The 109009-nt window shown below is 37.0% G+C and overlaps 13 protein-coding genes, 5 non-coding genes and 3 pseudogenes across 22 annotated transcripts; 12 read left to right on the top strand and 9 right to left on the bottom strand.

Moving 5' to 3' along the window:
• Positions 1–9562: 9562 nt before the first annotated feature.
• Positions 9563–9669, top strand: LOC147947875 (small nucleolar RNA R71). Its single transcript, XR_015595608.1, has one exon. It is a non-coding gene; the product is annotated as a small nucleolar RNA R71 (small nucleolar RNA).
• A 2729-nt stretch (positions 9670–12398) lies between these two features.
• On the top strand, positions 12399–12989 carry LOC147947874 (secreted RxLR effector protein 161 pseudogene; annotated as a pseudogene).
• A 4543-nt stretch (positions 12990–17532) lies between these two features.
• On the bottom strand, positions 17533–19904 carry LOC104779348 (uncharacterized; annotated as a pseudogene).
• A 738-nt stretch (positions 19905–20642) lies between these two features.
• Positions 20643–26523, bottom strand: LOC104778508 (putative LRR receptor-like serine/threonine-protein kinase At1g53440). Its single transcript, XM_087507082.1, has 23 exons — positions 26273–26523; positions 25412–25586; positions 25246–25317; positions 25066–25134; positions 24892–24963; positions 24735–24806; positions 24581–24652; positions 24421–24492; positions 24283–24354; positions 24119–24190; positions 23950–24024; positions 23784–23855; positions 23645–23710; positions 23506–23565; positions 23376–23414; positions 23247–23296; positions 22804–23174; positions 22503–22701; positions 22258–22404; positions 22034–22155; positions 21742–21952; positions 21419–21656; positions 20643–21344 (listed from the first exon to the last, which is right to left on the bottom strand). The coding sequence occupies exons 1-23, from the start codon at positions 26379–26381 to the stop codon at positions 20735–20737; spliced, it is 3117 nt and encodes a 1038-aa protein (XP_087363208.1). The 5' UTR covers positions 26382–26523; the 3' UTR covers positions 20643–20734.
• Positions 26524–28411: 1888 nt separating this feature from the next.
• LOC104778281 (putative LRR receptor-like serine/threonine-protein kinase At1g53430) lies at positions 28412–34437 on the bottom strand. The gene is made up of 23 exons (XM_087507081.1): positions 34162–34437; positions 33236–33413; positions 33056–33127; positions 32874–32942; positions 32715–32786; positions 32567–32638; positions 32406–32477; positions 32253–32324; positions 32101–32172; positions 31944–32015; positions 31792–31866; positions 31617–31688; positions 31468–31533; positions 31329–31388; positions 31198–31236; positions 31041–31093; positions 30587–30957; positions 30297–30495; positions 30027–30173; positions 29807–29925; positions 29522–29732; positions 29199–29436; positions 28412–29125 (listed from the first exon to the last, which is right to left on the bottom strand). Exons 1-23 carry the CDS (start codon positions 34277–34279, stop codon positions 28513–28515), a joined length of 3132 nt encoding a protein of 1043 aa, XP_087363207.1. The 5' UTR covers positions 34280–34437; the 3' UTR covers positions 28412–28512.
• Positions 34438–38944: 4507 nt separating this feature from the next.
• Positions 38945–39051, bottom strand: LOC147947873 (small nucleolar RNA R71). Its single transcript, XR_015595672.1, has one exon. It is a non-coding gene; the product is annotated as a small nucleolar RNA R71 (small nucleolar RNA).
• A 7397-nt stretch (positions 39052–46448) lies between these two features.
• Positions 46449–46859, bottom strand: LOC147947872 (uncharacterized). Its single transcript, XM_087507083.1, has 2 exons — positions 46692–46859; positions 46449–46615 (listed from the first exon to the last, which is right to left on the bottom strand). The coding sequence occupies exons 1-2, from the start codon at positions 46816–46818 to the stop codon at positions 46551–46553; spliced, it is 192 nt and encodes a 63-aa protein (XP_087363209.1). The 5' UTR covers positions 46819–46859; the 3' UTR covers positions 46449–46550.
• Positions 46860–51384: 4525 nt separating this feature from the next.
• Positions 51385–57251, bottom strand: LOC104779347 (putative LRR receptor-like serine/threonine-protein kinase At1g53430). Its single transcript, XM_087507481.1, has 24 exons — positions 57122–57251; positions 56087–56264; positions 55916–55987; positions 55741–55809; positions 55568–55639; positions 55418–55489; positions 55262–55333; positions 55106–55177; positions 54968–55039; positions 54805–54876; positions 54645–54719; positions 54482–54553; positions 54333–54398; positions 54201–54260; positions 54068–54106; positions 53937–53986; positions 53481–53851; positions 53353–53404; positions 53206–53277; positions 52960–53106; positions 52746–52867; positions 52458–52668; positions 52138–52375; positions 51385–52057 (listed from the first exon to the last, which is right to left on the bottom strand). Exons 1-24 carry the CDS (start codon positions 57249–57251, stop codon positions 51442–51444), a joined length of 3072 nt encoding a protein of 1023 aa, XP_087363607.1. The 3' UTR covers positions 51385–51441.
• A 2057-nt stretch (positions 57252–59308) lies between these two features.
• Positions 59309–61865, bottom strand: LOC104778277 (uncharacterized). The gene is made up of 4 exons (XM_010502685.3): positions 61465–61865; positions 60825–60947; positions 59680–59799; positions 59309–59600 (listed from the first exon to the last, which is right to left on the bottom strand). The coding sequence occupies exons 1-4, from the start codon at positions 61499–61501 to the stop codon at positions 59536–59538; spliced, it is 345 nt and encodes a 114-aa protein (XP_010500987.1). The 5' UTR covers positions 61502–61865; the 3' UTR covers positions 59309–59535.
• Positions 60031–60102, top strand: TRNAC-GCA (transfer RNA cysteine (anticodon GCA)). The gene has a single exon. It is a non-coding gene; the product is annotated as a tRNA-Cys (tRNA).
• On the top strand, positions 60418–60489 carry TRNAC-GCA (transfer RNA cysteine (anticodon GCA)). Its single transcript has one exon. It is a non-coding gene; the product is annotated as a tRNA-Cys (tRNA).
• Positions 60595–60666, top strand: TRNAC-GCA (transfer RNA cysteine (anticodon GCA)). The gene has a single exon. It is a non-coding gene; the product is annotated as a tRNA-Cys (tRNA).
• A 2353-nt stretch (positions 61866–64218) lies between the features above and the next one.
• Positions 64219–70024, bottom strand: LOC104778276 (ABC transporter G family member 24). 2 transcript variants are annotated; one of them, XM_087507080.1, is made up of 14 exons: positions 69758–70024; positions 68986–69243; positions 68576–68652; positions 68132–68404; positions 67964–68027; positions 67729–67871; positions 67541–67575; positions 67370–67443; positions 66119–67290; positions 65577–66032; positions 65340–65488; positions 64931–65220; positions 64722–64855; positions 64219–64643 (listed from the first exon to the last, which is right to left on the bottom strand). In XM_087507080.1, exons 7-14 carry the CDS (start codon positions 67560–67562, stop codon positions 64487–64489), a joined length of 2454 nt encoding a protein of 817 aa, XP_087363206.1. In that variant the 5' UTR covers positions 67563–67575; positions 67729–67871; positions 67964–68027; positions 68132–68404; positions 68576–68652; positions 68986–69243; positions 69758–70024; the 3' UTR covers positions 64219–64486. The 2 variants fall into 2 exon arrangements, with proteins under 2 accessions (XP_087363206.1, XP_010500986.1); XM_010502684.3 differs by having other exon boundaries at positions 67725–67871; positions 69758–69967.
• Positions 70025–70979: 955 nt separating this feature from the next.
• On the bottom strand, positions 70980–77397 carry LOC104778275 (ABC transporter G family member 24). Of its 2 annotated transcripts, XM_010502683.3 has the most exons (14): positions 76939–77397; positions 76496–76750; positions 76224–76300; positions 75739–76017; positions 75562–75625; positions 75307–75459; positions 74293–74327; positions 74112–74185; positions 72861–74017; positions 72302–72772; positions 72061–72212; positions 71668–71957; positions 71450–71586; positions 70980–71356 (listed from the first exon to the last, which is right to left on the bottom strand). In XM_010502683.3, the coding sequence occupies exons 1-14, from the start codon at positions 76992–76994 to the stop codon at positions 71200–71202; spliced, it is 3357 nt and encodes a 1118-aa protein (XP_010500985.2). In that variant the 5' UTR covers positions 76995–77397; the 3' UTR covers positions 70980–71199. The 2 variants fall into 2 exon arrangements, with proteins under 2 accessions (XP_010500985.2, XP_087363205.1); XM_087507079.1 differs by lacking the exon at positions 76939–77397 and having other exon boundaries at positions 76496–76818.
• A 707-nt stretch (positions 77398–78104) lies between these two features.
• Positions 78105–79626, top strand: LOC147947871 (uncharacterized; annotated as a pseudogene).
• Positions 79627–81143: 1517 nt separating this feature from the next.
• Positions 81144–84581, top strand: LOC147947870 (uncharacterized). The gene is made up of 6 exons (XM_087507480.1): positions 81144–81226; positions 81344–81347; positions 81472–83364; positions 83446–83555; positions 84350–84410; positions 84474–84581. The coding sequence occupies exons 1-6, from the start codon at positions 81144–81146 to the stop codon at positions 84579–84581; spliced, it is 2259 nt and encodes a 752-aa protein (XP_087363606.1).
• An 85-nt stretch (positions 84582–84666) lies between these two features.
• LOC147947869 (uncharacterized) lies at positions 84667–85299 on the top strand. The gene has a single exon (XM_087507479.1). It carries the CDS (start codon positions 84667–84669, stop codon positions 85297–85299), a length of 633 nt encoding a protein of 210 aa, XP_087363605.1.
• A 451-nt stretch (positions 85300–85750) lies between these two features.
• Positions 85751–86521, top strand: LOC147947868 (uncharacterized protein At4g02000-like). Its single transcript, XM_087507478.1, has 2 exons — positions 85751–85831; positions 85886–86521. The coding sequence occupies exons 1-2, from the start codon at positions 85751–85753 to the stop codon at positions 86519–86521; spliced, it is 717 nt and encodes a 238-aa protein (XP_087363604.1).
• Positions 86522–89515: 2994 nt separating this feature from the next.
• On the top strand, positions 89516–91339 carry LOC147947867 (uncharacterized). The gene is made up of 5 exons (XM_087507477.1): positions 89516–89676; positions 89771–89969; positions 90201–90337; positions 90510–90586; positions 90717–91339. Exons 1-5 carry the CDS (start codon positions 89516–89518, stop codon positions 91337–91339), a joined length of 1197 nt encoding a protein of 398 aa, XP_087363603.1.
• Positions 91340–92880: 1541 nt separating this feature from the next.
• Positions 92881–96483, top strand: LOC104778274 (protein GRAVITROPIC IN THE LIGHT 1-like). 3 transcript variants are annotated; one of them, XM_010502681.3, is made up of 3 exons: positions 92881–93081; positions 93485–93620; positions 94836–96483. In XM_010502681.3, the coding sequence occupies exon 3, from the start codon at positions 94836–94838 to the stop codon at positions 96198–96200; it is 1365 nt and encodes a 454-aa protein (XP_010500983.2). In that variant the 5' UTR covers positions 92881–93081; positions 93485–93620; the 3' UTR covers positions 96201–96483. The 3 variants fall into 3 exon arrangements, with proteins under 3 accessions (XP_010500983.2, XP_010500982.2, XP_010500984.2); XM_010502680.3 differs by lacking the exon at positions 93485–93620; XM_010502682.3 differs by lacking the exons at positions 92881–93081; positions 93485–93620 and adding an exon at positions 94365–94649.
• Positions 96484–101726: 5243 nt separating this feature from the next.
• LOC104779346 (receptor-like protein 7) lies at positions 101727–105122 on the top strand. The gene has a single exon (XM_087507078.1). It carries the CDS (start codon positions 101989–101991, stop codon positions 104965–104967), a length of 2979 nt encoding a protein of 992 aa, XP_087363204.1. The 5' UTR covers positions 101727–101988; the 3' UTR covers positions 104968–105122.
• The last annotated feature ends 3887 nt before the right edge of the window (positions 105123–109009 follow it).

Raw genomic sequence — 109009 nt, 5'->3', positions numbered from 1 at the left:
TTTATTGAAAGTGCAACAGAGCTCTGAAGGGAACATGCAGCTGTGAAGTATCTCAGAGGGCTGATATGCTGATGTGGCGTGACGTGCTGACATGGAGAAATATTGTGGACACAATGACAAGGTGCGTGAGAAGGAAAGAAGAAGAGGTCAAGATATACTCGAAGATATTGAGTGTATATTTGATTAGTTGGAATAAGGGAATATATTCTCTTAAGGATAAGGAATATTTTCTTTTAGTTAGGATACACAAGATCTAGGTTAGAGATCGTGTGTGTGGGGTTATAAAATGACGAGGGCTAGCCGCAAAAAGAGTCAGCACTCGTAGGATAAAGTTGTGAGTTTTGTAAACCTTCAAGCAAGTACAAAAGCTTTGAAGGTGAGTGTGGGTGGTATCTTCAATCAAGTTCTGAAGAAAAGGCTGAAGCCAAGCACAATTCGCAGGCCCTGTCAGTCATCTTCAAATCTCTGCCAAGAGATATCTTCAATCAAGTTCAAGGTTGTGTGTCGGCTAAAGAGGCTTGGGACATTCTCGTAGTCATATTTGAAGGAACTACTCGAGTTAGGCGCACGAGGTTGGACAATCTTGCATCTGATTTTGAGAATCTTCAAATGACTGAAACCAAATCTGTGGCGGATTACAGTAGTCGGTTGAGTGGTATTGCTCAAGAATCTGTTGTTTTGGGTAAACGATACAAGGACAAGAAGCTGGTCAAGAAATTTCTCAGAAGTCTACCTAACAAGTTTCAGCCCCACAGATCTGCTATTGATGTGTCTTTGAATTCAGACGAACTCAAGTACAATCAAGTTGTTGGGATGATGCAGGCGTTTGAGATGCAACTAAAGAAGAAAGAGAAAATGAATGCTAAGTCATTTTCTCTTAAAGCTGCAGAAGAACATAAGCTTGTTGAATCGCATGAGCTTGAAGACGAAGAAAAGGTTGGTCTATTGGTTAAAAAGTATTTTCGCAAGATGGAAAGAGGTCAGTGGAAGGGAACACCATCACTTGCAAGTGCAGATCCTTTCAAGGGCTTCAGGAAGAATGATAAGTCAGAACGTGAGTGTGCTGAGTGTGAAGGATATGGTCATTACAAGGCTGAGTGTCCAAACAACAAACGGAAGCACTCTCTACAATGCTATGGATGCAAGGGTTTTGGTCATACCAAGACTGATTGCCCCTCCCAAGGAAGTAATCAGAAGTCCTACATCACATGGAGTGAAAGTGATTCTGATGAAGAAGATAACAAAGGTGAAATTCTGAACAACTTTGTAGCTCTGCTGGGAGTAATCGAGGAAGATGAAGAAGATGAAGTTCTGTTGTTGAAAGAAGACATTGACAAGACAATTGAGTCGGACTCAGATGGGGAAGAGGCAGGTTTGTCGTTGGAAGATCAGATAAATCTTCTTATTCAGACCATTGTGCAAAAGACTCAAGATAACAGTGAGTTGTCTGCTGAGAGAGATACGCTTCAGATGAACATTTCATTGTTGGCTAAGGAGCTAAGTGAAGAAAAAGCCAAGTCTCTGCGTCTTGAGAAGCAATTGGAAGAACAGCTGAAAAGCATCAGGATGCTGAGTAAAGGAATTAAAGATCTGGAATTCTTGCTCAGTACTGGACAATCAAGCACTGCAAAGTGGGGTCTGGGTTATCAGGGAATCAACTCTGACAAGTCCACACAGTTTGTTAAAGGGCAGAACCCTGAACCAAAACCCAAAGCACAACTTGTTGCACCAAACGGATGTCATTATCAGATTCCTAAGGTAAATCTGCATTCCAGGCAGATGTTTGTGCAGCGTGAGGTACCAATGAGGCAAACGTATGGTCAACAGAGCTATCCCCAGGCTGCTCAGCGACATGTTGGTCTTAGCAGGAGAAGAGGATGCTGGTACTGTAGTCATCTAAATCACTTCAAGGCCCAGTGTTTCAAGTTTCAGAATTGTGTGACGAATCTAGTGCAGAATGGCAGCTTCTACCCAGCTGTTAGAAGAGTTCAACAAGGGTATGTCAGAAAAGATGATCTCTACTGTCATGTTGCATACACAGCAGATAAAACTGAAGTTGATCAGGCCAAGTGATATTTTGACAGCGGATGTTCCAGACATATGACAGGGGCACTTGACAATTTGTCTCACATAGAAGATGTTGCTGTTGGAAGAGTAACGTTTGAAGATGGAGCAAAAGGGAAAATTCGAGGAAAAGGTACAACCAGTGGTGACACTCAACCCCAGCTGAATGATGTGTTCCTGGTAGATGGATTGAAGGCCAATCTGATTAGTGTCAGTCAATTGTGTGATGAGGGCTTAGATGTTACCTTCACCAGGAAGGACTGCAAAGCTGTTGATCAACAAGGGTCTGTCAGACTCAGAGGTAAACGATCTGGGAATAATTGCTATATGTGGAAATCAGAAATGTTGTGCTTTAATGCCACCGTTGAGTTAGACACAGAGCTGTGGCATCAGAAACTTGGTCATTTGAATGTGCGCACGATGTTGAAATTGGCAAACAAAGAAGTTGTGCGAGGACTGCCAAAGCTGAAGGGTGATCCACACTTTTTATATGGTCCATGCAACAAGGGAAAACAGATCAAAGCATCCCATGGGTCTCTGACAGATATTCGCACAAATCATGCTTTACAGTTGGTTCACATGGATCTGATGGGGCCTATACAAGTTCAGATCATTTCTGCTCTACGATTCATTTTCGTAATGGTGGATGACTACACTCGCTACACCTGGGTAAGGTTTCCTCGTGATAAATCTGACACTCTTAAATGTTTTCGTATCCTTGCCCTGCAGATTAAGAGTGAGAAGTGTTCCATTGAGACCATTCGAAGTGATCATGGTGGTGAGTTTCAAAACTGCAAGTTTGAGCAATTATGTGGACATCAAGGCATTACTCATCAGTACTCTGCACCAAGAACGCCGTAGCAAATGGTGTTGTTGAACGTAAGAACAGAACGCTGTAAGAAATGGCACGAGCTATGCTACATGGAAATCAAGTGCCTCACCGGTTCTGGGATGAAGCTGTGAACACAGCCTGGTACATCATCAATTGTGTGCATGTTCGCCCAGAGACCAGCAAGACTCCCTATGAGCTTTGGAAAGGAAAGTCTTCAACTGTACACTATTTCCATGTGTTTGGATGCATGTGTTATATTCTAAATGATAAGGATCAGTTGGGTAAGTTTGACTCTAAGAGTGATGAAGGTATCTTTCTGGGTTATTTCAGACATAACACTGCCTTTCGCGTCTACAACAAACGTCTGAGATCCGTTCAGGAGACTGTCAATGTAGTGTTTGACGACACTTCCTTCCTGCGAGTGGCATTGGTGCCTATTGTCTCCGACACGGACCTGGTAATTGATGCTGAGAAGTCTGTACAAGAAGTTGTCAGTCTTGTTGTCCCTGAAAGGCCTGTATCACCATCTGCTTCAGATCCGGTGCCTTCTCAGGTTCATAGGAATCACTCCTCTACTGATGTTATAGGTGCGATTCAGGGGGTAGAGTTACCAGAGGAAAGCAGATTGACTTTGCTCAGTTGGCTGGGAAGAAACAAAAGGTTGTCGTTCCGGAGTCCGTCTATCACGACTCTGATGTAGTGCAATTTGCATGCTTTGTCTCTTCCATTGAGCCTAAGAATCACAAGAAGGCGCTTCGTGATGAGTTCTGGGTTGCTGCTATGCAAGATGAGTTGGAACAATTTGAAAGAAGTGATGTTTGGGAGCTCACTCATCATCCTGCTGATGTCAACGTCGTAGGAACAAAGTGGATATTCAAGAATAAGAGTGATGCTAGTGGCTGCATTGTGAGAAACAAAGCACGGTTGGTAGCTCAAGGCTATTCTCAAATTGAGGGAATTGACTTTGATGAAACCTTTGCTCCGGTGGCAAGGTTGGAGTCAATCAGGTTTATGTTCGGTATGGCATGCGCTCTTAAGTTCACTTTGCATCAGATGGATGTTAAGAGTGCCTTTCTAAATGGAATACTACAAGAGGAGGTTTATGTTGAGCAACTGATACTAGGATTTTTGTGTGTCTATCCTAGTAGGTTCAATTAACCTTATGTGTTGTAGTACTTAAGGTGTCAATCCAAATGGGATGTTGCTAGTCACTCAAGATGCAATCAAGATTTCACAAGTCAAGCCAATTCAAAGAGAGTGTTTTTATCTAACAATCCTAGAATGATGAAAATGCAAAACGGAAATGTGTTCTAGGACTAGAAACGAAAATGCATGATAGGAAACGGAGTGTTGTGCAGCGGATGGGTCGAGCGATGTGTTCCCGATGTCTCCTACATACCTGAAATACTCCAAAATGCACAATGTATGCAAGGATGATGCAAGAACTACCTAAACATGCAAAGTGTATAGAAAGGACTAGAAAATGAAGCAAAACAATGTGTTTATCCTAGCTAAATGCATGATAAATATATGCTAATGAGAGACAAAATATAGACATATCAACTCCCCCAAACTTATTCTTTGCTTGCCCTCAAGCAAATGATCAAGAACGAAGCATGGAGAAGAGGTGTGAAGATGGGGTCTCAGAACCTAAAACATGCTAAATAAAATAGTTAGAGTCAAGGTCTTTGTTTTTAGTTCTATAATGCATGGTGAAGGAACTTTATTTCTTTGATCTACACATGCAATCCTATCAACCACTCCCTTTAACATTCATTAAAAAAGAACCGTGAATCAAGCTAAGCAACGTCATTGAACTCATTTGGCTAGGGTAAAAGGTAAGAGATATAGATGATCTCCTTATCAAGTGGTTTTATCAATACAGAGCAAGGTTCTCTCACGAAAAGTAGTTGAGCTTAAGAGAAGGCTAAAAATTGAAACCAACTGATACATACAAGAGCAGTGCCCTGTCTACCCAAAGAACATTCCAAACCGAAGTTGGTCCTATCTCTACCCTTCATCAGAAACTTCATCTCAAACCCATTCTTTCATTCTTTAGGCTTGGTCTTAGGAGGAGTTCACTTCTTATCATTCTAGCAGATTGAGAAATCTTTACTATCAGTAAGGTTTTTTTTCTTGTCTTCTAAGGACTCTAGACATTTTAAACATTTTGCTTTCTTTTCTTTGTCTAATCTTTTCGTTTTATGCCGAGAACCAGTAACTCATTATTTCGCTCAACCCAAATCCTTTACTAGACTTGTAAACCTTGAAAACACATCCCCCTCCTAAAAACTTTCTACCCTTAACTTTCTTTTTACTCTTCGCTTTTCTGCACAAATCCATACCTAATGCCCAAAATCGAGTTCTCACCTAGTCCTACTAGTCCGGATAACACGAACTAGAACTACACAGGATCCTACTCTTGTCGGTTAGAACCTAACACTTTCTAACAAGCTCAACTCGGAAAAAGGCCTGACACTCAAGAATACAATTGGCTTGAAAGAAGGGTTGGTTAATGGTGCGGGGAACTGTTCCCAAGTTGGGAATCAGTTACTTGGATTAACAAGGGTGGTAAAAAGGAGAAAGATAATCCAAGTATGTATGTGGTATCCATGAGTTCAATTTCAATGCATAACAGGATAATTGCAAGTCTGGATTAGGTTCAGGTAGATAGGGAATGATATCAATTCAAAACATGCTTCAATCTTACAATTTCAAGTTCAATCAACATGCATCAAAGAACTAATAACGAGGGCTTTGATCTTATCCTATTGAATTCAGCATGCTACCAAGGTTAACAATCATCATCAACCCCTATCCTAAATGCAACAACCCTATATAAATGACACTAGACTCAATCCTAATATGCAAGTGCAAGCTACATGAACACACTCTGTTTTTTTTGTCGAAATTTTCGAATTTTGTTTTTCAATTTTTTTGGCTTTTCTATGCAAATAAATGAATGCAGACTCAAACATGATATGATACAAAAATATGAAATAAGAATCACAGAACACAACATCAGATACATAATCTCAAACTCTCCCCCAAATTTAAATTACACAGTCTCCTGTGTAAGAAAAATTTGCAGAAGGATTTGAGAATCACAACAGAAACAATGCAGGAATGAAATGGTATATACAAAGGAAGGTAGGAGTACCTTAGTAGTAGAAGAAGGAGTCGGTACTCGCCCAAGGAGGAGCGTTGTACTGGCTTTGTCCCTCGCCTTGATTGGGATCCGCGGGAGTGACCTCAGCTGGTTGGTCGACTTGCTGCTCAACCGCTTGCATACCCTGATAATCACCTTGACCTTTATCTCGCTGCTCAACCTCTTGCTCAGCTTGAGCTGCGGAACGACGCGCTGATCGACAACTTGAGGAGGCCCTGGAACCACGTGAACTGTGTCCCCTTCTCTCCCTAGATTCATGTGACGAGTGGCATGAAGGGACGGGTGTAGGATGACGCTCCCGAGGCACATATGAAGATTGACGTGCTGGAGAGGGGATCGGAGAAGGTGTTCGCTTGAGGGCCGAGGAAGGACGTCCTGGCATTGGTCTGGTGTCGTTGGGTATGGACCTAGAGATGGCGGTTGTGGCTGTTGAACAACTGAACTTAGGCATGAAGTTCGTGAACGTCTTCATGAAACTTCTGAACGCCCTGTCTCTTGCCTTCTTTCTTACAGATTTCCTGGGCGCTTATCCCAAACGCAACTCAGGTTCCTTCTGTTCGTAATCACTGTCCTCCTCTCTTGAGTTAGAAACTGGTACTGGTCTCTTCCCGCGACTCTTGCTCTTGGTGAGCGGTTTGACAGGGCTGCTTAACCTTGCTGCTTGTCCTAAACCCTCAACAGCTTCTTCTACAAAGTTTTTCATTTCCAAGAAACGATTTGCCATGGATTTAGGCGATGAGCGTTGTCCACCTACACAATAATACGTCTCTCTCATCTCATGTATGAGCTCGGTACTCTTCCTGCTTCTCTGAGACATAATGAACCTAAAGCTAAACGTTAATATGTTAGTGAGCAAGTAGAAAGAGCAATTATGAAATTTAAAACTTGAAATTGCATAGAGAGGATAAACCGATCGAGTAGGTGACAGCTCCGGGACGACGGATCGAGTGGAATCGAGAGTGGCTCGAACGGTGACAGTTTTGGGATGGTGGACCGAGCGGAACATCTTCGTCGTGTGGGTCGAGTCGAACAGGTTTGGCAGTGGCTCGTTTGGTGATTGTGAGATCGGCTCGATTGACAGGTACGAGGACGACAGCGAGTGTGGATCGAGAGAGGCAGTTGGGCGAGTGCAGAGTGAGACTGGCGTTGAACGACTACGGAGAGAGATTGGCTCAAGCGTACAGGTCGAATGGAGTTCAGCGGAAACGGCTCGAGTGAGGCTTTGCCGGAACAGGTGAGGAAGCAACGATGGTAGGCTCTGGTCGAGACAACGCTGCTGACTCGAGCGAGAGAGGGTGTTGGCTTGAGTGGAAGTAACAGCAATGGCTCGAGAGTGGATGTTGGAGCGTGACTCAAGCGGATCTTCACGGGGGCAACAAGACCGGAGTAACGGAGATGGCTCGACCGGATATGAATGGTGGAGGTCTCGAACTAAAACGATGGTGCACGGCACGAATGGGGTGTTGGGCGAGTGAGATAAAACGTCGGTCGAGTGGGAGGTCTCACGTTCTAAAGTCTCTGCCTCAACTGCACATACCTCCTCCGTGCCAGATAGTTGCTCGAACTCCTCTGATCCATCCGTTTCTCTGTGGGAGTCTAGCAGATTCTTGCAGCAAGTGGTCTCCTCATGCAGGAACCCTTCTTCTCCTTCCTTGGTTAAAGCAGTCTTGAGATTGTCCTCCTCAGCTAATTCCTTCAACAACTCGTCAGCCAACTGATCCATCTCTTCAATATAGAAAACTTGTCCTCCTATTGTTGGTTTCTTCAAGGTATCCTTGATGTCAAACTTCATAGTGAAGTCGTCCCCCAGATTAAGATCAATCTTTCCATTTCTGACATCAATGATGGCTCCAGCAGTCGCCAGGAATGGTCTTCCTAATATCATAGGATCTTTTGGTTCTTCCTCCATCTCCAGAACCACGAAGTCGGTTGGCACTTCCACGTCTCTGATCCTGACAGGTAAGTCCTCTAAAATACCATGTGGAAGTCTCACTGATCTATCTGCAAGGATGAGGGAGATGTCGCAACCCTTAAACCTTGTGAAACCCAACCTCTTAGCCACAGAGAATGGCATCAGATTAACTGAAGCACCAAGATCACATAAGCACCTATCAAAAGACATAGGTCCAATGGAGCAGGGTAGAGTGAATGATCCAGGATGTGTGAGCTTCTTGGGTACAACCTTCTTCTGGATGATTGCACTGCACTCAAGACTTAGTACCACCATGCCTTGAACTTATTTTGATCTCTCCATCACTAAATCCTTGAGGAATTTCTGGTAGTGAGGAACAAGTGCGAATGCATCCAACAATGGCATCCTCAACTCAATCTCCTTGACTTGTTTTTCGAACAAGGCTTTGTATTTCTCAGTAAGTTGCTTCTTGAACCTCACTGGGAATGGTAGAGGAGGCTTGTACGGTGGAGGGATGAATCTCACAGGCTTGTCATCAAGAACAACAGGTTCCTTAACAGTTTCAGGTTCGGACTGCTTATCTGGCTCGATTGGATCTTTGACTGCTTCGACTGGATCCTTGGTCTGAGCTTCATCTTGAACAACATCCTCCCCATCTAACTCCTCACTGTCATCACTGACGTCTGGTACTCCTTGTCTGGGAGGCAATGTTTTCCCACTTCGCAGCGTAATGGCATTGGCGAACTCCTTAGGGTTTTGAACAACTTTCCCTGGGAATTGACCAGGCTTTGATGCAGAAGTAGAGGCGGATTGGCCTTCCATATACTTGATCTTCGAATTTAGGGCTTCGAATTTGACGTTCAGATCATTGTATGAACATTCCATCCTCTGACTAAGGTCGGCAAACTTCTTAGCAGTATCCATAGAACCACTAGCTTGACCCTGAAGAATTTGTTGAATCATTTGCTTCATTTCTTGATCTGGTGTTTGAGTAGGCTGAACTGGTTGAGGGCGGAATCCTGGCGGTGGTCCTAAGGGAGCTTGGTAACCTTGCTGGAATTGTTGTTTGGGTACGAATCCCTGATTGTAAGGCACAAACGGTTTTTGTTGACCTTGTTGGTGCTGCTGAGGAGGGTACACCTGATCTTACGGATTAGCAACGTTGTTACTTCTGTAAGACAAATTTGGGTTTGCTTTGTATTGGTTGTAACCTTTGTTATATCCACCTTGGTTCTGTACATAGTTTATCTCTTCAGACTGCTCATCCTCCCCATCTGGAACTTGGAAAGGGTCATCCTCAGATACGTAGTGGACGCTCCTGTGCTGACTTAGCAAGAGACGGTCTAGCTTCTCATTGACGTTCTTGAGGTCTTTCTTGTACTTCTCTTCAGAACTGGCGTCACCCCAAACTGTGCGGTCATAATCTTCATTGTAATTGCCGTCAGACTGAGCGAGATTCTCAACGAGTTACAATTCCTCATCCACTTCTTTGTTCAGGAAATTATCGTTAGAGGCAGTATCAAGCAGCATGTGGATTTTTGGAAGTACACCACGGTATAGAGTGCTCAGCAGTGACTCATTGATGAACCCGTGGTGAGGGCACTGGCTCTGGTAACCCTTGAAACGCTCCCAGGCTTCACAGAATGTTTCTGAACTCTTATGAGTAAAACCAGAGATGTCATCCCTGAGACGTGCAGTTCTGGCATTGGAGAAAAACTTTGCCAAGAATGCCTTCTTGCAGTCATCCCAAGTATTGATGGATCCCTTGGGGAGGTTTTTCTCCCATTGGTGAGCTTTGTCTCCCAGGGAGAATGGGAAGAGTCGCAACTTGAAACCATCCTCACTCACGCCGTTTATCGTGGTGAGACTGCATAGGTGGTTGAACTCGTCCAAGTGGTCGAGTGGATCCTCCATAGGCAACCCGTGAAACTTGTTTCCGTGGATCATGGAGATCAGACCACTTTTGATTTCGAAGTTATTGTTCTGCACGGCCGGAGGGACGATTCCAGCACGCTGAGTATGAGTGTTCGGTGCATCCCCAACACCAATGTTTCGCGGTCCCGGATGTGATCCATTCGGCTGTTCCATTGTGACGGGTGCAGGATGATCAGTGAGTTGACGAGCTTGTCGTGGTCTTTGTAACCGATTGATATCGTCAATAGCAGGAAGGAGGTTCTGATGTCCTCTTGATCTGGTGTGCATGCAACGTTGCAATTAACAGGTTCCTGAGATGCAAAACAAACAAGCAGACAACCAAAGCAAGTCAATACTGAGAATGAGAAGTGGGATAGAACTTAATCTTGCAAAATTTGAAATCTTAAATGTAGCAAAATGAATCTCAAATGACAACGGCGCCAAATTGATACTAAGATTTTTGTGTATCCTTCCTAGCAGGTTCAATTAACCTTATGTGTTGTAGTACTTAAGGTGTAAATCCAAATGGGATGTTGCTAGTCACTCAAGATGCAATCAAGATTTCACAAGTCAAGCCAATTCAAAGAGAGTGTTTTTATTTAACAATCCTAGAATGATGAAAATGCAAAACGGAAATGTGTTCTAGGACTAGGAACGAAAATGCATGATAGGAAGCGAAAATGAATAAAAACAAAAACGAGTCTAAGCATGAACTAAAAGGCAAGAAATGAAACAATCTCAGGAATGTAATAAAAATCATAAAGAAAGAGGTCCTAAGGATGAGAGTAATTGAAGTCGGTGGAGTATCCTAGTCTATAGAGTATTTAACATGCCACAAGTAAACCATCCCTAAACAATGAACATCACTTTTTAGGTAATCCAATCTCTTGACAGAAGCTACTCAAACTCAACCACTTCCAAAACTAGCTCTCGCTAGAGAAACATGATCAAACATGGCATGAAAAACAATTTCATTCATGTCAACAAAGATCCTAGACAACTAATCTCTTAGGCTAGGAAAGTAAGTCTCTGGCACTAGTTGGTCAGACATTTCATCGAACACCTTTTGGATGCGGAAATGTCTAAAACCTAGTTCCAATTGATCAGAGAGAAACTAGTATTTCTAACTCTAGTCTAGAAGGGATCATACAAATCAAAACTTAAACACTCTACATCCTAAGATCCTCCACCTAATATATCCCATCCTCAAGAACTACCACACTACTCAGATCCGAAAATCATCATCATCAAGGATGAAAACCCAGAAAAAATTGAAACAAGCATTCTTAGATAGATAAAAATGAGATGAACAAGTTTGTAGAAGGAATCAGATGCAAAATCTGAATAAATCTCGAAGATATCGGAATACAAGTCTCATAACGTATTTTGTGGCTAGGTTAAAAACCTTATGGGAAAGAAAACAATACGAGATAAAAGATGAGATGTCTCAGCAAAGACTTAACAGCATGTATATATAGTAGTCCAACATGGAAAGTCCTAAAACTTAAAACGACAAGGTAAAGCGTCGGTTCGGTAAACTCCTGAAGCGTGTGAAACCAAACGTCTTTCTTCCCGACATGTGCAATCGAGTCCGTGCGCGTGGAATGGAATGCAATGTCATCATGGCTCGGACGGACGGCTGAAGAGCGTGGCGGGGGAGCATGGCTCGATCAGACAAGCTGGAGTGCGTGGCGGGGGAGCATGGCTCAATCAGACAAGCTGGAGTGCGTGGCGGGGGAGCAAGGCTCGATAAGACAAGCTGGAGTGCGTGGCGAGGGAGCATGGCTCGATCAGACAAGCTGGAGTGCGTGGCGAGGGAGCATAGCTCGAGCGTGGTGTATACACATCCACTAAAACAATGATAACTCTTGAACCACACCTCCGATTGGCTTGAAATAAATGGCGTTGGAAAGATAACTCAATTCCCTACAACTTGGATAAAGACGTTAAAAGCTAAATCCCACTCGAGTGGAACGGCTCGAACGGATGGCTCGGTTGACGCTTCCCGGAGTGTTGTGCAGCGGATGGGTCGAGCGATGTGTTCCCGACGTCTCCTACATACCTGAAATACTCCAAAATGCACAATGTATGCAAGGATGATGCAAGAACTACCTAAACATGCAAAGTGTATAGAAAGGACTAGAAAATGAAGCAAAACAATGTGTTATCCTAGCTAAATGCATGATAAATATATGCTAAGGAGAGACAAAATATAGACATATCAGCAACCAAAAGGCTTCGAGAATTCGCAGCACCCTGAGCATGTTTATCGACTGAAGAAAGCCCTGTATGGTCTAAAGTTGGCACCACGAGCTTGGTATGAGAGACTGACTACGTTTCTAATGGACCACAGATACAATCGAGGGAGTGTTGACAAAACTTTGTTTGTTCTCAACAGCAACAACAATCTGATGTTTGTTCAGATCTATGTGGATGATATTGTCTTTGGTTCCACGTGTTAGCCTCTTGTAAAACAGTTTGTGGAAAGCATGTCTCAAAAATTTGAAATGAGTATGGTGGGAGAGTTAAGGTACTTTTTGGGATTGCAAGTTAAACAATCAGCTGATGGGATCTTTGTATCTCAAAGCACTTATGCTAAGGAGCTTGTACAACGCTTTGGCTTGGATAAGAGTAAAGAAGCAAAGATCCCAATGGGAGAAGATGACAAACTTTCCAAGGATGAAGAATGGGAAGATGTAGATGAGAGACTATACAGAGGGATGATTGGAAGTTTGTTGTATTTGACTGCTAGTCGGCCAGACATATGTATGTCTGTAGGGATCTGTGCACGCTATCAAGCCAAGCCCAAGATGTCGCATTTACTAGCTGTAAAGAAGATCATCAAGTACATCAAAGGCACATTGGACTTTGGCATCTATTATACCAAGGATACCAACACCGGTCTGAGCGGATACTGTGATGTTGATTGGGCAGGGTCTGTGGATGATCGTCGTAGCACAAGTGGAGGGTTCTTCTTTATGGGCAACAATCTGATCTCATGGCACAGCAAGAAACAAAACAGTGTCTCTCTATCAACTGCTGAAGTTGAGTACATTGCGCTAGGAAGCTGTTGCACACAACTTCTCTGGATGCGATAAATGGCCTCGGACTATGGTATGGATTCTGATACTCTTTTAATTCATTGTGATAACTTGAGCGCAATTAATATTTCAAAGAATCTTGTTCAACATTCACGAACCAAACATATAGATATTATACACCACTTTGTTCGTGAACTAGTTGAGGCGAAACTGATCGAGATTGACCATGTGAGCACTGACTTACAGTTAGCTGATATGTTTACCAAGCCTCTGGACTTCAACAGATTTGTAAATCTGAGGAAGTCCATTGGTGTGTGTGAGTTGTAACCTGTTTTACCTAAGATGTGTTGATCAGAGACAGGAACATGTGCTAGGACAGGTCATGGAAATCCTAGAATATATAGAAGATCAGCACTCTGTAAGCAACTGTGGGAAATAGCTGACTATCATGCCGGTCTATTCATCCTGTCAAATGTTGTCATGTTTTAAGGAGGTCAAAGAGCTGTAAAGAGACACACAAGTACATCCTCAAGTGGAAAACTCTGTTCGAGGACAAAGATGATATCAGTGATTGATAATGCTCATGAAATCACTGTGATCATGTCAGTGAAACAGCTAACAGAAGGCTGAGACACATATGTATAAAAATAAAAAAATAAAAAATAAAAAAAATAAAAAAAATAAAAAAAATAATAGATATATATACATGTTGGGTTGGATTGCAGACTAAAGGCATGACAGTGTGAAAGACTACTCACTTGCATCAAGTCTCTGATCTTCAACAATTCAAGAGGTTGTGATAGCTCCTAGCAAATGTTCTGAACAAGTGGTTGACACAACAAATGTATGGTTAGTACTGTGATCTGTTTTTTTATTTTATTTCTCTTTAAAAAAAAAAAAATTGCTCATATGTGTTATGTCTCGATCTGGGTGCTTTCATGTTCACTATTCGTGGTTGTGTGTATCTGATGTTTTGTGTTCATGAACAGATTCAGTTTCCTTTAAAGGGTGAAGAATGTGATGTATTAGGATCTTGTCATAAATGCAGTTGAGATTAAAAAGGAAAAAAGATTCGATGTACCTTAATAGATTCATTGAGTGTTTTCAGGATCGACAAGGTTAATGGGCCAAAGTTCACCAGCCCAAGGAGGTTCACGAGGGTGTATAAAAAGAGAGGCTAGGGTTTTGAGTTCTTCTCATCATCCTTGCAATTTCAGTTCTTTGTCGATTAAGCTTCTAAGTTTTTTTTTCTCTCTGATTTTGCTAGGCCTGGGCAAAAAACCCGAACCCGAAAATATTTACCCGAACCCGTACCGAAGTTTGAAAAATACTAGAATGGGACTTTAGTGCAATAACCAAAAAATCCGAAACCCAAAAAATCCGAACCGAATCCGAATGGATACCCAAATGCCCAGACCTAGATTTTGCTCTCTAACTCTTGATCATCATGAAATCGGTCTTTAGTGATTTCCATTATGATTCCAGTTCTGATGAGGAACTTCACACCCCTCCTTCAGCCTTGCCTCCGTCGTCGCCTCTCCTCTCACTTGATCCTACCACGACGATGGTTGTCTATGAACCTCGAGACGAGTCAACAGCAGCATTTCCGATGCGTGAGATTCCTTCTCCCAGGCCATTGTTTGCCAAAGCGGATCACGACACCTGCGACTCTTCGTCTTCTCTACCAAGAAGGACGAGATCCTGTTTTCCCGTGGTCGATCTCACCGGCGATGTTCCTGTTCCTATTATGTCAAATCAGGGAATCTCGTCCCGTATGCGCAAGCGACAAGCAGCTACTGATACAGACAGCCGCGACTCCAAGCGTCCGTCTCTTAGCAAGGACATGGGTGTGTCAATGTCTTGTAGTGCTCCTTCAAAGGATTTTGACTCGAAACGGTTCATATCTGCTGATGCTGCCCAAAGGTATGGCTTCTTTGCTTCTCGAACTATTGCTGCTGAGGTTCGTTATTCTCTGAGGGTAGATGATCCAGCTAGGGAGCTGCTTGATCAAGCTGGTTTGTTGAAAACTGTCACACAAATCGGATCTTATGATTCCGATGTAGTCTATGAATTCTGGGCAAATCTTCCGGCGGTGAAGGTTGAAGGGAACTCAGTTGATGTATTTGTCCGAGACTTTGTGTATGAGCTTTCCCCAGGTCGTATTAATGCCCTGTTTGGGCTTCAGACAGTTGATGTGCGAGAACAGAGATTGTAGACAGCTGCAATTCTGGAGGAGGATCTCGCTCTCTTCTTATATGGCGGTAAAGTGAAGACATGCAAACAACTGGTATCAACGGCAATCAAGGATCCAGTGATCAAGGAATTGAATAAAATTTGCTGCAGCAACTGGTCTCCCACGGTGATATAGGGTACATCTTAGCAAACAGGGTCATGGTGATCTACATGATCATGCATCGCATTCCGTTTGATTTTGGGAGGATGATTTATGATCAGATCATTCAGTTGGGTCTGCAAGCTCAGTCAGGATTCCGTTTACCGTTTCCCAGTCTCATCTATCAGTTGTTGGAAGCTCAACGACCTGTTCCATGTCTTAAACCGGAAGAGCCAAAGAAAACCATGGGTAAGAAGACTGCACCACGTCCTACGGAGTCTCCTCTTAGAGCTGGAACGTTTGTAGAGCGCAAAGCCATCCGGTTGACCATTCAAATTCTGCAGGACGCCTTGGACGCTGGTAAGTTGTCTTATCTCTGATTATACTCTTGTGTGTCTGTTGATATTTTTGACTAATCTGTGCCAAACAAGCAGGGGGAGATGAGTCTGATTCAGATGCTTGAGGGGGAGTTTGAGCTGTGGGGGAGCTGTTGTTTTTATGTTCTCTGCTCCTTGTTGTTGTTTTTCATTTATTTTTCAGACTTATATTTCTTTTGGTTTTGTGCGATACTTTATGTCCGATACTTTTTGCTGCGGTCGTAATGCTTACAAGTTGTTCGGTTAATCTTCTGATGTTATTGCGATCTGTGAGGCACTGTTAGTACAACTGTACCTGTTTGTTGGTTTGTTGCTGGTTGTCTCTCTTTTGACAGGTTAAATGCATGGATGCTTGTTTGACAAGTTCAGTCAAAAAGGGGGAGATTGAAAGTGCAACAGAGCTCTGAAGGGAACAGACAGATGTGAAGTATCTCAGAGGGCTGATATGCTGACGTGGCGTGACGTGCTGACGTTGAGAAATATTGTGGACACAATGACAAGGTGCGTGAGAAGGAAGGAAGAAGAGATCAAGATATACTCGAAGATATTGAGAGTATATTTGATTAGTTGGGATAATGGAAGATATTCTATTAGGGATAAGGAATATTTCCTTTTAGTTAGGATACACAAGATCTAGGTTAGAGATCGTGTGTGTGGGGTTATAAAATGACGAGGACTAGCCGCAAAAAGAGTCAGCACTCGTGGGATAAAGTTGTGAGTTTTGTAAACCTTCAAGCAAGTACAAAAGCTTTGAAGGTGAGTGTGGGTGGTATACTCTTTTAGATCTACACAGGCTGGTGTTAGATAAATAGGAAAGTGAGCTTTGTTTTTCAAGTCTTGTAAGAAACAAGGGTTTTTATAAGATTGATTAAAAACGTTTGCTTCGGGGCGTTCCAAGTGTAGTTTTTGTGTGTTGTGTTATCTCTATACCTTTACGTTTATGTGATCCTTCTCAAACGTCACTTGAACTAACAACTTCTAAATTACCAATTGAGCTATTGATACATACCACTAAACACCTAATGCTTTTATGAACACAAACTAAACTGTAACTAAAACCTAAAATGTATGGAATCGAGAATAGGTATACCGAAACGAAAACGATTTTTTTTTTTTTTTAGTCTTATTGATTGATGACAAAAAAAAAATCAGATTCATAAAATGTTGAGACATACTTGATGTCGTTACTCGTTAACTTTTGAAAAAGCATTTTGTTAGCCTCTAAATATTAAACTAACAACGAGTACATTTTTTTTTAACTCTATTTTCGTTTAATCAGATTGTAAGTGATTATAATGCAAAGATGTTACACGGAAGCTCGGAACTTAGTAATAAGTAATGAAATTGAAAAGAACTACTGTTTGGAATAGGTGATTTTGCTAATATTCCCAATATTTTTATATAAATCAATAGTTGAAAAGTGAAAAACAGATAAAAAGGATAGCACAACAATTAGCACGATAGAAAAATAACCATTCTAACAATACAAACAACACTTTGAAAACACACAAGAACAAGTACAATTAGATTATATTATGGGTTGCCGCATTATTTACCCATGTACTAACTACATTCTTAATTTTCCTACACAAACTTTTTGGGTCTGAATATAACTACCTGAACTTATGGTTTTATCCTTATTCATACACCTCTAATCGATTTCATAATCACATCTCCTAAACCCGATTTAACCACTAATCCGCGTTTTTCCCAATCACGATTAGTTTTACCCATTAAACACCATGACCCGACAAGGTAACGACGTCGTTCTTATCATCTTCTTCTTCCTTATACAAAAATTGAAATCGACTAAATTGGGGATTAGGGCTCTTGATTCAAAATTGGGGATTTAGAGATTTCTGGGGTTTTTACGTTTTTTGGGGCAATAAATTCATAGAATCAATCCCGATTTCAATGTCTTGCATCCAACTGCATTATGACCTGCTTGACCACATGATTTGCAATGCATTACTCTTCCTTGCCTTCCTAGTTTGAGTATTTTTGGTCCCGCTTTTCCCTTCTTTTTCTTTGGTGATTCGAGTGGACTCTTGATGCGATTGAATTTCTTCTTCTGCTCTTTCTTTCTCCCAGGTAAAACTGGTTCTGGAGGTGCGGTGATTAAGACATAATCATTGGTCATCCAGTAAGTTTGCCCTCTAACTGGGTTAGGCCCTGTTTCATACTGTTCTTTCCATGCTTGAGTACCAAACATTGGAACTACAAAATCTTCAACATTCTTATCGACGTCCATGACTGCCGCATAGGCATGTTCACATGGAATCCCTGTGACCTGCCACTTGTAGCATGAGCAATCCCACATTTCAGTAGTTAAATTAACAGAGTTAGAATTCCCATCTACCCAAACCTCAAACTTGCCATGCGTTCCTTTCGTAACTTCACATCTCAATGCATCTTCTTCCTCCTCTGCCAAAATCTCTGAAACATACTTAGATATGTTTTTCTCCCATCTGCCAATTTTTTTCTTTCTCTTACTTATCCTTGCCATCGCTTGTCTTCTTATTGTTTCCAACATAGGAACCAATGACTTTGCTCTAGCTTTGACAATTGTTGCGTTAAATGACTCAGTGGCATTGTTGTCCACATCCTCACAAAAACTGCCCGGCCTAAAAAATGCTCTACACCAAGTCTTTGGTTCCTCCTTCATGACATCTTCATACAAAGACATACTATAAGCTCTCATTTTGGCAAGGTTAGTTCGATATGCTTCAAAGTTGTAACTCCAAGCTAAGTTCCATACCATCTTCTTCAATAAGTCTTTATTTGCATGTCTCTTTTTCAAGTTTTCAACTATATGCTTCACACAAGGTCTGTGTTCAGCATTTGGCAACACACTTTTAATTGCACTCATCAGTCCCTACAAAAAAAATATTTATTCTAAGTCATAAACCAATCCGATTGAAAATAACTCTTAGCTAACACAAACCGCAAAAAAATGGGAAAAAATTACCTTGCATCGATCTGATATAACAACATAATCACTGCCATCTTTTAGTTTCAAGTCAACCTTTAGCAGATTCAAAAACCATTCCCAATTGTCTGCATTTTCTGTTTGAACTGTTGCCCAAGCTACTGGATAAATCTGGTTGTTTGCATCATGAGCAATGGCAGTGAAAAGGCATCCTTTAACAGCATGCTTCAAAAATGTTCCATCTATCCCTATGAGTGGCCTACAAAAGTAAAATGCATTCTTCATTGCTCCCATACACACATAAATCCGGTTGAACACGTGATTCCCACTACCATCAGTAATGGTGTCAACAATGGCAGTTGAACCCATGTTTGATCTTATAATTTCAGCAACATATCCTCTGAGGTGAGCAAATTGTTGTTCATATTCATCTTTCAACCACTTGATAGCTTGAAGTCTTCCGGTCTGACATTGTCCAATAGTACTTGATATTTTCCATTGCTCCTTGATATGCCTTTGGATGTCAAGAGGCATGAAATTAGGATTCATCCTCAATTTGTCCATAAGCAACCTTGCAATCACTGGCTTTTTAAGCAACTTGCATTTCCATTAGGAGTACATGTATGATCTGTACATTTAGTCTTCAAAACCCACAGTTGCTTATCCTTATCGTATGAGCAGTAGAGTTTCCAGCAACAGTTCCCATTCTTCTTCTTTCCAGCACATCTAAACTCAATTTTATCCTTCTCCCACCTACTTTGTCTAAGATTTGCTCTATTCTTCAATGCATAATGTAACACTGCCTCTTTCAACTCAAAACTACTGAAAAATGTTCTCCCAATACCGAACCTATCATCTGTTCCCAATCTAATTTTACGATCTCTAGTAATCACAGGATCCTCATCCTCATCAGAAGTATCTGGGATCGAATCGCGACGAATCTTACCCTCATCAAACCAATTTGCTACAGCTTCTTCTACCTCGAAGTCATACCTTTCATCTCTGTCTTCATCAGGTTCATCTTCAGATTCATTACCGTCGGCATCTTCGTGTCTATCTTCGTCTCCTTCATTATCTAGTTCGTCGTCTCCCTCATTTGCACTCTCATTGTCGTTGTCTCTCTCATTTGCACTCTCATTGTCGTTGTCTCCCTCATTCGCACCATTGTCGTCTACTTCATTTTCTCCCTCATTCACACTCTCATTGTCACTATCGTCGCCTCCTTCACTATCCCCATCATCACCTTCACCATCGACATTACTCTCTGGAACTTCGAAATCGGGATCATCATTATCACTATGATAACAAACAAGCGCAAGCTCTGAGATTGGCATTGATTCTATGAATTTATTGCCCCAAAAAACGTAAAAACCCCAGAAATCTCTAAATCCCCAATTTTGAATCAAGAGCCCTAATCCCCAATTTAGTCGATTTCAATTTTTGTATAAGGAAGAAGAAGATGATAAGAACGACGTCGTTACCTTGTCGGGTCATGGTGTTTAATGGGTAAAACTAATCGTGATTGGGCAAAACGCGGATTAGTGGTTAAATCGGGTTTAGGAGATGTGATTATGAAATCGATTAGAGGTGTATGAATAAGGATAAAACCATAAGTTCAGGTAGTTATATTCAGACCCAAAAAGTTTGTGTAGGAAAATTAAGAATGTAGTTAGTACAGGGGTAAATAATGCGGCAACCCTTATATTATCTAAAAACATATCTAAAATTACATTTTTTTATAGTTCATAATTTGGGAAAAAAAAATTCAGAGGCTTACGGTAACAAAACTGCAAAAGGACTTCTTATCAACTTTGTTTATTTATTAGGTTAATAGGTTTTGTTATTTACGTTTGTAAAACAAAATGTAACAAGATAAACCGGTTAGACTCTGGGTTCCGGTTAAACTATTTGTTTAATTCTTTGATTTTGGGTTTAGTTGTTTGGTTCAATTATCTTATTCACGTGAGATCGGTTGTTATATGTAAATGCTTCGGCTATTTGGGGATAATCAATCAATCAATCAAATAAACAATTTCTCAAAAATCCCTAAATCTCTTTGTTAACAATCTATAGATCCTCAAGTAAAAAGAGATTTTGATTGATAGCAATAACTTCTGTTTGAAGAAAAATCAGAATAAAACAACCTTTAATGATTTACAATTCATCACTCAATCTTCACATCGGTAAGATCATCTAAAAGTCGCTTTGACGAAGATGACGAAAGTCCTTCTTCTTGCTGTTGTAGGCTAACATCTTTGCTAGGCTCAGAGAAGGAAGAGTCAACCCAAGGACCGTCCGTCGACGAGGAGCTAATGTGTTCTCTGTTTCTTGTATAGGTCGAGACTTGTGACTCGCTGTCTTGTGACAAAACCTCAAAGGCCTTAAACCTCATTGCAGCTGAACCACTTGGATCAGCTTCACGTTTCACTAGTGGTGGTTGGACTTTGATTTTTCCTTCTAGCATTTTTACAACAGATGACATTGGTGGTCTCAATGTCGGAGATGGGTTCGTGCAGAGTAAAGCTATGTTCAACATCCTCATCGCTTCTTTCTTCGAAAAGCTTGTACCGAGATCAGGATCCACAAGCTCTAGAAGACTCCCTTGTTCTTGCAAGACATATGCCCAATCAAGAAGGTAAATAAACTCTTCTCTTGGTCTGTAATTTGTATTGCTCTTTCCACTGACAATCTCTAAGCAGACAACACCAAAGCTGTAAACATCTGCTTTGTCTGTTAAGTAACCTCTCATTGCATACTCTGGAGCCATGTAACCTCTGCATCAGTGAAACATAAATTCTTGTAAGTGTTAACCGATGAATTTCAGAAAAGATAAGTAATGAACACTCACATTGTTCCTGCAATCCTTGTGCTGATATGTGTATTCTCTTCCTCGTCGAGCTTGGCTAGACCAAAATCAGAGATCTTAGCATTTAGAGACAGATCAAGAAGCACATTCGTCGCTTTTATGTCTCTATGAACAATCTTCAGCCTTGATTCCTCGTGTAGATAAGACAATCCTTTCGCAATCCCTAAGCATATCTTGTTCCTTGTTGACCAATCCAAGTGAAGTCTCTGTTTTTCTGTGCCTGTTAAGATAACCCACAAGAGACTTTAGCTTAAAGATCAATAACCTAAAACTATCTTTCTCAGATGGAGATAATAAAAACTAACCAAAGAGTGCGCGAGCGAGACTGTTGTTCTCTAAGTACTCATACACAAGCAAAAGCTCTTTCCCTTCGATGCAACAACCATAAAGTTTCACAAGATTTGGGTGTTGCAACGCAGAGATCATGCCGATCTCAGTCACAAATTCTCTGTTTCCTTGCTTAGATTTTGATGAAAGCTGCTTCACCGCTATGGTCATTCCATCAGCAAGAACGCCCTAATAATCAAAACCCATTAGTACATACAATCCAAACTCAAAGAACTTGAGAAGATGTAAACTCAAAGCAGTCATGATCACCTTATAAACCGGTCCAAATCCTCCTTCACCAATCTTGTTTTCTGGATCAAAGTTATTAGTAGCACGTTTGATTTGTTTCAATGTGAACGATCCTGTCTGCAAATCAAGTCCCCTAAGCTCTTCTGATAATACAAAAAAAGTAATATTTGAAAGAAACAATCAGATCTTGAAAATGAGAAAGAGCATTTCTTGAAAAGAAAAAATAATGATGTTTTCTTTTTTACCATTTTCATCGACTTCTTTTTTTCCACCTAAGTAACCTGTAAGCCAGAGGATTATAAGTACCAGCAACCCGAAAGCCGTACACGCTGCAATTACAATGCCTGCAAGTGCTCCCTTGGACAATTCTTTTCCGGTGTCAACCTTGAAATCTACAACAGCAAGCAATAAAATAGAGTAAGAACATTCATTCATCCACTCACTCCAAAATTATTGTAAATAGTTGAGAACGATTGGAAAGAAAACTCACTTGGTGTAATCGTTATGGCAGATATGAGAGGCCCGTAAACACCTCGTGTTGGTATTACGTTTGTGCCTTTCCCTAACCACTTCAAGTGAATCTCCAATGTACTTCCATTCACCTGAACATCATCAATTTGCCTTAGGAACGGTTTACCAACTCCACCTGCTCTTTCAGCTATGTTAAAGTCCCTCTCCAACAACTTCCCCTGCGCAAGAGAATCCGAATTTCAAACTAACATACTGATTAAAGAAAAAAGTGAAACTTGATTTAGAAAAAAATACTTTCTTCTTTGTTCTGCAAAACTCACTTGAACATAAATGTCGAATACTCGCCGCCCTAAGCTACTATAAGTCTGGTCATTTGAGAACATTATCTCTGCAAAATGGAGCTGCACTTTGTAACTTCCCCTTATCATGCAGAGTCCATAGTACTTGAGTGATTGTGAAGCGAGACGGGCTTTTGTGTAATACTCTGGAGTTGATTTATTGATCAAGTTAAATGTGTCAGTTGCTAAGTAACGGGCCTTGTCATTGCCTAACCAAGCTCCAGAACTACTGTATCCCCATTTATCAGAGAAAGAAGAGAATGTTGATGCTCCTCTCTTGTTTAGGTCTTCCACATACATGTCTTTACCAACCTTGAGTTGGTTTCCTCCACAGTTGATTAACAAGGAAGAATCTGCAAGAAACTTATTCAGGTTTTTTTGAATCATGAGGGTGTTAGATGTGAAAGTTGGAAATTTCCACTTACGTTCTGCCTCTCTAGGACATGGAAGATCCTTCCTCAAGCACCATTGAACACTACACAAGTAAATATTATTTCTCTGTAAGTTTCTTTGGTTAACTTATTAACTGAAAGGAGGGGAAAAAGAAGACTCACGAGTTATCGGTTGCTGACGGGTAGCTGGAGATCAAGTTCCTGAAAATGTAAACCAATAAAGCTGATTAGAAAAACATATAGACAAAGTTAAGTTGAGAAATCAAGTATATGAAACAACAACAATGCTTACACATCAAGCTGATTACAGCTTAGAGTAGGTGGCTTAGTGAAATTGTTGTAAGATAAATCGCTGAAAACAAATCAAGAAATCGTTAAACGCAGATGTATTCCGAATTTAAAACCTCGAGGTAGTTAGTTAGTTTGCTTACATGTTTTGTTTACTATCCAGAATGAACTGAGGAACTGGACCAGTCAATGAGTTATTATTCAGATACCTAAAGTGGCCAAGTAATTTAGCTATAAGTTTTTGAAGTAAGATTTGTATAATATTGATAATTTGAAACTTACATAAAGTTAAATGCCTCAAGATTCCGAAATGTGTCTGGAATTACACCAGTTAGCATGTTTGAACTTAAATCTCTGCACACACACATGTTATACATAATTTGATGTGAGGTCTTGGATCACATTATTAGCCTTTAAGATGTAAAACTAGCAAGAGAATTTGACTTACAGTAACTTCAGCTTACTCAAGGAGGTACCAATGTATTCCGGAATAGAACCCTTTATCAAACAGTTTCTTAGTACCCTGATGAAGTTCATAAGCAAAGAAGATATTTAAAATGTTGTTTGATGAAACAGAGTTTATAACTTGTGTTGAGTCAAACTATAATAACACTTACAATCGGCCCATATTCGTCATCTTTTGCAGGTCTGGGAAAGAAGAGGCCGGTCCACGCAAATCGGTTATCCTCCTGAGTAAAATGAGAGCTCTATTAAGCTCAAAAGTTTTGATGACAAGCATGCAAAAAGAAAAGGGTATTGTTAAAACTCTTTGCTTACTTACAATTCAGTCAAGTTCTTCAAGTTTGATATTGAAGCTGGAATTGGACCTATCATTGATGTGCCTTCGAGGTCTCTGCAGATTTAACAATTCAGTCTTACTACAAATTTCACAAGAAGATAAAAATTGATGGTTACTCACAGCCTAGTGATCTGAGTCCAGTTTCCAACAAAATCAGGTATCTTCCCAGATAGAGAGTTTCCATCAATCCGACTGCAAGAAACATATGAAAATTTTAGAATCACTCCAAATCCAAAGAATCAACATTTTTGAAAATCTAACTGTGTGTGTTTCTACTTACAAATCAGTCAAATTCTTGAGATTGCTTAAGGACTCAGGGATCGGACCCGTGATGTTGTTTGAAGAGAGTAGCCTGTAATTATAAATAGACCAATCACTAAATAAAACTAAAATAGCAATATATAAAACAAAATGTATAAGAAAGATGATCTTACAATCTTTTCAAGCTTCTTAAGTTCCCCAAGTTTGAAGGAAGTGATCCTGTGAATAAATTAGTTTCGAAATTCCTGCAATTTTTTTTTTTTTTTTTTGCCTTATTAGAGTCTCTTCAGTTCTGGTTTGAAGAATACAAGATTTAGATAGGAATATTACACTATAGTAAGTGTAGTAATCTCTCCGAGTTGAGGAGGAAATGGTCCAGAGAGACGGTTTCCGGTTACAGACCTGTTTTAGTTGCAGAAAATAAAAATACGCAAGAATCAGTACAACTTTATGGTATCATCACAAGGAAAAAAAAGATATAGGCATTGGAGAGAGAATGGTTACAAGATTTCAAGTGGAATTCGAGACAATGTCGTAGGTATTGTCCCACTGAGAAAGTTCAGCATAAGATCTCTGTAAGTAAAAAACCACAAATTAACAAAGATTACTTAATCCCCAAGCCTCAGGCGTTTTTGCTATGATCCATTGACAGTAAAATCAAGAAACAAAGATCCCGGTTCGTACATTTCTGTAAGGTGTGTGAGGTTCCCGAACTCTGGTGGGACAACTCCTCGCAAATTAAAACCTTGAAGCTGTCTGTTGATGAAAATGAAAAAGAAAGAAATTATATTTTCAGAACCCTAATTTTGTTTCTTGTTATGAAAGTTACTATAATGGGCAAATTACATACATGTTTGTGACACGACAGACTGAACTGGAGTTGAGGGTACAGTCGCAGGTGATGTTACTGGTTGCTTTGGGCGTCGAGCCGGTAACAAAGTTCCATTTTCCGTCCGTACAAGAAGTCCTCGTGATGTTCACTGTTTGGTTTTGAAGCTTTCTAAAGATCGTTTGCAATGTTTGAACTGCTCAAAAATGGTCAAAACTTTTGACGGTCGAGATTTGAAGTTCAGAAATAAGAGATAAAATACTGTACTTAAAAAAATATCTCAATCTCCATATTCTCAACGTCTCTTTCAATAACGCAACTTGCACATAAAGTACAAATATTTATTTATTTATTATTTTAATAATACACATGTGGGGAAAAGTTTTTTTTTTCTCTCTTAATTTACATATAATAACATCCACCTACAATAGAATATATATATATATATATATATATATAAATAATTCTATTTGGATCTTCCGCTATATATATATATAATCCATGATTCATGATGACCAATACCATTCAATAAATTCATTGACGACCAATATCATCAAGAGCAAAAGTATAACTTTTTCTATTAAAGACCGACAATAATATATTTTTTTTTCCTAGTAAAGGATTTACAATAACAATATAGTTTAGTTGATTTTTTTTTTTAGGTGCATCCAAATTACAGAGTTTAGTCGGTAACTTGGAAAAGAAAACTTTCTATAAATTGAGTTTTTCCGACTAAACGCAAGCATCCAATTACTTTTTTTTTCATAAAAAAACAAAAAAAAGTTGAATCGGATAATTTGAGAAAAGGGGGATAACTTTATATTGAAATTGAAGAGTAGAATTGACATGTAAATATACTAAAAAGGAGTGAAGATAAGGCACCTTCATCTTCTGGCAAAACTTGAGCATTTGATCCGTAAAAATCCAAGTAGATGATGAAGATGAGAAGAAGGGCATACACAACTTTCTCGGCCGAGAAAAAGAAACCCATCCTCTCGTTTTTTTTTTCTTCGGAAAAACCAAACTCAATTCTCAAAGAGAGAAGAAGAAGAAGAAAGAAGTGTATAAAAGCTTTTAGTGTTCACTTAAATAATAATATAGATACATATTAATAACAAAATCTCATAATATATAGTATTTTTTTAATCTCTAGCCACCGGGGATGAATACTTTATGTGGGGTTCATTGACTTCTTTCTAGTCTTCGTTTATGTATTTTAAATAATTAAAATTAAATTCTGTGATTTTTATCGTAAATTCTGTGATTTTTCCTGGTTAATATTTGATTTTGTAACTTTTTTTTGGCAAACACAACTAATATTCCATATTTCCTCTGTTTTAGAATATATAATGTTTTAGTTAAAAACACAAAATTTTAATGGATCAATTATCATGGAAAGTGATATACGCCTTGAGATGAGAGCTACATGCATGTTAGAGATGGTGGACGGGTTACAAGGCTGGCCTTCGCACTTTCATTAGTAAACCAAATTGATGGGTCGAAGTGGTGGATTGACTTGCACACTTTCTCTTTTGTGGATACAAACAGATGATGATGGATGGAGATTTTTTTTTTTTTGGTGGGAAAACCAGGAGAAATCTCCCAGCTATTTATTAACTTAAAAATAAAATTACAAAACAACATTGCGAGGACACGCAGGTCCTACTAAATCCTCATGAAAAAGTAAACCCACAACATCTGGAAGCATGTCAAACTTATGAAATCCTAAAGGTAAAGTAAACGCATAGGCCGCTAATCCATCCGCAAGGCGATTAGCTTCCCTATACACATGTGTAACACGGACCGTCCAGTCCTTTGAGAGAAAGCCATGGCACAAACGTACCAGGAACGACAGCGGATGCGACTCACCAATCCCTGTCCGTAGAAACTCCACCACCATTGCCGAATCCACCTCTAGATCCAGTCTCTCTATCCGACTCTCCCATGCCAAATACAGCCCATAGTACACCCCCCACAACTCCGCCAACGCCGCTGAACATCTCCCCACGTTCAATACAAACCCGCCACACCATTCACCCCTCTCATTTCGAATCACCCCTCCAGCCGCTGCCAAGCCTGGATTCCCGCGTGAAGCCCCATCTGTATTCAGCTTAAACCAACCGAACACTGGGGGTGACCACTTGATCAGTCGTTCAACCCGGGCCGGTGCTTCATGATTCAACAAGTTCCGCAACTTAGCACCCAAAACCTCCTTTGTAGCGTCTTTGATAAACTTCACTCTATCTCTCCAAACTCTATTTGCCCCAAAAACATTGCTGCATCTCCATTTCCAAGCCCACCAAACAGCCATGGAGAAGGTTATAGACCAATGTTTGTCTACCTCACCTCCTGCCCAACACAAATTTTCATATAACCACTCAAGCAATGATGACCGAAAGAAAGCCTGTCGTCGTCGCGGTGCTACCAACCTGCTCCATAACCCTGACATTGCAGGATAATCACGGAGGACGTGAATGATAGACTCTACTCCCCCTTTACAAACTTGACACACCTCTGAATCACACAAGCCTCGTCGGTACCGTTCTGAGTTAGTCATGATAGCCTGATTTCCAACTAGCCAGAGGAAAACCCTCACTCGTTCTGGAACTTCCAGTTTCCAAATACGCAAGAAGAACTGCTCCATGTTCTGACGCGGTGATACATCCATAGTCAGTAAGGCATATGTTGAACTCACCGTAAAACAACCATCCACAGTATTCCCCCAAGCGAGTCTATCCTCTGCTCCAGTGACTGTATCCACGACTATCGCAGCAAGTTCAAGTCTCTGATCCCTAGAGATAAAAGGCTCAATCCAGGAAAGATCCCAACCAATTAGAGAGATTATTTGCTTTCAAATTTTTTTATTTATATAAATTAGAGTTTTTTTTTTATGTTTGGTAAAGCAATTAAAAAAAAAAAACTAATTGCAAAACTGTGTCTTAAAAGCAATTATACTTTCCTTACAATTTTATTTTACAGTACGCATTTGAACTTTATTTTAATTTTATAGAAAATTTTCAGTTGTTTGTTATAAAATTTGATTGATATGTATATCAGTATAAGTTGGTTAATACTGTTGTGTCTGTAAATTAGTTAAAAGAATCTTAATGATTTACAATTCATTACTCAATCTTCACATCGGTAAGTTCATCTAAAAGTATCCTCGAGGAAGATGATGAACGTCCTTCTTCTTGCTGTTGTTGGCTAATATCTTTGCTAGGCTCATAGAAGGAAGAATCGACCCACGGACCGTTCATCGAAGAGGAGCTTATGTGTTGTTCTCTGTTTGTCGCAAATGTTGAGGCTTGTGAATCGCTGTCTTGTGACAAAAGCTCAATGGCCTTAAACCTCATTGCAGCTGAACCACTTGGATCTACTTCACGTTTCACCAATGGTGGTTGGACTTTGATTTTTCCTTCTAGCATTTTTACAACAGATGACATTAGTGGTCTCAATGTCGGAGATGGGTTTGTGCAGAGTAAAGCTATGTTCAACATACTCATCGCTTCTTTCTTCGAAAAGCTTGTACCGAGATCTGGATCCACGAGTTCTAGCAGGCTCCCTTGTTCTTGCAAGACATATGCCCAATCAAGAAGGTAAACGAACTCTTCTTTTGGTCTGTAATTTGTGTTGCTCTTTCCACTCACAATCTCTAAGCAGACAACACCGAAGCTGTAAACATCTGCCTTGTCTGTTAAGTAACCTCTCATTGCATACTCTGGAGCCATGTAACCTCTGCATCAGTGAAACATAAATTCTTGTAAGTGTTAACAAATAATTTCAGAAAAGATAAGTAATGAACACTCACATTGTTCCTGCAATCCTTGTGCTGATATGTGTATTCTCTTCCTCGTCGAGCTTGGCTAGACCAAAATCAGAGATCTTAGGATTCAGAGACAGATCAAGAAGCACATTTGTCGCTTTTATGTCTCTATGAACAATCTTCAGCCTTGATTCCTCGTGTAGATAATACAACCCTTTCGCAATCCCTAAGCATATCTTGTTCCTTGTTGGCCAATCCAAGTGAAGTCTCTGTTTTTCTGTGCCTGTTAAGATAACCCACAAGAGACTTTAGCTTAAAGATCAATAACCTAAAACTATCTTTCTCAGATGGAGATAATAAAAACTAACCAAAGAGTGCGCGAGCGAGACTATTGTTCTCTAAGTACTCATACACAAGCAAAAGCTCTTTCCCTTCGATGCAACAACCATAAAGTTTCACAAGGTTTGGGTGTTGCAACGCAGAGATCATTCCTATCTCAGTCACAAATTCTCTCTTTCCTTGCTTAGATTTTGATGAAAGCTGCTTCACCGCTATGGTCATTCCATCAGCAAGAACACCCTAATAACCAAAACACATTAGTACATATAATCCAAATCACAGTGAAGATGTAAAACCAAAGCAGTCATGATCACCTTATAAACCGGTCCAAATCCTCCTTCACCAATCTTGTTTTCTGGATCAAAGTTATTAGTAGCACGTTTGATTTGTTTCAGTGTCAACGATCCTGTCTGCAAATCAAGTCCCCTAAGCTCTTTTGATAAAACAAAAAAAGTAAGATTTGAAAGACATAATCAGATCTTGAAAATGACAAGAGTGTTTCTTGAAAGATAGGAAAATTGTTTTCTTTCTTACCATTTTCATCCACTTCTTTTTTTCCACCTAAGTAACCTGTAAGCCAGAGGATTAGAAGTACCAGAAACCCGAAAACCGCACACGCTGCAATTACAATGCCTGCAACTGCTCCATTGGACAATTCTTTTCCGGTATCAACCTTGAAATCTACAAGAATAGGCAATAGAATAGAGAGAACATTCACTCACTTACTCACTCTAACATAGTTTCAAACAGTTGAGAAAGAACATTCATTCATTCATTCACTCCAAGATTGGAAAGAAAACTCACTCGGTGTAATCGTTATGGCGGAAATGAGAGGCCCGTAAACAGATCTTCTCGGTATCATGTTTGTGCCTTTTCCTGTCCACTTCAAATGAATCTCCAGCGTACTTCCATTCACTTGAACTTCACTAATGTTTCGCATGAACGGTTTACCAACTCCACCTGCTTTCTCTGCTATGTTAAAGTCCCTCTCCAACAAATTCCCCTGCACAAGAGAATCCCATTTTGAACTCTGATCCAAGAAACTGAAACTTTGTTTCGAAAAAAAGTTTTCTTCTTTGTTCTGGAAAACACACTTGGACATAAATGTCGAATACTCGCCGCCCTAAGCTATTAAAAGTCTGGTCATTTGAGAACATAATCTCTGCAAAATGGAGCTGCACTTTGTAACTTCCTTTTATCATGCATAGTCCATAGTACTTGAGTGACTGTGGAGAGAGACGGGCTGTTTTGTATAACTCTTCAGTTGATCCATTGATCAAGTTAAATTTGTCTGTTGCTAAGTAAGGGGCCTTGACATTGCCTAACCAAACTCCAGAACTGCTGTATCCCCATATCTCAGGGTCAGAAGAGAATGTTGATTGTCCTCTACTGTTCAAGTCATCCTTATACGTATCTTTTCCAATCTTGAGGCTTCTTCCTCCACAATTAATGAACAGGGAAGAATCTGCGAAAACCCGAGAACAAAAATGTAAAAATGGTTTAGGGTTTCTTTCTATATAAGTTTGAATCTTTAAAATGTACACTCACGTTTTGCATCTCCTGGACAGGGAAGATCCTCTCTCAAGCACCACCATTGAGCACTACACAAGTAGAGTTGTTGTTGTTTTTTTTTTTTTTTTTTATGTAACTATCTTTGGTTTTTGAGTTCTATGAACTGAAAAGAGTGAGAAAAAAGGAGACTCACGAGTTATCGGTTACTGACGGGTAGCTGGAGATCAAGTTCCTGAATGTGTTTAACCAATAAAGCTGATTAGAAAAACATATAGACAAAGTTAAGTTGAAAAATCAAGGATATGAAACAACAACAATGCTTACACATCAAGCTGATTACAGCTTACAGTAGGTGGCTTAGTGAAATTGTTGTCAGATAAATCGCTGAAAACAGATCAAGAAATCATTAAACGCAGATGTATTCCGAATTTAAAACCTCGAGGTAGTTAGTTAGTTTGCTTACATGTTTTGTTTACTATCAAGAATGAACTGAGGAACTCGACCAGTCAATGTGTTATTATTCAGATACCTAAAGCAGCAAAGTAATTAACATTCAGTTTTTGAAAGTAAAGATTTTATATCATCATTATATGTTGATAATTTGAAACTTACATATAGTTAAATTTCTCAAGATTCCGAAATGTGTCTGGAATTACACCGGTTAGCATGTTTGAGCTTAAATCTCTGCATACACACATGTACAAAAACGAATGTTATCTTAGTACCTACACGAATGTCATACTAATTAGCCTTTTAGCTGTAGAACTAGCAAAAGAATTTGACTTACAGTAACTTCAGCTCACTCAAGGAGGTACCAATGTACTCTGGAATAGGTCCCTTTATCAAACAATTTCTTAGTACCCTGATGAAGTTAGTAGAATGTTAAGTATTGTTTGATGAAACATGTGCATATATAACTTTAGTCAAAGTTAAACTTACAATCGTGTCATATTCGTTATATTTTTCAGGTCTTGAAATGAAGAGGCCGTTCCACGCAAATCGGTTATCCTCCTGATAAAAATGAAAGCTTTATTAAGCTCAAAAGCTTTGAAGAGCATGCAAAACAAGGGTATTGTTAAACTCTTCGCTTACTTACAATTCAGTCAAGTTCTTCAAGTTTGATATTGAAGATGGAATTGGGCCTTCCAATGATGTGCCTTGAAGGTGTCTGCAGATTGAACAGTTTTGTCACTGCAACTTTTACAGTGTTCTTTAGAAAAAGTAATCAGAGAAATGACGGTTACTCACAGCTTATCGAGCAGAGTCCAGTTTCCGATGAAATCAGGTATCTTCCCAGATAGAGGGTTTCCATCAATCCGACTGCAAGAAACATATGAAGCTTTTAGACTCGTTCCAAAGAATCAACATTTTTGAAATCTCAGTGTATTTTTCTATACATACAAATCAGTCAAGTTCTTGAGATTGCTCAAGGACTTAGGGATTGGACCTGTGAAGTTGTTTGCAGAGAGAAGCCTGTAATTATAAATTGACCAATCACTAAGTATAACTGAAATAATTAACAATGAAAAAAAAAAAACAAAGTATGTAACAAAGGATCTTACAATCTTTTCAAGCTTCTTAAGTTCCCTAGGTTTGAAGGAAGTGGTCCTGTAAATAAATTAGCTTCCAAAACCCTGCAATTCGTTTTTTACATATTAGAATCTAGTCAATTCTGGTTTAAAGAAAACAAGATTAGATGTGTAACATTACAATTCAGTAAGCGCAGTAATCTCTCCGAGTTGAGGAGGAAATGGTCCAGAGAGACGGTTTCCGGATACAGACCTATTAGTAAACAAAAACGCATGAATCAGTACAACTTTATTATCATCACAAGAAGAAGTAAAAATATGTATTGCAGAGAATGGTTACAATATTTCAAGCGGAATTTTAGACAATGTAGCAGGTATCGTTCCATTGAGAAAGTTCCGCGTAAGGTCTCTGCATGAAAAAACGAAAGGAAAAAACACAAAACAAAGATTGCTTGAGTTCCAAGTCTTGGACATTTTGCGAAGAATCAAGAAACAATGAGAAAAGAAAAAAAATGTGCTTACATCTCTCGAAGACTCGTGAGGTTTCCGAACTCATGCGGGATAATTCCGGGCAAGCTTAAACTTTTAAGCTGTCTGTTGATGACAATCAAGAAGAGAGAAAGTTTTTGTTTAAGAACCCTAACTCTGTTTCTTGCTTGGAAAGTTTAAGGAGATGAGAAATAGTCATATATATATACTTACATGTTTGTGACACGACAAATTGTGCTAAAGTTGAAAGTACAGTAGCAAGTGATGTTACTGGTCGGTGGGTAGGGGGATGAGCTGCCAACAAAGTTCCATTTTCCGTCGGAACAAGAAGTCCTCTCGATGTTCACTGTTTGGTTTTTAAGCTTTCTAAAGATCGTTCTCAATGTTTGAACTGCTCAAAAATGGTCAAAATGAGGAAACTCCAACTGAATAAAGAATGAGAGATTAAACACTAGTATAAAATATCTCAATCTGAACGTCTCTGTAATTGACTCAACTTGCACATATTGAAAGAGATTTATTCGTTTACTTAACACATCTTTGAGAAAAATTATATATTATCCAGATGGGAGAAATTATCATAGATTAGAAAAAAAAAAAAAAAAAAAAAATTGATACAATAAATCACTCATTTACAAATTGACTCACTAGAAAATACATAGTAGGTCTTGTAATAAAATCGGAATCATGATCCGATCGGTTTCATTTTTTACGATTCCAAGAAATTGAGATGCAAATTGTTTATACATGAAAAATCGAAAACCGTACTGGTGTGTTCGTTTAGTCAACTATGTGTACCTAATTTTAAAGCTTTTGCATCGTGCAACTATGACGACCCACCAATCAATTATCGAGATAGTATAGGTCCACGAAATTCAATAAATCCAATATTTTCTAGCTTTTTATGTGTCAAATGTGACTTAATTTTTTTTAAGCTTATACCAAAAGCTAATAAATGAATAATCTTTTGAAAAAGTCACGATCTCTTGTGGAATTCTTGAATTCACAATCTAGTTAGGGTTTTTCTTTTTTTTTTTTTGTCTCAAGAAACTAAAGTCTAATTTGCGACTATAAAATTGAAATTGAAAGGAATTTGTATGACAATGTGTGTGTGGATTACACAAAAGATTGAGACGCACCTTCATCTTCTGGCAAAAGTTGTTGAGCATTTGATGATCCAAAATTTTCAAATAAGCAAATGAAGATGAGAAGAAGAGCATACACAACAACTCTCTCTGTCGAGAAGATGAAACCCATCTCTCGAGTATTTTTTTTTCTGAGGAAAACACCAAACAGACAAGACGAGACTAGAGTAGACGATTGAGAGAGAGAGAGAGAGAGAGAGAGAAATGTAAATAAAATAAAAGCTTTTAGTGTTCACATATATATAAATATATATATCTCATTTTCTCCCCAAAAAAAAAAAAAAATCTCATATGACAGAAATAAAAAAGTGAGAAAAAACAAATCGTAATAAATGTATTTGTGATATTCATTTGTATTTTCAAATTAAAAAGAAATACATATTATCTTAATTTTTTATTATTACCTTAAATATTTGATGAATTCAGATTTTACTTTTCTTACAGATTCTACATATGTATTTGAATGAATAGTGATTAACCCAGCAAGATCTACGAAATTTTACTATATAATAAAAGCATCATATTGTATTTATATTTTAGATTGAAACCCAATAAATTTAAAAATCACTATTTTAAGAGTATATATATCTTCTTAGCCATATTTTACTAAATAAGTAAATATTATGGAAGTGCTTATCATACACGTTCCTACCCAGAAGTTCCCACGTTCGGCTTCCGCTGTTTCTCACGAACATTCATTAATTAATTAAACTATTAATTAATTAAAGCTTTTGTAACAAAGTTTACATTTTAAAAACTTTATAAAACTACGTACAACAAGACCGTGCGTCGCCATGCAAAAAGGTTAAATTATTCTACTTTTTAACGTAGAAATTGTTAAACAAATGACTAATGAGAGATTATGTTTTTCTTGACTGCTTTTTTAGTTTTACTTTCTCACATAGGATTGTTTATATAAAGGGTTTATTATCTGTCTAATTTGAAGGTCCCGTAGTTCAAAAGGAATGGCTGTGAATTTTGTCTATAAGCACTAAGCAGCCATACTTAGCTCAAAATCTTGATTGTTTATGGTTGTTAGAACATACAAGTTACAAGGTATATCAAAGTTTTTGTCTTAAAAGTTTAATTAGCTTGACAAAACAGCATCCCTATTTATCTCTAGAAAGTAAATAATTTCTTTTACTTATTTTTTTTTTGATAAAAGTGTTCTTTTACCTATTATGGATCTAATCTTTTGGAACTTCTAACATGTATTCTGTTTGTCGTAATATCTATATATTGCAAGCAAAATAGAGGGTGTCGTGCCGTCTTATTGGCTATTTAATCAATTAATTGTGGTCAGCGTCGGCCCAGTAAAATTTGTGGCCCAATACAAAACAATTACTTTTTAATGGATTTTATAGATAAAAAAATAAAACTGAAACTAAATTTTAAAATTTCGGAAAATGAGGCCTATTTTTACAATAAAAAAGTAGATAAATTTAAAAATTGAGGCCAAATCTATAACTTTCATAAAATTAAGGCCTATTTTTGCAGTAAAAAATTTTTTTGAGGTCTATTTTTGTTACTAAAAATCTAAAAAAATATGGAGGCCCAACACTCATGTGTTATAAGAATGGATGAAGGACCGGACCTGATTGTGGTCGTCCAATTTCTTCATATTTATTAGGGGAAGAAGCCAAAGTTTTAGTTTGTAAGCTTATACTGAAAGTCTGAAAGACTGAAACTATTCATTTTCTATTTTAGAACAAAATAACAAAGTTTTACAAAAATCAATAATGGGTCCTATGCTCTTCTTACAAACTTGATGAAGAGGACAACACTGACTCACATTAGCACTCGAATAGGTAGAACATTGTAAAGTGTGAAATCAATAGTCAAAAGTCCATGAAAAAGGTTATTTCATGCAAGATTAATTTTCTTATATCACACAACACATTAATCGTTTTGCAATATTTTTGCAGCGGTTACTAAAATGGCTCCAGAGTATGAGATACAGATAACGTTGACGCTTAGAGCATTCCCATCGGTCTGTATCAATATCTGAAACCAAAAAAAAATAATAAACAAAGAAAAAGCAGGAAAGAGAAAAAATTAGGGTCTTCTAGCAGACTATTTGAGACACGGGGTGAGAAAAAAATTAATATATGTCCTTCTATTAGTGACTCAACTATATTAAAAAATTAGAATATAATTTTATAATTAAAATATTATTATTTTTTGGTTTTAAAGACATTTTTGTTGGTATCGCCGATAATTGTGCTCTCACCTTTGGTATTGTAGCTCTCAGATAGTTCAAACTATTGCACATACTCAAATGAGTGTCTCTATTTTTTTTTTTTTGATATTTTTGATTAAAAATTTAATTTTTTTACTTTTATTATTAAAAAATTAAACACATCTCAAAGTATAATCGATGAGAGTGCTCTAAGAAGTAATAAGATAGAACAATCCATTAACAATGCTTTTTATCTTTTTAACTCGATAACCATTTTTCCTTTTGATAACATTTCACGTTAATCATTGAGTAAAAGTCTCAAACTTGTTTGTTCTTCTTTCCCTAAGTGGAGGGTATTAAGGGATCAGAATAATCTGTTTGAAGCTGGTGGATCCGAGACTCGGATCAGATTACAACAGAGAAGAGGAAATGGCTATGATCCAAATTGCGATAATGTGTACAAGCTCAGAGCCCTGTGAGAGACTGTCAATGTCAGAAGTGGTGAAGATGTTGGAAAGTAAAAAGATGGTGGAGATGGAGAAACTTGAGGATGCTTCAATCCATAGAGAAACAACACGACTTGAAAACATGAACACAATGATGAAGTATTATGAAACGATAGGGCAAGAGATAAGAACAAGCATAAGCATGAGCAATGAAAGTAAATTGATGTGTCTGCATTTTATAGGGTTTTAACTATAGTTTTTAGGTTTGTTTTGAGTCTTTTCCTAGGTCCAAGTGTGCTTTTAGAGTCTTTTTAGTCTTTTGTGAGTCTTTACAGGTCTTAGGTGACTTTGGAAGGAATCTGAGCGTTTTGGGGATAGAAATATGCATCTGGAGCTTAATTGGTTGAAGTCTGATCGAGCTAGAAGGCAGATGAAGTAAGAGCAGAAATTCATTCCGGATCGACTGATCCTTTTGGGATCGACTGATCCTTTTGGGATCGACCAGTCCCCGTCCCCGACGCAATCTTTCCTTTTCTGGTTTAAACCGACTTTTTAGGGATTTATTTTACTATTTAACCACGGGGCTCGACCCCTAGAAAGACAACTTTTACTCTACGCCGTTTTTGAGCACTTGTAAGCTTGGGAGAAGATCTCTAATCCTTTCTAACCCTTTGGAGAAGAATTCTGAACCCTATTATCTCTTTTCGCAATTCAAACATGTTTTCTTCATATTTGATTTGTGATTGTTTCTGTTCGATGTCTGAGTAGTCTCTCTGTTGGGTTTCGGGTTTCAAAAGGGGGTTTTATGATTTATTGATTTAGGTTGTTAGATTTGGGATTGATCTCTTATGTTCTTCATCTATTGTTGTTCTTATTGCTTAAACTAGATTAGCTACCTAGTTTATGATCTTAGGTTTAATTCATCTAGGCATCAAAAGTGTTGTTGAATTACTTGAAAAGAACATAGGTGAGCAAGGTGATCCTTAGCCAACGACAGTTGAAGTTGGGGCACCTTGTGAACATAATCGGACTAGAACTTAATGCTTGCTAGGATTGTTTAGATCCAAACGACGGTTTAGGGTTCATTCGATTTCTTGCTTAGATAACTAACACTGCGACAGTAGGTTAGTTTTATATTTGAGATCCGAGTTCAAGAACGGTTCCTAAAGTTATCCCAATCCATTACCCAATTTCGTGATCATAACCCTTGATTGATTCCCTGCGCCCAATACTTTCTCTTAAATTTACAAACTCTTATTTATTTTCTGTTTTAATTCTGTTACTTGCAAAACAAACTTCCTCTTTGCTTTAGCTATACTCGGTCTATATAATTTCATAGTGTATCGTTTGGTCTCTGTGGATTCGACCCTGAAGTACTACGACGACACCACTAGATCGTGGTTGAGTGTGCTTTGGGTTATTGATTTAACTCTAGATCAATTTGGCGCCGTTGCCGGGGACCATAACGTTGCCTTTGAAATTTTAGATTCACGTTTAGTCTAAGGTTTATTTTACTTTTTTTTACTGACTTGTTCTTGCGTTCTTCCTCTTTTGTTTCAGGTGCATGCAAACAAGAAGCCACAAGCCTACTGATTTGCGTAACCTGCGAAACAAGGAGTTAGCACAACTTGAACGAGAAAACCGGAGAGCAAGAACCCAGGCTTACCCTATGGCCGAAGGAGGAGATACAGGAGCTAATCCGCCCAACCCTCAGCTGGGTGTCGTCCAACAACAGCAGAGGCAGAACCAGCAAGAGCAAGCTGAACTGAATCCACCTGCAAGGCAAGCCACCTTGAGGGATGAAGATGCTCACAACAGGCTATTTGCGAATCGTTCTGCGATTCAACCTCCTGCTCCTGCGAGACAAGACTATGAGATTAAGCACAGTCTCATCAATTTGGTTCAGAACCGTGTGTTTAATGGATTAGCATCAGAGAGCCCTTTGGACCATATTGAAGCTTTTGAGAGATTGGCTAGTACAACAAGGTCTAATGGAGTTCCATATGATTACCTCATGTTGACTTTGTTCCAATTCTCTTTAGGAGATAAGGCTTTGAGATGGCTAAATCTCTTGGACCGAGGATCACTTACCACTTGGGAGCAGTGTAGAGCAGCGTTTTTAAACCACTTCTACACTAAGTCACGATCCGCTATGTTAAGGAGCAAGATCACTACCTTCTCACAAGGTGGTACAGAGTCTTTTTGTGAAGTGTGGGAGAGATTCAAGGAGTATATGAGGGACTGTCCTCATCATGGCTTTTCACAAGAGAATCTTATGAACATCTTCTATGGAGGAATTGACCAGAAGTACCAGATGGCACTCGATACTGCCAGCAGAGGAGATTTTTCTACTAACACTGCCGCTGAAGCAAACCTCTTGATCGAAAACCTTGCAGCGAGTAACAGCAATCATAGCCATGAGTATGATCGTTATGTGCGTGTTGTTAGCTCCGTGAATACAGATGTTATTAAGAGTCTCACTGCCAAGGTAGACCTTCTTTTGAAGAGAGATCAGCAAGCTGTCAACATGTGCGACGGGCAGACGGGTGCGTATCAGCAAGTTGGAGTGAATTCAGATTTTGAGGGAACAGAGGAGTTGAACTATGTAGGAGGACAAGGGAACTATCAGAATCATGGGTTTAATCAGAATTATAGAAATCATCCTAATCTCTCCTACAGAAGCACCAACGTTGAGAATCCTCAAGATCAAGTGTATCCTCCACATAATCAACAAGGTAACTTCCCACAAGGATTTCAGAACAGAGGTGTTGGATTTAATAGCTCAAATACCCAAGGATACCACGCTCCATCTGCAGCTCCACAAGATAACAAACTCGAATTGATGATGCAAGCACTGTTGGAGGGCCATAAGAAAAGTTCTGCTGAGATTAATGTCAAGATTGATAGCATGTACAATGATTTGACTGGGAAATTTGAGAGGTTGAGTTCACGTGTTGATTCCATTGATAAGAGAGTCTCTGCTATTTCTTCTAGCTCTAAGAACAAAGAGTCATGCAATGCTATAACACTCCATGGTGGGATTGAAGATGGGCTGAGTTGTGCTGTGATCAACTCATGTTTGGCTTCTGCAGAGACGGGATCGGTCAATCATGTGACTAGACCAGCCGGTCCCATCCATTCTGATAATTCGAGTTTGATCCCCAGAGAAGTTGGATCGACCGATCCCCCTTATAGATCGATCAATCCCGTCATTGACGAAGAACCATTTTCAAAAAGTCCCAGATCGACCGCTCCACGTCCAGACCAGTCGGTCCCTGTTGCAGGTATGGGAAAACCCAGCTCAGTTGTTCCTGATGCAGATTCCAAGGAATCACTTCTTGTGGAACCAAATCCCTATAGGCCACAAATTCCTTTTCCAAGAAGACATGAGAAGAAACCTCTGGATGAAAAGAAGTATGGTCGGTACAAAGAAGCTATAAGTGAGTTCATCGCTGACATTCCCTTTACAGAGGCAGTAAAGCATATTTCTTTGTTTAAGAAGGTTTACAATGATGTTGTGGTTGAAGAAACGGATTTGGTTGAGGTTAAGACCTTTTTGGCTAGAGAGAAGAACATTCATGCTCCATCTTTGAAAAGACTACCCAAGTTAGAAGATCCAGGAAAATTTGTTGTTCCATGCTCCATCTTAGGAGTGAACTTTGAGGATTCCCTTTGTGATACTGGATCCAGTGTGAACGTAATGTCTAAGGCTGTTGCAGAGAGGTTGGGGATTGATGATATGAAGGCTTCTAAGGTATCTCTAAAGTTTGCAAATGCTGTCACCACGACTCCACAAGGCTTCATTAACAATTTAGATGTTCGAGTTAGGAATTGCTTGGTTGCTACAGATTTTCATGTTGTGGAAATGAGCGGGGGTTCTGTTATGCCTTTGATTCTTGGGAGACCTTTCTTAGCAACAGTGGGAGCAGTTGTTGACTTGCCTAATAAGGGGATCACTTTCTCCAACATTGATGATAAAGTCTTCTACAACGCAATCACTGCAAATAAAGCTATACGACATGGCTCTTGTCTAGTTGTAGAACGTGAGAAGGAGGTGGATGTCGTGATATTGGGAGAGAATGATGATAAGAATGAGGTCAACGAAGTCCTGGATGGAGACACTCATTCTTCTGAGAAGAGGTCTAAGAAGGTTAAGAAGAGAGACAAGCCGAAGATAGAGAGAGAAATACGAGATCTTCACATAACCTTGGTACCCCAGAAATATGTTAGAGACACCATTGAGTACAAGGTGAAGTGTAAAAGAATATCTAGGCCTTTTTCTAAAGTTAAAGCCATCCTCACTCCAAAGTTCAAAGAGAAAGGCCAAGAAGCAATGGATGATATGCTGAAAAAAATTCTGGAGCTTAAGCTGACGAATTGGAGAGCTTGTTCTGATATGAGTTCTCATCCTCCCATCACTTGAAACCTGAAACCACGGTCAAGCTATAGACCTTAAATAAGCGCTTATGGGAGGCAACCCATGGGGTTTGTGCTGGCTTACCCTTTTATTTCTTTTATTTGTTTAGGATTTTGGTTTTGTTTTTAGGATTTATTACGGTGAAATCACGTCCAGTGTTAAGTGTTTTCAGGAACAGGTTCCAAATGCAGAAGATGCGAAAATTTTTGTTCCAGGAGCTTCGGATCGATCGATCCTCCTTAAAGATCGACCGATCCCGGTGTTTTCTTTTTTGCGGGTGTCTTTAAGTTCAATAATGTTACAGATCGGGTGATCCCACCCTGAGACCGATCGGTCACCACCCTTACCAACACCACTCCAACACCAGATGCGAGATCACCGGTTTTTGTTTCTTGTCCTTACTTTTTCTTTTTCATTTTTTCTTATTTTTTGTTGTCGGAAGTCCCTTTTTCTTGGCTTTTCTTTCACACCGGGACGGTGTGAAGTAAGTCCGGGGGAGGGATGTCTCCAAGTTACTAATGTCGTTTTCTTTGGTTGTTTCCTTTTGATTTTTCGAGTCTTTGAGTCATTTTCTTATTTTTATTGAGTCAAAAAATTTGTGTTGGGAAACTATGATCATTTTCTAGGAGTCTTTGCTTTGAACTAACACTCTTATGATTGCTTTAGTACTTTTGATTCTAGAATAAAGCTTGGAAAGAACATGAGCAGTCTCAACAAGCCCCAAAAGACACTCGCCAAGGAGAACACTAAGTTGAACCAGAAGTTGTCTCTAGCTTTGACATGACTTAACCGGACTTAATTGCTTACCTTGGGGCTTGGTATACATTGGACATGACTCCTCCCTTCAAGCCTTACAGGGCGTGCATCTCCTCACAAAGTATGCTTCCCCTCTCTCTTCCCTTCAGTACTCAGTCAAAAATAAAAATAAAAAGGAGAGAAAAGAAAAAAAAATGAGAAGAAGAGGATATAGGTAATAAAAGAAGTGAACCGAGGGTTGTGCGTAAACCCGTGCATCCTTCGGAACTCATGGAAACCTGTCTGCAAGAAAAGAGCAAAGGATTGATAAAAAAAATAAAATGATACCCTAGAAAATTAGGGAGAAATCAATCCTTTGGAAGTGAGAAAAGAGAGAGGAAAGGGAGCATAAGAGGAGGTCTTGGGTGATAAGAGGTTGAAGGAGTCAACAGTTCAATGATCGATACTCCCATGGTAAGACCGCACCTTTTTACTAATCTGATGTAGAGAGACAACGATGGGAAGACTGAAGGTTCTCTAAGGCTGTGGAGATCAGAGTAGGGAGTGTTGATCCTAATCATGGGCAGAGTACAGAAAGTAGTTATTGATTTGATGTGATGAAGAGTGCAAAGAAGAGGGTCCAAAGAATATGTGAGTTTCCACTTTCAAACCTTTTCTCTGTTCTTGAGTTTCTGTCTGTTCTTGCTTGAGGACAAGCAAAGATTCAAGTCCGGGGGAATTGATGTGTCTGCATTTTATAGGGTTTTAACTATAGTTTTTAGGTTTATTTTGAGTCTTTTCCTAGGTCCAAGTGTGCTTTTAGAGTCTTTTTAGTCTTTTGTGAGTCTTTACAGGTCCTAGGTGACTTTGGAAGGAATCTGAGGGTTTTGGGGATAGAAATATGCATCTGGAGCTTAATTGGTTGAAGTCTGATCGAGCTAGAAGGCAGATGAAGTAAGAGCAGAAATTCATTCCGGATCGACTGATCCTTTTGGGATCGACCAGTCCCCGTCCCCGACGCAATCTTTCCTTTTCTGGTTTAAACCGACTTTTTAGGGATTTATTTTACTATTTAACCACGGGGCTCGACCCCTAGAAAGACAACTTTTACTCTACGCCGTTTTTGAGCACTTGTAAGCTTGGGAGAAGATCTCTAATCCTTTCTAACCCTTTGGAGAAGAATTCTGAACCCTATTATCTCTTTTCGCAATTCAAACATGTTTTCTTCATATTTGATTTGTGATTGTTTCTGTTCGATGTCTGAGTAGTCTCTCTGTTGGGTTTCGGGTTTCAAAAGGGGGTTTTATGATTTATTGATTTAGGTTGTTAGATTTGGGATTGATCTCTTATGTTCTTCATCTATTGTTGTTCTTATTGCTTAAACTAGATTAGCTACCTAGTTTATGATCTTAGGTTTAATTCATCTAGGCATCAAAAGTGTTGTTGAATTACTTGAAAAGAACATAGGTGAGCAAGGTGATCCTTAGCCAACGACAGTTGAAGTTGGGGCACCTTGTGAACATAATCGGACTAGAACTTAATGCTTGCTAGGATTGTTTAGATCCAAACGACGGTTTAGGGTTCATTCGATTTCTTGCTTAGATAACTAACACTGCGACAGTAGGTTAGTTTTATATTTGAGATCCGAGTTCAAGAACGGTTCCTAAAGTTATCCCAATCCATCACCCAATTTCGTGATCATAACCCTTGATTGATTCCCTGCGTCCAATACTTTCTCTTAAATTTACAAACTCTTATTTATTTTCTGTTTTAATTCTGTTACTTGCAAAACAAACTTCCTCTTTGCTTTAGCTATACTCGGTCTATATAATTTCATAGTGTATCGTTTGGTCTCTGTGGATTCGACCCTGAAGTACTACGACGACACCACTAGATCGTGGTTGAGTGTGCTTTGGGTTATTGATTTAACTCTAGATCATAAATCATCATCAGATCATTAGCAAGTTTGTGTAGATTAAGATGAAACTCAAAGAACTGTCTTTAGATTTCCAGAAACAATCTGAGTTCTTAGGTATATGATAAGTTACGGAGGGTGTATGTAAGGCGTTTTAAGGCACGCACGTGTGAAGGGACGTCTGAAGAAGCGCGTGAGTCGATTTGAAGATTGTGTCGTTAGGCAAACAGAAGAATAAGAAGATACTTTTTAGACTCTAAAAAGATCTGGATTTGAATTTCAAATTAGTATATATGCTTTCTCTTTCTGTTTAGAGAGTTTTATGTTAGAAAGTTGTATAAGAATTCTCCTGCGTGAGATTGAGAGTTGAGCTAGTGATGTGCTAGTGTTCACTCTTCTCTTGTATAACCTTCTTATTAATAAAAATATCGGAGTTTGCTTCTTAACATTTGGTGCGTTGTGACAACCGATCGATTCGATGGAGAAATTGAAGTCGATGGACCCGAAGCTATCTCCGATTCTGTCAGAAGTGTCGCCGGGAGCTGATTCCGATCCGATTCCGGAGATTTTTTTATCGGATTAATACGCTGAACTCATTATTTCATGAAGAGCGCGCGCGGACTCGCATGATTCAACACTCCTTGGAACAGATCTTGCTTCGTCTTCCTCCGATGGGAGCCGATCGCGATTCCCCAGGGCCGAGTCGCACTGCTCAGTCATTTTTTCACGAGGATCTTTCTCAGGTATCGCCTCGTGCTTCGGAACCTCGCCGTAGTAACTTTGGTCCTGATTATCGGGAGAAATTGCTTAAGAATGTGGATATGCCTGTGTTTGATGGTGTAAATATTCACGGTTGGTTGTCGTTGGTGGAATGTTACTTTCGCATCGGCGGATTCTCAGATCTGGAGAAGTTGGATTTGATTTCGGTACATTTGGCTGGTGATGCGTTAGGGTGGTTTAATTGGGAGATTAACCGTGTTCCCTTTGATGACTGGGTTCATTTTAAGAAGCGCCTCCTTCTGCGTTTTGGCAATTTGCGCGTGAAAGGACCCAGCCAGAGCTTATTTTGTATCAAGCAGGAAGGTTCAATGGCTGAATACGTTAGGAAGTTTGAGGATCTCTCTGCGCAGGTTTCGGGTTTAGATGATGTGAAGTTAGAAGGTATATTTTTGAATGGTGCAGGAGCTGGTATACATGATGAAACCTCATGATTTACCTGAATTGATTGCGGTGTCGTTGTCTATGGAGTCGAGTACGTTAAGGTCTGTTATGCAGAGGGAAAAACCAAAGGCGATAGAAGCTCAGAAACAGTTGGTTCCAGCCGCTACAGTTTCTGTTCCTACACCACTCCTTGGTTGGAAGTCTAAGTCTACATTCGGTGATGCTACTAGAGGGGTGGAGAAACAATCAGTCGAGAAAGGAGCTCCACCTGTTCTACCTCGTCCTCAGAGGCATCGAACAAGTGCTGAATTGGATGATATGCGTAGGCGAAGTATTTGTTTCAAGTGTCAAGGGAAGTGGTATAAAGGACATGAGTGTCTCAACAAGGAGCTGCAGATTTTAACAGTGTTGAATGATTTTGTGGTGGAAATTTTACAAGAGCATCAGACATAGGAGGATTCTGATGTTGAGTTGGTTGAGAGTCTTGTGGGTCAATGTATGGAGCTGTCTTTTAGTTCTTTTATGGGGATTTCATCTCCTAGAACAACTAAGATGCGAGGGATGATTATCAGAGATGCTGCTTTGATTATGTTAGATTGTGGTGCTACACATAACTTCCTAACTCCGACACTGGCAAAGAAATTGAAGCTTAACGCTACACCTAATGCTCATTTGGATATTCTTTTGGGCACAGGTGTCACTGTCAAGGGTTCTGGTGTGTGCAAGGGTGTCAGTTTCACTATCCAGGGCGTTACTTTTACCACAAATTTTATCATTTTGGAGTTGGGACATGTAGATGTCATTCTTGGGGTTCAGTGGTTACGTACTTTGGGAAATTGCAGAGTAAATTGGGAGACTCACGAGATGTCATTTATCTATCAAGGTCGTGAAGTGAAGTTGATTGGTGAGTCTGACTCTCAATTGACTTGTGTAGCTCTGAAAGCTACTTTGTTTAGTGAGCACGATGATGATTGTGGGTTTTCTTTGTTGGAGCAAGCTGGGGATACTCCTCCTCCCTTGCTGGAATGGCCTCGAGAGGTGGAGACAGTGTTGTAGCAGTTTGAAAATGTCTTTGTTCAACCTTCCGGTCTGCCATCTATACGTGGCCACGAACATGCTATTGCATTACTACCTGGTGTTGGAGCAGTCAATGTTCGTCCGTATAGGTATCCCCATGCTCAGAAGGAAGTGATGGAGTCCATGGTGAAGGAGATGTTGTCCACCGGCATCATTCAACCAAGTCACAGCCCTTACTCTAGCCATGTGCTATTGGTCAAGAAGAAAGATCACACTTGGCGTTTTTGTGTGGACTATAGAGCTTTGAACAGGGCTACTGTGATCGATAAATTTCCTATCCCAGTAATTGATCAGCTTTTGGATGAGTTGAATGGGCTACTGTGGGAATCAATCTGTTTTATAAGTGTCAAAATAGACAAAAGCAGAGAATCCTAATGTAACTACTTACACACAAGATTTACATTTGGTTCTTCTTCTCCATTTTTTCTCATTTCAAATCTTTTTCATCTTAAATCAATTTTCTTCCACAAAGTTGGTAGGCTCGCTTAGAACATACTTAGGTAGCTCATACTTCGCACCTCCAGGGAAATAACATGACTAGTTAGGACCATGAAGAAACAATCACAAAGGCAAGAAAAAGATTTGAACTTTCACCTCTCTCATCATAGCAGACTGTGAGATCCGTGTTCTGAACAATGACTCCTGCACTGTCTACAATTGCTTGTGCAAGAGATATGTCAGCTTCAGCAGCAGCGCGAAGCGCATCCCATATCTCTGCCATTACCAAGTGTAAAAATACACCATGTTGATACTAAGATTAGATGCAAACAGAGGAAAAACAAAGTATATCATTACTTTGACACAAAGTTTCTATGATTTCCCTTAACTCTGGTCTCTAGTATATGATTACACTGATGAAGTTGAGCATTTGATCCGTAGCAACCCAAGCAGATGATGAAGATGAGAAGAAAAAGACCATACACAGCTTTCTCGGCCGAGAAAAAGATGAAACCCATCTCTCTCGTTTTCTTTAATTTTTCCTCGTGAAAAAAAACAAACCCAAACAGACACTCTCAATTCTCAAAGAGACCAAACGATTGAGAGAACTGAGAGAGAAAGAAGAAGAAGCAAAAAAAGTGTAGCTTTTAGTATTCACTTAAATAATACAGTAATATAAGTTTGCCAAAAAAAAGGAATAAAATAATTATAATAATCTATATATAATAACAATCCGGACTAACAGTTGTGTTCTTTCAATCGTACCTTTTGGATATTTTTTGAAAAGTCGTGTTGGATCACTAAAATAGTTATTTATGAAAAGTTACAACTGTTCACCGTAGAGTTGTGATTATTGGAACATTCGTATCTTTTGAAATCTATATATATTTGTCTGTTTGAACTGTTTTCATTTTTATTGCCATAACACAAAATCAACTAAAATTTCAATCTCAACAGTTTATAATTTTTTCTAAATTACTTTCTAGCATTCACTCTTTTAAAAGTCAAAAAATTCATCTAATTCTTGATTTAACAAAAGATTTTTAGAATGATGAATAAAATAGCAATCCGAATAAATGCCACCAAAAGTTGTGTTTTTTCAATCGTATCTTTTAGAAAATTTTCCAAAAAAACCTTGTAAATAAATTAAATTATGTGTTTTACAAAAAATTGTGATTGTTTCTTGTAACGGTTGTTTGATAAGTTGCAACTGTTCATTGTAGAGTTGTGTTTATTCAAATATTCATATCTTTTAAAATCTATATATGTCTGTTTGTCTGTTTGAACTGTTTTCATTTTTTTTTCATTACACAAAATAATATAAACTTTCAACCTCAATGGTTTTTACAGCTTTCTAAATTATTCTCTAGCATTCATTCTTTTAAAAGTAAAAAAATTTCTCCAATTTTGATTTAACAAAATATTTTTGGAATGATAAATCTAATTTACAACTTTTAGTTAATTTCAAATATAAAAATTTAATGAAAATACCTGGATTTTTTTTCCAAGAATTAGATGGATTATATACTGAGTTTTTGAGTTTGACTTTTCAATATGGTAATAACTATGCCTTCTATTTAAAAGCAGTTTATAATTTTATATGGGTTATTAGGTATAAATATAATCCAGTGCATACATAACAGTTGCGATTTTTCGTAGAACCTTTTCGTAAAATATTTGTTTTTATATGTTTTTTTGAAAAGTAAATTTGAAACAGTTGTATCTGTTCATTGTAGAGTTGTGTTTTTCACTATATTTTATTTATATTTTTCATCACAACTTTTCGTTCTAATAGGTGTGTCTATTTAAATAATAATAACAAACTGAATAAATGCGAAAAATATTTGCAACTTTTTGTAGTATTATTTTTCAAAAAAATTGTTTTTATTTGTTTTTCTTAAACTCAAACAATTGTATTTATTCATTGTATTGTTGTGTCTTTTCACTATATTTTATTCATATTTTTTATCATAATTTTTCATTCTAATAGGTATGTCTATTTAAATAGTCATGTCTTTTGAACTTTTTTTATATTTGTCTCTTCATCAATAATCGTTGAAACAAATTTTCAGCTTTATGTTGAATCTAAATAATTTGGATATTAATATCTAATATTAAACATTATTCTATAATCTAAATCAAATTTTAGAAATGATTATAGCAATATAGAAATATAATTAAACTAAATATATAATTTACAGTTGTGTCTATTTATCGTAACTTTCGTTAAAACTATGTTCATTTATTTTATTTTGTTTTTAAAAGTTGTGTATTTTAATCTTAATTTTTCGTTGATACAGTTTCACTCACTATTAAATATATTTTAATTATAATTATTTAATAGAAAATTATATTTACTCACTATAACCATTAGTTCAATATTGTCAGTTAGGATCACTTTGTCATAATGATTTTTTAATTGTATTTATTTATCATAATTCTTCATAAATTATCTTATATATTTATTATACTTTAAACAATGTTTTTTTGCAAAGTTGCGTCTATTATACATAATATTTTTTGTTATAAGTTTTCATTTTGATGGTTTTGATTTTAGTAACAGTTTATGTTTAATATTTATGTGTTCAAACTACTCTATTATATTCAAATGATTTTATAATGTATAATTTTAAATTTTATTTACTTTTTCTAAAATATTTCTCATGCGACATCGCGGGGATCTGAGTTCTAGTAATAATAATCATATATAAACATTAATAACAAAATCTCATAACTATATACATATTTTAGTATTTAGCCACCGATGATGAATACTTTATGTGGGGCTTATAGTCTTCGTTTATGTTATAAATCATTAACAGTAAGCTGTAGCAAATTTTGTGATTTTAGATTTCGTACTTATAATAATAGTAGATATTCACCCGCGATATATCGCAGGTCTATTTTTTAATATAAATAAAATGATATTTGTTTTGTAGATTAACTATATTAATAACTGATATTTAATTTGGATTTTTAAAATGTGTAACCTTACAAATACAAATATATATATTTTTTTGATAAAAATACAGATATATATTAATTAGTGTAGAAAATATTTTGTTTGAGGTTTATTGTTTTATATTATAGGAACTATAACATACAATTAAATACTGTGTGTTTATAGAATTAATTCATATTGTTTTGTAAAATTGGAAATTAAATATTAATAAAATTAATTATAAATTAATACTTAATGTTAAAGGTAAGTCTGGGCATAAAAACCGTACCTGAATACCCAACCCAGAATCCGACCCGAAAAACTGAGTTCGGGTTGGGTACGGTTTGCCTATAAAACCCTATTGGGTTCTATTTTCTAATACCCGTGGGTTTAGGTTAGGGTCGGGTAATACCCGGTATCCGTTTGGGTACCCATTAAACCCAAACATATAAACATATTTATAATACTTATCATTAATATAATGCAATTACCTCAAAATTATGATTATAATTTTGAATATTTCATTTAGTTTTATACCTAAATATCAAAAATAATAAAAATATCTAAAATATTTTGTCACATAAGTCAAAATTTAATTAAATTTCAATTTAATGAATTTTAATTATTTTTTTTTGGGTACCCGGTAGTTCGGATACTAATTGGGTTCTAAAATTTGTAACCCAAACGGATCCGAACCCGATATTACCCAAACCGAACCGAACCCATATATCTAAAAATACCGAATGGGTTCTATTTTTCTAAACCCGTTTACCCGAACCCGAATGGGTAATACCCAAACCCGAACGGGTTACTGGAATGGTTCCTATTGTTTTGGAAATTTTATTAGGATAGGAAATCTTGTTTTCAAAAATCAAAACTTAATATTAATTACTTAAATGAAAAACAAATTAATAATTAATGTCAATGGCATGCTTGTAAATAGGTATGGATTTCAGGATTTATTTGCTAAATGTCTCCAAAAATGTATATATAGATGTTTCATCATTTTCCCTTGTTAAATATTTGATTTTGTTAAAAAAAAATTGAACAAATATTTCCTTGATTTTGTAAGACATTTGCATTGGTAGTTTCAGGAAGAGTTTCACACATTTAAAATAAATCAAAAATAAAAAATAATAATATTTTTAACAAAAAAAAAGAGAATTGTTTCTCGATGGTTATGAGAAACTTTGAAAAACCCAGAACCTATCAGATTATGACAGATGTCACTATTTAAGTAGATAGATTTTGTTATAAGAAACTTTTTCTACAAAAACTTAAAATCATAATTAAATAGTTTATTTGTTGTTTTACTTTTTTATTTTTTTATAAATTTTAAAATAAAATTAGCTATCTAACAAGTTCCATTATACATAAAATTAAATATATTTACTATGTAATTTAATATGATTACCAAAAAAAAATAAGTAATTTAATAAGTTTAAAAATATTTTTAATAATTTTGATTAAATGCAAAAAATAAAACATAAATATTCAAATAAAATTAAATTAAATATATTAAGTTATATTAAAATAATAATATTATATTAATGAGAATTTTAAATGAGTGAACATACAATATTAAGAAGAGTTTCTCATTGAGTTCTCACCAATGCATATCCTCTAATGTTTTAGTTACTATTTAATGAAACAATACTCATAAAAAGTGATGTAGGCCTTGCTCTCATTGGTAACTAAATTGATGGGTGGAAGTGGTGGATTGACTTAGTTCCTGATTGGTAGCACATTTTTAAGACTTTAAAAAAATTTTAAAGCCTTCACACTCTCAATTCTTTTCACTCTATGTTTATTTTACTTTATTTCAAAGTATGCCATTTGAACTTTATTTTATTTTATTTTTTGAAAATTTTCAGTTGTTTGTTATAAAATTTGATTGATATGTGTATATCAGGTTAATATAGTTGTGTCTGTAAATTGATTAAAAGAATCTTAATGATTAACAATTCATGACTCAATCTTCACATCGGTAAGATCATCTAAAAGTATCCTCGAGGAAGATGATGAACGTCCTTCTTCTTGCTGTTGTAGGCTAACATCTTTGCTAGGCTCGGAGAAGGAAGAATCGACCCACGGACCGTCCATCGAAGAGGAGCTTATGTGTTGTTCTCTGTTTCTCGCAAATGTTGAGGCTTGTGAATCGCTGTCTTGTGACAAAAGCTCAAAGGCCTTAAACCTCATTGCAGCTGAACCACTTGGATCTACTTCACGTTTCACCAATGGTGGTTGGACTTTGATTTTTCCTTCTAGCATTTTTACAACAGATGACATTGGTGGTCTCAATGTCGGAGATGGGTTTGTGCAGAGTAAAGCTATGTTCAACATACTCATCGCTTCTTTCTTCGAAAAGCTTGTACCGAGATCTGGATCCACGAGTTCTAGCAGGCTCCCTTGTTCTTGCAAAACATATGCCCAATCAAGAAGGTAAACGAACTCTTCTTTTGGTCTGTAATTTGTGTTGCTCTTTCCACTCACAATCTCTAAGCAGACAACACCGAAGCTGTAAACATCTGCCTTGTCTGTTAAGTAACCTCTCATTGCATACTCTGGAGCCATGTAACCTCTGCATGGATGAAATATAAATTCTTGTAAGTGTTAAGCGCTCGCTATGAAATTTAGAAAAGATAAGTAATGAACACTCACATTGTTCCTGCAATCCTTGTGCTGATATGTGTATTCTCTTCTTCGTCGAGTTTAGCTAGACCAAAGTCAGATATCTTAGCATTTAGAGACAGATCAAGAAGCACATTTGTCGCTTTTATGTCTCTATGAACAATCTTCAGCCTTGATTCCTCGTGTAGATAAGACAATCCTTTCGCAATCCCTAAGCATATCTTGTTCCTTGTTGACCAATCCAAGTGAAGTCTCTGTTTTTCTGTGCCTGTTAAGATAACCCACAGGAGACTTTAGCTTAAAGATCAAGAACATAAAACTATCTTTCTCAGATGGACAAAAAAACCAACCAAAGAGTGCGCGAGCGAGACTGTTGTTCTCTAAGTACTCATATACAAGCAAAAGCTCTTTCCCTTCGATGCAACAACCATAAAGTTTCACAAGATTTGGGTGTTGCAATGCAGAGATCATCCCAATCTCAGTCACAAATTCTCTGTTTCCTTGCTTAGATTTTGATGAAAGCTGCTTCACCGCGATGGTCATTCCATCAGCGAGAACACCCTAATAACCAAAACACATTATAACACCAAACGTAAAGAACTTGTGAAGATGTGTAAAACCAAAGCAATCATGATCACCTTATAAACTGGTCCAAATCCTCCTTCACCAATCTTGTTTTCTGGATCAAAGTTATTAGTAGCACGTTTGATTTGTTTCAATGTGAATGATCCTGTCTGCAAATCAAGTCCCCTAAGCTCTTCTGATAAAACAAAAAAAGTAAGATTTGAAAGAAACAATCAGATCTTGAAAATGAGAAAGAGCATTTCTTGAAAATGATGTTTTCTTTCTTACCATTTTCATCCACTTCTTTTTTTCCACCTAAGTAACCTGTAAGCCAGAGGATTAGAAGTACCAGCAACCCGAAAACCGCACACGCTGCAATTACAATGCCTGCAACTGCTCCATTGGACAATTCTTTTCCATTATCAACCTTGAAATCTACAACAACAGGCAATATAGTATAGAGAGAACAATCACCCACTTACTCACTCTAACATAATTTCAAACAGTTGAGAAATATTTGGATAGGAAACTCACTTGGTGTAATCGTTATGGCAGATATGAGAGGCCCGTAAACACTTCGTGTTGGTATTCCGTTTGTGCCTTTTCCTGTCCATTGCAAATTAATCTCCAACGTACTTCCATTCACTTGAACTTCATTAATTTTTCGTATGAAGGGTTTACCAACTCCACCTGCTCTCTCTGCTATGTTGAAGTCCCTCTCCAACAAATTCCCCTGCACAAGAGAATCATCCCATTTTGAATTCTAATCCAAGAAACTGAAACTTTCTTCTTTGTTTTGCTAAACTCACTTGGACATAAATGTCAAATATTCGCCCCCCTAAGCTACTAAAAGTCTGGTCATTGGAGAACATAATCTCTGCAAAATGGAGCTGCACTTTGTAACTTCCTTTTCTCATGCATAGTCCATAGTACTTGAGTGACTGTGGAGAAAGACGGGCTGTTTTGTAATACTCTGGAGTTGTATCATTGATCAATTTAAATCTGTCAGTTGCTAAGTAGGACGCATCGTCCTTGCCTAGCCAAACTCCAGAACTGCTGTATCCCCAACTTTCAGAGACGGAAGAAAAAGTTGATAGGCCTCTACTGTTCAAGTCATCTGTATACGTGTCTTTGTCAGTCTTGAGTCTGCTTCCTCCACAATTGATGAACAGGGAAGACTCTGCGAGAACCCGGAAACAAAAATGTAACTGGTTAGCTAGGGGTTTCTTTCTAGGTAAGATTGAATCTTTGAGATGCAAACTCACGATCTGCATCTCCTGGACATGGAAGATCTTCTCTCAAGCACCATTGAGTACTACACAAGTAAAGTTGTTTCTATTTTGTAAGTATCTTTGGTTTTCGGGTTTCGGAAAAGAGGGAGAAAAAGGAGACTCACGAGTTATCGGTTACTGACGGGTAGCTGGAGATCAAGTTCCTGAAAAATGTTAACCAATAGTGCTGATTAGAAAAAACATATAGACAAAGTTAAAGTTGAAAAATCACGGATATGAAACAAAAACAGTGCTTACACATCAAGCTGATTACAGCTTACAGTAGGTGGCTGAGTGAAATTGTTGTCAGATAAATCACTGACAACAGATCAAGAAATTAATGACCCGAGATAATCATCAAAGTCGAGGTAAGTTATTTAGTTTGCTTACAGGCTTTCTTTACTGTTGATGAGGAACTGAGGAACTGGACCAGTCAATGAGTTATTATTCAGATACCTAAAGCAGCAAAGTAGTTAACATTCAGTTTTTGAAAGTAAAGATTTTATATCATCATTATATGTTGATAATTTGAAACTTACATATAGTTAAATTTCTCAAGATTCCGAAATGTGTCTGGAATTACACCGGTTAGCATGTTTGAGCTTAAATCTCTGCACACACACATGTACAAACTTTAATGTGGGCCTTGGATCACATTATTAGCCTTTTAGCTGTGAAATTAGAAATAGATTTTTGACTTACAGTTCCTTCATCACACTCATGGAGGTGCCAATGTAATCTGGTATAGGTCCCCTTATCAAACAATTTCTTAGTACCCTGATGAAGTTGGTAGAATGTTAAACACTGTTTGATGAAACAGAGTTTATAAATTGAGTTGAATCAAACTTCGATCAACACTTACAATCGTTCTATGTTCGTCATATTTTTCAGGTCTGGAAAAGAAGAGGCCGGTCCACGCAAATCGGTTATCCTCCTGATAAGAGAGAGAGCTTTATTAAGCTCAAAAGTTTTGATGACAAGCATGCAAAAGTATAAGGTAATTATTAAACTCTTTGGTTACTTACAATTCAGTCAAGTTCTTCAAGTTTGATATTGAAGCTGGAATTGGACCTTCCATTGATGTGCCTTGAAGGTCTCTGTAGAATTAACAGTTTAGTCACTACAAATTTTACAGTTTAATCAGAGAAATGACGGTTACTCACAGCCTATCGAGCAGAGTCCAGTTTCCGATAAAATCAGGTATCTTGCCAGATAGAGAGTTTCCATCAATCCGACTGCAAGAAACAAATGAAGCTTTTAGAATCAGTCCAAAGTTTCCATCAATCCGACTGCAAGAAATCTCATGTATCTCTACTTACAAATCAGTCAAGTTCTTAAGATTGCTTAAGGACTCAGGGATCGGACCAGTGAAGTTGTTTGAAGAGAGTAGCCTGTATTTATAAATACACCAAATCACTAAGTAAAACTGAAATAACAATGAAGGGAAAAAAAAAGTATATAATAAAAGATCTTACAATCTTTTCAAGCTTCTTAAGTTCCCTAGGTTTGAAGGAAGTGGTCCTGTAAATAAATTAGCTTCCAAAACCCTGCAAATTCGTTTTTTACATATTAGAATAGAAGTCAATTCTAGTTTGACGAAAACAAGATAAGATATGTTACATTACACTTCAGTAAGCGTAGTAATCTCTCCGAGTTGATGAGGGAATGGTCCAGAGAGACGGTTTCCGATTACAGACCTTTTAGTAAACAGAAACGGAAGAATCAGGACAACTTCACTATTATTATCACAAGAAAAAAAAAAAAGTAAAAATATATATGTGTTGCAGAGAATGGTTACAAGATTTTAAGCGGAATTTGAGACAATGTCGCAGGTATCGTTCCATTGAGAAAGTTCCGAGTAAGATCTCTGTAAGAAAAAACGAAAGGCAAAACATAAACCGAAGATTGCTTGAGCTCCAAGTTTCAGACATTTTGCGAAGAATGAAGGAACATTGAGAAAAAAATGTGCTTACATCTGTTGAAGACTCGTGAGGTTTCCGAACTCAGACGGGAAAATTCCAGGCAAGCTTAAACTTTTGAGCTGTCTGTTGATGAAAATCAAGAAGAGAAAGTTTTTGTTTTAGAACCATAACTCTGTTTCTTACTTGGAAAGTTACTGAGGTGACAAATAGACATATACTTACATGTTTGTGACATGACAAACTGAGCTGGCATTGAAAGTACAGTCGCAGGTGATGTTACTGGTCGGTGGGTTTTCCAATGAGCTGCCAACAAAGTTCCATTTTCCGTCGGAACAAGAAGTCCTCTCGATGTTCACTGTTTGGTTTTGTAGCTTTGTAAAGATCGTCCGCAATGTTTGAACTGTGCAAAATTGGTCAAACATTTAAAGTCATACTTTTGATATAAATCAGGAAAGTCCAATTAATAAATTAAGAATGAGAGATTAAACAACTACTATAATAAATCTCAATCTGAACGTCTCTGTAATTGACCCAACTTGCACATATTGAAAGAGATTTATTCGTTTACAACACATTTTTGAGAAAAATTATACATATATTATCCGGATGGGACAAATGATCATATATTAGACAGAAAAAGAAAAAAAGAATTCATACAATAAAATGATAAATCACTCTTTTACATTCTACCAAAAAAAAAAAAAAAAATCACTCATTTACAAATTGACGTACTAGAAGAAGGTCTTATAATAAAATGGTAATCATGATCCGATCGGTTTCATTTTATCATACATGAAGTCATGAATTTGAGATACAAACCATGAACTTAACATGCGTATACATGAAAAAACGTAAAAAGTGTGTGTTCTTTTAGTCAACTATGTGTACCTAGTTTTTAAGCTTTTGCATCGTGCAACTATGACGACCCACCATTCAATTATGAAATATTGAGCGAAATTGAAATAAATCCAATTAGTATTCTTAGCAAAAAAATTGTTTTTTCAGCGTTTTATTTGTCAAATATGACGAAAATTTGACTTTAGAAATTTTAAACCTTATACCAAAAGCTAATAATGGATAATCACGATCTCTTGTGGAATTCTTGAATTTTTTTTTTTGGTAAAGTGGAATTCTTGAATTCACAATCTAGTTAGTTTTTTTTTTTTTTTTTTGGTCTCAAGAACAAGAAGCATCGAATTATTGAAACTAAAGTCGAAGAAATCAAAGGAATTTATAAGAAATGTGTGTGTGGATTACACAAAAGATTGAGACGCACCTCATCTTCTGGCAAAAGTGGTTGAGCATTTGATCCAAAATTCTCCAATAAGCAAATGAAGATGAGAAGAAGAGCATACACAACTTTCTCTGTCGAGAAGATGAAAACCATCTTCTCGATTTTGTTCTGGGGAAAAAAACCAAACAGACAAGACGAGACTAGAGTAGACGATTGAGAGAGAGAGCGAGAAAGAGATATAGAGGAGTTGAGAGAGAAAGAGGAAGAAGAAAGAAACAGTTGTGAAAAAGCTTTTAGTGTGTTCATATATATATACATAAAAAAATGAGGAAAAAAAAATCCTGATAAATGTATTTTGTCAAAAAAAAAAATACATTACTATTATCTTATAAAAAAATAACTCATATAATAAAAAAATGAGGAAAAAAATCCTGATAAATGTATTTTTAAGATATACTGTATGTACTTATGTAGCCGCCGGAAATTAATAATTTGTGTGGGGTTTAACTAGCTGCTTTCTAATCTTCATTTGTATTTTAAAATATATTACTATTATCTTAAATATTTGATGAATTTAGTTTACTTTTCTTACACATTCTACATTTGTATATGAATAAATAGTGATATGGTTTTGTTCTACATTTGGTCTTAAAGAAATAAATATTACGATTATCTTAAATATTTGATATATTTAGTTTACTTTTCTTATAGATTCTACATTTGTATTTGAAATATATTGTTGTATTTAGTTTAATTAATGTGCGCATCAAGTTGTATTTATTTTTTAGATCAATTTCAATAAATTTTAAAATTACTAATTTAATGTATATGAAAAAACAAACCATATTTACCAAATAATATAAAAGTGCATATATTTATTTTTGCATACGTTCCTATCCTACCCAGAAGGATCCACGTTCGGCTTCCGCTGTTTCTGACGATCATAATTAATTAAATAAATTAAAGTATTATTATTGTAGTCAAAACACACACTGTAGCTTTTTGTAAACTATTAAAACTTTATAAAACTAGAACAAGACCTTGTCTCCCCATGCAAAAAGGTTAATTTTTCTACTTTAAACGTAGAAATGTTAAACAAATGGCCAATGGACATGTTTTTTTTTTTTGATAACTTAAGGGACATATGTTTTTCTTGACTGCTTTATTAGTTTTACTTTTACACATAGCTTTTAAATAAATAAATAATTGATCTTTTTAATTTCAAGTTCAAAGCACCGGAGTCCAAAAGGATTGGCTGTGATGTTGTCTATAAGCAGCTATACGCACTTAGCCCAAAATCTTGATTGTTTATGGTTTATTAGACCTTAGAAGGTATAGAAAATATTTTGTCTTAAAAGTTTTTATAAATTACATTACGTTTTTGACAAAACAGTAATGTCGTTAATTATGTGTTGTTATACGTTGATATTTTGACGCTTTATAAATTTGTGACATTGCAAATTCTAAATGTATAGAAAAAAATCTGACTTTGGTCTTGACAAACTTGATGAAGAGGACAACCACTCACATTAGCACTCGAATATATAGCTGGAGCATTGTAAGTTATGTCAGGCAAGATTTGCTTATATCACACAACAGATTAGTTGTTTTTTTTTTTTTTTTGGTCACCAACAGATTAATTGTTTTGCAATATTTTTGCAGCGGTTACATGGTATTGTAATTCTAGAGATAGTTCATGGCAGGAGTAATAAGATAGAACGATCCATGGACAATTCTACTTTCTCTCTTATTGACTCGTTAATTAACCAATTTTCCTTTTGATAACATTATTTCACGTTAATCATTGAGTAAAAGTCTCAAACTTTTTTGTTCTTCTTTCCCTAGGTGGAGGGTATTGAGGGATCAGAATAATCTGTTGGAAACTGGTGGATCCGAGACTCGGATCAGATTACAACAGAGAAGAGGAAATGACCATGATCCAAATTTCGATAATGTGTCCAAGCTCAGAATCCTGTGAGAGACCGTCAATGTCAGAAGTGGTGAAGATGTTGGAAGGTAAGAAGATGGTGGAGACGGAGAAACTTGAGGATGCTTCAATCCATAGAGAAACAACGAGACTTGAAAACATGAACACAATGAATAAGTATTATGGAACGATAGGGCAAGAGATAAGTACGAGTATGAGCATGAGTGATAAAAGTAAATCATCATCAGATCATTAGCAAGTTTGTGTATATAACATATTAAGATGAAACTCAAAGAACTGTCTTTAGATTTCCAGAAACAATCTGAGTTTTTAGGTACAAGTCAGAGAGAGAGAGAGAGAGAGAGAGAGAGAGAGATGTGGGAATCAATATTTTTTATAAGTGTCAAAATAGACAAAAGCAGAGAATCCTAATGTAACTACTTACACACAAGATTTACATTTGGTTCTTCTTTTCCTTTTTTTGTCTTTTCAAATCTTCTTCATCTTAAATCAATTTTCTTCCACAAAGTTGGTAGGCTCGCTTAGAACATACTTAGGTAGCTCATACTTAGCGCCTGGAGGGCAATAACAGCACTAGTTAGGACCAAGAAGAACAATCACAAAGGCAAGCGAAAAAAAGATTTGAACTTTCACCTCTCTCGTCATAGCAGACTGTGAGATCCGTGTTCTGAACAATGACTCCTGCACTGTCTACAATTGCTTGTGCAAGAGATATGTCAGCTTCAGCAGCAGCGCGAAGCGCATCCCATATCTCTGCCATTACCAAGTGTAAAAATACACCATGTTGATACTAAGATTAGATGCAAACAGAGAAAAAAAAAAGTATATCATTGTTTTGACACAAAGTTTCTATGATTTCCCCTAACTGTGGTATATCATTACACTGACACAATAATTGCCTTGAAGTTCAATGGTAAACACTTGAAATTCTCAACCTAGTAAAATATCTTTTCACACAAGTCTGCTGATGAAGTTCAGCAAAAAGGGTCCTTAGCTCAGTGGTAGAGCAATTGACTGCAGATCAATAGGTCACCGGTTCGAATCCGGTAAGGCCCTTTTATTTCTTACCTTTTAATCCTTCCTAATCCCTACAATTCCTTTTTCACAGACCTTTAAATAATCATATGGTAAATCAATGACTATTTCGTATTCATCTCTATGTGTAAGTCATCTCTAACAACCATAGGGTTTCTTTCTTGGCTCAGTAATTGAGTAATTGACCTACCAATAGCTCACCGGTTCGAACCAGTAGGACTTAAACCTCTCTTTTTCTCTCTTTCCCAATCACCAATACCCCTTTTTCACAAAACCTTGCAGATCAATGCCTATTATATAATCTTCTCTCTGTGTAACTCATTAACAAACAACAAAGGGTCCTTAGCTCAGTGGTAGAGCAATTGACTGCAGATCAATAGGTCACCGGTTCGAATCCGGTAGGGCCCTTAAAAGTCTCTCTTTTTTCTATCCTTCAGTCACCAATATCTCTTTTTTGCAGATGAAAGACTAATCTATAAACCTTCTTGTACAACTCATTGCTAAACAACCAAAGGGTCCTTAGCTCAGTGGTAGAGCAATTGACTGCAGATCAATAGGTCACCGGTTCGAACCCGGTAGGGCCCTTAGAATATCTCTTTTGTCCCCTCCCTCCCAATCACTAATATCCCTTTTCTACAAACCTTCCAATTCTTTATTGTGTAATCAAATGGTATAAAGCAAAAAAGAAAACACAACTCAAAAAATAAAAATCAAGGCAAGCTCAAGGAATAAGTAACAGTTACCTTTCCTACCGCCATAATGAGGAGCAGTGTCCCAAAACTCTTCTCTCAGTTTCATAAGCTCAGCTTTGGTGATCGGTTGGGTGTGCTTCCATGGTTTCGGCTTCCTAATTTTCTTCACTGACCCTGTAAAGAAACAAGAAGTTATCCATCTGAATGCAATGCATATATTAAAAGATCTAATATGCAACATCAATCATAAGGCATTGACAATAAAGATTGAAAAGCAAGTCCATTGGCAGCAACTAGCTTTATCGGTGTAGATCATTCACTTAATTTTCTTTCCATAAAAGAAAAGCCAACCATAGTTAGTAGATATGTAGATGCACATAAACAAAACATACACATATAAAAATCTAAAAACATAAACAAATCCTTCACTAGAATCAATAATTAAAACATCAAAGATTTGTAACTGAATCAAACCCCATCAGATCAGATAAAACCTAAACCCTAAAATTTCAATGAACAAAATCTACATCAAGGTTGGAACAAAAGAACACTCTAAACATATTAATTACACATCTAGGGTTTTTTCTCATCTACTCCGAAAACAAAACAAAAAAAGATGATTCCTTTTTTCGCCTTATCGAATAAAATAGAACAGAGTAAAGTCGTAGAACTAAGAAAGATTCGATCTCACCATCTCCTTGCGACTGTGTTGATCCAGCACAACCCATTAATCTGCTTCTTTCAACCCTTCAAGTAAAAAAAAAAAACACAAATTCTCTCGCAGAAACGGATTCAGACAGAACAAGGGTTTTGTCGAAGCTTCATCGAAACCAATCAAAGTCGCAAACTTTTCACCTTCCCTTTAAAAAAGAGAAAGCAAAGATATTTCTTTTGTTCGAATCTTGAGACACACAAATCAGATGTCGGTAGAATGAAGAAGAAGAAGAAGAAGAAGATCAAGACCGAGTTGAATCGGCGGTGTTGATGATTGTGACATTATTTTGTGTAAATCTTTTCGTTTATTTAAAGATTTGATTTTTTTTCTTTGGGTTTTTTTTTTTTTTTGGCTTCGCTGTTTTCTCAATTAAAGGCAAAAAATGTTTCTAAATCCAATGCGAACCAATGTTACATCACCCAATCAGATTTCACCACGTCATCCTAATTATTCTTTGGATTGAAGAATCTATGCACTTTAAATCTTTTATCTTTTAACTAATAATTGATCATGGCTTAATTTAAGTTGATCAGGTTGAGAAAAAGAATTAGGCAATAATCATTCACTTTTAAAAGTCGCTACCAGATTTGTTTTTGTTGTTATTTAAAGAAGGAATAGTTGAATTTGTTAATTAATCCCGTAGATAATGATGGTATACAATAATATTGCTATTGCACTGAGATTTTTTTTTTCTTTTCAAAACAAGATTGCAATTTTTAATTATTTAAACCGAAAGATATTTATGTATGGTAAATAATCTTGAGAAATGAATCACATTTTCTTTTTTTTAAGAAGGAACACATGCTTGAATTTTTTTATATATTATTATTTCCTACTATTTATTTAGTAAGAGTTTATTTTAAAGAGATTAAGGCCATGAATGCTTTGTAGTTTTTAATTGGCTTTTAGTTTTTAGTTTTTGGTTTTTGCCTTTTTGACTTTTGGTTTTTATTTTGTTTTTTAGTTTTTTTGACTTTTGGTATAGATTTTAGTTTTTGCATAATCTTGAATGGTAGAAAAATGATTTAGTGGGGTTATTGGTTCGAGATTTGAATATATTTTTAAATATTTTAATTGTTATATAGAATCTGTTGTTATTCGATTAAGATTTTGTTAAATCCTGTTAAAGTTTAGTGTTATTAGTTTGATTTGTAAAAAAATCATTTAAAATCTTAACAAATTTGGGTTATTAGATTCAGACTTTTATAAAGTCATTAAAATTTTTGTGTTATTCAATTAAAACAAAAAAATATATGATTGTTAATGAGTTCAATTATTATGTTATTGGTTCATGATTTTAGACACTTTCTTTACAAAATAAAGTCATAAAAAATATCACAAAAATACAGAGATTTTTTGGAGAACTTTACAAGATTTTAGAAAACTAAACAACAAAACTCTCTATCAATCTTTAAACAATCTTTAACAATCTTTCAGTTATTCACTTTTAATGATTTTATTGAACTCTTCAAAAATCTTCATAAATTAGAATCCAATACCAATCCCGAAATTTTCTTTAAGTGATTTTAGTTATTGTTTTGGGTTTAATTTTTGTTTTTTTAAATGTCACCTAAGTTTTTTTTATTTAGAAACCCACAAAACTTGGTTTTTAGATTCTCTATGAACAAATAAGAAAAACCACTTAAAATCTGCTTTTCTTAATTTTTAGGAAATCTATTTTTTTGAATCATGAATGGCTAATTAACTAGTTTTTGCAAAATCAAAAACCTAAAACTGGTTCAAAATCTGCAGCCATTCGAGGCCTGAAACCTTTTCAATCAAGAAAATGATATGAAACTCACTAACTTCAAGTCTTACTATTTTAGTGAGTTTATCGTGATTCTTTTCTAGAAGACACACATGTTCTACAGTAAAACCTCTATAAATTAATAATGTTGGGATTGGGACTAAGACATTTTATTAATTTATCTATAAATTAATAATAATTATTTTATAGTGTAAATTAATAATTATTAATTTATATGCATATTTTTAATTGTTTGGTTTTTAAAAATTATGAATTGAGACAATTTTTGCAAAATAAGATTAGAATTTTGGATGTTGTAAATGTTATGGTGTTGGAATTGAATTTGAAATAATTAAAAAATATTATTGACAATGAATTACAATTATTATAGACAAACTCACTTATACACATGACATAAATATTCAAATTTATGAATAAGAATATCAATTATCGTATTTTAACATTTTATCAAACTATCAAAATGTAAATGATGCATATTTAAAAATTGAAAACTTTAAAAAGTTTTAGCTGTTTTATGAAATGTTATAAATTATTTTATATCATTATAGTTTGAAGATATAACATAACAATTGTTTTATAGATATGAGGTTAAAGAGAAACATACTTTACTATATTAGTATATATATATGTAAATTTACATGATTATTAATTTATGATATTATTGGGACCATATTTTACATGGGGATTTCAAAAAAAAATATTAATTATCTTATTATGTTATTGAATTTTATTATTTTTTACACTATTACGACTTGGGACTAGCAAAATTATTAATTTATAGTGTTTATTAATTTATAGAGAATTAATTTATAGAGGTTTTACTATATATATTTCTTACTATTTGTTTAGTAATAGTTTATTTAAAAGAGATCAGAAACTCACTCAACTTCAAGTCTTCTTAAACCAGAAGTTTTTGGAAATGTTTTAGTTCCATTGTGCCAAAATCTAAGAACAAGCCAAGATTTCAAAAAGACCATATAGATTAGATGATCGGATTTGGCAACACTTTCTCTTGGGTTTGAAAACCAACATTGATGTCACAGAGGATCTGGACAAAGTTTCTTACTACTTATAAGACAAGAAACTAAGATGAACAAATAAATAATTTCCCAACAAATCTATATTCTTTGTAAAATTCAGCCAACAAAGCTCTTCTTCTTCTTCTACCTGAAGGCTTCAGATTCCTGCGAACTTTTAGTGAAGTTAAATCCATAAAGAAACGATCTTTCTTCACTTCTTTTGAAGTATGATCATCCCCACAAAGGCAATCCCACGAGTGGCCACACCTATGAGAAGCAATATCATTATGGATAAATTCCACTCGTTAATGTCGTAGCCACTCTTCATAAGCGATCCACATCGTGTAATCATCCATACTCCATAGTACCTGAAATCCAATATATGAATCAAACCAAGATTTTGAAAGGTAACTTCTTTGTGCTTCTGTTCCAACTTGTTTTCGTACCTTTGAGCATTTCCTATCACAAATGCCTCCAAAGCCCACTTTGGATAACTCAAGTCAGCCATGATCCTAATAGCTTCACTATTCTTCGGTTGGGTTGCAACAAGTGTTAAAACGACTGGAAGAAGAACAGAAAACTGCAAAACCAAGTCTGTCATTAGATACGTAGAGAGTATGATTCGTCTTCAAAAGGAAACTTAGATAAAACTTACCAGCTGGGCTGAGCTCGGTTGGAGAAAGATAGCCAACGCATATGCAATACCGGTCACACAATATACGAGGCAGACCAAAACAATATAGTTATCGAAAAATGTTGATCTCGGATTCGTGAAGAAATAGAACATAGAGAGATAGACCAATGGCTTGACAAGTATATTGAAAAAGTCTATTGTATCTTTGGCAAGGAAGCAGGCCGAGCTACTCATCCCCGAGGCACTTTCTCTCCAGTAATGTAACTTGTCTAGTGAGAATGATCTTAAAGCTGCTATTTTGCAAAGAAGAGCTGACAAAAGAAGAAAAGCAAAAGATAAGATTCATAAGAAGTTAAGAACATGAATCAAGTTCTCAGAAATTGATTGATAACAGTTATGATAGGTTAATAGAGGATTTAATCCAACTTACAGACTGCTATAATAGTGTAGGTATAGCCAGGAGCTCCAAAGCTCTCATCACTTGCTTTAATAAGTGATCCTAAACAAGCTCCAGCAAGCAACAATATCAAATAGTCTGTGGCTTGTAATTGAGCTTCTCTCATTCGCTGCTTAGCTATCCTGAAATCAAGAACATAAATCCGTTTTATTCCAACATCCAAGAATTCAAATGATCATAAATAAGTCGTGGAAGATTTAAGAAGAAAACCTTCCAAGAAAATATTTGTATTGTAGCCACATAGAAGGGGTTCTTCTGTGGGACAAATCTCGAGACTTTAAGAAGTTATGGCGTATTTTATCACTACGCAACCTGAAATTACAATACACATCACCCCATAGCTCTGTGGCAAATGTTTGGTTACCAATGACTGGATTCGTTTCAAGACCATCAGCACTGTTGTTCCGCATATCTAATGGAACCGAGTACCCTTTGTGAAGCATCCACCTTTGAGGAAGCTCTTTGTAACCAACACCAGAATTCCCAATTGATATCACAACGCCTTCCAGAACGTCAATGTAGTAGTCAGGAGGGTTGATACGGTCTGGAACATTTATTCCCAACCCCGAGAAGTATTCTTCGACATTGTTGACTGATCCATGGTAAACAATAAGTCCACCTTTCGCGAGAAGTACTAGATCATTGAACGTTTTGAACAAAGTATAACTGCAACAAAGAAACATGAATTAAAAAAATCCATGGCACATAAAGAAGCTATTACCTCTACGGGTGTAAATTATTTTTCAAGATACCTTGGTTGGTGAACAACCATGCAAATATTGACTCCCTCGAGGGCTTCATGCCGAAGTGCTCTAAGAAGAAGCTGTGATGAGGCACTATCCAAGCCAGAAGTAGGCTCATCCAAGAATAAAACCGAAGGCTCCATTACCATTTCTAAACCCACATTCACTCGTTTCCTCTGCCCTCCTGAGATTCCCCGCTTCTCTACTGTACCAACTATAGAATTCCTAACAGCTTGTAGCCCCAAAGAGTCGATGATTCTTTCAACCACAAGAACTTTTTCTGCTTTCGATAGACCCGCAGGTAATCTGCATTTAGCATGGAACCAAAGATTTTCCTCTACTGTCAAGTTTCCATGAACAACATCATCTTGTGGCACAAAACCAATAATTTTTTTATATGAGTGGATTGATTCGGGCTTCCCGTTTATAAGAATCGAACCACTCAATTTGCATCCGACAGCTTTCCCAGCCAAAGCAGATAGCAGACTTGTCTTTCCTGCTCCTGATGGGCCCATCACAGCTGTGATCCGACCTGGTTTCATGATTCCTGTGACACATCTCAACACATGCTTACCATTGGACTTTAAGGTAAGAGTTAAATCTCTAAAAGATAACTCCATGAGAGGCCTCTTTCTCGTCTCAGTATTAGTAGCCATTGCAACTATTCCTGAAAACGTAAGATTCTTATTTGCTTGCTCCATGGCTTTCTCCTTCTCAATCCGATCGTACGCATACTTGAAGATTTGGCTCCGTGTTTTCTTAGTTTTGGCCAAATTCTGTCTTTTTACTCTCTTTTCTTCTGTTTCAAGCCTTGCTCTTTCATTACTTACAGCGGCTGCATCATCTTCAATCTCATAACTAGATTGCGCAGCAGAGGAACTCGCAGGACTTGAATATTTTGACATGTCTATATCTTCATCTATCTCAGAAGAGTCCCCACGACCCAACATCATGTGGGTATCTCCATCATGATTGGACTTTTTACCTGAAAATGTCCGATTTATTTGTGCACGGATCTCACTGACATGCTTTTTGGTAGCCTCTCTAGCAGCTTTCCATCTCTGATTAGCTTTTGCTTTCTTCACCGCTGCTTCTCTTGATTTCGCCTGCCTCTTTTCTCTCGTCGTTAGGATTTGATCGGAACAATTGTAGATAATGAGTAGAATAGTACTCACTCCAGCCTGCACAAACAAATTGAAGGCCACTCTTTAAGTGGAAAACCTTAGTTTTACAGATTCAATGATAAGTGAAAAAACTTACGATAACCATAACCCCAAATGCATGCATGTTCTGATTTGCTGTGTTGGGATTGCAGGACGTTAACTTAAAGCAAGCTGCAAAAGACAAGACGTACTTAATAGATAAAGATGAAAATAGTAAACATTACTTAGTTCTGTGACAACAAGCAATCATGAATATTCGATGACATACGTTTCTCAGATGTAGACCCCATTCTGCAGTAGTGCCTAAATCAACAACAAAAGTATAACCAGTTAAACCAAAAAAAGTTTGAAACAAATATGATTCTCAGCTGGATCATTCATTTGATTTAACACAATGTTGAGGACAATTTGTCAGGATAGAACGGAGTTTGAAGGGACGAAAAAATGAATACCCACTATCACAAGGTACTTTTTGAGTGGTGGTTGGACAATACGATCCCGCGGAACAGAATACTTCACCGCTGGATCTGATATCGGCCCATACATTCGCACCTCCACAAGTGTGGTTTGGTCGTCCTGGTGGTAGTTGATAAGTATACCTACATATTTGACATAACATCTCATCTTATCCCGCAATAATATCACATGTATCATACTAGTATTTGTATCAAAGATGGAATAAAAAACTTACGGTTCACATAAGCTTGTAGTCTTATTAAGGGTAGCTAAGGGACAATGAGCACCAAGGGGACAAGCTTTTTCAAAACAGAACAAAAATTCAGAAACAGTGTTAGTTAGACCATTTCATATAGATGAGAAAAGCTTATATAAACCATGAAGGCGTTTATAAATTGCTTACGTATCATGCAGGTGAGGCCACGGGGGCAGAAAAACCCTTCACAGCAAGCCATACAGTTTTCTGTTCTTTCAGGAAAATCTTTGGAGTTTTGTAGGTCGACTTGTTCGGTTGGTTCAACACTACAGCCCCATCCAGGTTCACAACCAGAGACCCATGAAGTCAAGTTGCAATTTACATTTGGTTGCAAGTGGCCTTGGCTATTCGACTTATTGAAAAAAGCATTAAAATAGAACTTCATCTCTGCTGCTGTACAGATACGCCTACCAATGTCACCTGTTCACCGAAAATGTAAACACATAAAAAGATATGAAAATTATATCATCAGATTAACTCCAAGAACCATAACAGTGTTCCTATAAAATCATCAAATCGTTGATCTACCATTCCATCTTTTTTAAACAGATTAATTTTCTGTGTTGGTTCGTTCTAAGTAATAGTCAGTACCTTTGGTTTTCTGAATGCAAGAAGATAAGAAGTCCAAGTTGGTGGAGAAGTTAAAAGCTTTGTTCCAATCAGCATCCCTGAGATAGTGATTTCAACAAAAGGATAAACAACCTGATCAAAATATCTCACAAGACTTTTTGTAAGCTCAAAGAGTATATCACCTACAGCACCTACGAGTTAATTAGCAAGTGAAGCTATCAATGCATAAACTATACTAAGATCAAAGAATTGAAAGTTCCACATCCTCTTTAGGAATGCTGATATCTTAGTAAATAAATAAAAGACTAAGGTGAAATCTTAATCAGAAAAATGAGACATTTGATTGCATTAGTGATACAAGTCTACAAAAATTAGAAACCAAAGCAAAGCAAATATAGTGCAGATTACAGTTTAAGAGAAAGAAAACTGACGGGTCTTTGATGCAAAACTTTGCTCTGGTACCGAGCTCACGATTAAGAGCAGCTGTGCTATTAGAAAGCCTGCTGTAAACCATCTGTGTAACGAGTGGAAGAACAGCTGGATTTTCGAACTCACTGGTGTCCCCAATAGTTTGACCATTACCAGCATTAATGTAACAAAGCAACCACAGAACTAAGATCACCAATCTGAGATTAGATCCATATTTAAGCCAACTTCGCCGGTTCACACTCATCTTGAGATTCAAAAGCCTTAAAAGACACATAATAGAATTTGACTAAATCAGATGCAAAAACAACAACTAACAAAAACATAAAAAGCCATGCTTGATTTATCAAGTTAAATGAAACGTTTTGAGACATAGTGATTTGTGAATGGAGAAGGAAGAAACGTGAAGGAAGTTGGAGAAAACGATGGTGCAAAGACTAAAATGGTAACTGAAACAATGTGAAAAACGACCCATATCTTAATATTTTTTAAAATCAATCTGTTAAGCTTGATTTTTGGGTTTAGCTACATAAAGGTTGAATCTTTATTAGTCTTATCACATCACATCTCAGCTCTTTTAACAAATTAAGCAGAAACGAACTCCAAAACAATCTAATTCGAGAACCCAGAAACTTGAAAATTGCTTTCTTTGTCTCCAGATCACATTCGAACACCATCACAAAAACATCACAAGTTTTAATTTTTATTCCTTTGATTCTACAGACTAGAAGAGTTAAACCAAGATAAACGGAAGGGAAGGGAGAAAAAAAAACGTACATTGTGACTTGTGAGGCATTAAAGTTCATGACTTGGAAGCTGAAGAATCCATGGAACTTGAAGTTGCTATATATTCAGGGAAGCTTTTTAAACTATTAGTCTGAGATATGCAGATTTTAATCTGTCGTCATTGTCATTGACCTTATAATAAGAAGGAAGAATGAAGAAGGAAGAAGAAGAGAGTGCGTTGAATGATTGTATTATTAGGACAAGGAAAGGACATGTAGACCTAGTAATTATAATTACAGTTTCTAAATCTATAAAAGTATCAACCTTTTTTACCGATTGATTTAGGAATATATATATATATATATATATATATATATATATTCTTTCTATGTTTATTCAAAAATTTCTCTAAGTAAAAATGATACGAAATATTTGTAATGTGGCAATTTCCCCTAATAATATACGCGTTTGATTACTGATTTTAGTGACTAAGAAAATGAAATTTCTGTTTTTAATTATTAGTACAAAAAAAAATGCAGATTTCTCTTGTTCTAATATCAAAAAAGTTGTATGCAGAAAAGTCATTTCAAAATTGTAATCCTGACTTTTGTATATAAATTGTAATTGACTATTCTATATATTAAATTTTGTAGAATATTAATATTTTCATGACTAAAAAAAGTACACAATAGAGAAAAAATTTGAATATTAGTCATCATGAAGAATTAAATTTAGGATACTTGCGGATTCGTCCATGTGTTACAACAACTTACAATCAATGGTCCCATGATTTTAATGAATTTTGCTGAGTCCAAATTTAGAAGACAGAAAATAACAAAAAAAAACACTGAAATTTTATTAACATCAAGGGATGAACGAAAACTCTCAATCAAGAACAAACAATAAATGACTTTTTAAAACTTATCAAGAGTCTATAACCACATGTCTATGTGAGGTGAAGAGCTAGAACATATCTTCTTAAGCAAATCAACTATGATGTTATTAATCAAATTTGATATGAAACTCTCTCTGTTTGTTTTTAGTTTTTACTATATCGTCTTCTCCATCCACTCAGGCTTATTTATTACCCGCTAAAAATATTTACATAACGAAAAAAAGAAAAAATTGTTAAAGAAGAAACAAATGTTTTATATCTATTTGTGCAGTAAGGAAATGATCAGAAACTCACTCAACTTTCAAGTCTTGTTCAACCAGAAGTAGTTTTTGGTAATGTTTTAATTCAATTATGCCAAATTCTAAGAACAAGCCTTAATTAGTTTTAAAAGAGCTTTATAGATTACTAGCTAATCTGATTTGACAACACTTTCTCTTGGGTTTGAAAACCAACATCACAGACACAAAAGATGTGTACAAAGTTTCTTACTCTAATAGAACAAGGAACTACGATATACATATAAATTTCATAACAAATCCTTATATTTTCTGTCTGTCCGGAAGCTTCAGATTCCTGCGAACAAAGGAACGGTCTTTCTTCACTTCTTTTTAAGTAAGATCATCCCCACAAAGGCAATTCCACGAGTGGCCACACCTACGAGAAGCAGTATCATTATACATAGATTCCATTCGTTAATGTCGTAGCCATACTTCAAAAGCATACCACACCGCGTAATCATCCATACTCCATAGTACCTGAAACCCAATATATACAGTAGGAATCAAACCAAGCTTTTGGTAGATAATTAACTTCTTTATGCTTTTTGCTTTTCCAACATGTTTTCGTACCTTCGAGCATTTACTATCACAAATGCCTGCAAAGCCCACTTTGGATAGCTCAAGTCAGCCATTATCCTAATAGCTTTACTATCATCCTTCGGTCGGGATGAAACAAGTGTTAAAACGACTGGAAGAAGAACAGAAAACTGCAAGAAAATCCCCAATAAGTTTGTCGATTAGAATTAAGTAAAGAGAGTATGATTCTTCTTCTTCGAAAGGAAACTCACCAGCTGTGCTGAGCTCGGTTGGAGAAAGATAGCCAAGGCATATGCAATACCGGTCACACAATATACGAGGCAGGCCAAAATAATATAGTTATCCAAAAATGTGGATCTTGGATTGGTGAAGAAATAGAACATAGAGAGATAGACCAAGGGCTTGACAAGTACATTGAAAAAGTCTATTGTATCTTTGGCAAGGAAGCAGGCCGAGCTACTCATCCCCGAAGCACTTTCTCTCCAGTAATGTAACTTGTCTAGTGAGAATGACCTTAGAGCTGCTATTTTGCAAAGAAGAGCTGACAGATGAAGAAGAAGAAAAACAAAAAAAAGACACAAGATTCAGAAGAACATGAAGAAATTTTTCAGAAATTGATTAGTAACAGTAATGATCCAACTTACAGACTGCGATAATAGTGTAGGTATAGCCAAGATATCCAAAGCTCTCATCAGCACTTGCTTTAGTAAGTAATCCTAAACAAGCTCCAGCAAGCAACAAGATCAAATAGTCTGTGGCTTGTAACTTAGCTTCTCTCATTTGCTGCTTAGCTACCCTGAAATCAAGAACATAACTCTGCTTTATTCGGACATCCAAGAATCAGTTAATCGTAACTAAGTCGTGGAAAATTTGAGAAGATCAAACCTTCCAAGGAAATATTTGTATTGTAGCCACATAGAAGGGGTTATTCTGTGGGACAAATCTCTAGACTTCAAGAAGTTGTGCTGTATTTTATCACTACGTAACATGGAATTACTCTTCACATCTCCCCACAGCTCTCTGGCAAATGTTTGTTCTGCATTACCGTGTGAATTACTACCAATGACTGGATTCGTTTCAAGACCATCAGCACTGTAGTTCCGCATATCTAACGGAACCGAGTATCCTTTGTGAAGCATCCACCTTTGAGGAAGCTCTTTGTAATCAACACCAGAATTCCCAATTGTTATGCCTTCAAGAACGTCGATGTAATAGTCAGGAGGGTTGATACGGTCTGGAACATTTATTCCCAACCCGGAGAAGTATTCTTCGACATTGTTGACTGATCCATGGTAAACAGTAAGTCCACCTTTCGCGAGAAGTACTAGATCATTGAAAGTTTTGAACAAAGTGTAACTGCAACAAATTAAGAAACATGAATTAAAAAACTTCATGGCACATGATAAAGATATTTCCTCTACGTGTAACTTGTTTTACAAGATACCTCGGTTGGTGAACAACCATGCAAATGTTGACTCCCTCGAAGGCTTCATGCCGAAGTGCTCTAAGAAGAAGCTGTGATGAGGCACTATCCAAGCCAGAAGTAGGCTCATCCAAGAATAAAATCGAAGGCTCCATTACCATTTCTAAACCCACATTGACTCGTTTCCTCTGCCCTCCTGAGATTCCCCGCTTCTCCACCGTACCAACTAAAGAATTCCTCACAGGTTGTAGCCCCAAAGAGTCGATGGTTCTTTCAACCACAAGAACTTTTTCTGCTTTCGATAGACCCGCAGGTAATCTGCATTTAGCATGGAACCAAATATTTTCTTCTACCGTCAAGTTTCCATGAACAACGTCATCTTGTGGCACAAAACCAATAATTTTTTTATATGAATGGATTGATTCTTGCTTCCCGTTTATAAGAATTGAACCACTCAGTTTGCAACCAACAGCTTTCCCAGCCAAAGCAGAGAGCAGACTTGTCTTTCCTGCGCCTGATGGACCCATCACAGCTGTGATCCGACCTGGTTTCATGCTTCCTGTGACACATCTCAACACATGCTTACCATTGGACTTCAAGGTAAGAGTTAGATCTTTATAAGAAAGCTCCATGAGAGGTCTTTTATTCCTCGTCTCAGTATTACTAGCCATTGAAACTATTCCTGAAAAGTTAAGATTCTTATTCTCTTGCTCCATGGCTTTCTCCTTCTCGATCTGATCATATGCAGCCTTGAATATTTGGGTCTGTGTTTGCTTTGCTTTAGCCAAATTCTTTCTTTTTACGCTCTCTTCTTCTATGTTAAGACTTGCTCTTCTTTCATTACTTACGGCTGAACTAGACTGCGCTTGCGCAGCAGAGGAACTCGAATGTTTCGACATTTCTATGTCTTCATATACCTCAGAAGCAGAGTCCCCAGGACCCAACATCATGTGGGTATCACCATCATGATCGGATTTTTTACCTGGAAATGTCCGAGTTATTTGCGCACCGATCTCACGTACATGCTTTTTTGCAGCCTCTCTAGCACCTTTCCATCTCTGATGAGCTCTCGCTTTCTTGACGGCTGCTTCCCTTGACTTCGCCTGCCTCTTTTCCCTGATCTTTAGGATGTGATCGGAACAATTGTAGATAATGAGTAGAATAGTACTCACTGCAGCCTGCACAAACATACATTGAAGGCCACTCTTTTAGTAGTGGAAAACCAATTAGCTAGTCTTGGATATTCCAGTAATAACTGAAATAGAAACTTACGATAAACATAATCCCAAATGCATGTATGTTCTGATTTCCTGTGTTGCGTTTGCAGGACGATAACTTCAAGCAAGCTGCAGAAGCCAAGACGTACTTAAGAGATGCATGGAGATAGTAAACATTACTAATTATTGGTTATGTAAGTGACAACAAGCGATCATGAATATTCGATATGACTTACGTTTCTCAGATGTTGACCCCTTTCTGCAATAGTGCCTAAATCAACATAAAAAGGAATAACCACTTAAGATATAGACAAACTCTGATTCTCAGCTAAATCATTAATCTGTTATTATATTCAAATTATCCATCTAAATGTTTTACTTCCAAATGAACCATCCACATGTTCCATCTAAATGATACATCAAAAATATGTTAATTGATTTCCATTTTTGTTGGTTTGATGCCATATGAATGAACATCTGTTTGTTTGGTTACATCTCCATCTAGGTGATTTTAATTAGAAACTAGAAAGTGACTAAAATGCTCATGTTTTAATTTAACTATGTTGTTAATTTTAATTTTAAGTATAATAATCTTTAATCTAAAGTATATTTACAACAAATCATGTTTTAATAATGTTTAAAAATTACAAATTGATTTTTACTCGCATAAATTCATAAAGTAATATTCATATTTGCATTTTTCTGAAATATAAATATATTTCAAGTACCATTTAAAAAACATAATTTAATAGTTATTGCTGAAAAATTCAATTTTATGATTTGCTGTTTTGACTGAAAATGTGATTTGGAGTTTTGGTGGGTAAATATATTTTTTGGTTTTAGCAGAAAAATATGATTTTGCGGTTTTGGTAGGAAAATATGATTTTTCAATTTTAGCCGGAAGCATATTTTACAGTTTTGGTAGACAAAATATTGTAATTTGCAAAATAATTGTAAAATTATCATTTTTGAAGACAAATGATTCATTTGGATAATTAAGGCATAGCTGTAATTTGTTATTTTTGATTAAACCAACTTCATCTAAACGATTCAACTAGATTAATGCAAATGAATATTATTTTTTTTGCCTAAATTTAAAAAATGCATTCAGATTATCCATCTGGATGATGCACAATTTTAAATAAAAACGAACAATGGGAGCAAATAAACATTGGCATAACAGAGTAAGACAACGTTGAGGAAAATTTGTCAGTATAGAATGAATTTTGAAGGGGCGAAGAAATGAATACCCTTTTTCACAAGCTAATATTTTATCGGTGGTTGGGCAATGCGATCCCGCAGGACAGAATATTTCACTGCTGGAAGTGATATCGGCCCATACATTCGCACCTCCACAAGTGTGGCTTGGTAGTCTTGTACTTGGTGGTAGTTGATAAGTATACCTACAGATTTGACATAACATCTTATTATCTTATCCCGCAACAATATCACATATATGTATCATATTAGTATTTGTATCTAAGATGGAATAAAAAAAAACTTACGGTTCGCATATGCTTGTAGTCTTATTAAGGGTAGCTAAGGGACAATGAGCACCAAGGGGACAAGCTTTTTTCAAAACAGAACAAAAAAAAAAAATCAGAAACAGTGTTAGTTTAGACCAAATAGATGAGAAAACCTTATAAATTAAACCATATGAAGGCGTTTTATGAACTGCTTACGTATCATACAAGTGAGGCCACGAGGGCAGAAAAACCCTTCACAGCAAGTCATACAGTCTTTTTTTCTTTTAGGAAAATCTTGGGAGTTTTGCAGGTCGACTTGTTCGATTATATCAAGACTACAGCCCCATCCAGGTTCACAACCAGAATCCCATGCAGTCAAGTTGCAATTTACATTTGGCTGCCACTGCCAATATTCCGTGTCATTTTCTTTATTGAAAAAAGCATTAAAATAGAACTTCATCTCTGCTTCTCCACAGATACGCCCAACAATATCACCTGTTCCAGACCAAAAGTGTAAGCACATAACAAGATATGACATTCATCTATGTCATCAGATTAATTACTCCAAGAACCATAAGAAACGTGAGAGTTCTGAAACAAGCAAGAATCATCAAATCGTCGATCTTCCATCTTTTTACAACAACCAAGTAGCAAATAATTATCTGTTTCGGTCGTGCTAACTGCTAAGTAAAAGTCGGTACCTTTGGTTTTCTGAATGCACTTAGTTAAGAAATCCAAGTTGGTGGAGAAGTTAAAAGCTCTGTTCCATTCAGAATCCCTGAGATAGTGATTTCAACAAAAGGATAAACAACCTGATCAAAATATCTCACAAGACTTTTTGTAAGCTCAAAGAGTATATTTTCACGTATAGAACCTACAGTTAATTAGCAAGTGAAGCTATCAACTGCATCAACCATACTAAGATCAAAGAATTGAAAGTTCCAGATTACAATTTAAGAGAAAGAAAACTTACAAGTCTTTAAAGCAAAACTTTGCTCTGTTATCAAGATCACGACTAAGAGCAGCGCTAGTATTAGAAACCCTGCGATAAACCATCTTTGTAACGAGGGGAAGAAGAGCTGGATTGTCTTCGAAATCACTGCTGTTCCAAATAATTTGACCATTCCCAACATAACAAACCAACCACAGAACTAAGATAACCATTCTGAGATTAAATCCATGATTGTGCCAACTTCGACGGTTCACACTCATCTTGAGATTCAAAAGCCTTAAAGAAGAACACATAATAGAAAGAGTGACTAAATCAGATGCAAAAACAACAACTAACAAAAACATAAAGGTTGAATCTTTATTTGTCTTATCACATCACATCACAAAACAGCTAAACATCGCAATTTTTAGTCTAAACTCCAGAGACTATAAAACGAGGATCAATGGAAGAAAAAGAAAACGTACATTGTGACTTGTGAGGCATTGAAGCTCATGACTTGGGAGCTGAAGAATCCATGCATGAGAAATACAGTTGCTAAATTCTTGGGGAAACTTTTTAAACTAAAAGAGAAATATAAGATACGTATATCATATGACTTGTGAGGCGTTGAAGTTCATGACGTGGGAGATGAAGTATCCATGAAAAATGAAGTTGCTAAATTATTGGGGAAGCTTGTTAAAATAGTAATCTACATAGTTGACCTCGACAAGAGGGAAGACGAAGACGAAGACGAGGGTGCGTTGAATAATTCTTTACGACATGGACATGATGTATACCTAGTTAAATCTACAGTTAACTAAATGAGAAGAAAAGTAATCGGATGCTGGATGGAGATTTATATAACGTGAGTTTCGGTAGATACATGACGTTTTCATACAAAAAAACAAAAAAAAAAAAGGATGTTCGTACGTAAAATAACAATTAATGAAGAGAAAGATGACAAAGATTTGTGCGTAAAATAACCGTTAGACAAGAGAAAGATGACAAAGAAAGGAGATTGTGACTCAATTGTGTGGCCAAATTGAACCACCCGAAAGTTCAAAGCAATTTCATTTCCACTTCAATATCAGTGACGTGATGAGCTATACACTACCAAAAAAAAATCAGCTTTGATATTTAATTTGTTCCAAAAAATTTCAAATTTGATATGAAACTCTCATTTGTTTTTACTAGGGCATATCTATCCTTGAATCCTTCAAAATTGAGATAATATATTGATTTTATTAATATTTTAATATAATATTATTATTTAGTTTAATTAATTATTTTTGTTTGTAAATTGAGCAATTAGATCGTGACAAATAAACAAGACATGGTCTATGAATGTCTCACTATGTCTTATGCGAGATACAGGCAAAAAATCGTTGGAGAAGAGAAAAAAGAAAGAAACCCTTTTGTGGGCATAAGACCTTTTTTCTGAGCTAGAGTATTCGTCTAGGTTTAGAAGAGAACTTTAGACTGGAAAAACACGTTTCCATCAGCCGAATTCCACTGTTTAATCTCACTTTACCTGGTTATTAGCTCAAATTAGTAAGAATTTGAGTGTTTGTTGCAGTTGTCCTTCCTTTGTTTTTCGGAATTTCTGGGGATTTCGCGATTGCTTAGGAGTTTCCTTTCAAATATCGGGATCTGTAAGTGGGAATCATGTTGTCAGCGATGGATAAGGCGCTCATAGCTATGTCCATCGAAGAAGATGAAGAAGATCTTCCTTTTGTGATGCCGGATCAACCGGAATTCATGTCAGTTCAGAGAAATGTTATAAGTCTGATTGGTAGAACTTTGAACCCTCCTTGTCAGTCGATGAAGAATCTCATTCGAGATATGCCAAGAAGGTGGCAAAAACCTGGAAGGATGAGATGTGTTGCTCTATCAAATGAGAGATTCCAGTTCATCTTCAAGTCAGAATACGATCTACAAGAAGTTCTAGATAAAGGAACCCACACTTACAACGAGTGGTCGATAGTCGTGGATAGATGGTATGAGAATCCTCCGGTTAACTACCTGCAAACTATGCCGATCTGGGTCCAGATTTGGAATCCCCCGGTGAACTACTATACGAAAAAGATATCACAACCTTAGGGGAGTTACTGGGTGAGGTTCTGGAGGTGGCCTTCGATCCAGAAACACCACAATTATATGGGTATGTATGGGTTAAAGTCCGTTTTGATGTATCACGACCTCTTCGCAGAACCAAAGTGTTATCTCTTCCAAATGGGGGTTCTATAGAGGTCAGGTTTCAGTATGAAAAGATCCAGAAGAGATGCTATGAATGTCAGCGTCTTACTCACGAAGTGGATGTGTGCCCAATTCTAGTGAAGAAAAGAGAACCTGAAGTTTCAGCGAGAAAAGCTGGGAAGGGAGTTCTGAAGCCTGCAAAATCTTTGGTTTTGAAAGAGTCTGACCCTTTGTTTGGTGTTTTGAGGGAGGACCAAGTGGGCATAGATCATGCGACTCGGAGAACTAAAATTGCTGAGGAGGTGCTCGAAGGTATGAGACAATATTTGCGTGCAAATACAACAGAAGACATCCACGTTAAAGTTGATAGGGTGAGGAAATCAGTTGGAGATGTCGAGAAGGATCCAATAGCTAGAAAAACGGTTCTTAGACTCGAACCTCCTCCTATTATTCATCACGATGTTAATACGGAGAAAGGCTTGGTCTTTAGCTTTGACTTGGGTGAATCAGCAGGGTCAAAAGTTGCTGCTATTTCCAAGAAATCTCTGCTAGTGGGGCAATGTCCTTCGTCTAGCTCCCATATGAATTGGTCTAACTCGGATGTGAGGGCTAACCGATCAAAAGGTTTTACTCCGGAGAATCCAGGACAGCTCCTAGCTTTGTCCCAACCATTCCAGGAAGGTGCAACAGTTTATAGTACTGGTTCTTTTGAGACTGGTCCTTCCGGCACTATTCCAAAAAAGGTTAAATTTAGACGTAGACCACAGAAGTCTTCTAGGAAGCCAAAGCCGAAACTACCAAATATCCTGGGGAAAGATCAGGATCTACGTTTGGGGCTAGAAAAAGGGGTCATAGACAAGAGGAAAGCAGTAGAGGAGGGCTTAAGCACTGCAAAATCCATCAAGCTTAACCCTAGAAAGGCGATTGATAACATCATTATTTTACCCATTTTAGCTATAGTTTTAGTATGCATTTAGGAAGAGTTTGATATGATTTCAATGCTTTAATGTCTATTATAAAGTATTTTAGGTTTCAAGAAGCTTTTACAGGTTTTATAGCAAAAAGGATCAAAAGACAAGAGCTTTACAGTATGGGCCACTTTTGAAGAGCTTCCAGAACTCAAAATATATCATTCTTGGTGTCTATGGAAAGCTGGAAAAGTCATATTTCTCCTCGATGTGAAATCCAATCAATCCATTCATTCATCCGGAAGTTATGTCCGATTTACCAAGACGTGTTATAAACCGACGTGAAGAGAAGCAACCAGCCGATGGGCTTTTATTCAAGGCCTGACCAGCGACCATCATCATGACCCAGTCCAAGCCTCATCCACGGTCCAGAAGCCTCTCACGCCGTCCCTTGTCCTGCACTTAAGAAGAGAAGATGTTTCTACTCTTACAAAACCTAACCCTAAACAAAACCCTATAAATACTCTTAAGACCTAGGGTTTTGGGGTGTGCTTCCTTTGTGCCTCTAAATTCTTCATCCACGCCACAGCAGCCAACCTAGAGACGACCAGAGACTCCTCTACCGCCGTCGAAGCTCGTCCTCTCTCACCTCCTCTTAGAAGCCATCGTCGAAGACACCAAATCTCTACTCTTCCTTATTTCTTTCATACTTACATTGCTTTTGGGATCAAGTTAATTTTGTGACAAATAGAGAAGTTTCCTTTGAACCCTTTTTGTTATTTGATTCGTTTTTGATGCTATTCTTAATAATATCAATGTCGTTTCTTTGCATCATGAGCGAGTAGTTTACTTTGTTGGGTTTTATGGGGTGATTCAAGGGGAATTCATGGTTCGCTTCAATTAGGTTGTTAGATCTTATTTTTGGTTTTTTTATAGAGCTCTTTTGGGACATCTTTATCTTAATGCTTATGCTTGGATTGATCACCAAGTACGGATCTAGAGAACGGGAGCGCTAACGGCGTTATCCTACTTCTCTGAACTAGTGTTATACCGAAACCTTGCTCGTACCTGCGTAAGTTGAGTTACAAAGTTTGGTGAATGTATCGAACTTGTTTAACTAGCTGGTTGACATGCGTCGTTGCCTGCGAAAGTTGAGTAACAGAGTGTGAAGACTTTAGACTTTCATTCTATGAGAATAGCTTGTTAGTTCATAAGTGTTTCGTAGTTGAGAACCTAGACCGAAAATTAGTATTTACTTGTTAGATCTTACACTTAATATTGCTTAGAACCATGAAAACCCTGAGATGACTCCCAGAACGCCCAACGCCTTAGTCTTATAGTTTTAAACCGTTTTTATTTATTTGCAATAGTTATTAGGAAAACCAAAACTCTAATCTCTTATTTAGTCTTAGCCATAGTTTCTTCTCTTTTAATTCAATTTGTGTTTGCTATTACTCTTTGTGGGATCGATCCTAAAATACTACACTGATTAACTTTGAACTTTTAGTCGTTGTGTAGTCTTTTTAGGTAAAAGATTTGGAGTAAAATTCTACACACATCAGCGATCCCAGGGGAGGGATTGCCCCATGATCAATGAGTATTTTGAGCTGAAATTGCCAGGGCTTGGGACGGTATCAAGCCCTGGCTTTTCCTCGTCTCAAGGAGTTGAGTAAAACCTTCTTCTCTGAGATCTTTTTCTTGATGGAAACGATGCACAATAGAGATATATTAGTAGATTTACAAGAGGTTTTCTGTTATGATCGTGTTTTTACTATCCAATCTGTAGGGAGGTGCGGAGGCTTAGCTATTTTTTGGAAGAATAGTTTAAAGGTGGATTTCCATTATGCGAATAAGAACTTGATAGATATGCAAGTTCAGTTTGGAGTTGCTACCTTTTTTGTCTCATGCATTTAGGATGATCCGGATTTTAAGAAAAGACAGTTGGTGGGGGAACACATGAGTAGATTTGGTAGTGCTAGAAAAGAAGATTGGATTATGCTAGGTTTTTTCAATGATATCTGCAATAATGGTGAGAAGATAGGAGGGCCAAGAAGATGTGAATCTGTTTTCAGACCTTTCAGTGACATGTTGAGAGCTTGTGGAATGGATGAGCTGTCTAGTAATGGAAATAGATTCACTTGGGCAGGGAGAAGATATGACTTGTGGATCCAGAGTAGACTGGATAGAGCTTTCGGAAATCAAGCGTGGTTTAATTCTTATCTGGCTTCAAGTGATTATTTCTTAGAGATGAGAGGATTCGATCATAGACCTATTTTGGTCAAGTTAATCGAATCCCAAGACTCCTATGTGGGCAATTTCAGATTTGATAGTAGGTTTCTGAATAAACCTAGAGTGGAAGAGACTATTGCCCAAGCTTGGGGTCCTATTGTGGCTGATTTGAACGTCCCTTTAGCTTCAAGAGTACGAGGGTGCAAAAGGGCCTTAAGCTTATGGAAGAGAGTCAATGCGGTAAACTCTAAAGATAAAAGTAGGAAGATTGAGATAGATCTGGACTTACAACAGTCGATGCTCTCCCCTACCTTTTATCTAGTGGTTTCCCTGAAAAAAGAATTGGCTCAGGCTTATAGAGAAGAAAAAATATTCTGGAAACAGAAATGTCAGAAAAAATGGAAGAAATGGGGGGATCGTAACTCAAAATTTTTTCATGCTTTGGTGAAGGAGTCTAGATCAAGGAATACAATTGAGAAGCTGGTGGATATCAATGGCAATGATCAGTTTTCAGAAGGAGCAAAAGGGGAGGTAGCTTCGGCTTATTTTCAAAACCTCTTTAAGTCCTCCAACCCGACTCCCTTTGGAGATATGTTTCAAGGATTTGAAACAAGAGTCTCAAGGCAAATGAACAACAAACTAATAAGTTTGGTGACTCCTTCAGAAATCAAAGATGCTGTCTTCTCAATTGATCCAACCAGTGCACCAGGAGCAGAGGGTATGTCAGCACTGTTTTTCCAGCAGTATTGGAGCATTGTAGGAGATCAGTTGATAGAAGAGGTTCAGAACTTTTTCTCTAATGGAGTTATGCCGCAAGAATGGAATTATACCCATTTGTGCCTAATCCCTAAGATTCCCCACCCTTCTTTAATGTCGGATCTCAGACCCATAAGCGTATGCTCCATCATGTACAAGGTAATATCTAAAGTTTTAGTTGACATATTGAAGCCTCTGTTGCCTCAGATTGTTTCTGAAACACAATTTGCTTTTGTCACCGATCAAATGATAACAGACAACATCATGATTGCGCATGAATTGATTCACTCTTTGAATACCAAGGAGCCTTTCAGGTCTGAGTTTATGGCTATGAAATCGAATATGTCAAAGGCATACGACAAGGTGGAGTGGAGTTATCTACGCTCTTTCCTTTCAGTGTTGGGATTCCACGAAACATGGATATCTTGGATAATGAAGTGTGTCTCCAATGACACTTTCTCTCCTTTTATCAATGGCAAGGCTTATGGAATGATTATACCAGAGAGGGGTTTAAGACAAGGAGACCCACTTTCTCCATTTCTTTTTGTGCTATGTACGGAGGGGCTCACACACTTGTTAAATCAAGCTCAACAGGACCAGAAAATTTCAGGTTTCCAATTCTCTCAAAATGGACCGGTTATTTATCATCTTTTCTTTGCTGATGATAGCATATTCCTGTGCAAAGCAAACCGTGAAGAAGCTAGTGTTTTGCATAATTTTCTAGCGAAGTATGGTTCTGCATCTGGTAAGGTCATAAATGTGAACAAGTCCTCCATCACCTTTGGGAAGAGAGTTCCGGAAGTAATCAAATTGGAGATTCAGGTTTGCCTTGGTATTGTGAATCAAGGAGGAGTGGGGAACTATTTAGGCTTACCATAATGCTTTAGTGGTTCCAAAGTTCAGATGTTAAGCTATCTCAAAGATAGAGTGGATAATAAGTTATCAGGATGGTACTCCAGATCTCTTTCTCAGGGAGGAAAAGAGATTATGTTGAAGACTGTGGCAATGGCAATGTCAGTCTTTGCTATGTCTTGTTTTAAATTACCAAAGAAATTATGTGCAAACTTGACAAGTGCTCTAGCAGATTTATGGTGGAATTCATCTAAACATGCAAGGAAGATTCATTGGAGAAGTTGGGAAAGTCTATGTCTGTCAAAACATCAAGGTGGCATGGGATTCAAGGACATTGGTTTATTCAATCAAGTGCTTTTGGCTAAGCAAGTATGGAGAATTATCCAAGAAACCGATTGTCTCTTTTCAAGGCTCATAAAAAGTAGATATTTTCCTTCGGGGCAGTTTATGGAAGCAGGGATTGGTACCAGACCGTCCTTTGGATGGAGAAGTATAATGCATGGGAGAGATCTAATCAGTAAGGGGGCTGTTAAAAGAGTGGGAAATGGAGCATCTTTGAGTGTTTGGTGCGACTAGTGGTTAGATGATGGAGGTTTGAGGGCTCCTTTTATAAAAAATATCTCCATTGACATCACCCTAAAGGTAAGCGACATCATTGATTTTGAGAGAAGGGATTGTGATATGGAGAAGTTAGAAGACTTGTTTTTTCCAGCTGACATCATCAAAATCAAAGAAACAAGACCTGTGGTGTCAAAGGAGAATTTCCTGGTTCGGAAACATAACAAGTATGGGGATTACTCTATGAAGTCCGGTTAGTGGTTGGCTACTCAGATGGAAAAGGAGAACTTAATTCGAGAGGCAACAGCTTTGCCTTCGTTAAATACCTTGAAAGAGCAAATTTGGAGATTGCAGACTGAACCGAAGATTAAAGTTTTTCTTTGGAAATTATGAGTAGAGCTTTGCCGGTTGGAGATTTGTTATCTCGAAGGGGTGTTAGAGTAGATGGAAGATGCCAAGTTTGTGGAACGGATGGTGAATCTATTTACCATGTTTTGTTCTTTTGTCCTTTGTCTACACAGATTTGGGCACTCTCTAACTATCCGTCGCCAGCTCCAGAGGAGGAATCGGTTTTCGCACATATGCATCATTTGTTAAGTAATAGAGACAAACCAGCTTTGGCCCTCTGAGATCAGAAAAAGTTTTACATGGATCTTGTGGAGAATCTGGAAAAACAGGAACAACTTGGTCTTTGATGGAAAATCTTTCTCGCCGATGGAGACATCCGTGAAGATTAAAGAGGATGTCGACTTGTGGTTCTCAGCTCAAATGGTTGAACAACCACACCAAAATGTCCTATCCAATTCTACTGGTTTTCAGAGACACGAAGATCAATCGGTGGTTCAGGATCAGTGGAATCACCCTACGCAAAATTGGTTGAAGTGTAACATTGATACCTCTTGGTCAAAAAAGAAGGAATTGGTTGGAGCTTCTTGGGTGGTGAGAGATGTTAATGGTGTTGTTGTGATGCACAGTAGAAGAGCCTTCTCCAATATAAAGTCTAAACAAGAGGCGAATCTAATTTGTGTGGTGTGGGCCATCGAAAGTATGGTCAGTCACAAATTGGGCAAGATTGTCTTTGCTTTGGAGGATACTGTCTTGGTTGGTGCGGTTAATAGGCCAAAGGCGTGGCCATCTTTTGGTTTTCATTCTTCTCAGATATTATCGGTCTTGTTTGGGATAAATGAATGGAAATTTGTTTGTGAATCAGGGACTTCTAATAGAGGAGCTTTTCTCATTGCGCGTAGTGTGTCCGAAGATAGTAGGCTTCACTCGTATGTGGCGGCATGTTTTCCCTTTTGGTTAACAGGTCTTTTCAATGATGAGAGAGTTGGATCCTCTTTGTGAACTGTCCTTTTTGTAGTAGTGCTCCTTGATAGAACCTTTTTTTGTAAAGACCTCTGGTGATCCGGGAAGTGTCTCAGATGGGTTAGTTACTAACTATTAGTCTTTTTGGTCTTTGTACAAGAGATGACTTTCCTCAAGTCTTATTGTAACCCATAACTATTCCATTAATATAATTACAGTTGTGCCAAAAAAAAAAATTCTTATGCTGACATACAAGATCTTTATATATCTACAACGAAAATTCCCTTGTTTGGACTTAAGACTCTCTCTCTGAACTAGTGTCTTTGATTAGGTCGGAGTAGAGCTTAGACTGGAAAAAAACACTTTCCCTTCAGTTGGTTTTACCCTGTTTACAGCCGCTTTGTTTGATTTCATCAGTGTTCAACCAAAAGGAACCAAAGATTTAAAGTTCGAAAGGAGGAATTACTAGCAAGAAGTGATGTCTTCAGCAATGGATAGAGCTTTGATGGCTATGTCGCTGGAAGAAGAAGATGTGCCTTTCGACATGCCCGATTTACCCGAATTCTCATCGGTCAAAGCAAACGCTTTAAGCTTAGTGGGAAGACTCCTTAATCCAAAATGTTAGCCGTTGAAGAACTTAATCCGTGACATGCCCCGCAAATGGAAAAAAGAAGGAAGAACAAGAGGAGTGGCACTTTCAAAGGAGAAATTCCAGTTCTTTTTCAATTCTGAACATGATTTAGAAGATGTGTTGCAGAAGGGAATCCATACGTTCAATGAATGGTCTGTGGTAGTTGATAGATGGTATGAAACACCACCCGATAACTATTTGCAATTCACTCCCATGTGGGTTCAGATCTGGAACTTACCTATCAACTACTACATAAAGAAAGCAATCACAACGCTCGGAGAAGTTATTGGGCAAGTAGTTGAGGTGGCTTTTGACACTGAGAAGCCCCAACTGGAAGAATATGTTAGGGTTAAAGTAATATTTGATGTCTCTAGACCCCTTCGACGATCAAAGTTAGTAAACTTACCAAATGGAGGAACGCCAAATGTTTACTTTGAATATGAAAGAGTACTGAAGAGGTGTTTTGAATGCCAAAGGATGACACATGATGTGGATAATTGCCCTCTGACAATCAAGAAGAAAACAGAGAAGCAGGAAGCAGGAAGCAAAAAGATCAGGGAAAGTAGTGATCAGTACAAAACATGTCCAGATCTTGAAGGAATCAGACCCGCTTTATGGAATCCTAAATGAAGATCAAGTGGGAAATGACCACTCAAGCGGTAGACCTAGGATCGCACCAACAGTTCTAGAAGGAATGAGACAATATATGCGAGTGGCTTCTCAAGATGAGAGATTACTTAGAGCTGATAAAGTTAAAGCGTCTGTAGGAGAAGTGGAAAAGGACCCTATAGCAGCAAAATCTATTCTCAGATTGGAGCCGGCTCCTATATTCCATCATGATGTAAACAAAAATAAAGGAGTGGTGTTTTCTTATGATAAACCAATACCAGCTTTGAGAGGTGAATAAATGGAGCTAAAAGATACAAAGCTGGGAGAGTATCGGGGAGAAGGCTCATCGAAAAGATGGATGACAGAGCAAGGGACCACTTCCTCTTTAGTTGGATCGGGTGAATTCTTAACATTATCCCAACTGTTTCAGAACAATGCAACGGTTTATGGATCTAAACCTTTCGAGGTTGGATCCTCCGGGATTGTTCTGAATAGGGCAAAAAACAAACCAAGGAATCGACTAACAAAAAGCAATAGAAAGCCAATAGTGCTTACTCAAAAAGAAGGGAAGATGCCTGTGGAACAAAAGGTGCGGTCAGAAACAGGAAGTGTGGAGAAAAGAAAAGCAGATGATGAGGACACAAGCACCGCAAAGATGGCAAAACTTAATTCTCAAGAGGTGAACCCAAAGGGGGGTTTGCCTAATATCCAGTGAGTGTTATGAGCTGGAATTGTCAAGGATTGGGGCGGCCTCAAGACTTGACAACTCCCCGCCTAAAGGAATTGCGTAAAAAACAATTCCCGAAAGTGTTGTTCCTAATGGAGACCATGTATAGGAGGGATGTACTAGTTGATTTACAAGTCTGGTTGGGGTACGAAGGAGTGTATACAGTGGACCCTACCGGTATGAGTGGTGATTTAGCCTTTTTTTGGAAAAGTAGTGTGAATATAGATATTAATTTTGTGGATAAAAATCTTTTGGATGCTCAAGTTCAATTCGGTGTTTCCAATTTCTTTATCTCATGCGTGTATGGAGACCCGAATATAAGCAAAAGATCAGTATTGTAGGAAAGAATCACTAGGATCGGAATAGGTAGAAAGGACATATGGATTATGCTTGGTGATTTTAACGAGATATTTCACAACGGTGAAAAGATAGGTGGGCCTAGAAGAAGTGAAAATGCATCAAAAGACTTCGCTGAGATGTTAAGAGTCTGTGGAATGATAGAGTTGCCAAGTACTGGAAATAATTTCTCATGAGCAGGAAGAAGGGGTGAACACTGGATTCAATGTAGGCTGGACAGAGCCTATGGAAATGAAGAGTGGTATAATAAATTTCCAGCCTCAAACCAAATTTTTTTGGATATGAGAAGTTCAGACCACAGACTGGTTCTGGTAAAGCTAATGACATCCCAAGACTCTTATAGAAGTCAGTTTCGGTTCGACAAAATATTTTTGCATAAAGAAGATGTGAAAGTGGCGATAGCCAGAGCTTGGAAGCATAGAGCAAGTAATGTCAGCTTTTCTGTAGTAGGAAGACTGAGAAACTGTCGTAAAGCCTTAAGTTCCTGGAAAAAAAAGAAATGCGACCAACTATAAGGAAAATACACAGTTACTAGAGGAAGCTTTAGATAAAGAACAGTCGATGAATTGGCCAACATGGCACAAGGTGTATGTGTTAAAAAAGGAATTGGCAAAAGCCTATCGAGAGGAAGAGAAATATTGGTAACAAAGAAGTCGACAACAATGGTTAAGAAGAGGAAACCGAAACTCGAAGTTTTTTCATGCTTCAGTCAAGGGGAACAGACAAAGGAAGAGGATTGAAAAGCTAAAAGACATTAATGGGAACTTTCAGTTTTCTGAGGCGGCAAAGGGCGAAGTAGCATCAGCATATTTCCAAGGGTTATTCACTTCCTCAAACCCAACTAGTTTTTCTGATTGGTTTAATGGACTCACTCCAAGAGTCACAGATCAAATGAATAAGGCAATGATTGAGGAAGTTAGTGCAGAAGAGATAACAAAAGCTATGTTTTCAATAAATCCATCAAAAGCTCCTGGACCAGATGGCATGTCAGCATTGTTTTTCCAACAGTATTGGGCAATTGTGGGGGCAAATGTCATTTTGGAAGTAAAACAATTTTTCCATGATGGACTGATGCCAACTGAGTGGAACTACACACACCTTTGCCTAATTCCAAAGACTCACCACCCCACATAGATGGTAAATCTCCGTCCAATCAGCCTCTGTTCGGTGTTATATAAGGTAATTGCAAAGATCCTGGTGAAAAGAGTTCAACCTTTTCTAAACTCGATTGTTTCGGATACTCAGTCAGCTTTTGTCCCGGAAAGATTGATCACCGATAACATACTTGTGGCCTACGAATTGGTCCATAGCCTCAAGGTGCATCCTCAAATATCCTCAGAGTTTATGGCAGTTAAATCGGACATGTCAAAAGCATATGACAGAGTTGAATAGAGTTACCTTAGATCCCTATTATCTGCTATGGGTTTTCATTAGAAATGGATTGAATGGATAATGGTTTGTGTATCTTCAGTCACTTACTCAGTACTCATCAAAGATTCTCCATTTGGAATGATTATCCCAGAAAGAGGTTTGAGACAGGGAGACCCACTGTCTCCGTTCTGTTTGTTTTGTGCAATGAAGGCTTAACACACCTACTAAATAAAGCTCAAACGTAAAAAAAAGATTGAGGGAATCCGGTTCCATCATGATGGACCAAGTGTGCATCATTTACTTTTCGCTGACGACTCACTCTTTATGTGTAAAGCTTCAAAGGAGCAGGGTCAGGTGCTGCAGAATATCCTCAGACTCTATGGGGAAGCCTCAGGCCAATCTATAAATCTCTCAAAGACTTCCATAACTTTTGGAGCAAAGATTGATGAATTAAGTAAAGAAAGTATTCGAGAAACCCTAGGGATACAAGCTGAGGGAGGAGCAGGATCATACCTTGGTTTACCGGATCTAAAGTTGAAATGCTTAGCTATTTAAAGGACATGCTAAAGGCTGAACTCTCTGGTTGGTACAGAAGATGCTTATCACAAGGTGGAAAAGAAGTTCTGCTGAAGTCAGTAGCACTAGCAATGCCTGTATTTGCTATGTCATGTTTCAAAATCCCAGTCACGACTTGTGAGAACCTGCAGAGTGCAATGGCTTCGTTTTGATGGAATGCTGATGAACACTCAAGGAAAATTCATTGGCAGAGTTGGGACAGATTGTGTTTACCGAAACAATGATGGACTGGGTTTCAGAAACATTCAAGTGTTCAATCAAGCATTACTAGCAAAACAAGCATGGAGATTACTTCAATCGCCAAACTGCTTACTTGCTAAACTCATGAAAAGCATGTACTATAATGAGTCGGGTTTCTTGGAGGCTTTGATGGGGAAGAGACCATCTTTTGCGTGGAGAAGCATACTGTTTGGGAGAGAGTTGTTGGAAAAAGGATTGGTAAAGAAAGTAGGAAATGGGGAAACAATCAATGTATGGTTGGATAAGTGGATTCTAGATGATGAGTTTAGAGCGTCTTAGAGGGAAAAGGTGTTTTTTGAGGTAGGACTAAAGGTAAATGAGCTTATTGATGCCTCAACTAGTTACTGGGACCAGGGAAAGCTTGAAGAACATTTTTTTCCCCAGAATATAGCTAGAATAAGAGCTATCAAGCCTATTGTTTCTCAACAGGATTTTTTTGCATGGAAGTTCAATAAAAGTGGAGATTTCTCAGTTAAATCTGCATATTGGCTAGTGGACCAAGAAAAAAATGCCCTGCTGATCCAAGAAGTCTCGATAAGACCATCTATGCTTGAACTGAAAAATTGGTATGGAGAGTACACACTAATCCAAAGCTAAAAAATTTTCTCTGGAAAATTTTGTCAGGGGCTTTACCAGTAGCTGAAGCACTAAATAGAAGAGGCATGGATATGGATAGTGTTTGTCAACTTTGTGGAGAAGAAGGTGAGTCCATAAACCATGTTTTCTTTACCTGTTCAGCTGCCAGACAGATATGGGCATTATCCGATTACCCTTTTCCGCTGGAGGGATTCCAAAATGGGTCGGTGTATTCCACTGTATATCATCTTCTAGAAAACAGGAACAATAAGGATTGGGCTACGGACTTGCGAAGGAGTTTCCCATGGATAATCTGGAGAATATGAAAACCAAGGAATGCTCTGTTTTTCGATGGGGTTAGCTTCTCAGCTGCAGAATCAGTTGGAAAAATTAGAGAAGATGTTACAGAGTGGTTTGAAGCTCAAAGTGAAGAAAATAGAGGAAATGAAGAACATAACCAAAGGGAGGCAGATATGGCCGACAGAAGGGTACTGACGAAAGTGAAAGGATGGGAAAAACCTCCACAAAATTGGTTAAAGTGTAATGTAGGTTCTTCTTGGTCGAAGAGAAACAAAATTGCAGGGAGAACCTGGGTTTTAAGAGATGAAAGAGGGGAAGTTTTGTTGCATAGTCGAAGAGCTTTCGGAAGAATTGAGAATGCGGAAGACGCAAAGCTCCGAGTGGTGCTATGGGCAATCGAAAGTATGAACAGCCATAGGGTAACAAATGTTGTATTTGGTGTCGAAGATAAAGGGCTAGTACAAGCGGTGGAGAGACCAATTGCGTGGCCAAACTTTAAAGCTCAAGCTTTGGCCATAAAAAGTTTTTTGGGAAGATTGCAGGTATGGAAACTGTGTACTGAAACGGTAATAACAAACCGAGGTGCAAACTTAATAGCCCAAAGTGTTATAGGGGACCTCAGATTACAATCTTATATGGAAAGGGGTTATCCAGCTTGGATGGCTAAAGTCTTTGACGAGGAGAAAGTTTGAATATGCAGTTTGATGAGGATCGTTTTAGTTAGCCAGGATTAGTTCTTATTAATGAGCCGTGTTTTTTTAGTAATTACCCTGGGTTGTGGATGGAGAATTAGTTAGGATAAACTAACCGGCTAAAGGAGTGAGGGAGTTTCGATTGACTTTTTTGTATATTATAGATATGTATGTTATGGAGCCTTAATGACCATAATTCAATATAAGATCAGATGACAAAAAAAAAGGTACAAATATCTCTCCTCACCTTTTTTTAAATAATAATAAAAAAAAATTCCTTTAAATACCACTAAAAAGTTTTTTTTTCCAAAAATACTACATTTTAGTTTTTTTTTCCAAAAATACAACAAAAGATTTTTTTCCAAAATTACCACAAACACAAAAAAAAATTTAAAGATGTATAATTTTTTTTTTAGGTTTGGGTTGACACATTTAGTTTTAGGGTATAGTTTTTAGGGGTAGAGTTTAGTATTTAAAATTTAGGAATTAGTTTTTAGTATTAGAACTTTAATTCAATTATGTACTATTTTGGGGGAAAAATACATTTTAGTGATATTTTTGGAAAAAACTAAATTGTGGTATTTTTGGAATAAAAACCTATTTTAGTGGTATTTATGACAATTGCCCAAAAAAAAAGACATTCGTCATAATATCACGATGGACTTGCTTTTACTATATATCATTTTTAAAAACCTAAAAGTGATTGGTTTAGATTTTTAAAACTTTTTACTTTAACGAAAATAATTAGAACCCAAAATTTTCTCAATTACTCTTTTATTGATTTTTCTCTTTTTATAGTTTCTAAAACCATTATTTCATTTTTTTTTCTTTTATTTTTGTTAAATTTAGATTTAAGAATTTCCCTCTTTTAAAGTTTATTTTTTATAGTTTTGAAATGAGATTATTGATTATTTGAAGCCGTCATCAGTTTTCTAGATATCAATTACAAAGATTGTTTGGATATAGGTATAGATAAAGAAAATTTACTGTATGGCACATGTCAAAATCAAATCATTTATATTATTTAAAGTTGTAATTTCCAAAATTTACAATTTATATCAATAGGTTTCAAAATCTCAGCTGCTAAAATGTCTAAAGCACAAGTATTTACAATGCAAATTTTCACAAGAAAGTTTCTACATACAAAATTCTTACAGTCTCATCAGCTTAACAAGTTAACAATTACGGTCGTTATTAATCGGCACCTCATCATCTTAACAGCACCCGTCAAATATAGTATTGTTGTTTCTTTACGAATCAAATTAGCTGAGCCCAGAACAAAATAGAAAAGCCCAATACATTCGCGCTTTGAAATGATCTCATAACTAGCCCATTAATAAACCCAACCAAATCCAAAAAATTATTCTCAATTCATTGCTATTAAATGAATGACCAAAAACACCCTTCGCGTATCTCGAGATCCCTCCCTAAACCAAGTCACAACGGCCGGTGTAAATAGTCTCAACTTTGAAGGGTGTTTTCGGAAACCTGAATTTGAATCCCCCAATGCTCAACGCTTTGCTTTTTTGCTCTCTCTGTCTGTCTTTTGTCCTTTTCAGTAATTTCACATTACTACTACTCTCTTCTTCATCTCCTTCTCTGACCGTTTCACTCCTCCAGCTCTCATATTCTCTCTCTCTCTCTCTTTCTCTCTCTTGAAGCTTTGGACGAATCTGTCTGTGAATTTTCAAGGAGACATTTTTGTTGGTTGGTGTAAAGAAAACAGAGAGATCTATTTCCGGGTGAGTGGTTTTATAATTTTCTTATTTATATTTTTCATTAATTCAATCAAGTTTCGTTTGTTATACATTCATGTGGGTTTCTGGTGAATGATTCGATTCCATTATTGCTTAATTTTTTTTTGTTTTTACAATTTTTGAGTTTTTATTTTCAATGGAAGTTTCATGTCGCTGGTCGTGGGCCTAATCAACCATTGTTGTTAGCTAATACACAAATAATGTCGACTTTAATTGTTCATCTTTTATATATATATATAGTCGATTCTCTAAAAGGGTTTTAGGACTTTCTTCTTTTACAGCACAAAGAAAAGTTTGAATCTTTTTTGTTTTTCCTTTTAGTCATCTCTGTTCTATGTTCTTTCTCATTCTTGAGTTGATTTGTGATTTCTGTTTGGGTTTCATTTAGTCTGCAGGGGTTTAAGCTGAAGTTGCTTTGTCGATTCTTCTATTTCTTTCTTCAGATTTACTCTACAATGAAGTGAGATTTTAAAACAAAAAAAAAATAAATAAATTAACAAAGAAAAACTTGGGACGGTAGCAAGGTACGACCTTTGAGTCTTTGACTTTATTAACTTTGTTTGTTATGGAAACTTGCTTCTGAAAATTGTCAAGCGTTTTAGCGCTTATGTTCACATCTTCAAGTCTCATAATTACTCTTTAATAAATCCTCTTCTTGAATTAAGCTCTCTTGGAGGGGTTTAATTTAAGCAATAATGCTCTGTTTCTAGGGTTTGTAGATGAGAAATGTCTTAAGGTTCTGTTTGGTTAGCTGCATAGCGTCCTAGACCGCTGTTGGTAGTGCGTTTTTAGAGTCTAAAACCACAATGAGACATTGTGGGTCTTGTGTCTGATTGTACTAAATGTGTTTGGTGGGTTTGTCAGGCATTGAGGTTGTCCACTTGTTTCAAATGGTTAAAAACAATTTTTTTACCCATACATTTTGGTTTTAAGGTTTGTACTGTTTTCACATTAGGGTTTTCCTTTTTAACAATAGTACAGTAATATAGATTTGTTCTTGTTTATTAAATGCATCTTTTCAGAGATGTGAAAACTAACAATTTCTACTTAATTATTCTCTGCATAAGCATGTGTTTTCTGCAGAGATTATATGGATGCAGTTTTTTTTAGTATTTGTTTGATTCTGTAGCAGCACATTTTGACTAAATAGCCTCGCAGAAAGAGCAAACATATTCACATTAAAAATAGGAAAGAAATAAAAAAGTAGATTGGGTTCATTCATATTATCATTTAAAGAAATGGTATAGACACAACTTGTGGATTCTTTTATTCCTTCTCTTTTATAAAAAACAGCATTTTCTAAGCATGAACCATGAACTCTTCACAACTCTTGATGTTTATTTTAAAGCAGTATTTATTGTATATATGCATCTTTTGTGATATTTATGTGCAGATCTCTCTTTTGTGAATTGATCACTCTTTTTGAAAACATTCTTTTACTTTGAGCCCTTTTTCTCCTATAGTTACTTCACTAGTTTCTTTGGTAAAGCAAAGTCCTGTTCTGAGAATATCACAAAAGATGCTTGGCCCTCCATTAACGGTCCTTGATCCAAGTATTAAAGCTTGTTGCGCTTTTTCTTTATGTATCACTATCATTCACCATCATTACAAGTCTCATTTCACTCTCTTTTTTTTTCCTTTGCTTTTCAATTCCTTTTGCGGTGATTCTTTTCTTATTTGTTACTGTGTTCTTGATACTGTTGTCTCCTTACTAAGCTCTTTTTGTGATGTATCTGCAGATGGAGACTGTCAGACCAATGGTTGTTGTTCCTAAGGAGGGTAAACTCAGACGCAAGTTTGCTAAAGTTCTTAACATTCATAAGCTAATGGGTGTTGCTCCAGAGGAGGAAATGAAGAAGATAAAGTTTGATTCCAAAACTGCTAATTTGACTGAATCTTTCTACAAACTTGAGGAAGAGTATGAGAGAAGCCTAGCACTGGAAGCTCTTCTTGCGAAGCTTTTTGCAACGGTTTCTTCCATCAAAGCGGCTTATGCACAGTTACAGCATTGTCAGTCTCCGTATGACTCAATCGGGATTCAAAAATCAGACAACTTGGTAGTCGCAGAGCTTAAGACATTGTCTGAGCTGAAACAATGTTTCTTGAAGAAACAAGTGGATCCAAATCCTGAAAGAACTCTGGTTCTCGCGGAGATTCAAGAGCTGAGGAGTTTATTGAAAACGTATGAGATCATGGGGAAGAAGCTAGAGTCTCAGTACAAGCTCAAAGACTCAGAGATTGTATTTCTGAAAGAGAAACTTGATGAATCGATGAAACAGAACAAGTTGACAGAGAAGAGACTAAACCAAAGTGGACAACTTTGCAATCCTCTCGACAACCTTCACCTATCAGCGCTAAATCCAACGCATTTCGTTACTTATCTGCACCACACAGTCAAATCCACAAGAGGATTCGTGAAGCTAATGATCGAACAAATGAAGATCGCGGGATGGGACATTTCATCGGCTGCTAATTCGATCCAGCCTGGTGTTTTCTATCACAAGCAAGACCACAAGTGTTTCACTTTCGAACACTTTGTCTCCAACGTAATGTTCGAAGCGTTTCATCTACCTTACTTCTCAACCTCAAGCAACGATTCAAGAAGCTACAAGAAGAAGAAACAGAGCAAAGCAGAGAGGGAAATGTTCTTTGAGAGGTTTAAAGAACTGAGGTCAATGAAAGCGAAAGATTATCTAACGGCACGGCCTAAATCAAGATTCGCTAGGTTCTGTAGAGGAAAGTACTTGCAGCTTATACATCCGAAGATGGAACAAGCTTTCTTTGGACACTTGCATCTGAGGAACCAAGTCTCGGGTGGTGAATTCCCAGAGACGAGCTTGTTCTCTGGATTCCTCGAAATGGCGAAAAGGATTTGGCTTTTGCATTGCTTGGCTTACTCGTTCGAGCCTGAAGCTGAGATCTTTCGAGTACCAAAAGGTTGTAGACTCTCTGAAGTGTACATGAAGAGCGTAACGGAGGAAGCGTTTTTCCCGGCGACGGAGAGTTCGCCGGAATCTGAGCCGCGTGTAGCGTTCACGGTGGTTCCAGGGTTTAGGATCGGGAAGACTTCAATACAATGTGAGGTCTATCTCTCGGTTTCGTGATCACCGTCCGATCTAAGATTCCAAAACGGACGGTGAGGATTTGTTGGACTGAGATGGTGGGTCTTCAAGGACGATTTGGTAATTTCGAGAATGTGGGAGAAAATATGTGGGCCGTTGGATCAGAAGTAGCGAAGTAGTGTTTGGTCTTAATGTTTTCTGTGTCTTTTGAGTTTTGTCGATATTATTTTTAGTTCAGAGAACACAAGAGGCATCTTTTAGCTGTTGTCCATTGAATATTTTTATCTCCTTTTTCTCTAATATAATATGTAAATATTTTATGATTTTTCTGTATATGTTTTTTTATTAGCCTACTACTTATCTCGGAGAAAAAAACAAAATAAGGAGCGTAACATTGGAATTCTGAATTAGTGACGTATCGAATTTTTTAGGGGAATAAAAGATTTGGTAAATGATTGTTAATATTTAAAAACGTGAAATGTTGGTAAGTGAGTAGTAGTAGTAAATTAGCATGTATAATAAGCATTGGATCCATCTCGAAATGTATCGCTGGTCTATGAACCATCCAGCACTATGTCTCCCTGTCTCGTGTTTGCACATGCACATTTATTTTGGTTCATTATTTAGGTTTTCAAAATTATTAGATAACTGTTGGATAAGTTAACAATATGAATTTAGTTTTTGGATTTATTTTTTAGTTTTTAGATTTAAGATTTTGATTTTAGTTGTTGTTATTAGTTTTTAATGAAAAATTTCAAAGAAAATGGTTTTTAGTTTTTGAGAAAAATTAACTTAAAAAAAAAAGAAGCAAAAACCACATTTCATAATAATCTAGAATTGTGAATGGGAAACTACAACAATACCTAAATTTTAGTGTTAAATTTGGATTTATTTTGGGCTTCCAACTAAAAACCAATTGACAATTAGTAGATTGATCCTAACCCTTTATATATTAACGATAGTCTCTTTAAACATCAGATGTGGGATTTGGTTTGTATCCCAACAATTTCCCCTTCAAACCAAGGACCACATATGGGATTTTAATACGCCTTCTCGAGATGATAACTTCATTTCGAACCGATTCCACTTAGACCGATAATAAACCCCTTCTTGGGCCCCATTACTCGGGTTAACAAGAAGCATGTCCATATCCACTTTTCTAGGTCTACCAGAATTTTAACCTTGGGCTTTGATACCATGTAAAATTTGGGTTTATCTTGGACTTCCAACTAAAAACCAATTGACAATTAATGGATTGACCATAATCCTTTATATATTAATGATAGTCTCTTTAAATATCAGATGTGGGATTTGGTTTGTATCCCAACATTTAGGATACACAAAATTTTAAAATCTTGAATAACGATAAAAATGAGTTTTTTAAAAACAAAAACCAAAATTTCTATCAAATTAAATATACAAAACATTCAAGGCCAATATAATTTAAAATAATATGATACTATTATTTTCTTTTAAGTATATGTAGTTTACACGTATGTATTTGGTGTGCATTTATAACATAGTTTTGTTTTTTTGTATTTCAATGTTTAGTGATGAAGGCGATGCTTCTCTGTGCCGGGAATCTAACATCAATTGACGAAATATTATGGTGGGGTTCGGGATCTATTACCCAAAAGGACTGAAATATAAAATCTTGAAAAAACTTGTTTTCAATTAATGTTTTGTCGGAAATGCTCCTTTTTTTTTTTGGGTGTGATAAGCTCCTTTCTTTTTTCTTTCACTTCAGTGGTATTTATTTGGTGGTGCTTTGAAGTTTGAATAAACTAGTTTGATGATCTTCATCATTTTTACAACCTCTTTGATAGATCTTTTGGGTCCATAACTCATATCCAAGATCTTTTACATGCTCACCCATGGATGGGTCTTTAGGCATGTACCGGTCGTTTCTTATGCAGACATATATATTTAGAACAAATGTTAGAGGAAGTCTCTGCCTTTCCATCAACACACCATTTTCTTTCCCAAGAATATATGCAAAAGACAATAAATAAATCGACTTCAAATAAAACAAACTTTTTAGAAATATGAAAGAAAATGGTGTCATATGAGAGGAAGAAATTGTTATGGAAATTAATTCATATGACTTCATAATCTAAAAAAGAAAAAAGAAAAAAAAAAGAACTTGATAGGGCAATAATAACTCTTGCAGCGAAAATGGATGGTCTGCAAAGCGTCGATATATACACAATGACACTTAATTTGCTCTACTACTATACTTCAATAGCGATCGCGAGAAGATGCATGTTGATGAAGAGGTAAACTATATATACAAAGCTCTAAACACAATAGTTGATGTAAGTTTTATGATGGCTTTGCTTGATCATGATTTAATATAATGGGTTTTGGCTGGGAAAAAAAAAACACAATAGTTGATATCTTAAAAGACCTAAAAAAGCTCATAGAAATATAAGAATTCTTTGCAAGTGAAACATTTATAGTGGGACTAATTGACTAAATTAGCTCTGTTTTTAAGATAAAATCCAAACAATCTAGTTGAAAATTAAAATATAAATTATAAAGTCTCGAGTTATGAAGCCTTGAACACACTTAGACTAACTTCATAACCTCTACAAAGTCTAAAAAGATGTTAACGAAAGTTCCAAAATCAAGCTTTAGCAACTCTTCAAATCCCTGAATATGGATTCTTGTATAAGTCTTGTTCTCGATATTGTAGAAGAAAATGTAGAAAGGCTTTGACCACCACGAAAACACAATCTCTCCGGTAGCCGTCATTCCGACAAACCTGCTGTTTTCACGGTAGACTATGTCTCGCAGTATGCATATACGTTTGGACCATTTATGTTCTTTGAAGGTGTTGTGTTGAATGAAGTTTTATAAGGTTTAGAACATATGGTGAAATCTCTACTAAATGGCTGTAATGGATGAGACATGGATACAGAAATACATCATAGATGTCATAGTGGTGATTCAACAGTTTAGACATAGATAGTGGACAGAGCTGATACAAAGGATGAAGTATTACTTGATACATATGTTGGTAAAGCAAAGCTTAAGTAACGTTTGGTGATCGTGCTGATACAATTATTGACACAAAGCAGAGAAGAAGATAAGGTGTTGAATCAAGAACTCTAAAGTTAAATATATCAGAGGAGCAGTTAGATATATCAAACGTCTGAACCAGTTTTTGTACTAGTCCGACGTTAATACAGGAAGTAGTACAAGAAGCTGAATTAGAGAGTTTGAGTACATAAGATTAAGGCCGACTTGGACAAGCCAAGTGGCGGCTGCTGAGCTGGATGAACATCTTGAATGGAAGATTCAAGATGGGATCAATGGAGAAAAACTTTCATATTTGTTGTATTATGGGAAATTCCTATTTGTTGTATAATAGGAAAATTGTCAATCCTAGGGCTTGTACAATTGTTAATCTCCCAATTCATATTTGTTGTATAATAGGAAAGTTGCTAACCCTAGGGGTTGGGCAACTGATATAAATACCGAGAAGGCGCTTCATGAAGACTTGTGCGCTTCAAGGTATTCTCAAGAGATGCACACCAGATGTGTGGTGTTGCCTCATCAATAAGATAAAGAGATCTTTTGATGGTTTATTCATCTAGAAAAGAATGATTCTATATCATAGCAATTGTAATTGCAATCTTGTTCTAGTGGATTTGTTCTGGATTAGGTCCCGGGGATGTAGGAAAAACCGAACCCCGTTAACAAAGTTTGTGAGTCTTATTTACTTTATGCACATACAATCCTGAAGTCGATCATACACATACTTGAACATATAGACTTAGCCACAAATATGCGTTTTCAATTGGTATCAGAGCGGGTACTCGATAGAGATATGTTCTTGTTTCGGGTGTGATCTTGGATTTGTGGCTAGCGTAGAATCGAAAGCAGATGAGGATAACAAGTATTCATGAAGAAGCAACATAAATCATAGACTCTGAGGAAGGGTTTGTGCTATTCATCAAAGTTGCTTGAAGAAAAGAAAGGTTAACTGGATCAGAATTACAGTGTTTATGATCGTTTATGAAGAGAAATCAATTTGGGAACGTGACAACAAGCTTTAAGCGTTTATGATTTCGCGACTTGTTTTTCTTAGGTATGATGAATTCTAGAGTCCAAGTATGGTGACAAAGAAACAGCCTGAAATTGCAGAGTTTCAGAGGATTTGGTGGTTGTTGATCGGAATCGTGTTGCAGGAAGCTTCATGGTTCTCTTCATTATCGGGAAGAGATGAAGGAAGAAAGGAGATTTGTTTCGTCATGGGTTTGTTTGAGATTTTTTTTTTGGCCCAATATCTTGCTGAACTAAATCAGGCCCATAAAAGTTGGAAACGTGTTTTGAAGTCTTTAAGCTCAACAAAGAGTCTCAGAAGGTTCTTTCTTTGTCACATTTTAAAAAATGATATTTTTGGAAAGTAGTATCTCAAAAGTAATTGTGTAAAAGAGGGCAAAAACGAAAACGTTTTTTAAAAATGTTATTTTTGGAAAGTAGTATCTCAAAAGAAACATTTCTAACAAATTCTCTTAAATTAAATAGGTAAAAAGGTGGAGTAAAAAGTATTTTGATTACATTGACTATATTATATATATAAGCATATTTGCATAAAATTATATTTGACATTAAATTATAGTAATTATATTCCTTAGTTTAAGACTCTGAAAATTTTAACTTTATTTTAGATAATCCATTTAGAATTCTCAACAAACATTGCTACAACATTAAAAGTTTAAGCTTTTAAATGAACTCAATTTTTTTCTTCTAATTACCCTAATACTATTTAAACATTGCTAAACTGACACAAAAAAAAATGCCTAGAAATGAGGTTATCAAAGATAAAAGTCACAAATCAATTAGGAAAACATTCTTTTTTATCTATACCATGAGAAACTATATTCAACAAGTAGTACTCACCTTACAATCATTTCATTGTTAAATTGAGAATTAGTGCTCTATCAACAATTATGTAGTTAAATGTAACCGGCAGCAACCTGCACACATCTGTGTTTATAATGAAGCTTTGAAAGTAATCTGTTTGACACTTTTAGGTTACATGATTAAACAGAAACAAATCATCAATTCTGAACCAGTTGATTTATACAATAGTTCATATTTATACAAAAAGAGAAGATTTTGTATCAAAAAATTTGACTGCCAACTTTAATAGCAATTGCCATGAGATTCATGTAAGAAACTACATGATTAAACAGAAATTTGAGAGATGAAGAGGCAGTGATGAGAGATAAAACGTGACGTATGGGTTTGGTGATATTAGACAATGGGCATCGCTTTTTTACTAATGCAAGTAGCACAGTTTTGAGAACAAAACTCTTCAACCAAATAGCCAAGTCTACAAGTTTTGTTCTTTGTCTTTATTTACTAAATAATATTGAAAGTAATATTAGTTTTGTGGCTCGAAATTAAGGAAATGCAAATTTAGGAAAGTTAATACTGACGTATGTTTCAGGTTTGGAATTGGATAGAGGACAACTATGAAAGCATTTCACAGGAAAAATGCCATACGGAGTCCCAACTCCCATATAAAGTTGAAGAGTTGGCTTAAGCTGCACGGCACTTTGATTTTTCTATTGTCCTCACTAAACTCCAAATCTCTAATTTCTTAAAACATGATATTTTAGGGGCCAAGAAGAACGAGTTTATGGTCTTTTAAGTCAAGTCTATTGGATTTGGAAGGACTCATAAGATTTTTCTTCAAAAAGACTTCAAACCATCAAGTCAATGGAGCTTCATGTGTTTTTTTTTATATATATATGTAAGTGACCTGCAACACTAATTTACCATCGCTACTTCATATTACTTTTTCATTTCCACAAATATGAAAGCTTTCTTGTCTAATCAGAAAATGAGCTTCCTTCTTCGTTCCTTTTGTTTCCTTTTTCTCGTTTCAAGTTTTCTAAACACGTTTGTTTCTTCTTCACAAAACTTGTGTCATTATGACCAAAGGGATGCTCTTCTTGAGTTCAAGAGTGAGTTTTTGATCGATTCAGATGGGTCCTCTTTTCCGAAAACAGAATCTTGGGTGAATAAAAGTGACTGTTGTTCTTGGGATGGTATCACATGTGATGCTACGTCAGGCAAAGTGATTGGGCTAGACCTTAGTTCTAGCCACCTCAAAGGCCAGCTTAAATCAAAGAGCAGTCTATTTAGAATGCGTCATCTCCGTGATTTGAACCTTGCTTACAACAACTTCACCGGTTCACCAATCCCAGCTGAATTTGACAAACTCATGGAGCTAGAAAGACTTAATCTTTCCCATTCTTCACTATCAGGCCAAATTCCAATCAACCTTCTTCAGCTAACCAAGTTGGTGTCTCTCGATCTTTCTTCTTTTGAGTATTATGATTCTGATGATTCTTCGTTTTTATCCATTGATGGATCCTTTCTTCATCTACTTGCTCAAAATTTGAGGAATCTTAGAGAACTGGATTTGAGCTATGTAAACATTTCTTCAGAAATCCCCCAAGAGTTTTCAAACATGCGATTTCTAAGATCTCTACATCTTGAAAGTTGCAAACTGTCTGGAGAATTTCCAACTAGTGTTCTTCTGATACCGAGCTTAGAGTCCATTATATTAAGGGGCAATACAAATCTGAGTGGCAATCTGCCCGTGTTTCGTGAAAATAACTCTTTAGTAGAGCTGTCCATTGAAAGCACAGCCTTTTCAGGCCCCATACCCGACTCCATTAGCAGGCTCAAACATTTGACTTCTTTGACCCTTTCCTTCTCTAAGTTTTCCGGGAAGATTCCGTTTTCACTTGGGAACCTTTCTCATCTCTCTATTCTCGATCTTGGTTGGAATAATTTTGTTGGTGAAATCCCATCTTCAATTGGCAATCTAAAACAATTGACCGATTTTGCTGTTGGGAATAACAAGCTCAATGGAAATTTGCCAGTTTCAATACTCAATTTGACCCAACTACGTGGACTCTATCTCTCTTCAAATCAGTTCACAGGTTTCCTTCCACCAAACATCAGCCAATTCTCCAAATTAGAGTATATTCATGCTGGAGATGATTCTTTTACGGGAGACATTCTTTCATCCCTACTCAAGATTCCCTCATTGTCCTATATCTCTTTGAGTTATAACAAATTCAGCGATTTTACTGGGATTGGGAATATCTCTCTCTTCTTGCCTAATTTACAATTATTTGCTATTGAAAGTAGAAATTACAACAAAGTCATCGGTACAGGAGTTGACTTAAATGTCTTCTTGCCTCTTAAGAAGCTTTTCCGGTTATCTCTCTCAGGCATTCCTCTTTCAACAACAAATATCACTTCTGATTTGGATTTTCTACCAAATTTGTGGAAATTGGACTTGCCAGGCTGCAACATCACTGAGTTCCCTAAGTTCATAAGAAACGGAAGAAAATTAACATGGCTAGACCTTTCCAACAACAAAATCAAAGGTCAAGTACCAGAATGGTTGTGGAGACTACCAGAGTTGTCCATTGTATATCTCTCTAACAACTCTCTCAGCGGTTTTAATGGATCCTCAAAAGTTTCTCCTGAGAGTCAAATCCTGATTGTTGATCTAAGCTCAAATGATTTTCAAGGACCACTCTTCATCCCACCTTTAAAGCATCTCCGATTTTTTTCGGGTTCTAAGAATAACTTCACCGGGGAGATACCTCGATCAGTATGTGGACTAAGCTCTCTAGTGGCTCTAGATCTATCAAACAACAACCTCAACGGCTCAATTCCTCGGTGCTTAGAGACTCTGGTGATTAGTTCTCTTTCAGATCTAAATCTCCGTAACAACAAACTCAGCGGCATTCTTCCCGAAATATTTCAGAACGCCAAGAGCTTAATAACACTTGACGTCAGTCAAAACCGATTAGAGGGCAAAATTCCGGCTTCTCTTGGTGGTTGCTCTGCCTTGGAAGTTTTGAACGTGGGAAGCAACACATTCATAGACATGTTTCCCTTCCACTTGAATTCTCTGCTGAAGCTTCAAGTTCTCGTCCTCCGCTCTAACAAGTTTAATGGCACATTACATAATTCTGATGGGGTTTGGTTTGGGTTTCCTCAGTTGAAAATCATTGATGTATCATATAATGACTTCTTCGGTACATTGCCATCTGATTACTTTTTGAACTGGACTGCCATGTCTTCCAAGAGTGATGATAATATAGAACCAAAGTACATTAAGAGTCCTTCAGGATACTACTACTTTTCACTTGTGTTGATGAGTAAAGGAGTGTCGATGGAGATGGAACGTATCCTTACAATCTACACATCCATCGATTTTTCAGGAAATCGACTCCATGGGCCGATTCCTGATTCTGTTGGTTTACTCAAGGAGCTTCGTATTCTCAACATGTCAAGCAATGCTTTTACGGGCCACATCCCATCTACTATGGCAAACTTGACTAATCTGGAGTCACTAGACCTATCCCAGAACAAGATTTCTGGTGAGATTCCTCCTGAGCTTGGAACCCTCTCTTCTCTCGAAGTGATAAATGTTTCACATAACCAGCTTGTAGGTTCCATACCACAAGGCACGCAATTTCAACGACAAAATTGCTCCTCCTATGAAGGAAACCCCGGACTTAATGGTCCTTCCCTTAAGGATGTTTGCAGAGATATCAAAACGCCAACACTACCACAACACGAACTGGTGGCGACAAAAGAAGAAGAAGAAGAAGAATCATTCAGTTCGATGGCAGCAGGTTTAGGCTTTGCACCTGGAGTTGTATTTGGGCTGGCGATGGGATACATAGCAGTTTCATACAAGCATGAGTGGTTCATGAAGAGATTTGGCCAAAACAAGCAACAAAGCATCAGAAATCGTTAAGTCACTCATCTATGCATTCTCTCTTCCTTAACGCATTGTTGTTATGTTCATTAAAATTTTGTTGTATTTCAAGTTTTAAGCGTGTGCTGAATCAAGTTTCGTATAATATGTTTTGAACTATTATTAAACCAAATAAAGACTGGCAAAAAATAAAAGTTGGTGAATAATAGAAATTTTACAATTTCATTAGATAATTTGACTTTGGTTATTTACTACCATAATCACCCATATCTAAAAGACAACAATACGGTTTGTTGAGTGAATGCAATATTACATTCTTGATTAATTCAATAATAAAACATCAATATTAAAATGCACAAACCGTTTGATAAGCACGTCCGTTTACTCAAAACTCCTATAGATGTACATGGTTGTGTTTGTCTTTTTGTCTGTGATTAGATATAATTATGCACTTAAACTGATTACAGGTGGTATGGTGAGCAATAAGCTTCAATTCGAATCCAAATGCAGAAAGGAAGTCAAGTTTATTTTGTGCCAATCATATTCTAAGCAAAATATGATTGGCACAGAATAAGAGTCTGAGAAGCATTACGAAAACATTACCTGTCTGTTCTTGATCTCAGTCAGCAACCAAAGAAGTGTTTCTGCTTCTAGGATAAAGTAAAAATATAATACGCATAAAACATCCAGGCTAATTAACACTAAACTGGATCATAAGACGGCATACAAGAAATATTATGGGAACATCTAGGCACTTTCACATTCTAGTATACTATAAACTTACAAGTAGCTCCACTTGATATGGCGAAATTGAGTTCATCGAGGTCGACTGAATACGTCTTTTCCACTATGAGTGTAGCAGCCACCATGAAAATGCCAAGGCAAGCTAAGTGGAGAGGTGTTTAGTATCTGCGTAACTATCTTTACGTCTCCAAGAAGAGCAGCAAGATGCAAAGATGTGTCCCCATATGCGTTGCGGGAACAGAGGAGGGACGGTCGGAGCTCAATAATCTTGGAGACGAGTTCTCGGTAACCAAGCTTCGCAGCCATGTGCGGAACCGTGTGTTGTTTGTGTTTTGCTCCTCGCTTCTCTCCTCCAGCGACGATTCTCTCTCTTCGTCCAAAGTCACCAAACCAAGAAAAGTTGGAAGGTCATTTCGAAGGATCGCATGGAAGATCGGCTGCATCCTTTGTCAAGAAAACAGTAAGAAACCAGTCATCATAATATCTTCAATTGAAGATGTTGTGTGAATGAAGTTTTATAAGGTTTAGAACATGTGGTGAAATCTCTACTAAGTGGCTGTAATGGATGAGACATGAATACAGAGGTACATCATAGATGTCATAGTTGTTGAGTTGGATGAACATCTTGAATGGAAGATTCAAGATGGTATCATGAAGAGAAACTTTCCTATTTGTTGTATAATAGGAAAATTGTCAATCCTAGGGGTTGTATAATTGTTAATCTCTCAATTCCTATTTGTTGTAAAATAGGAAAGTTGCTAACCTTAGGGGTTGGGCAATTGATATAAATACCGAGAAGGCACTTCATGAAGACTTGCGCGCTTCAAGATAGTTTCAAGAGATGCACACAAGATGTGTGGTGTCGCCCCATCAACAAGATAGAGAGATCTTTTGATGATTTTGTTGAAGATCTACACTAGTCGGAAAAGACAATTAGTGGTAGTCTTTTTTCATTGTAATTCTAGGAAAGAGTAGTGGGTGCCATATAGCAATTGTAGGTTGCAGCTTTTTCTAGTAAATGAATTCTGGACTAGGTCCCGGGGATGTAGATTATCCGATTCTGTTAACAAAGCTTGTGTCTTATTTTATTTACTTTATGCTCATACATACTCAGAGGATCATACACGTAATTAGACTTAGCCACAAATATGCGTTTTCAATTGGTATCAGAGCGGATACTCTATAGAGATCTGTTCTTGTTACAGGTGTGATCCTGAATTTGTGGCTAACGTAGAATCGGAAGCAGATGAGAATAACGAGTATTCATGAAGAAACAACATTAATCATTGACTCTGAGGAAGGGTATGATGAATTCTAGATTCCAAGAATGTTGGGTTCATAAATAAATTAGCTTTGTTATAAACCACTTAAGGATGGACTTCATAACCAAGCCCATTGACGGTCCATACTTTGTCCAAGACTTGAAGCCCATTGTTTAAGGCCCATCGGCCATATACCAATTCCTAGTCGGTTTTAGTCTTGCTGTTTTGTACTCTATATATATGTAACCTCGTTGAGACATTATGAAGAATAAGAATAAGAACAAGAGTTTTACTCCTTCGATTCTCTAGTTCCATAACACGTTATCAGCACGATCGTTTCTAAGATCCAGCTGAGTAAAACCCTAAAAACCCTAAAACCCTAACCGCCGCCATTCATCTCTCTCTTCCCAACAAAACCCTAAACCGTCGTTGTTCTTCCTTCTATTCGAAACTAAGAACCTTGTTTCGAAGATCTCTTGGTGTTCACGAGCAAACCTTAGCTCGTGATCAAGTTCTATCCATAACTTATTCGAGGTTCGTGGTTCGCGGTTCCGGGGTAAGTACGGTACAAGGAGCGGTTCGAGATCTGTTCGTGGGAAGCTGTTGCGGATCTGTTCGTGGTTCGTGGTCAGACCCCTATTGGTGTTAAGGTAAGATCGAAAACCTATGGGACCATAAAAATCGAACTTGGACATTAAAAACTATTGAACCCTAAACATGCAAGTACACATCTAACAAAGTTTAAATTCCTAAATCCTAAAACTTAAAATCGGATGTTAGGGTTGTTAGATTGTTTTGTTAAATTGCACCAAAACTATATCAAGCTTGAAATCGGATTGTTTGAAATTGTTTAAAATTATTGCTTGATTGTTTGATGCATAAGAACCTAGAACTTAAGCTGTTAAATTCGATTGTTAAATCTGATTGTTCTAGGAAGATTAAAAAAAAAATCTGAATATTGCATGCATCCTTGAAATAATTAATTGAATTTGGCATAGAATCTTCCAGTAAATTTAGGTTGCATAAGAACCCTAAAATCCCAAATTAAAATCAATTTAGGTGTTTGAGAAATTCAAACCCTAAACCCAAAAAGGTTTAAGAAAATTCGAAATTATTATGCCTAAAATAAATTAGATAACTTCTAAATTAATTATAATCATTATCCTAAAGTTTAAGGAATATTTTGTTGTTATCTAAGTTAAGAAAAGGAAAATTTCTAAAATTATCTAAGAAAAGGAAATTCTAGTAAAAGGAAATTATTGCATGCCTTAATCTATTTGATTTTGTTGTCTTGATTGCATGGAGTTAAACCACGAAATTTAAGAGAAACAAGGCATGGTTCGGTATTAAATACCGCATGACCTAAGATTAAATTGATGGCATGTTCTGGTCTTAAATACCGCATGACCTATTGTTTGAATGGATGGTTCGGTCTTAAATACCGCATGCTAATCGGTTGTCTATTTCTGTTTATGCAGATGGCAAGGTTGAATAACCTAGATTATGCCGTTTTGGATGTCTCTGGAAACAACTATTTGAAGTGGGCATTGGACACCAAGATAAATTTGAAGTGAAAGGACTTGTTTGAATGCATTGAGGAGGATTACGATCCGACCGAAAAGAAAAAGTACAAGGCCATTCAACACATGCACCATCATCTTGCTGAGAGTCTCAAAGACTAGTACCTCACAATAGAGAATCCACTTGACCTTTGGACAGAGCTTAAACGCAGATACGGACACCAACAAACGGTGCTCCTACCAAAGGTTCAATTCGATTGGAAGAACCTAAGGATCCAGGATTACAAATCTGTGGATGAGTATAACTCTGAGCTTTTTAGGATTGTCTCACTCCTTAGGTTGTGTGGTACTGAAGTCACAGAGAGAGAGTTGCTAGAGAAGACTTTGTCTACTTTTAGTACTCACAATATAATACTTCAGCAACAGTACCATGAAAAAGGTTTCAAAACCTATGGGGACTTAATCTCATGCTTGCTACTAGCGGAGCAGAATAATGAGCTATTGTTGATGAATAATGCTATGAGACCTCCCGGTACAACCTCATTACCGGAAGCA

This window comes from Camelina sativa, chromosome 3 (genome assembly GCF_030686135.1).
Source record: "Camelina sativa cultivar CO46 ecotype springtype chromosome 3, ASM3068613v1".
Classification (NCBI taxonomy): Eukaryota; Viridiplantae; Streptophyta; class Magnoliopsida; order Brassicales; family Brassicaceae; genus Camelina; species Camelina sativa.
This window is presented reverse-complemented; position numbering and strand designations above follow the sequence as displayed.

What these genes read in the sequence shown, in the direction of transcription:
- LOC147947868 (XM_087507478.1), top strand. Translation starts at nt 85,751, where the DNA reads ATGGATAGAGCTTTGATGGCTATGTCGCTGGAAGAAGAAGATGTGCCT. An exon ending in ATTTACCCGAATTCTCATCG is followed by an intron (nt 85,832 to 85,885) that starts GTCAAAGCAAAC and finishes CCAAAATGTTAG; the next exon opens with CCGTTGAAGAACTTAATCCG.
- LOC104778281 (XM_087507081.1), bottom strand. Translation starts at nt 34,279, where the DNA reads ATGGGTTTCATCTTCTCGACAGAGAGAGTTGTTGTGTATGCTCTTCTT. An exon ending in CGCCATAACGATTACACCGA is followed by an intron (nt 30,174 to 30,296) that starts GTGAGTTTTCTT and finishes CTATTCTTGTAG; the next exon opens with ATTTCAAGGTTGATACCGGA. An exon ending in AAAAGAAGTGGATGAAAATG is followed by an intron (nt 29,926 to 30,026) that starts GTAAGAAAGAAA and finishes TTTTATCAAAAG; the next exon opens with AGCTTAGGGGACTTGATTTG.
- LOC147947867 (XM_087507477.1), top strand. Translation starts at nt 89,516, where the DNA reads ATGCTAAAGGCTGAACTCTCTGGTTGGTACAGAAGATGCTTATCACAA. An exon ending in CTGCAGAGTGCAATGGCTTC is followed by an intron (nt 89,677 to 89,770) that starts GTTTTGATGGAA and finishes ACTGGGTTTCAG; the next exon opens with AAACATTCAAGTGTTCAATC. An exon ending in AGTTGTTGGAAAAAGGATTG is followed by an intron (nt 89,970 to 90,200) that starts GTAAAGAAAGTA and finishes GTTTCTCAACAG; the next exon opens with GATTTTTTTGCATGGAAGTT.
- LOC147947872 (XM_087507083.1), bottom strand. Translation starts at nt 46,818, where the DNA reads ATGGCAGAGATATGGGATGCGCTTCGCGCTGCTGCTGAAGCTGACATA. An exon ending in AGTCTGCTATGATGAGAGAG is followed by an intron (nt 46,616 to 46,691) that starts GTGAAAGTTCAA and finishes ATTTCCCTGGAG; the next exon opens with GTGCGAAGTATGAGCTACCT.
- LOC104778276 (XM_010502684.3), bottom strand. Translation starts at nt 69,786, where the DNA reads ATGAACTTTAATGCCTCACAAGTCACAAT. An exon ending in AAGTTTTGCATCAAAGACCC is followed by an intron (nt 68,653 to 68,985) that starts GTCAGTTTTCTT and finishes TCACTATCTCAG; the next exon opens with GGATGCTGATTGGAACAAAG. An exon ending in AACCGAGCTCAGCCCAGCTG is followed by an intron (nt 64,856 to 64,930) that starts GTAAGTTTTATC and finishes TTGGTTTTGCAG; the next exon opens with TTTTCTGTTCTTCTTCCAGT.
- LOC104779347 (XM_087507481.1), bottom strand. Translation starts at nt 57,251, where the DNA reads ATGGTTTTCATCTTCTCGACAGAGAAAGTTGTGTATGCTCTTCTTCTC. An exon ending in ATTACTACGCTTACTGAAGT is followed by an intron (nt 55,490 to 55,567) that starts GTAATGTAACAT and finishes ACGAATTTGCAG; the next exon opens with GGTTTTGGAAGCTAATTTAT. An exon ending in AGAGAGAGCAGGTGGAGTTG is followed by an intron (nt 53,278 to 53,352) that starts GTAAACCCTTCA and finishes TGCAATGGACAG; the next exon opens with GAAAAGGCACAAACGGAATA.
- LOC104778277 (XM_010502685.3), bottom strand. Translation starts at nt 61,501, where the DNA reads ATGGGTTGTGCTGGATCAACACAGTCGCAAGGAGATG. An exon ending in AACACAGTCGCAAGGAGATG is followed by an intron (nt 60,948 to 61,464) that starts GTGAGATCGAAT and finishes GTTTCTTTACAG; the next exon opens with GGTCAGTGAAGAAAATTAGG. An exon ending in AGTCTGCTATGACGAGAGAG is followed by an intron (nt 59,601 to 59,679) that starts GTGAAAGTTCAA and finishes ATTGCCCTCCAG; the next exon opens with GCGCTAAGTATGAGCTACCT.
- LOC104778275 (XM_087507079.1), bottom strand. Translation starts at nt 76,818, where the DNA reads ATGTTTTTGTTAGTTGTTGTTTTTGCATCTGATTTAGTCACTCTTTCT. An exon ending in CATTTGGGATTATGTTTATC is followed by an intron (nt 74,018 to 74,111) that starts GTAAGTTTCTAT and finishes ATGTTTGTGCAG; the next exon opens with GCTGCAGTGAGTACTATTCT. An exon ending in TACAAATATTTCCTTGGAAG is followed by an intron (nt 72,213 to 72,301) that starts GTTTGATCTTCT and finishes TCTTGATTTCAG; the next exon opens with GGTAGCTAAGCAGCAAATGA.
- LOC104778508 (XM_087507082.1), bottom strand. Translation starts at nt 26,381, where the DNA reads ATGGGTTTCTTTTTCTCGGCCGAGAAAGTTGTGTATGCCCTTCTTCTC. An exon ending in TTAAGAAGCTTGAAAAGATT is followed by an intron (nt 24,653 to 24,734) that starts GTAAGATCATCT and finishes TTATAATTACAG; the next exon opens with GCTACTCTCTTCAAACAACA. An exon ending in TTGAGTAAGCTGAAGTTACT is followed by an intron (nt 23,856 to 23,949) that starts GTAAGTCAAATT and finishes GTGTGTGTGCAG; the next exon opens with AGATTTAAGTTCAAACATGC.
- LOC104779346 (XM_087507078.1), top strand. Translation starts at nt 101,989, where the DNA reads ATGAAAGCTTTCTTGTCTAATCAGAAAATGAGCTTCCTTCTTCGTTCC.
- LOC104778274 (XM_010502680.3), top strand. Translation starts at nt 94,836, where the DNA reads ATGGAGACTGTCAGACCAATGGTTGTTGTTCCTAAGGAGGGTAAACTC.
- LOC147947870 (XM_087507480.1), top strand. Translation starts at nt 81,144, where the DNA reads ATGATCAATGAGTATTTTGAGCTGAAATTGCCAGGGCTTGGGACGGTA. An exon ending in TAATCAAATTGGAGATTCAG is followed by an intron (nt 83,365 to 83,445) that starts GTTTGCCTTGGT and finishes TCCAAAGTTCAG; the next exon opens with ATGTTAAGCTATCTCAAAGA. An exon ending in GAGTAGATGGAAGATGCCAA is followed by an intron (nt 84,411 to 84,473) that starts GTTTGTGGAACG and finishes TTGTCTACACAG; the next exon opens with ATTTGGGCACTCTCTAACTA.
- LOC147947869 (XM_087507479.1), top strand. Translation starts at nt 84,667, where the DNA reads ATGGAGACATCCGTGAAGATTAAAGAGGATGTCGACTTGTGGTTCTCA.